The sequence below is a fragment of the Alosa sapidissima genome, chromosome 13 (assembly GCF_018492685.1).
Source record: "Alosa sapidissima isolate fAloSap1 chromosome 13, fAloSap1.pri, whole genome shotgun sequence".
Classification (NCBI taxonomy): domain Eukaryota; kingdom Metazoa; phylum Chordata; class Actinopteri; order Clupeiformes; family Clupeidae; genus Alosa; species Alosa sapidissima.
The window spans coordinates 32,516,230-32,638,125 of NC_055969.1; the positions used below are offsets into that span (position 1 = coordinate 32,516,230).

Consider the following 121,896-nt stretch of genomic DNA (forward strand, 5'->3'; position numbering starts at 1 on the left):
TGGAGGGAAAAAAAACTATTTTCTTCCACGCAGTAAGCAATTAGGCGAGTGGGCAGTGCATGTGTCTGTTTGAGAGGAACCAGACTTGTTTTTCCCCCACAATGAGCAGGTGATAAAAAGGAAATATCATGTCAAGGCCAGATGGCCACAATGGCGTTTGGTGATGACGCAATGTGGCCCTGAGGAGAAGAGAGCTCCCAGACCCCAGACTGAAAGAGCCCGTAAGCCAGCTCACACACATGCACACGCACACTAACACACACTCTGCATACATGTGCATGCAAACACGCGCAGATGCACCGGTGCCTAGACAGCATATGGCCACACACATGCACACACAGACACATGCACAAATACACAATACCCTGAAAGGAAGTGTTGGTAGACTCACCTAAAGGCATATTCATTCACAGGGACCTGTAAGCACACACTCATGCACACACAGATGGTCACGCACATACACTTAGGCACACACATGCAGATGATGAAACAAACAGCACACCCTCAGTTCAGATACATCCATCTGTACAAAAGAGCCTGGCAGTGTCCGGAATAAATACTAAAATTGTCTGCTGTGTTTAAAAGACTTTGATTAAAGAACACATTGCACAGGTGTAGTGTCATTTGAACCATATGTCACTGAATACGCAAATCTCTGATTACAATTTATAAAAAGAATATTTTTGCAATTGAAGGGCAATTTTAAACAAACTATGTAAACAACAGATTTCATAGTTTATTGAACAAAATTCGACTGAACGGAACTCTTACATCTTCCTGATGATGAATGGAGTAATGTTGTAATATGTGAATAGTCAGTCATAATGTCATTAACATGTGGCCAGAAAATTGCAATCGGTGCATCTCTAATAATATAGACTCAATAGAAGATGTTGAGGGAACCCAAAGAAATTTTATGAAGACAGTGAAATGTGATGCTCTAGTACTTCTGACTCCATTGTAGCATCCATTTGAGGAACAGAGAGGCGAAAGGGTCTGCTGTAGCTCTCTATTACTGGTCAATTAGGTACCATAATAAATATGTATTATTTTTGCTTTAAAGGAATTATCCGGAGTAAAATGCACTTTAGATCAATTTACGGATGATTGGGAGTATATACGTTGAGTTGACATCAAAATCATGTCATGTGTTTTGAGAAAGTTCGATTTTATCGTTTTTAGTCAAAACGTGTTAGCCTGGAAGTGACCCGGGCATGTCATTTCGCTGCTACAAAACGCTATTTTTATACCTCTTCTACAGTTCCAAACAACATTACACTTACGTGGTAGTGAGTAGAGGGTCCCTAAAGCCAAACCGAAGTATCCCGAGGTCTTTATGTGGTCGGATAGAGAGTCCAGAATGAATTTCATCAAGCCAGTACCTTTCCAGAAATGTTGCTGCTGCAGCTGGCGTCTTTAGGGGAAAGTCCGTAGGAGTCGATTGCCGAGTGTGGAGTAACACGCTCTGGAAATTCACAATTTCGTCGCCGTTTAAAAAAAAAAAAAAAAAACATAGTCCAGTCCATACAACTCTCGCGGTTGCATCCATTACAAACAAACATGCAATGTGAACGTCTGGGATTGAGGAGAGCCCTAAATGCTCTACTGAATAAGCACGAAGTCAAGCCTTTAAATGAAAAACACTCTTTAATAATCAAAAAAATAAACGCTAATGAAGTAAACGTGTGACCATCAAAAATCGTTTATCGCCTGTAACTCCGTGATAACAGGACGTAACAGGAAGGCATTTGGCTGAGCAACGGAGTATAATATGCTCTATATTTTGTCCAAATGATGTCTGTCTATCATCGTTGCACTCGGGAGAAAACCAGAATGTATAATTTGTCCTGCGTTTCTTCTACGGGATTCACTCGCAGTTAACCAAATATTTCTTTATTAGGGCAGGGCAGGCATATTTCTGGCTATTAAATTATTTCTAAACCAGTCTGCTAAAGTCTGTAGTGAAGTCTGTGTAGGGTTTTCCAGGCTCCATTTCTTTTTACGAGACACCCTGCTCACTCGAGACATCTGCCGGTTGTTTGGGTTGTTGCAGCGTCGTTGCAGCGTCACTGGAAAAATACAAATTAAAGTCGCGTGATAGCTGGCCCAGTCGAAGCACTGCCCACTGTAATAACAGCACTTGGCGTTTTATTAATAGTTCAATGCATGCTTTGTTCATGTTCAATAACACATGAACTAATGCTAGTTAAACCAAGCTTAATGCAAAGCATGAACATTACCAAGTGAGCCAAGACTAAACCCCTCAGTCTAGTTAGGTTGCACAATGCAGCTAATTAACTATTCAATACTGCTTGCTGATTGAATGAAGGCAATCAGCTATATGGCAGGCCCCATTGTAGATCATTAAGGCTGAGCTGTACGGAGTCCTCCATTTGTCTTTTGTCTTCATTTATAACAAAGCACTTAGATTAGTTTAGTACAGATTAGTTTTAGGCCCTTGCAGCCAATATGTCAGAAGCTGATGTATTTAATCGGACACATGTGGCATGACATCGCAGAGCTGTCCATGGTACTGAAATAGCCATTAATCATGGAGGGAAAATCAAGTTCACCTCAGGTTCAGAGGTCACCAGACAAAAATATGGAAACTCCTTCTCACTACTTTCCTGCTCAGGATACCTTCAGTTTCATCTCATGAATCACAGAAAACTAGCCGAGGACAAAATACTATTGTGTCCCTGTGATTGGTTCGCATTTTGTGATGCCATTCCTTTCAATTCCTGGCGGCAGTACACCTGTACATAAACATCCAACAGGTGATGAAATCCATAGCCGGAGTAGGTGTGTGACAATGACATGCAGACAGATGTAGGGACATAAGCGTCATCAATAAATAGTCCTTTAACGATCATCTGACTGCTCCATGGAAATACGTATTGTATGTTAATGTTGACATGTGGAGAACAGTAAGCAGTTAGCTTGACAACTTTTCTTTTGAAAGATCCAATAGGAATAAGTGGGGGACGTCTCCAATATCAGGCAGTCATGTGTGTTCTTTATATGAGCACAGTTACTGAGAACCCTCACTCACAAACCGTCAGTCTGAATCAGGCCCGGTAATGAAGAGTTAAAAATGTGTGTTGTTTTATTGGACCTGACTTGGACCTACATCAAGCCAGCAAATAATGATCATTCCTTGGGAGTAATTAAGGCAGGACTCAGAGCCAAGAGGAGTTGTCTGAGGTCCATTTGAATTGGAGTTTCTTTCTCTAATCAAACACATTCACCGGTTTTAAAACAGGATTATGGCTGCAATGCTATTAATGTGGTTTACTGACACAATAAACACCAAATTTATTGGGAGACAACGTTTGCCATGCTTCATCTGCCCTTGCGCTGCTTTTGCTTAAATGTGTGATATCAAGTATCTTTGTGTGCGTGTTCAAGGGGTGGACCACTGCTTGAACACGCGCACAAGAAGAACAAAGTGGTTGGTTCGCTCGAGAAGAACAAAGTGGAGAAGGGGCGTATGGCAGCATTTATCACATAAATTCTTCTTCAAGAGAGGCCTCTTAGATCATCTGAGTGCTTTATGAGTTTGAGGGATCTCTTCATTTGGATCATGTTTCCCCCACCCGGCTTCATGCTCGTGGAGCAATATCTTATAAACACTAGTGACACCAATAGATCAGTGCTGTGTGCCTTCGTGTTACTTTAAATAAACAATCCATTTCATAGGAAAAGATGAAACAGGTGTTTGCCAGAGATGAAACGCCCATTGCATCACTATGGTGAGGAATGAGCTGCATAGAAAAACCTTGGAGGGCACTAACATTCCAATATACTACCAGGTAGTGGAAGTAAGGATGTAAAAATTCAAGCCAAAATACTATACACACTGTCTCCAGATTCTTTACAGCTTATCTTAAATGCATGCGAGCATCGCAAAGCATTAAATTCTCTCTGTCCACACACTGAATCTGTTAAATATGCTGTTCTATTGTGTCATGTTTCTTGCTAAATATAGCAGAACAGCGGAAGCAACAGAAAGAAATTGGTGTCTGACAAAAGTTCTGCTTAAACCGTTGCACCGCATTGCGCTGCACAGCACTGCTTCGCTCACATCCAGTTTGACAAAAAAGTCATCAAACTGATTTTGTCACTTGTGTTGCATGCCGTAAGGACATGGTGTTGGGGTTAGAACACAAGACCTAACTTCAACCTCTGTCTCTAGAAAATGCATTTTCATGTTATGCAGGCCCAAATTAAATAATTTTCTTCTTCAGCTCAATTACATGTGATTTGCTTATGCATATTGCACGTAACAAGTGTCTACCAAAATCATACATGTACACAAAATGGTCAGACTTAGCCATCGAGTCGTGTTGTCGAGAAGTATTTCACGGATGGATGGTAAAGCACATTGCATTCAGATGAAAACTCAGTGAGAGTGTTTCCAGCCCTCCCTTCTCTTGGATGCTGGCAGCGTCTGGTGAGAGACTTGTTGGCAGGATCTTTTTTCTTTCTCCGTCTCTCCCTCTCTCTCTCTCTCTCTCTCTCTCTCTCTCCCTCCCTCTCTCTCTCTCTCTCTCTCTCTCTCTCTCTTTCTCTCTCCCTCCCTCCCTCCCTCCCTCTCTCTCTCTCTCTCTCTCTCTCTCTCTCTCTCTCTCTCTCCTCCCTCTCTCTCTCTCCCTCTCTCTCTCTCCTCTCTCTCTCTCTCTCTCTCCCTCTCTCTCTCTCTCTCTCTCTCTCTCTCTCTCTCCCTCCCTCTCTCTCTCTCCCTCCCTCTCTCTCTCTCTCTCTCTCTGTCTCTCTCTTTCTCACTCACTCTCTCAGTGAATTGATAAACACATGCCTCATCTTGGTCAAAGCCAAGGCAAATGTTTGACACACCTGCTGCGAAGAAACTGGAAACCTCTGGAGATCCTTGAGTTGATCCAAGACCTGTCTGGGTCAAACTGACTCAGTCCTTAATGCATGCAAGAACAAATCTGACTATATATAGCAATGATGCCTGAGTAATCAAAAAGCACCTTGTTTAAAAAAAAAAAAAGAAAACAAAGCTTTTGTTTTCTCATGCTACAGAATCGGACATATTGACTGCTGATGTTCAAAACACACCTCCTTTCTTGGAAGCCGGTGGGCGCCATCCCAACTTCTCCTTTTGCGTTTGACCTCCAGAAACAAACCAGGGTCACTGTCCTTGGTCCTCTGGGGCTGTTCAGACTTTTGCCAAGTCCTCACTCAGAAGCTTCCATGGCTGCAATGTGAAATCCTCCCAGCTGCCACTGCGGTTTGGTCAACAAAGCCACATATTCTAAAGGGCAAAGAGTTTTAGAAGCTGAGAAGGCCTTAATGTATGTTTCAGTTTACATGAACACATGGCCACATTAACACAACAGATATCCATGCTGGTATTTGAACAGCGCTCTGCATACAACCCCTGGTGTATAGTTTTTACTTGATGTTTATTGAGTGCATTACATTGCACATGGCTTATAAGAATATTACATGTAAGTGCTTCTACTATTAATGGTTTATTAATACATTAAAAAAGACTTGTTAACAACTTCTCTAATACTGCTTTCGACATAAGCCCTGAAAACCATTTTGTAAACATCTCAACATGTTGTGTTTTCCTGATTTTATTTGGCAATATGAGGCAAAATATCTTGTTTACATTTTAATTAATGCTGTATCAGTAAAGTTGCGAGTGAAGGTTGCAACGTCATAGCATGGAAAAAGCAGCTGTTGTATTGCAATCACAAAGGTTAGAGATCGCTGCTTACTTGGAAAAAGAACATTGTAGTGTCTTGAATCCATTTTAGAGTAATTGTACATGAAAGGTAGTTTATGGAACACTCACTAATGCAGATAAACAAAGCATAAATTCTCCCATCACTTGAAAGAGGAGGAAGTGTAGATTACTGTGATAAATCCAGACACAATGTAGTGGATTTTTTAATTCCATGGTAGATGACTGTCATATTTCTGAGCTTACACGCCTCTCTCTGTGGCCATGGACACAGACATTCACACATATGCACACAGGAAGACACATAGAGGCATACATGCGCACACACACACACACACACACACAGAGCTGAAAAACAAAGAGTGGCATTACATAGCATGTGGTCAGTGTTAGACAGTGATTGATCGGGTTGTGAAAGCAGCCCAGGGGTGGCTGCCCATGGCTGCCTCTACTCCCCTGTCTGATCCTGCCTTTAGTCCCCTCTCTGATCCATGTTGCTAATGGCTGGAACTGATCTGGGGAATCGAGAGCAAAAAAAAAACAGTAACCACATGACATCATACTTAATTAGAATCAGTCCATAAACAACATTCAGTATTTATGTTACAGCACATGTCCTTGCTTCATTACTGACACTTTACATGAGAGAAGAGAGGAGAAAAGGTGAGGGGGGGGGGGGAAGAGGGCGGGGTGGTGGAGGAGTATAGACCCTTTCAAGAGAGTTCCATTATCAGCATCATAGTTGGGCCCACAAGACTTCCTTTTTAACATTCCATATGTTATCTTGCAGAGGAAGTAGATTGGGAACCAAATAGAATGTTCAAGCATTGTTTTTGTTTTTATTGTTTTTTTTATTGTATTGGTCTACCCTTTCAACAATAAAAACAAAAACAATGCTTGAACGTTCTATTTGGGCCCCAATCTACTTCCTCTGCATTAAGATAACATATGGAATGTTAAAAAGGAAGTCTTGTGGGGCCAACTATATGATGCTGATAATGGAACTCTCTTGAAAGGGTCTATACCAAAGATTCTAGAACAGAGCTCTGTTCTAGAATCTTTGGTCTATACCATGTGTTCAAGCTGTGTTCTGCCATGTTAGGGAAAGGTGGGATTACTTAACCTCCCGGTGCAGAGTGTGTTTTCATGCTCATGTACCTTATAAAGATGTTTAGCTGTTAATAGCAGGGGTGTTCAAAGTAACCAGTGCAGGCCGTAACCTGTCTTGTGTCAGACCTGTTTTATCAATGTTTCCACCTAACCAATGCTCTGCGTGACTCTACCAGAAACAATGATCATGTAATTATAACATAGTTTTTATAAAACAAGTATTAAATCCCTAACCTTAAATGATGTGTCATACATAGGGATGTAACGGTATGAAAATTTAACCTCACGGTTATAGTGACCAAAATGATCACGGTTTTCGGTATTATCACGGTATTTCTAAAAGTGTGTTCAATATGTTCAGAAAACACTGATAGGCCTACACAAGCTGAAATAGTTTCAAAAAGTGTCCCGTTCACTTTTTTCTTCATGTTTAATTGGCTATGTGCTTATAGCTTAACTTACCCTAACAAGACTTGGACTTTGCTATTTCTGTTATTTGGATGCAATGAGTGAGACCAAAGTAAGCGTCAAAATAAAACTTTAGGCTACTGTATTCTCCTGATAACGTGAGTGGAATGGATTTAATGCGGACGCGAACATAAAAAGACGCAGAGTGGCTACATGATACAGTGCACATTTTGCGGTGAAAAAGTTCAGCCTTTTAAAATCAGGTGTAGCCTAATCCGAATCATAGTTAAAACCATCAATTAGACAGAATCAGAATCAGTAGGGTACCAGTTTTGTTCCATTGTACCAGGCCTACTGTATGTCAAAAGCAGGCTCGGATGAAGCTGGGAAGGATTAAACACGCGGTTTCCACACCGCGGTAATCAACAGTGATAATCATGATGTTTGAAATGAAAACGGTAATTATTATCGTCAACATTTTTATCGCGGTTTACCATTATACCGGTAATCGTTATATCCCTAGTCATACAAATATAACACATAGAAATCATACTTTACAAGCTCTGGGAAAAATTAAGAGACCACTGCAAATTTTTCTGATGTCATCCTATGGTTGCTGAGTGACATTCAAAGAGTTGACGGTCATATTCTCTTTTGCAGTGGTCTCTTAGTTTTGAATATGACCGTCAACTCATTTGAGTCACTCAGCAATCGTAGGAGGACATCAGATGTGCAGTGGTCTCTTAATGTTTTCCTGCATACTGCTCCCAAAATGAATAAATTAACCACCACATGTGACATTTTGGACCAAGCCCTTTCCTTTACGTATTAAGTACACAAGTATATAGTGCCTAAAATATGCCGAAATAAAATAGGGTTGTAGTAATTAAATTGCAATGTAATAGTCCTTGGTTTGAACTTTAAATTGAGGCTTGTACGTACTGCTCCCTTTGCATCCCTTTAGCTGGAGAGAGAATTGAGTTTGAATGCCATTGACAGTGGAAACGTTAACATTCAGCAGACCAACGAATGCTGATACTCCACTGGCATCCACAAGCTCTGGCTTAGATATTCTGCCATCGTCGCCCGCCTCCCCTTGCCGAGACAGCTGCCTGCACTCACATGTTTCCTTTCATTTCAAGCTGTCCTAGCTTTCGCCCTGCCTGCGCCGTCTGCCTGCCTGCTTAGCGCCTGGCTCCTGCAGTGAACCATCCCTGCATGTTTGTCTATCCTATTCATCCTCCAAACGGACTTGCCCCCGACCTAAGATGAATGAGTTCCCCTTGTCATCCAGTCCAGTCCGCCTTTTTGTTTCCAGGGTCATCCCTTGTCATCCGGGGAGTTGTTCGCGGCCACAGATGCCCCGGGCCTGTTCTTGGGTGCCTGAGCTGGGACCTCCACAGAGAAGCCTCATGACGGTGTCTGTCATGAAAGGCAGTACAGGATAACTTTAAAACAGATTTAGAATCGAAACTCAACTGAACTGTGTATTAATTTCTCGTACCCACCCACCCTGCACACACACACACACACGCCAAAATGCTATAGATGGTTCATATGAAACACACAATATATTTGAAGTGGCATTAGCATATTTTTTGCATTTCTTGTCGACATTTGCATATTTTGCAGTCTGTGAACTTTCCATGCACATGTGTTTTTAGTTGCTTAATTGTGTCGCTGTCTATATCCCTGTCATGGTGGGCATTTTACCATTCGCAGCCATTAAATGCTTGTGGTTGTAACTGTAGACGGCCTTGTCAAAAGTATTGTTGTGTTATTTGTACTCTTTGGTGGATTAGTGATCTTAACAGGCTTTTTGTAAGGTGCACTCAGGGTTCTGATTGCTTGCTGCTCAGTGTGTTCCACGATATTGAAACAACAATCAAGGACCACATTCAAAGTTTGTTTTTTTCCCCATGCACGTTTGTTCAATTTAGTCCTCTGTTCTTTAAAGGAAGTGGATTTCTAAATCTGTGTTGGACTACACCACATTTATCCAAATACAAACTTATTTGATTTATGTTTTGATAAAAGTCCATGATTTGTATAATCAGCTAAAATCATTTTTAATTCCTTCTTCCCTTTGCATGGTAATTTGTACTGGCTGCATTCTTTGATAGTCTGTACTGTTCATTATGGCCTTGCTGACTGGCTGTTGTGCCTGTTTATAGCATGTGTTTACATAGCTTCATTCAACATACATGTAAACTTTGGATCCTATCCCTACTCCTAGTCAACAACATTGAAGATGTCCAAACACAAAGAATGTGAAACAGGCAGGTGTGGTGTGTGTGTGTATATGTGTGCATGTGTGTGCCTACGTGCTTCAGAAAGACCATCAACTGTCAGCAACTGCATTTTAAATAGGTTTCTCACATATCAAATCCTCATTTTAAGAAAATACCGATACACTGACGCCAGGTATGTGGCAACAGAACCGTTTCTAGCCAACACGTCTGAATTTCATTCCCCATCCAATGTCAGATATCAAGAGCAACCCAGACTGCATGAAATCAAACCTTAACATGCCCCAATCCTGCCCATTTTACTCTGACGTGTGTTTAGAGAGTCAAGTCTGTGTCTCATACATAAAATTGTTTACTGACATTGGATTCCAGTTGAATGGCGGGTGAAACCTAGCACTATACTAACCCACGATGAGTGTTCTAGTACAAATCAAATAGCATGATATGAAGACCATAGGCAGTAGCTAACAGAGCACCTTTGGGATTCATCCCCATATGCTTTGTTAATGGCTAGCGTTCTCTGGGCAGGGCTTGCCTCAGCCAAGTGCAAACTGTGCTCCAGAAGAAAAATTATGCCACTAAAATATTTGCTTTTCGCCAAGGCGAGCCAAATGTTTTTGCAACTGTTCATGTGCCTGAGTTATGTGTACTGTAGCTTATGAAATGTAATCCAATTTACATATTACTGATTCCTCAGGGGCCAATAGGTGCTGTGTACAGTGGACGGCTTGCATGGAAATCCTCTTCCCCTCCGTAAATGAACTCTGCCACCACCTGCACCCTCTCGCTGGGCAGAGCGTCCACCCCTCCGTTAGAGCTGCTGTCCTGCGTCAAGTAGTTTTGTGTGTTCAGCTGAAGTCCACAAAAATATATTTCCTTCTGGTTATCCTTTCATGAAATGTATGAATCTCATTAGCATGTTATAATTGGTTCCCCTGGTGCTTGACTGGAAGGGTACTACACAACCAATGCCAAGGTCAGAGGTGCCACTGAGTGCAAACACTCATAATTATAAGTATATAGGCTATATAAGTATCTTAAATGTAGTTTAGACATACAATATGTGCTAAATACATTGGTGTGGAGAGTGGTTTCTTAAAAGTATTATTACTGTGGAGAACACTGACTGGGTAGACATTCTTGTAATTGTTAAATAATTTTAGCAGATGCTTTGGTCTGAAGTACCTTAAAAAACATGAATAATAACATAGATGTAATCCATGACTTCACAGTACTTGGCCGAACTTAAAGACAATGTAATGATCGAGCTAACAATGTCACCTCTTCTCCGGCAGCTGTAAGCCAGTGGCCTCAGAGCTTTGTCTTTGTCATATTGCTAGAGGGGTTACGCCTAACACTTCAAATCAGATGCCTCATCTAGCGTTGATAATGTTGATTCTATTTAAAATGGCAAAATATAACTTTGAATGCACTAAATCATCATTAATGAATCATAACTGAATCATACATGATCTCAATCAGCTCCTGAGTCGTGAAACATCCCAATATTTATTCATCCCAATATTCAGGCACTGTTTGAATGTGACTACTAAAAGTATCCCACATGAACTGGCTAACAAGATGGAGTGGCATCATAAGATGTGTGTTATTGATGTGTGCTAGCAAAAGATGTCAACATGCTCCAGTATAATCACAGCAGCCCTCTATAATGTGTCACTATTATGCCCGAGGACACAACCAAACAGAACAGTTATTAGTAAAATTATAAGGTTCAAATGCATCTTAGGGTAAGTCAAATCAAAGACACAAAACCAGACTTTGCTTAATAAAGAGAAATATATTTATTTACTTATTCATTTATTTTTAATATTTATGTTTAACCAACAGAGTAAAGGAGGAACATACCGTAAATGATAAAAAATGTCCATTTTATGTTTTTTGCCTTTGTATTTCTTTAAATATTACATAAAATAAATAATTTATTTTCTTAAAAGCAGTCAGGTAAAGAAGTTGAGATATTGTTTTCTTAATACAGTGGCTTTGCTTGTTATGATAAAGGTTGTTAGGGTTCTTGTTTATGCTATGGCGCTAGTTTTACTAACCCACCCCGCCCCCCGCCCCCCTGTGCTGAATTCAGGCCTCTGTCTTGTGTCTAAAGCAAGCGCTTCCAGTCAGTGTTTGTAGAACTAGCTGTCCACTGCATCACAGAGCTGTAGTGTCAGTTGGAAAGGCTTCGTATGAGTTAGTAGAATATAAATAGAAAGTATCTGCAGACCAAACACGCACAAATGCAGGCAGGTGATGCACTCTCTGTCCATGGTCTCCGACTTAATGAAAGCCATAAGACGCCAGAGTTTCCCGTCATGATGTTTCTTCTTTTTTTGAAAAAAAAACAAAACAGATTTTGCTTGTTCCTTGTCTTGGTCCAATAGTTTATCCGAACACGGCATTTGGCACAGAAAAAAAAAAATGTGTCGTCTGTGATTTTTTTTTTTTTCTCCTGTGCCAATAACTTAGTAACAACAAATATATGACATCAATCAAGACTCAACCTGTAAGAGTTCCTGCAGTCTCTTTCACATAGCTCCATCCATTTTTAAAATTTCCCACAAAACAACAACAAAAACTTTCAGAACAAGTCTGTCGATATCACTATAATTCTTATGACTGTTGGTGATTCGAAGTCTTTTGTCTCAGTGCAGTTGGCCGTTTTTTTTTTTTTTTTTTCATGTGGACAATGGGGGTCCGCCCTATGACTGGGCGTCCACAGGTATGGGGAGGAAGTGAGTGGCCGTGTTCTTCCTGCGGGTCTTCTTGCCCCGCATGGGCTTGCCGCTTACACTCAGGCCCACAAACATGAACTTCTTCTTGTTCTTGTGCTCAACAGACGCATACGTGTTGTACTTGTTCTCCTCGATCCGCTCTGTCCACATGCAATCCACACCAAACTCCTTCTGCAGAAAACAAATCAGAAAGAAGAGGGCAAATGTCAATGAACTAGCCAGTTAACTGCACTTTTTTCATTTGAGGTTTGGCCAGTGGCGTAAAACTGAGGCCAGATTCTAGAGATTTGGAAAACGTCTGTTGAATTCCCATGTAGTTTCAGATGAGAGTGTGCGATTACGAGGATAAATGCATGATTGGATGCAGCAAAATTCTTTCATGACCTAACAGTGTTTGACACACTCTGGATAATATTTTGATGTGGCTCACTCTGTCGAGCATCCGCACGGAGCGGAGTATGAGGTTGAGAGAAATGGAATTGGTTATCACCCTATCATAGTTTCAAACCCCGACAGAGAGAGCCCCAAGAGCACTCGTCACATGAACCATTTCGAAACATCATCTCCTCTGCCAGACTCAGACTTCCCATATATATTTTTGTCCCATTTCAGGTAACGTCTATAGGGGGGTGGGGGTTGAGAGTCAGGGTGAGAAGGCTGGGGGTTTTGGGGGGGGGGGGGGGGGTAGCAGCACTGGGAACAATGGTGGTGTGGATTGTATTGCCTGCCTTTGAATAGAAGGAAGGTCCATGCAAAAGAAGCATTTCGGGGGAGACTTCTGTATAAGTAAAAGGGTTGTCTCGGCTTACTTTTGAGAAGATGACAGGACTCTCTCTCTCTCACACACACTCAGTTTTTTTCTCTCTCTTTTTCTCTTTTTGGCTTTAACTGAGGCAAACTTCTGCTAGGGGCTTATTCAGTGGCAGTGAAGTGGAACTGTCCGCTGAAAAAAAAGCTGCAGGCATTTTCAAGGGGCTCGGTGACATGAGGAGCCCTGCAACTCTACGTCAACATCAAAGTCCCCGTGTGCAGCCAAGGAGCCCCTACCCCCCCGCGGTCATTTCTCATTGTTTTCACTAAAACTCTTAATCCTAAGAAAATACACATTATGAAATTGTTTCTTCAAATATGGAAATTAGTGTGTTTGTTTTTTAGTCCTTGCAGAATAATGGCCGTTAAAAAAGAAAGCGCAGTGTCAGGTTTGTCCTCTTTACGTTCAATTCTGCCTTAGGATCACATTCTTCATGAATACCATTACTGCTTTTACCACAGGCGTTCTACCACGCTGTTTATATTTAGGTACATTTTATCACTATTGACAGACTGAGATAGACAAGAGTTCCTCATTTTATCTCTCTAAGGGCATTTGGGACCTGAAACCAAATGTGAATTCTAAAGAAAAGTGCACTTACCGCGCCATACAGAGTGCCCTTCTTGGTGAGAGCCAGGTAGTTTGCGCTGTGGAGTCCTCGGATTGCCACAATACCAACCTCCACTGACTTGATTTCAAATATAGCTGTAAAGTAAAACACATAAGTTTAGAAAAGGAGAGGCACAAGGATTACATTTGCTGTGTTGTGATGGTTTCTGGTAGTGACCATAAATACACCCATCCTCATCAGCAGGATTCAAATTCATTGACAATTAATCCCATCACATTTAATCCCATCATCCAGTCATTAAAAAAACAAAGTAGGTGAAAAAGAAAAAAATGAATGAAGGAATGAGGAAAAGACAGAAAGACTTGATGGGCAATGACTACTGTACATGCCAAAACTGACAGTGGTAGAGCTCATCCACAGTATTTTCAACTTTCCATCATTATTGGATTATTTCCATCATTATCCTTGATTATTGGAATATTTTTTAAAAACATAAATATATATAATATTCCAGCACTAAATCTGTTCTTCCTCAGGGCTAGATCCAGTGGTTTGGTGACAGTGTTTGGAAGTCTGGTTAGTTTACACTGGTCACTGCCAGTTTTCTGCTTCCCCTGTGGTCGCAGAAGATGCTCCCAACTCACGGTGCTTTTGAAATCCCTCGGCAGAGCACTGTTTTTTCTTTACTCGTTGCAGTTGCGCCGTCCCAACATGATCCCTCCTCATGCAACCACAAAGCCCAGAGCGGCGCGGGCTCCCTGTTGCCTGGTTTGCGCTCGCACAGAACATGAACGAACGAACAAATGAACACACGCACACACACACACAACTGGTCCAGTTTATCACTGAACTGACACACATAAAGCCCTCTGTGCCACATTTTGGCTGAGTTCTGTGTAAACACATGGTTACATACCAAGATGCATGCGTACACATACATATGCACAGACATGAATATGAAAAACATATATTGTACGCACAAATAGAAAGAGATGTACACACACACACACACACACACTCTGTACATGCACACAATGATGTTCTATTTTGTTTTTATTCTGAAGCAAAATGGCAGCCTGAAGTGCCATATCAGCTTGCAGGCTGCAGTTCCGCTCAGCCATTATACCAGTAGTGATTTGGGTTGTGGTAACCATTATGGTTTTCCCCCTCATAAAGTGAAGTACATAAACCCATCAAGGTTATAGGGGGATAAGCCAAAAAGCCCAACTGTGAAAGGAGGCGGTTTTCATTGTGGGCAGGTGGGGTGATCAGGGAAGCTGCCTGTACCAGAGCCCGAGTTCAGAGGTCACCAGATGACCTTTGACAAATCCAGGCATTTATCACACAGTGCTGAGATGTAACTCAGTGGCGTAGTCTAGTTAGCTGTAGTGGATATACTGTGATGTAGTAGTTAACAGTACGGTGATCAACCCCAAATGTTAATACATATCCTTGACTACTGCGTAGTCCTGCGTAAGACATCATATCTTCATATGTTGTGGGGCGCCCGACGCAGTGACCTCTGTTGCTTTTCTAGGTGCTCTGGGTTCAGTGGCAGGGACAGGAGACAATGGTGAATACTGAATACACTGAGTAAGATAATAACTGACTGCACAGCAGCGTGTTCAGCAGGCCGAGACCAAAACTTCCTCTGGGATATTTGTACATTTTTCTGTTTCGACATCATTTGGCTATCCACTTTGCATATGATGTGAATACTGGGTGAATCCACAATGTTTTTTTATAATCATTCCCTATTTAATTTAGACTAATTTAATACTCATATGAAGGCCACTCTTTCTGAGCCTGTAACGGGAGCTCTCAGAATAAGCCACGCTGGACACTGATAAATGCTATTTACTCAACTCCCAGTGAGCCACATTATCAAACTGTGCTTGACATACTTAAAGCAACACCAAAGAACTTTCCCTCTGTCGCACGCACGCTATTTGTTTATCCAGCACCGGCTTTGCAAATAACAATGTCCACAGACATGGTAGAATATGTTGCATGATTTATGTAAGTACGATGTATTGCGACATCAAACGCAAGTCAAATTTGTAGTTTCTTATGTCTCATTCCATCGAACTACAGATCCGCTACCCGATCTGGCAAACTTACATAGTGCGGTTATAGCCGATAGAGGGCTGCGAAGCGAATGCAATAGTGCCGTTCACCCTGTTACAAGTTGATGAACCACTGAAACGATTTTGGAAACATTATTTTAAGGTACAAAAAACTCTTTGGTGTTGCTTTAAAGGTCAAAATAATTGAGATCTTTTCGCTTGATCTCTAATGGCATCAGTGCTCAGTCGGGTTAACCTGTAGGCTGCTGCTGTGTAATCTGCACCTGTGAAGCGGTGACACAGGCGCCGTAAATGCCGCACAACTGAGGGATTAGGCTAGATTTGGGAGCGCTCCCTCTACTCGGAATCAAGTTCCCGGCATTGAGCAGGAGGGTGTGTGTGTGTGTGTGTGTGTGTGTGTGTGGTGAGAGGGGTTAGAGTGGGGGGTGGAGGTCGTAAGGGAATCTGGTCTGTTCCCCTCTCCCCTCCCTCGCCTCAGGTTCACAGAGCACCGAGAAGGAGAGAGATGGAGGGATGGAGAGAGAAAGAGAGAGGAGGAATGAGTGAAAAGAGGGTGGGCGTGGAGGGGGGCAGAAACTGGATGACCAAATCAGTGGGATTAGAGGAGAATAATCCCTGATCAAAGAGCTGCAACCCCGGGCCCCAGCGCTGAACTGGCCAGATGATGAGAATGCATGTGGATGCTGACACACAAGAACAACAAGGCAGCAAACAGATGTACAGATGTTCATTCAGACAAGCGACACACGCATGGGAAAGCACACACATACGCTCTCACACACACACACATAAATGAACAGACACACACATGCACACGTTTGCATCTCCCTCCAAACAAAAATATTCACCTTCATGCTTATTGTACACAAATATACACACACCCGCAACCAACAAACACACCTGTTGAACGGGGCAACGAAACATTGACATCCACCTTCTAGCGGATGGCAGGCCTTTGAAGGCAACCATGTCAAAGCAGCTATGTACGCCCTCCTCTGTCAAAGCACCTGTTTTAGACGTTTGCCTTGGCCCGTTTGATGTGGTTCAGCTGAATCAAAACAGCAATTCTTTATGACCCCCTTGCCAGTCACCTGAACATCAACCCTGTCCGCAGCCGCCCGAGTTGAAAGGCAAGTTTTGCAACAAAAGGATAACATTGGGGAAGCAGAGAGGCAACACTGGGATCCTCTGTGGGATCCTGGCATGTTCAGACTGCAGTTGAAGAGCCTTGTACTACTTTTAGCTTATTTTTTTCTTCTCTTTGTCTGCCTTCTCTCTTTCCATCTGTGTGTGTGTGCGTGTGTGTCTGCTTGCCTTTGGCACAGAGCCAAACCCTTTACGTTTTGGTTATTTACTAAAAGCTGACTTTATAGAAATAGTTCAAATGTTTTATGACCTTATACCTTAAGTGCACAAACCACAGTTTTCTTTTTCACAAGAAATAAAAAAAACTGGGTGCTTGCATTTTGGAGTCAACATTTTTCAGACATTACCTCGAACACCTGTATGAGTAACAGGTTTACAGTTTTATGTGCCATATTTACAAAAGCGCACCATGTGGCCATTTAGCAGTCAGCCGCAAATGTAACAGACACCCTGGAGAAGCATTGCAATGATTGATATGACTATCCCTTTTTTTACCAGAAAGCTGATTAATTCAGAGGTGTATTCTTGGCAAAACAGGTGCATTGCAATGCTTACATGATGAATCATTCAATTCCAATGCCAAGTGCTTTCTATTCTTCTCCTTGCCACCCCCTCTAATCCAAGAATTTTATCGTGGCACATGACTGAAAGAATAAAAATGTGTACAAATTTGTTTTACGGTGCAGCACAATCCTAAAGCGTGTCCCTGTTTACTGTATGTCTTTCTTTCTTCTCTTCCATTCCATTCCTAGTGGCATCTCAGCTTACAGCTGCTAACAGTAAAGGAAGCCCAGTCCGTACATGTGTTCAACCTGCAGCTTTCTCCACTGCTACAGGCACCACATATGGTTTTTTCCTTGCCCCCCCCCCCCTTTGGGTTAGCATCCAGCAGACCTCATCCCCATGGTGGCTCGGTCTAGACCAGGTCCTTTGGTGGTCCACAGCGGACCGTCTGTGGTCTGGTATGTGAGCTCAAGCGCACCACTCTCTCTCTCTCTCTCTCTCTCTCTCTCTCTTTCTCTTTCTCTCTCTCTCTCTCCCCCTTTCTCTGCAGACCTGGCTTCTGCTCCAGGCTCTGTTGGTGGCCCCAGCTCTCTTGGCAGGGTGACAGGGCTCGCGTTATCGCATCTTGTGATAATTACGAAAACCCCGCAGCCTCGTAGCTGGAGCGCGGGGGCTTGCGCCTGCATGGTCTCCCTCCGCACACAGGCCTGAGATGCTTGAAGGTGGGCTGGGAGGGGTAGTAAGGAGACCCCTATAGGCCCCTCAGGTCCCACATGCGCTCATGTGTTTGGGGAAAGCTGAAACGATATCAGACGGGCGGGCACGCTTGGAGATCTGCTGTGCAGGCAAAGGCATTCATCTCATCTTTGGTGTGTTTGGGTGTGTGTATGAGGGAGGAGGGAGGGATGGAGGGAGAGAGAGAGAGAGAGAGAGAGAAAAAAAAGAAAAAAGAGAAAGAAGAAAACAACAGCATAGAACAGAAAACCAAAAGATACAACATATATCGAGAAAACGCAATGGAGTGAAAGAGGGATATAGACAAATAGGCCAAGAGACAGAACCAATGAGTAATATCAACCTAAACCCAGAAAAACGTTATTTACCGTTCACCTTTACGGCAACCCACCCCACCCTCTCTGTATGGCTAATAGTCCTGGGAACCCTGAGGTGTGTAGCCTGTGACAGACATGTCTTTTCAGTTAGCCCCCTACCACCCCCCCCCCCCCCCCCCCCTGCTCCCCACAGTTCCTGGGCCATAAAGGCAACACAGAGGCTCCATTAAAAGTCGTGATTACCAGTGACCCCGTGTTGCCTCCTGATGACAGTCACTTGCACCTTTGATCTGGCCTCAGCAGGCCCACGGCTCCTAGGGGCTCTGGGCCATCACTGGACGGCTCAACGTGGGCCAGGGGGACTAACCACACTCCCCCTCACACACACACACACACACACCTCCCCGCCTAAAGCTTTTCCTGCTTCAATGTGGTAAGGAGTGACTTTTTAGATGAATTTGAGTTCAGGGGGGGTTGAGGGTTGGGGATTGGTGGGGGGTGGGGGGGGGGTCTGTGAAAGTGTTTCCGCAGTTTATCTTTGAGTCTTTTGAAGATTTTTTTCACCTTTTTATGGCAATAGTTCGTTGTTCACTCTGGCAACGGTGTGTGAGAATGAAGCTGGGAGGGGGGCAAAAATGGCACAGGGTGGCTGTAAAATGCCTGTGTTGTTTCAGTAAAAAGAAAAATCTGCGGGCCACACATCATTTGACTTTGGACCTTAATGATGCATTTTTCGGGGAATGCTGTTCCCAATTGAGCTCTTGATATTTTCATATTGTCTGTGCTGATTCACTGCAAAACTAACAGAACCAGTCCACATTCCTTGTGATGTTTTGAAAAAAATTGATGTTTGCCACAACAATTAATTCCTTTCCCCTCTGGTAAAGACCTCTAGCTGCCCAAGTCTGACCAATGTGTGAACCCCTGTACAGTTTAAATATATACAGTACAAGTAGTAAAATTAGATATATAAACCACTTGTAGTTATAGCATTCACAATGGTACATGCACAGAGTGTGAAATCATTTGATCTGCACAGTGCAAAGCCTGTCAGCCCTGAAGATATTATCGTCAGTGTTTCATTATGTGATTCAAGAGAGAGAGAGAGCCAAGCCATTTAAGCAGGGTGAACTGTTTCTGTGCACAGCATCAGAAACACAAGTGTATATACATAGGGGAATTTTAAGGCGTGTTGGATCTATAAGTTAACCCTGAGGCAGGAAAAATGTCTTACTTAATGCAATTGTAGACTCACAGATCCAATTCCATTGAAGCGTTGTGAAACAACTGTGTACTACGGGATGTGCTTTATAAAAACATCTGTGAATGTAGCATGATGTGGTGTTGCATACTGCATACCATATGAGTATGGAGCAGCGATCCCCCTGCTTTGCATTGACACGTGCCAATTTGTTGAGGGAGAGGTGAGAGAGACTGCTCAAAGCATGCTGTTTCCATCAAAACTGAGCACATATATATCTATCTTTAGTGTCTGCACCTCTACTGTGTAATATGTTACCTTTTCTTAGATGGCCTGTTGGTGTCCATGACATCAGAAACATTACATCGGAACCATACTATGCGGCTGGATGTAATTTTGAATCTGGCCATAAAACACACACGTTCTCTTCAGCGGGAGAATAAAAAAAAAATGCTGCGTATTAAATTGGTTTTAAATGGCCAACCTTTTTTTCTTCCACAAGATAGCATTAAATTTCTTTTGGGCAGAATGTCAACATTTTCATGGTTGGGTATTAGCTTACCAGCTGAATCATTTTACCACTATTTGTTTTGTCATTGCAGCTTTGGCTCGCGCAATTCTCTGGCGGTTTGAAGAAGAGAGTATCGTTGAACTATAAAGAAAATAAAAATATCCCTTGTGACTAATTTTCAACATACTCCCCGTGCAGTGTTTAAGAAAGGATAACAGTAACAGTGATATTGCGGTTGCCTTAGATTTAAAACCTGTACTAAAATGTCAGAAAAGTGATGCTCCAAGAGGAAAATGGGGTCCTGGAGAAAATCCTTTATGACATGGTGTGTTAGCGGAATCTTAACAGTCCAAGAGCGAAAGCCACGATGACAAGCTAAACTCATAGCATCAGTAAGTAATCTCCTCATGTAAACAAACTTATACATTTCATCCCTATACCACTTGTGTCATATTGAGAAGATGCATCCCTTTCCACTCAGAAGTAGTTTCACCATAGCACAACAGCTTTGTTATGCTGTGCCTGCATATGACAAAGATTATGACCTCAAGTCAGCAAATCAGCCTGGTCTTGTGTAAAAATCCAAAACATACATGGGCGCACAAACACACACACTCTCACACTCACACACACACACACACACTCACACACACACACTGGCGCACAGACGCAGATACACAGCCATGGTCACACATACACACACTCACACACATACTCACGCAAATCCACAAACACATGCAATCACACAAACACACACACACACATTTGCATCTACACTCGCACATACATACACACTGTGTCGGTAAACAGACTCCAGCCTTCTCTTAAATGTCAGAGCAGGCACCCATCTGAATGGGCGCCGGAGCAAGCCAGTGTGGGAACGTGTTGCATTAGTGGCCTGTAAAGTTCTGGTGGAGGGGCGGGTGTAGGGGGGGGGCGGCAGGATCTGTGACGGATAAGATCCAGGGCTCCTGGTCCCGCCACCAATTGCCTTAGGACAAGCAAGCCCCCCCACCCTCTTTCTCCCCACGCACACACTCCCCCAGACTCCATGCCTCTTGCGCACGCAATGTATAATTAGCCAGCATTCCTGCCTACCTCTTTTAAAACAGGCCGACCAGATGCGTCCCTGGTCAGATCGCTGGTCTCACTTCGCTACCTTTGATGGTTCCATCTGACTAACCTCCTCCTCCCTTCTCCTTCCAAACCCACCCACCCACCCCCATCCCATTTCAGCCGCCTCCCCCTCCATCTCCCCTCACCAGTTACAGCTCCACTCCACTGGCTTGTACTGGCTCTGGAGGAAATGAGAGAGATACTTGCTGGAGGTAAAAACTCACCCCTTCTTCTTTTCCACTACAGCCTGCATTTACACCACGTCCCATTAAACAAGATGGATGTCCGGTGTGTGAGAGTGCGTGCGGCACACTTCGAGCAGACAGGCCCTCCTGCATGTTGGCCATGGGGAGTGTGGTGGTGGGAGTGTGATGGTGGGGCCTGTAATGAAGCGTGGGGTCACCGCGACCGGGGCTTGGGCCAAAGCTCAGGCTCACAGGATGCTGAAAGAGGGAATAGATGCTGGGGTGGTCCGTTTTACCCAATGGCCAAAGTGTTATGTGAAAATCTTATTGAGACCAAATGCTCATCCACCTTCCCATAATCAGTTCTGCAGTGCACTGTTGGCTAGTGGCCTGTCTCTGGCATGTGGACTACCAGTTTATTGCACATTCACCAATGCAGGGTAGAGACTACAGCCCTTTGTCTTTGATGCAAGGTAACTCGGACATTAGTCTTATATAACATAAACACACCATATATAAACATGGTGCTTCCAGGCTGTCTCGTGCATGTTCTTGGTATGCTTCTCAACACATGAAGCACCACTTGAGGGCTATTTAGCTGGTCCATGTGCTCTGAGTAGGATAAATCTCTCTCTCTCCCCCCCCCCTTGCTTTCTCTCCCCCTCTCTATTTCTCTCCCTCTCTCCTCTTTTATCACTGCATTTATATATCCCTGCAGTGTGTCTGGCAGGTGGCAGAGAGGCCTTAAAATGAAATATCCATGTTTGGATCCAAAAGGGAAACAGAGTTTGGATAGGTGGCTGGGATGGGCTCTTTCACGACTCTATGGACTCCTCCGAGGAGAGCTGATCTGTCTTGAGCCTCTCAACATCTTAAGATCAAGCATGTCTTCCAAACCTGACAGAACAACATGCATTATATTATGTGGTTTTGCCTAAATTGCATTCCCATACAATTAACAGATTCTGCACCATGACCTCACTAATAATAAAATGAATACACAAGAAGCTCAAATGGACTCAAATGGATTCTTGAACCTGGATTCTATACAGCAAGGACAGCAATGAGGAAACCCTGTGTAAACCCTGTCTGAGGTTGTTATCAAAACCCCACAGAGAAGATATTGTCACCAGCAATAGAAATGAATATGACCAACTAAGACATGAATATGTCTGGAATAATCAATCTGCATACATAAATAATCACAAACATGAATCCTTCCACTGAGACATAAACCTCAACCTACCTCTCACACATGGAGATTCATGCATAACATTCAGAGACACTCAGGCATGTGCGTGCATCCTCCCCTGCCCAAAGGCTTCACAGGGCCTCAGGCACTAAACCCTGAGAGTAGGAAATGTTCTCTGGATGTGTTCTCGGTGTTCTGGAGAGAACAAGACCCAGCGCTGGACAAAAAGAGTTCATTGACGACGACTATAGTTTACAGAGAGTTCAAAAGCCCGGCTGAGTGACAGATGAATGAGATGGCCACTCGGTTCAGCGGAGTTATGTCAATGTGGTCCGCTCGATAAATCTGTGTTTTATTCAACCCAACCCATCCAGACAATCCTGCGATTGTGTGATTGACGGATGGGCGACTGTGACGGGCGAAAATCAGAGCTGGGCAACAAGCCCTGGGCTTTCAGCGGCTCAAAGCGAGCCGAGATGCATGAGACAGGGGTTGGGGGGTGGGGTGGGTTAGGGAAGCGACTGTGACTCCGAGCGCGACGCCTCAACTTCCTGCGGCCCTCTTGAGTCTGGTCTAATAGAAACCGCATGGAAAAACACGTTCAACCTTCTTGCACTGCGTATTTGAATTTCTCAAACCGAAAAGCTATATCGGAACATAAGACCGCACAAAGCGAACCCAGTTTCCTATTGGGGTCTTGGAGTTATATAAATAAGAAGTTCAGGCGAGTTCAGTTTAGAGGAAATTCAAAGAGGATTCACCACCTCTTGCTCAAGACATGTCAAAGCTTATAAACCAAACAATAACGCCTTTGCCAATCAGGGGGCGGTGCACACACACACTCTTTTTCTGCCCCGTGTCTGTTAGCAATCATGGGAACCACGACGATAGTGGGGGGAGACAGTGGTGTTCCTTCCCAGTTCTCGCCATGGCAGAAATGGTCGTCACTGCTAAGTAATGAGGTCAGGGGTTACATATACATCTGGTCCTTCATACCTCTGAGGTGAACTCTTGGCCGGGTAGAAAGAAGGCATTAAGTCGATAAGAAGATGCTGAGTGTCACTGACCTAATTAGTATCCCCCATGATGAGAGTTTGTCTGTGCATGGGGGGAACTTCTGTTGTCCTCTGATTTGCTTTGGTCCTGCTTTTCCCTTGAAAGAAGGTACAGGACTGAGAGAGATTTTTTGGAGCACCTGGATTTAGAAGATAAACATGAACCTCATACACAGCAAATTCAATCAATCTCAGTCTTCTCTGATCTTCAAACTGCTCAGCCTCATCCACAGATCATTGAGATACTATATCTCAAATGGCATCAGATAGATTAAACCACAACATTGGAGAGAGAGACCCTGTGGCCAGGGATCACCATGAGATGCTCTCTCTTAGGGCTTTCAGATATAAGTATAACTTCCGGAGGATATGCGGAGGTTTGTCAAACGGAGGTCCTACCCTTCGGATGATTCAGACATGATGCTAACCTGCAGACCTTATACTGACCTTATACGGACCTATGTGTGAACGACATATACGCACATTACAGAATCTCTGTGTGGTTGTTGAGTGAGGGGTGGGGGTTTGTAGAGTTCACAAGAGGCGAGATATGACGCAGAATATATGCGGCCGCTGTCACAGCTGCTGTTTGTTTACAAAGTGTATGCATTATGTAGGCTAAAGAAGAAAAATCTATTGTGCGTAGGCTAATACTTGAAGTAGTCACGTGAAATTGAAATTGACCTACTGTACAGTATTTGTATGTGTGCTTCGAATAAACACATCTGTTTTCAAAGTTATGTAGCAGAATTACTTGGCTATGAAACCCCAAATCTTCGTTCGAGAGAGCATGCATGAACTTTATGGTACCAGCCAATTCAGTAAGCTAACTCAAGACTTCAAGGCCATCATATACAACGTTTTTAGCAACAAACAAAATACTAACATAACAGTGAAGTGGTTCGTTTTTTCATGGTTTATTTTTCCAAAAGCATCCTCTCCCCATGTGTCTATTGCATTTACGTAAGGAGCTTGGAACAAAGTTGGGTTTTCTTCGTTTTCATTTTCTCTAGGCATATTTATGCTCAACAAATATCAGCGAGCTCAGCAGTGAGGTCATGAGAAGGCTATCAATGAACAGAAAACCGACTGTGTTGGCTAACAATTGATTAAATACTCCTGTTATTGTCGTCAACAATGTCGCTGTAGGCTACTGCCTTTTCAGTGCCTTCTGCTTATGATAATTCGGTCTTTTGAATTCGTTTGGCCTTGCGATGCAGTTGTAGGCTACTTGCCGTTCCCTTCATGTGTTCTACCACAATGCTGTCTGCCCTCATGGACAATAGCATGATGTCTGCATCTTTCCAGGTCGGAGATTTTCTGGACAGCACTATGCCACTCCATCATAACACTGGCATTTAAGTCAGATTTAACCACATGGACGCATGAAAGAAACGTCACCGACACGCCCTCTCACTAGGTGTGAATTTTAACCGCATGTTCTACGCTTCGTTCAGACACAGCACATTCACATAATGTCTGGAGGAAATACTAGGGGGGGAGTAGTAGAACAACCGGCTAAATTCGGACTTCCATATGACCGGTTGTGATTCAGATATACGGCCCCACCGTTTAACATCCACAGAACCTCCGGTCTTACATGTATACATGTATGTCTGAAAGCGCTTTCTGACTTCTCGGCCACTGCGGCCTGGTTTTGATAACTTGAACTGCGAACAAACTGTTTTTTGTCCCTTTGAAGGGGTTGATTTAAAGATGGCCTGCTGGAACACTGTAAAACTTATTTTACTGGACATGATGTAACACAACAAGAGTTCTATGAAAGAATGGGGGACGAGGAAGACGCAAACACAATAGGACAGACAGAAACATTATGCAATGCTGTCTGCTTTGTGTTTGATATGTTGTCTGGAGGCATCTTTTCCCCCCTAAAGATCCAAACCAATGAGCTAATTCAGACCAAATGACTGCAGAACCACCTTGACCACCAGCAGCCAATGATATAAATTACGAGCTGTTAAAATGAATTGTTGAAATACCTGGAGTAAAACCACAGCAACGTCCTTCATATACCACCATCCTCACTGCACATCACTGAGGCTTCATAAAAAAATGTCCTGCATTTTGAAGATTCCTCTCACAGAAAATCTGTCAAGCTATTTATCAGAGTGAGAGAAAGTCTATGAAGATGCTGAGGTCAAATGGAATGAAAAGAAACATTGACACTAACCTTTTGTACATCAACCACTCCCCATAAGTCACTTTTATTGCTTGTGTGGTTGGGATTTCCCACGAGGGCCATAAATGGGCACTATAACCACTGAAAAAGGAAGAGAGAGAGAGAGAGAAGGATGGAGAGAGGGAGAGAGAAAAATAACAGGCACAAGAGAGTGCCATCCATGCAGCTGGGACGGGAGCCGTACTTATAAATTCACACGTTCGGAACACATGGCCTTTCCATGGCCAAAGTATGGTGTCAGTCATGCGCCGCTGATTATACACACTGTGGCTAGAAACTGCCTGAGCCGTCAGTTGTCAGAAGGCAGGAAATAAAGAAATGTTGTGGTGACAGAATACAAAAAAAAAAAACCTACAGAATTATTGTTTTTAATTTGCTCGCAATACATGATTTTAATTGCGTTTTGATATGTTGCACTGACGGGTAAAATAAACGGAGGGAACAGAGTTATTATGCCTCTGCAAATGTCATGAGTTGCAGTCCAAAGAGAAATTTACAGTGAAAAAACTTGGTTATTGCTCAAGGCAGGATCACAGCTTTGAACGGTGTTATTTTAGAATACTAGTGCGTCTACAAATCATAGACTTGCTTTTATAGAGGCAGACGATGGTCAAGTACGGTCTGTCGAGCATCAAACTAGACGACCGAGCCAAGATGTTAGCACTGATTTTCATCTTCTATGCTCTAATGTTTGCTTGCTGAATGGGGCTTGTTTAAATATGATGATTGATTCTCTCTTGAGGGTCTTCAGAACGTGTATGGTAGTTGATCCAGTGATTTCCACCACTGGTTTTCACATCTGCTCTGGTTGGCTCATTGCTTTACAGTGGTCTACATCTACCTCTCTAAATGGTGAACTGGATAATCAGTGTATTATGCTAGTGTTTCCTCTACAGAGACACTAATTTCCTCTACAAGACACTAATCTAATCTTATCTTACCATCTGACTTCAAGCATTTACATCTACTATTAGGAGTATCTCAGAAGTATCTCCTGTGGTGGTATTTATAATTATTTTCTTGTCCTCTCAGTAACACATTCCATGTATAAAGGACCAAAAGTGCTCTCCATAAAGTGCACCTATGCCCAAATTGCATTTCACTGCCTAATCATTATCGTACATCATACATTAGAGGAGGGATATGGCTGTATTGCTGCAGTGTCACAGCAACATTCCCCTCTACAAAGTGAACCGGATTTGGGCACACTAAGCAGTGAGTAATGGAGTGCTTCGGCCTCAGATGTATGATGCATGCAAATCTCCTGCCATTATTGAGCCCTCGCAGACTGCCCTCCACATCAGACTCACTCGCCTCTCCTGCAGCCTGACGGGAGCAATTGATTTTGGCTCTGAAACACCTAGCGCTAACAAGGATCATCTGTACCCGTGATTGACCAGCATTAGATTAGGGTGACCCCACAATGGGGCGGGATGGGGGAGAAATGGCTGTCGGCCTGATTCTCTCCGTTTGATGTGGGAGCCACAAAACGACAAAACTGATTGGGGAGAGGACCTGTGTGCTCCGGGCTTTTTTGTGATCCAACCGGGAGTTGAACCCTTGGCTGCAGTGCCCTCAATCAGAGCTGTCAAGCCGTTAATGATGCTCATTAGGCCCCTTCTCCTTCTGAGCAGCATTTAACTTTCATCTGCAGTTTTTAAAAAACTCTCACCATAATGATCAAACAGGTTTTGACTCATGTTTTCGATTTACCATTAAGTGCATGTTTTTTTTTTCCAACTTTTTTTTACACAAATGAATACAAACAATCCTGAGATACAGGATGGAGTAGACCATGTTCATTTCTTTTGTTTTTGTCTTTTTTAAGACTTTCTTTCTCTATCTTATATTCCTTTCTCTTCTTTTTCTTTTTGTGAAAGGCCATGCAGAACAGAGGTGCACACCACCACCGGTGCCATGCTCATTCAGAGATATCTTAGGGGAGACGAGCTTCCGAGAGAAAGAAAAAACAACAATGTGATACTGAGCAGATGGGTTCTGAAAGGGAATCGAACAATATGGGTAGGATTGGATTTCAAACAGCACATAGGTCTTTTGTGGAAAGAGGAGGAGAGAGGCAAAGGGAGAGAGAGAGGAAGAGTGGGGGGGGGGGGGGGGGCTAGGGTTGAAGTGAGCTTCGTCAGAATGTTTAAACAATACCTCTGATTCAGGAATTGCAACATCAAACCGCCAAGCCACCTTGTCATACCAAATCCATCAAATGCACACAAGTAGAGCACACATCTGCACACTTGAACATTGATTTTTCTTGATGTGACTGACCAGGGCGCTAACACTTAAAAGACCAGACACCACTAACACCCCCTTTCCCCCCTACCTCCACCCCCACCCGAATCTAAGCCATCCGGCTTTGAACAGATATCACAGACTCGTTAAAGACCAGACACAGGGTCTAAATTGTCCTTGCGGTTTTGTCCGCGTAGACATTACATGGCTCTTTTAATTAGCACACGCTCTCATCTTCCTCCTCAGACCCCCTGAATGCATAAACAGTGAGCCCCCGTACACACCGACATCAAAGTCCCAGTCGTCTGCGCGCTCAAACAGCCTGCAATTTGGAAGGCAGGCGCTCTCCAGCCAAGCTGTATGATCCACCCCCCATCCCCCCACCCCAAGCGTAATGACATGGTATTAGGACAGGAGCTGCTGTACAAATTGTAATCCATAAAATGGATGGAGGGCCCCAATAATATGTTAACATGGAACATTACACAGTATGAGACGGCCTCTAATTGTAAATCATTTTTGCATAGCCGGGACATGGGCTTATGACTGAATGACTTATGACTGAGGTGTTGCTCAGCCTCTGTGGGACACACTTCTGGGTGAAAGGCGACCCAGTGAGCAGTTCATGGCAGTTGAATGGACTGTTCTTAAGTTTTGCTGAAAAGACTAAAAGTTATGAAGTTGAAAAGCAGGCTGGAGAGGATATAATGGGAGACTGTGTGAGGCAGCAACCACCTACAGTCCTCTGCCATCTCGTCTGCATAGCTCATTAAGCTTTGGCATCATTCTCAGGACTCCATCATCCGCGTTTATGACTGGACAAATACACAGAAAACACCACAAACACACATACTGTACACACACACACACACTGATGACCTTGCAAAACGTACCGCACACACAGACACAGACATACGCACACACGCACACACACACACCTACAGTCATACAAACACTAACCACAAACGCAGACATGCTCATCCACCCATGCATGCACACAAACACACACACATATACACACTGACAGGACAGACACAACCAATGAATTACCAATTTAGTCTATACAGTCAAAACCTCTCACGTACTGTATATTTGACGATAAAAGCTCTTCAAAAATAATCTGATTATACCAACAGTATCTTACTCAGAGGTTTTCATACAGTTTATCTCCCACTGTGAGGGGGATTCACTAGGTGCAGATTGACATGCCAAGTTCTCTCCCTTCACTTAATTCCTCATTCCCTTATGGTTTACAGTGTTACTCTGCAAATATCGCTGTTCTGACAGACTCTGGTTCTGTGTGCGCGGCTAGATCGGCACGCATTCTTTTCACACGTTCCCTGTTTTGTTTTGGATGTTGGGGGCAGCAAAAAAGGCAGCTCTCTCAGGCGCCTGCGATCGGGGCGTCTGATTTCTCGGCAAATACACAGAGGACGGCTTATCGTATCACTGTTGCGCCAGGAAAATTCAGGCCCAATCTGTTTCACTCTTTCCTTTTTATTTCCCGCACCTCTTTTTCCTTTTCTTTCCATTCACCCAAAATATCTTGATGGAACCAAGTACACCGAGAACGCTGCTGCTACCTTGTGGGGGCGCGAGGTCCTTTCGCAATCGGACAAGCGAACCTGCCCCGACCCAGTACAAACGAGCGGGAAAGAACGACAGGGATCTAATGTGTTTTGGAGAGATTACTCATTCACCACCATAAGCAGCTCCTCTCTCTCTCTCACCCTCTTGCTCTCCCTTTCTCTTTACCCCCCCACAGACATTCCAAGGCCCTAGCCACACTTAAGATGTTTAAAGTGGATGCAGCCGGCATGTGCATTCCCCCTCTGATACTTGCGGTGCATCAGGCGGGAACATTATTGCCAGTACGGCCTGTGCCTTCAGGTCACTGTGGGAGCTAATGACAACCGCATTATATTCACATGTGGTAAGTCACTGGCAAGGACCCCAAACATGAGGGTGAGGGGGCGAAGGGGGCTGGTACAGGATGGGGGGTGGGGTGGTGGTGGTTAGGTTGGGGGTTGCTTTTCCACCTCTGAAGTTGAGTCATATTGCGCAGTACAGAAATAAAAAGTGAACTTACTTACACTTACACTGTAACACATTTGGGCACACAACATGCATCAACACACTAACATGGGAATTGTGGAGAGACGAGCTGTTTGAATGAAATCTCCTGTAATGCCTTGTTCATCTTCTGTTTCCACTCTGTGCTTCAGTGGTACTGTACAAATTTGTGATTAGCAAACTTCACTTTTTGCAACTTGCAAAATTTGCTGCAATTAATATACACTATGTTTAATTGCCAGATGCATGTATTGTGCATTCACAAGAGAGAGAGAGAGAGAGAGAGAAAGGAGGCTAATTGAAATACCTACAGCCATGTCGCACTTAAGCCCAATGTCTGAGTCTCTGCGTCTGAAATGCTGCCCCATGCACATGGGCCCCATATGTCAAAAGCCTTTTTTATTAGGGCAGTGTGCGCCCAACACACACTCATGGAAACGCACGTGGGGGGGGGGGGGGGTGTGGTAGCCAGGTGCTGTGCTGAGCAAGCGAGAAGGGGTGAGGTGGGATGAGATGGGGTTGTTAGTGGACAGTTACCAATAACAGAAAAAAAAGTGCACGGCACCCAGAGAAGTGTTGAGTTTACAATTAAATGACAGTGGAGGGAGAAGGGACATATTGTTTACATGTGGTGTAAGACTGAAGCAAGCAGGAACATGTGTGTGTGTGTCTCTCTGTGTTTGTGTGTGTGTGTGTGCGCGCGTGCTTGTGTGTGTGTGTGTGTGTGCGGATACGTGTTTCTGGCACAAGCCAAGAATTTGTTCACTGAAGTACTTCACATATCTGAAGGCTGAAGTGGTAATGGTATAAAGTAAGCATCACAACCCAGTGATAACAATAACCATGGCATTTTGTCTCATCCCTGAGAAACTCCTTTTTTGTTTGTTTGAGAGCAGAGGGCTCCTCTGGTAATATTTAATTGTTTCCAGCAGAATTGCTCCGAATGAGAACTTTGCTCTGAAACTTTAAGCACAAACATGCCGTGGTGCTTGGCTTTCCAAAGGCCCTGCACTGCACACGCAAAAGCAACTCCAAACAGTCCGCCTGGTGCCCACTGTAATACCAGGTAAGGTTCTTATTATCTGTGGATGTTTGGGAGTCAAAAGGGGGGAAAAAAGTAAAAGGAAGAAAAAAAATCAAAGGAAATGGGAGGGAAAGCAGTGCCCATTCTAGTGGAAAAAATACCCCCCCCCCCCTGCCTCTATAGAACCCACCTGTGGGTGAAAGTACACCACAATCAGTTACGATACATGCACATGAAAATTAGAAATGGGAGAGAGAGAGGATGAAAAAGAGAGAGTGAAGACAAAAAAAACGTTTACTCACTGAACGGGTCCTTGTCATTCTTGGTGCCATTGACCTTCCCGTTTTTATCAATCCTGAGAAAGAACTTCTGGTAGGAGAAGAGCTTTCTCTTGCGGACATCCCCCTGCAGATGGTCGTAGCTGCGCACGTGCCGGCCCACCACCGCCGTCGCAGAGGACGCGCCGCTGCTGCTGTGGTCGTCAGGGCTACGGGGCGAGCGCGTGGACCGGTGGCCATCGTGGCAGGAGGCGGCGGGCAGTGCGCTCAGGGCCAGGAAGAGCAGCAGCAGCAGCAGGACGCAGGAGGACGAGGAGGAGGATGGGGAGGATGAGGACGAGGACGAGGACGACGACGACGAAGGAGATGATGAAGATGAGAAGAGGCAGGACAGCGGACCAGAGCAGGCGACGGCACCTTTAGTCACTTTCCATCTGCACATTGTACTGGAGAATGGACGAGGACTGGGAAGAGCCTCACAGAAAGGACCATGCTGGAGAGCTGGATGGGAGAAAGGTGTAGGTGGTGGTGGCCGCAGCAGCGGCGGCGGAGAGCGGAGACTGCGGCCGGCGGAGGCTTCGCTCGGGACGGACGTTGCGGCGGATGAAACTGACCCGGTGGCGGCGGCTTGTTACGCTGGCTCTGAAGTTGAAGCGGGTTCCCCTCGTGTCCGAAAGGAATGTGTCAACATCCATAACGTGGGGGTGCCTCCGATGGTGAGGGGGGGGAGAGTACCGTCACCTCTCACCCTGCTTGCTTACTCCTGTCCCCCCTCCAAGGAGTTGTTCTTGCTCACTCGTCTCTCTTGTGTAAAATCCACACGGGAACTTTTTTGCACCTCTCTGATGATGAAGTGGTGGTAAATGAGGAATAGATGGAGAAATGGAACACAAGGTAAAAAATGTCCTAAAGCAAATATTTTCTGAAGAGACAACAAAAAGGAGAAAATCTATAAAAAAAAATAAAAAAAGATCAAATCTGTTCTAAATGAAAAACTTAAGACAATCCAGAGTTTGTGAACGAGGGAGAAGAGAAAAAGAAAGAAGGCTCCTTGCTCTGCTCTTGCTTTTCTTCAGCGGGCTCTCTCTGAAGTATCTGTAACTGAGCCACTGCGCCTCTCCGTGTGTCTCTGTCCGCTCTCCTTCTGTCCCACTGGGAGTGTACCTCTCTCTCTCTCACTCACTACCCTCCCTCTCTCTCTATCTCTGGCGGTGCGTCCCAGGCTGTGTGTGTGTGTGCGCGGCGCGCGTGTGTGTGTGTACAGCCGATCTCTCCCCGTCGGTCTGTAAACTGACTGAGCCGTGCCACTCTTCTCACCTTATGTATCCCGCGCTGGCCCCCAGATGTAATCTCCCTCTGCTAATAGGCAGTCTATGAAAACCAGTCAGTTGCCTTTGATGGTCTAACATGTGCGTGTGCGTGTCTCTCTCTCTCTCTCTCTCTCTCTCTCTCTCAGAGTGTGTGTGTTTTGTTTGCTTGTGTGTGTCAGAATGAAGGGGTGGGGGGATAGAGAGGGGCATTTCTCTCTCTCTCTACGTCTCTCTCACTCCCTTTCCCCTACCACCTCTCTCTCTCTCTCTCTCTCTCTCTCTCTCTCTTCCAGCCCCTCCTACCAGTGTAAGTTCCATTCAGGCTGTACGCCTGTAGAGCGCTTTCCTCCACAGAACAGGTCTCCTGTCCACCCCTCTCTCTTTCCTTTACTCTCCCTCCCTCCCTCCCTCTCTCTCTTTCTCTCTCTCTCTCTTTCTGTTCTTTCTGGCCTCCTCTAATGCCCTGCTCCCTCTTGGCATGTGAGTTCTTATCTAAGACACCTGGAGCTGATTGCTGTTTATTTCCTCATTTGCACTGAGTCTTCCCTTGTACTTTTATCTTTTTATTCTTGGTGCTTTTGAAGAAGTTGTTGTCTCTCTGGTGATCTTGTGTGTGTGTGTGTGTGTGTGTGTGTGTGTGTGTGTGTGTGTGGTTTTTCAAATCTGTTGTCTCTTAATTTTATGTACTTGAGGACATTTTCCATCAGAACAATAGCAGAAAACATGATAAACTGTATGTCAGAATATCCATTAGAGTATGAGAAAAGCACTCAAAAGTCATCCCCCCCTTTTAAAAAGAAACATAAATCTACTGCTTCACTAGAAAGACCAAGAAAGACAGAGAGAGAGAAGGGGGAGAGAAGGAGGAGAGCAGGCGTGTGTGAGGGGCTGAGAAAACGAGAGAAAGCTCCCTGTCGTCTCAGAGAAGCTCGTCCACCGGTGGAGTCTGGAGCATGGGTCTGCTGTGTTTGTTGTTTAATTTCCTTTTCACATTGTCAGACAAAACCATATCCCCGGTCTTCTCCATTCCCCTGCCTACCTATTGAGCAGCTCCTGTTTTCAGTGGTTTTAACATGACCAAGCTCTGCCACTTGCCAAGGAAATGTCATCCATATCATGCTCCGAGCGGTCTCCCATTTGCCGCTCTCTGTCTCAAAGGCTCAGGAACGTAAAGTATGGCATGAAAATTGTCATGGGATTGCCAAATGTATTTGTTTTCCTCATCTGACCACAGAATGCCCAAAAGCAGAGAGAAAGTGATGCTGACTAAACAAGCAAAACATTTGCCGATTGAATTACGACATCTTGCATAAGATTATTGAGTTCACTCAACTCATTGAGTGCTTTCAAATGTTTTCCTTTCTTTTTACTGTCTCCTGTTTACTAGTATCTCATTTATAACAAAGCAACAACCCACAGTTTCTTCTGATTCCATAACATTGTTACCTACACTACGCTGACTGGTCAGTTTTGTGCGTCACTGTGGTCCTCTGGAATCTTTATCATTCTGAGAAGGGAAGAGAACCTGAAAGAGCCAAAAGACACATGAACCCATGAAGAGTGGGGTGGGGTGTGTGTGTGTGTGTGTGTAGGGGGGGGGGGGGGGGGGGGTTGTGGTGCTGAGGGAGTGGAGAGAGGGAACATCTGTTACCTCCCCAAAACACTGCCCGTTTCACTGATATACAGGGACCATAACAAACACTTTATGGCCCTTGCGAGCAAATCACTTTGAAGGAGGAATGTGTAACTGTTTTTTTATATCCAGCTTATAGACGGCACGGGTATACTCACAGGGGCCATTTATGGCGAACTGCAAAAGAGATACAAAAACAAACACCGTGTCGCATCCAATTCTGTGTCTCCATTGTTTTAACTTCCTTCAACAGCTGCAGGGCTCACAACACAAAAGTAAATATAGACATAGACGCAGAGAGACAGCAAGAGATTTACACAGACTCAAACGTCTGAAGTAGACATGGAGAGAGGAGAGGGAAAAAAGGACAGGAACTTCACTGGGTCCCTCTAGTGAGGTAAATCCTAATGACAGCGTGGAGGAGGAGGAGAGGAGGCGTGTAACCCAAGCCTGACGGATGCCTTCAACAACTTATGCCTGAAAATGAATGGAGTTCCTCAGTCAGCAGGACTACTCTTCAGTCCCAACTCTGGGTGACCTGTTATCTCTTGCTAACCACCACTACCCTCAATACACACAAAACAACAACACACACACACACACACACACTGTGTGCTGTCTGTCGACTCTGCGAGTGGCTCTCAGAAGTGTGGGCTCGGCACTTAATCTTGTGTCCCTGTAAACACCTCAATCTTATCATGCACTTCCTCTGTGAGATGTTTCCTGCCAACACAGGGACCTGGGGGGCTACACACCAAAAAAGCCCTGCTTAGTTGGAGGGGCTGCACAATCCTGTAAATCTGCTGAGCTATCTGTTGCACACACACCACTTCACATTGGCCCAGACAGCCAAATGTGACTAGTCACTTTGGTGCATGGATAATGGAAATGTGTTAAGTAGATAAGTACATGTGCATCATTATCTCACATTTAGATTTGTCATTCAGTCTTTTGTGTAATTAGCTTTCTTTTAAACAAAGACTAAAACTAATTATCAAACATTTCTTCCTTTTTGCCTCAATATACAAATAACCCCATATCTAGCAAACAAAACATCTACAATATGTGTATTGATAAGTTACATCGGTAGAGCGAATTACATTTCGAAGTATGCAGACCGGGTATTCAGTTTGAGGGTATGACTCAGTGTCTACAAAGTGCTTTTCAGGCAGAAAGCATATCTGTGGTGGGATTTGAGAGAGAAAGGGGGCAACATGAGAAAGCCGGCGCATTTCTTCCCAGCCAGCCTCTGCCACTGAATGTCCTGCAGTGTTCCTCATTGTTCGCCCGCCGCATTGGAGATAGCCAAGAGAGCCTGAGAAAACCATAAACCAGCACTATTTAACGGAATTCAATCTGCCCCAATAGAGTTGAATCGCTAACTTACATGTCTGAATGTAGATTCTATCAGGCTAATGAGAGGCCTGAATCCCCCTCTGTTACTTCAAAGAGGGGAGGGGGGGAGGCTGAAACTCAACCTTCTCGTCGGTGAGGTCCTCCGCCTCGGCCTTTTATCAGGTGTTTCACTGTTCCCCCGGCTGAAAGAAAGTGTCTCAGGCAGTGAATCGCCAGAAAAAGCTGCTTACTTTTTTGCAGGGATCTCTGTCTGAGGCAATCGACAGACGTTTTTAGAAAGCCACATTCATGCATCTCTCATGCTGAGGTACAGCAGGAAACAAGAATATTTTTTTTTACTGCTGATTATCTAACATGATGTCAGAGACACTGATACATACAGTACAGTGGCTTGGTGTGCAATGTGTCAATCGAACCGTGACATGATCCTAAGGATGTGTTTTAGATTTAGAACAGAGATATGGTGTTAATTTATGGAGAAAAAACAATGAGGGGTAAAAAAAGACCCCAAAAAGTCCTTGAGCAATAATTATATAATTTTCTAGCTGTAGTGCAGTAATGGGGAAAGCGAGTGGTGAGCTGAAAGGCCATTGCGAGCCTCTCTTGTTAAGTATTTTTTTATGTACATGTTTAATTCTTGTGAGGTGACAGATTTGTGTCCCACAGCTGCCACTGTGGTTGAGTGTCCAGCTGTGTTTGGCCAAGGTGAATATGTATAGTCATATCTGGGAATGGAGTTGGCAGAGTTGCTTGGGGAGAGAAGATACATTCAGGAAATCTCCTTTTCATTGCACGTCAGCCATGCAGAACCGGTGAGGAGAATAAAGGCTCCTTTCTGTGGAATTCTGATTCCATAAGCTGAGCTGATTCAGTTCAATTCCAGTGAATTCAGACGATCCAGCTGATGAGAGAAAAGTAAGAAGAGAAGAAGAAATGTGCTCCTTTACTGTATAATGCATAGTAAAAAGGCTGTGGAACATGTATGATAATACAAGTACTGAGGACAACATGGACACCAGAAATATGAAACATGATCAAAACTGCCTGAATGCAACTTCAAAACTATGTTTGCTGTCAAATTGGAGAATGTAGCCTTACTAGGGATCACAAGGACTTGGATCACCTCTATTTAACTGGCACGGATGGAAGCAAAAGCTCCACTGATGTGGACCCCACCTGCCTACCCACAGTGAGCCCAGCCTAGGGCTATTAGTATCCACTAATTGGGTCCTCCCAGCCTTATGATTGAAATGACACTTCTTGGCTACCTCTTTGTTGCTTTTTCCCCCGTTGGGGCCCTATGAGGACTTCCTTCCTATGCCGTGGTAATCCTAAATCAGTGATGTTACACCAGAGCCTTTTTCCTCTGGTAATCCCTTTAGGGACTCCCAGTTTTTCGAGCCAGTGTACTCTGAGTGAGCCAACCACTTAGACCTGGACAGGATGGGAGTTCTGAGACATCAAATCACTCATTAGCCATGGCAAAGAGACGGGGCTATGGAGGTCACGCCGAGTGTTATGACTCAAAATGAAGTCATATAATGCTTCTAATTATACTTTTCAAGGAAAGTGTTACCGTATTTTCTCTTGACGCGAACACATCTGCGTAACAGATATGATCGGGAGACATCTGCAGTGCAGATACCCCTATCGCATAAAGTGTAGATACTGTAAATAATGCATACATATGCGACTAAAAATAAAAACAACCCAAGCAGGAAACCGGATGGTGCAATTCCGCTGTAAATAGGGCCCATCCATCATTTTTATTTTCATGACATGGTGACTGGAAGCCAGCTCACTGAAGTAAGTACTGACGCGTGTTTGTTTGTTTTACATCTGCCACTGGGAATAAACTGAACACGACGAACACGACGAAGACTGACAACACACTGTACTGATGTACACACGTGACCTGCATATGACTTACTGTTCAAAGCTGAGATGATTCATCACAATATGGACGTACAATGGCCACGGACAGATTAGCTTCACAAACAAATGTCAAGACATCCCTATACAATACAACGTACCACGATACCTTTAAGTCGTGCGGTATCTTTGTACCCCTGACCTTTTCACATTTGAACCTGTGCTCGACGGCCACTCCCGAGCCTGTTTAATAACACAAAGTGATCCAGACCTCCCTGACAAAACCTCTGCCAGCCTGAGCCCTGAAAAATTCATGGGGGCAAGTGTTCGCCGGCGGTGAATTATTCATCGTCCGGAACGCTTCTGGTTTCAGGGAAAGCACAAGCAGGGCAGATGAATAAATGAACTTGCATCCATCCATCCATCCAGGGCCTGTCACAGCGCCGTGGATGGGTGGCTTCAGGGTGTGAGGTGGACAAGGCTGAGGCACCGTAGCACATGGGACTGTGTCGAGCAGACAAATGCAAATGATGGGATGGCTGAGGATGGCGGAGACATTCTGTGAGGGTCATGGAAGGATAAGTGGAAGAATAACACTATAAAGGACATGCTACCTATAGTATACTGTATAAAAAAAACATTACAAAAATTATTTTACACACAAAATCTTTGATATTTTAGCACAGAAACTGTTTTTTTCAACCCTTTTACTGAAAAAGTACTGTGGTGGAATGCTTGAGCATTAATTAAAAAAAAAAAGTCCCAATCAAGACCCTTAAGTGTTTCCATACAATGGTGCTCTCATTAAAAGTTACTTATACACATAGAAGACTGAGTTGCTAAGTAATGCTATCAAAAATGTGAAAAGTCTGAATGACCGTAGAAAATCCCCTTGGCTGAAACCTAAAGCTTGTTTCGCTGTCTGACCGGTGGGGGGAATAATCACATTAAAAGGGTTATTTTCTCATCACCTAAATGTCATATGGCTTTAGTCAGGTGACATCTGTCCACTGGTCGTGTAAGTTACGGTCTCTCGCTAATGGAGAATCCCTCTCAAGCTCTCGCCCCGGGATTAATCTCTTTGTGTCAGCAGCAGCATCGCATGTGGACCTTCCCGCCCCACAGAGGCCTTTTATCAGGTGTGTGGCCTGCCAATGTGTGTGTGTGTGTGTGTGAGAGAGAGAGAGATATATGAGGTGCAGGAAGAGGAAGTGTGGAAATGAGAACCAGGTGGGCCCAAGAGGGAAGAGGCAATTGGGTTGAAAGACACCATGATCCTCGGCGTGAGGGAATGCCCTCAGAGTCACTTTCAATGGGGGTGATGTCAAAGAGGTTCATTGTGTGTGTATTGTGGTGTGGTTTTTGAGCATGGTCTCAACTATTTGGTAAATGCCACACATAATAATTCATACTCTTAGCATTAACACCATTTTTTAAATTGAAAGTCATTAAAGACTGGATCTCTAAACAAAGCTCCCTGGCATACATCATGGCTAAGCTCTGAAACCAGTTCTGTGGGCTAAATAAATGTTGACGATGACAGAGCCTTTCATTAAAGACAATTATCCTAGGACTGTTTACTGGCACTGTTTACTCACTGATTAATCATAACACATAATTTGTGTGTCTTCACTGTTGCACAGTGAACAAAGTGTGATGTTTGTGCAGTCAGGTGTAGTGTTCTGATAAATGTGTATATTTAGCATATGACATTACCTTAATGATGACCCTCACAATATGCAGTAGTCTTCCTGACATTCAAATCAGCCAATTAGTTCTGATGTGCTAAAGCTAGAGTGTTTTTTCATGCATAGCAGTTGAACAGTTGTAACCCTATGGTTGCCATTTCCAGACTACTACACTTCACTGCATGAGTTGGGTATGCATCTTATGTATATGTCAGGTTCATCAACAAGATCTGTGGAGAAGAAGTTGACAAGCAAGAATCATACACCATAGCATAAACAAGGCAGCTCTAGTTTATGACACAGTATATACTATAGATATAAAAAAATGCATATTAATTTATATACTGTGCAATTGCTACTGCATCTGTTCTTTGGATGTGAAAAGAGAGCTGCCTAAATGAAAAGTGTAATGGTGAGCTCAGGTGCCCAAAGGCATGATGGGTAGTGTCACCTCTCCGACTGTACCTTTGGCCTGGCCACATACCATCCAGGAGGACGGCAGGTGAGGTGTCCGGTTTCTATTCACTGACATCAAATACGCCACAAAAACTAGCAGCGAGTGTGGAAAAAAGCCTTTGTTATCAGGGCCCTCGGACTGTGATATTCAGTTTCAGATCTGTGCTCCTCTTAAACACGTCATTCACCACTATGAATTTTCCTTTTGATGCTGTCAGAAAAGCTGGAAACACACAGGTTCTTTTAAGGTAGGAGGAGTAGGGTTGTAGGAGAGGGAAAAATTGAAAAAAAAAAACCTTTGTAAAAACACTTCCAAAAGGTCTTTTCATCATGATCATGAACCTGCTTAAGCACACCTTCTTTTATGCAACCTGTCTTTAAACTCGGGGCTGGTGGATAGACAGGGATGCAAAGAGGTATGTCTGGAAATCAGAATCATGGTGAACAACAAAAGACACGCCTGCCTCTGATGTGGTCAGTCGCGTTTCAGTGCCAGACAATGAGCCGTAAACCAACAACAAGGAGTTTGTCTGTCCCAGCAAGTCCAAAGAGGACGGGAGCACGGAGAGCTGCACTGAAAAGGGCCTCTGGATTGCTTCAATGTTAAAACGACTTACTGGCCCAAATATCTTTTTAATTATTCCATGCCTTTTGAAATGTGTAATTTCCTCTCAAGTCCAAGTCTGTCCAAAATACACCATGCACATTTCAAAGTTTGTGTTTGTTTTGAAATATGATTGACTTTATAAAACATACTTTTCGCACGACGTGCGATGACGACCCAGTCATGGCAAAATCTGACACCACCATTGAACTTTTTAAAAATGCCATTGTGTGATTGAGCAGGAATTGTTTCCCCCATCAGCTGAATGGTGGGGTTTGCCGATGATGACACCGCCCGATACAGTTACATGCGGCAGCTGCACTGCCCCTGACACCGGAGCATCGCACCCTCTCTTGCCACCTCTCCTCGCCTCGGCCTGATCTACCCTCCTTCCCTTCCCTTTGTTTACTTTCCTCGTGTGATGTAACGCTCGTGGATACTACTCGCCGCCGGGAAGCATGGAGTGCTGTGGGCTTGGAGTCAGTGTTGGTGACTTGGTGTTGATGTCTCTGCCCCGCGCCAGCGAGCCCTCGCATGTTTCCTCGAACAAAACACGGACGACCTGATGCCACCCCCCTCCCCTTTACTGTCAATGTGAGCAGCAGCTTTTAAAATGAAGCCAGCAGGGAGAGAGGAAGACTTCACAAGTCCCTGACAAACTGCCACAAACACTGTCAGCCAAGTCCTCCTTTGGCTGCTAATGTCAGTTGCCTCTGAGGTGCAATGTCAGAAAGAACAACTTCTTGTCCGAATCCCAAATCCCCCACCCAGTCCCCAAGTGATATGAAAAGAGTTGAGACCAGAAAAAAATTGACAACCAGTTGAGAGCCCCCATTCCACCCATCCACCCATTTTGTCCCCAAAACGAGTAAACTACCTGCTCTTATACAATTTCATTCCCCGTTTCTTTAAAAAGCAGCAGGGGCCAGTTGGTTACAAGGCCATATACAGTCAGCTACTGGGCCAGTTCAGAGGTCAACAAGGACCCCCTACATGAATGGCAGAGCATATAGTGACATGGTGAAGAGTGTGGTTCTCTGTCTCATCTTAAACCCATGCTGTGTGTGGCGTTGAGGCACTTCTTCTCAACGAACAGTCATATAAAGTCCTTTTGGAGTGTGAGATGCATTTATTACATAGTCATTGGTGCAAGGGGGAACATAAGTCAGTCATTCGGCTGAGATGAAATGATTAATCTTATGGTGACCCCTCAACTCCTGGCAGGAGACTGTAATATACCGTAAATCTGTAATTAGTTTGAAATGAGGGGGCAAATTCTTCATATGGCCCCATACTGTCTTTGATGTTCATACGTGTGCCACATGTCATACTCTGGGGGTGCATACAAGCATTAGCAACCATGGCTGATTGGTGACGAGGAATGGAAAAACAAAGAGCATGAAGGCGTGAATGCTCCACACTAACATATGTTTCTCTCTCATTAGAGGGGGACAGGGCTTGTTTTATAGTCTTGGCCGTGTTCATCAGGCCACCAAAGGTGCAGTCTGTCGCTGAGGAGGAAAAGACAAGGCTCTATTATGTTCGGCAGAAATAATTATAAAAGGGTAAATATGTCTGAGGTCTGGAACTAATATAGTGTACGCTCATGATTAATCTCAACGTCTGTATCGGGCATAGCCACACTGTAGTACACAGATAAAATGACCCACACTCATGAATATAATAAGCCTGAGACATGTTTGCAGATGTTTACACAAATAAATACTCATCTATTTTATTCAAATGATTGCAAATAAGTTTCTGGTATGTGCAACAAAACAAAAGCTTAAAAGTTGGAAACATATGCAGACATCTTGTCCATTGTCTCATTGTTAACTATTAATAATGGCAATAGATTATCCAAGTAAGCATCCAGATATTACTTGTCAAGTTAATGATAAATTCTAAATGTTGACCCAAAGTAAGCACATCATAGGAGATACAAGACTGAGTCTACAACAAATATATACAAAACTTGCAGGGCAGAGCTACTGAAGTAACACAATATCTTACACAATAACCACACACAACACCAGCATCTTACACACTATTTACAAAATCATCAAAGCATCATTCAAACACATAGTTCCACGATTTACTTGCTTCTCTGAAAACGATATCCATAAATCATCTATTTTTTCCACCAAAGTATAGCATGTAACCTGTCACACATAACATACTTGAACCTGAACAGAGCCCACTATAAAAGTCGGATTCTGTCACTATTTATGAAATCGACAATGCATCATTGAAAGATGTAGTTTCACAACGATTCACTTGCTTCTCTGAAAAAGATCAATCGATCAACAGTTTATTTATTCCACCAAAGTATAGCATGTAAGTTGTAACCTATCACACATAACACACTTCAACCTGAACTACACAAACAGAGCCCACTATAAAGGTCAGATTCTGTCAAACAACTTGCCAACTTCCTGAAACTTATCCTGGCACCAGGGATTTCAGATGATGCAACCATCTGGCACAAAGTGAAAGATTACATGACCAACACATACAACACTCACACACACGCACACACACCGTGGGCAAGACAAACAAGAGCCTCCTCCTTGTAACCGGAGCCCCTGAAACAACTGAATGCCGACAGATTCATCAAGTATTGATGCTGGATGACGGGCAATGAGAAGTCAGGAAGGAAGGGTTGAGTCAGCAAGTGTTCTTTGGTGATAAGTCCTTAACCTCTCCCAATTAGCACATCTCCTCTGATCTTCTTCAACTATCTTGCCCTGAATCGCTCTCTGTACAGATGTTTGACTAATTAAAACAAGCACTCAGGCTTGTTTCAACAGCCGTGACTAAGCAGAGTTGTGTGTGCACCACGATGTAAGTAATCCAAGTAATGACACAAGGCTTAGTAATGGCTAACAATCTTGTAATTGTGCAACTGTGGCAATCACTAAGTTTTTTTTGTTTCCTCCATAGACGAAACATTGTGTGACTGAACATAAAAGCAGTAATTAATTTTTTATGACCCTTAGTCAGTGTGTGGTCACTTTCTGAGCCATGGACACTGGGAGGGCAGACTGACCTGTCCATTCTGGTGATTAATTGACATAGAGGGCCCATAAATGGAGATTTCGGATAGTTGGGCACTTTCAAGCGAGCTCTTGTCTCTTTGGGGGCATACATCTCTACTGTGTGAATTTGTGGCGCATACAGTAATATGTTCAAGTGACATCCGTTTCATATTATTACCAAACCAGACCATGTCAGGGCCTTTTAAGTTTTTCTCTTGTGACCTCTTTGTTTCCATTATGGCAGGCCAGTCTGAGATATATTTGACATATTAAACTAAGACCAGCCATGTTGCACTATTCAAAATCTGCCTGTTTCCATTATGTCCTGCCACAGTAGAAGATGTGGAAAGTCAAGAGGATGACACTGAGTGGGCGCAAGGGAAATAGAAGGAGAAGGGGGAAATACCCTTTTCGTGTGGAGAGTGGTGCCATAGATGAGACCCAGACCCAGCATGCTGTGGCACTAAATATTTCAGCAGCTAAAGAGAGATGGCATCTTTTCATGACAAATAAAATAGGATTCTAAATCGTATTTATATGGAAGTGGTGCCAATCAGCAACCTGGGGAGAAGGAATGCATAGGGGGAAGAAGAATGTAGGACAGTAGAGTTTCTGTCCTCGTCTGCTGTGGGGAATACATGTGTCCTCAACCAGATGACAGACCATATGAGGCCGAACCGCAATATCTGATCTGGTCCAAGTGCCAGGGCCGCTTGAAAGGCCTTGCTCTTGGTGAGGACAGCGCTCAGCAATAAATTCACTTTTAGCCATGCGCTAATCTCGGGAAAAGAGAAAAGCCCTTTTGTTGTGTGCCATGGCAGCTGCCATCAGATCCCGGTTCCTTTACTCTCTGTTGTTGCGGGGTGGTGGTGGTGGAGAAACAGACTGGTGAGGCTTAAGATAGGGGAGGCTGCTGGTTTGTCTCAGAGAGACAGGGCTGTTGCTCATTCTGACAGCTCCAGACCTCCTCGACCATAGAGCACATTTCTCCAGGGACCCTCCCTCAGACCCCTTGTCTCCCAGGTGCTGACACCCACTGCCAGGCACTGTCAGTGAGGCCTGCTGGATCCCCCACACCCCACCCCCCAACCACCCTTCACTTCCTAAAAAACAACTCCTCATCTCTATTCTCACTGCAGAGGTGGTGGGCCGCACACACACACATACAGCTGAGCATATGACTTATTCATGGGGGCATCGCCTGCTTGATGGACTGCAAACAGGGGGGAGAGGTAAGGAATCTTAGAACAGTGCCACCTTCGAGAGGTGGTAACCTGACAGGATCCTGCATGCTGCTCAGACCTCTCTTGGCACTTGTGTCCTGCCCTTTTAGAAATGCTCAGGAGTTTAGTTGTCCCCTGACCTGTATCTATCCCTTTTATAAATCATACATACACTCAGGGTGACCACAAAAGAGCACATAAATTGCACCACGGGCTTCAAGGTCTTTTCATTCTTTGCATCTGAGACCATGATGCTCCTGTATATTCTGTTGCAATTAGTGAAAGCAATGGTTTTCCCCTATGCTGTTCCTTTTTGTTATTGGAAAAAAACAATGTTGTAAAAGGCAGAGTATATTTTTAAACTCTGACATCTAGGGAAAAAATAGCCAAGAGAAAAAACATTCTGTGGGCATATCTTCGTTACATTTCAACAGTCTAGAGCCGATGAGCACAGACATGTTAGAATTTTAGACTGCCATGCCAGCAGCCTGAGCCTGCTGTGAGTAAAACAAACATGGACGCCAGCGACCTGGTGACCTCTGCAGAGCGAAGAAAAAAAAACAAGATTAGCATCCAGCCTCGGTAGGGCTTCACCAGACATCTGATTACCGTCTCTCTCATAGGAATTACAGCCCCCTTGGTAGACAACACAGAGTAATGTGATTAATATGACTTCCGATCCCCTGGACCGAGGTCCAGTTCAGAGAGGAAAAAAGAGCAAGCGCACCCACCAGGGAAGGATAAGATGACGGTTAAATTGTCTCATTATCTCTGAACACTGACAGGCTGCTAACCCAGGAAAAATAAAACAACACTAACTGGCCATGGCAAATTCGCCTTCTGGATGGACATCCAGTGTCAGCATGAATATTTCAGCGGCATGCACTTCAATTTCCTTGGTCAGGAGGCATAGTCAGTGAGCCTAAACAATGTTAACTCTGGAAGACAAATCAGTCAATTCAATTAGGGACTGCAAGTGAATTACTGAGATATTTCAAAAATAATGTGCTTTGATTTAATCGCCAACTTCTGGCTGTGCAATCCCCCCCCCACCCTAATTCTCTGTAATAGCGTTGAATGCTGGCAAAGCCTTTGAGAAAGTCAGGAAGTATAATGACATTAATTGGTTATGAGCTATGTAGCACAATGAGTTACACTGACTATTGCATGCAATGCTGCATAATCATATAAACCTGTGCAGTTCTTTGTTCTGCTGCTGGCTTATGTCATATCATAGGATACTCTACCTCTTTGCAAGGAATACAGTATGGATACTTGTCCATGGTGGTTCTGTCTCATTCTGTTATCCTATTGCACCTATAACATGTCCACAGCTGTTTTCAAAAACAACAGTTCCGTATGTAATGACTAAACAGCTCTCTGAGGAAAAGTAAGAGGAATCCAACGAAATAAAAGGAGTGATGAGCGATAAGGTCAGCTATTCTCAAGGGCATGACATGACAGACAGTCAGCACACGAACCATTGAGTCGAAAGAGTAAACGATCCCCAGTCAAACCCCTGCTGTGTGCCTGGTGTGCTGTGGCCAGGCTTTTGGCTTTTATGCACTTCAGTGGACACACTGGTGGGATTGCACTCCTATATCAGTGTTATTTATCTCCAGACATGATCTTTTTTCCCCTTAGTGGTCTAGCGGTGTAGCCACTGCCTCTGCTGGCCTTGCACGGCTGGGCTTTGAGGATTAGCCAGATTACTCCAGATACACGTGTCCTCCAGAGCCATGCTAATTGTGGGGTAGAGGAATTTTGATTATGGGTTAATTGCCCGGCAAGCATCTGATTCGGGTCGGGCTGGGTCAAAGTGTAGCATCCAATGGGGGTGTGTTGTCTGAAACATCTGATAATCACTACATTGCCACCACCATGAAATCCAGAGGAGTCTATTTCATGTCAAGCCGCGGGGAAAAAGGTGTGAAATATGCAGAGAGGGTTACCGGAGTCACACGTCTCAGTTTTCTCTTGAGCAGAAAAGGGGGTGCATCCTGTGCAGTTCTCCTGGGCCAAGGTTCTTCCGGGAGTTTTTCACTTGCCCAGTGTCTATTATAAATGGTTTTACCGTGCAAATCAGAAACATATTGGGAGATGTTTCAGTAACACTCTGTTACAAATGCAAAGATAATGTAGCCTACAGTATATAATGTATATTAAATCCTACCTGTCTGCTATCTAGTCGTCTAGTATAGACTGCAGTTGCAACAGTGCAGGGCAATTGTGCTTGCCACTACTTTATTCTAATTTGATGCCATCAAAAAACCTGTCAAACTGTCCTGCTTGAGCACATGAAAGAACATTAAACCAATGACATATAAAGACAAAACTAAAGAAAGAAACTAAAGTTTAGATTAGCACACTTTTCCAGCACTGTAACAGAAAAAGGACTACATGCATGTTTGCTGTTACTAGCTCAGTAGAACTTTGTAAAATTTTGTTGGAAACATTTCTTCCATAAGCTATGCTACAAGTTACTGTATAGCCTACAAGAACAACTATACAAGATAGTCATCAAATAATGGCACCTTAAAATGAGATAAATCTTTTATGTTGTTTATTTGTCAACCTCAGTTTGGCTCAGAAGGCTGGAAAAATGATTCCGATCAATTATGCACCCCTCATAGAAATAGAACACTGATTAGCTGATCACTAAGATGTGTCTGGCAATCAAAATCAGTTTTTCTATGCCACTGCAACAGATATGGTGAAGGCTCAGACTGAAGCTTCACCCAGACTGAAACATGATTGGATAAAATCAGTTTTCGCCCCACACTGTCTAAATGGGAGAAGGAAATTGTTGGATTTTGAGAAAGGTATTGTCACTCAAATAAGTTGATTTATTTGCCTTGGTTAAAACACAAACCTGTTTAAGGACATTGTGAACTCCCAAGTTTTTAATTCATCGTTTTTAAATAAAATTTCCTGGCAAAACACAGTAATTACCAGCTAGCGGAAATCCTTGTCTGGGCCACAACCACCAGACATTCACAAACACATGGGGAAGAACATTCTCAAACTAATCGAAGTCTATTCTCTTTCTTGCCATATGAGAATTTGGGCAAATCCCTTTGAATAAATAATACATTTGTCCTTTGTTTTTCAAATCCATCACTTTGAGAACAACCATTGCTGACGGAGCATTGATCTATTGAATTCTATATACTTGTGATGTTTTTCCTTAAAAATGTTTGTTTTGCATTACAAATAATATCACAGTGTAGTCATTTTCTTCATGCTTTTCTTGTTTGCATATTGCCGAAACAGCAGGCATCTATTTGACAGGATCTTTTTGGTCATAAACCACAAAACAGCATTTATTTCAGCATTTGAGAAATTGGTTGTTAGCAAATGGAACCCCCTGCTGTACTGGTTCTGCCCTGTGGGGTCCAGTTAGCTGCATGATGGATTCTGTGACAATTCCGATGGAATCTAGAATTTTCAGGAAATCACCACAGATGACATCAGCGGCATAGCTGGGCTGATTGATTATTCACTAACCAGGCCTGACTTGGCTTAATTCAATTTGTCCCAATATGAAAAACAGGACTTGCCCATTAATCATGGTCTTCCAGTTTCTCTTTCGCCTGATTTTAAAAGAGGCCCCAAGGAAAAATAAATATTAGTGGCTGTCTTTGACACTCATGTAACACATAAAAAAGTATTACAAGGGTTTCCAAAGCCCTATTGTCAGCGATAGAATAAGTCAATGGGAGTAAATGGCAAATAAAGATAAATCATATTTTGTTTCGATAACCAACAATTTATTGTAATACTTAGTTTAATACTATAAGTAATATAATGACTGAAACATAAATGTAAAGACAGAGGAAGTCGTGCTGACTGAAGGGTCAGGGACTGGAGTGCAACAAACTCCACCTCTGTGAGGTGAGCATCAGGGCTGAGGAAGTGATGTGTGGATGTGAGAGAAACAAGAAGTGCCTAGGACAGGCAGGATATCCATACAGTGCTCTTATGTGCCGAGGCCAACCATGGACATGGCAGCTTGTTGGGTCTGCTCCCAGTGTTTCAAGTGGAAGCAGGTTGGGGTGCATTTAATAAAAGCTGAACTCACAGTGCTGCCCTTTAATCTCTGTAAAAGGCATATACATATCTCCCCCACTTAGAAAAGGATCTGGATTGGTGTCAAGATGGTTACTGGTAGAGAGTGGTGTGTGTGTGTGTTGGGGGGGGGGTTGTGTTGTGATGGTGGTGTGTATATATGTATGCGTGCACCAGGGAGGAGGTGTGTGACACAGCATAGATCAGAGGCTTAGTATCAGAAAGCATGTGTTAGCCATTCTTGGCTGTGGCTCAGCTCAGCTCAACCTTTACCTTTGCCCCATGTGGATGCGGGATGTGGATTTGTTACAGGAGTCAACGGTCAGTCGTAAAAGACACCCGGCAGCATCTGTGGAGGAGAGCAGGGGAAGACACAGGGAGAGTTCAGTCCCCAGGATGCACACATCTAAGAGTGCAGCGTGTACTCAGGAACATGAGTGGACACAGGATACAGCAGCCTTTATAGCCATAAAACACACACACATACTCCATGTAGTAAGTCATATTTATACATACAGTTCAGTACACTGTGCATCTTAGTGTCCTGTGTGATCATATTTCACAATACTTACTCAAGAGGCTGCACTGTGGAACCACAGACACATGTAGTATAATACATAATAGGACATTATGAGTGGAAACATATTTGAGGGTACTTGGGCAGCATTGAAAGGAAACTTGATAATCTGTATTACTGAGTGATGGCAAACTTCATACAGTGCAAACAGAGATCACTGTGCAGCACCCTGCTATAAAGTGTATTGTATAATACACTTGTATTATGTAACACACAGTTAGGCTACCTGTTTACAGGGTTTGTTGTAAAACAAATATATAACAACATGTGCACAAAGCACTGCACATGACACTGAAGCAACTCAAAAGCAACACATGGTCAAGCATGTAGAGATTTCATTCTCTCTTATCACACTGGATCCCATATGTACACGGTAGAATGAATGAAGTCCATGACTACATGAAAGACAGTTGCACCATCAGATTATTTGGATATTAATGACTCATCTAAAGACTGCTCTGCTTATCTAATCGTCCTCCAGTGTCAGTTACTGCTTTCAATGCAGTGATGTATGTTTGGCCTGAGAATAGTAAATCATAGGTGAATGAGTGGAATCAATGTATCTCGGTTTTGAAGTCGCAAACATCTCTCAGTCTCCATCATCAGAAACACATGGCTTTAGGTGTGGATAACAAGATTAATCCTCACATTACAACAGTTGTTGCCTCTACAAGCATAGGTCAGCCCTCAAAAAACAAATAATCTTTGTAGGTTTAGCAGCTACAGTAAATCAAAGTAACGATTGAAACCTGAGATCTGTGACAAATTGATATTATCAGGGGCAGTTTATGTCACCACTGGTGAGCTTGCGCGTGGAGAACAATGATATTAGTGTCAGATGCAGCTTGAAGGTGTAGTCCTAATGATGACATAATATGCACAGCAGGAACAGTTGATGTCCCCCTTAGCTCCCAAATCATTACAGGAATTAGTTGTTTTAGTTTGCGATTAAGACACTTTTGAATTACAAAACAAAGCACACAAATGAGGATCAGGAAACCTCTGGGGTCACAGATGACTATTAATCTTCATTTAACTGTTTTCAGATTCCTGCTGAAATGTTCCTTCAAAGGACAGCATTAATAACGATAAAGAGAAAAGACAGTCGGCTGAGGAATTAGGATAATTCAAAAGTAAATAAAACAGTGTGTGGACTTTGCAGACAGAGCCAGGAGTAACATTAGACCTGATAATATGCTTCAGATGTGATGAAGTGATAATTGAACATTTGTATTGGAAAGGATCCCTGACTCTGAGGAGTTACCAGGCGTATAGAAAGTTCCAGAATGTTACATGAAAAGATATTTGAGATACACCAAATAAGACAAATAAGACAAATTAGCACATATAAGACAGCTGCACCCGTTAACTGGATTTGTGCAGTGGTGAATACTTTCGAGCAGTATGTCAGATATTGGTAGCATGACAAGTATATTTACAACATCATACTTTTTTAGTCTCCCGGTCTCTCCTTGCGTGCACAAAGGCTTAACTGTAGGCAACCTACTGTAAAAACAAATGCAATCACATCAAAGAATAAGTTCACTTGCACATTCACCATGATGATATTTTTGTGTTGTTTTTTTTTGTTGAAGAAAAGGTGCATTCCTTTAGCCTAGAAATCTAGACGCACCCTAGCGGCAGAAAATTAATTTGCTCAGCCTGTACATCTAGTACCAAACCATAGGGATTTCTATTGGCTGACGCCGTGGACGTCATCCAATCACAGCGCTCTATTTTGTTATAGAGTCTTAAGGCGGGCTTAACAGGATAACGACAGTCTTGCGACGGTGAACAACAAGGAAGGTGGCTATGGCGAACGAAGAGCGGTTGTTTGAATCGGCGTTGGCGTCAACTTTGGAGGAGTTGGACTTGTGCTTTTCTTTGAAAGTTGAGCAACACAATGCACTTAAGTCATTCCTTTCGAAGAAGGATGTATTTGCCGTTTTGCCGACCAGATACGGATATGGTCGTAGCGCTGGCCTATTGCATGCCTAGGCAGTTTGAAAGACAATTCTCTGCCCGCCCCTTGGATTAAGCAAGGTGAATGGTTCGATTCCAGACTCCAGAGATTTCAGAATTGAGTGCTGCAAAGTCAACTAGAAGAGATCCAAGCACCACAACATAATTCCTGAATTGAGACATCTAGGATGGTAAAAGAAGCCTAAATGCATGGTACACACAGACTAACACACTCAGACAAATTGTAATAATCTTAATGTATAGCACGGTGATGTGTGATATACGTTGACTTTATTCTTGCACCTTTGCACTGTTGGACTTACTAAGCGCTTTCAGACATACGTGTAAGACCGGAGGTTCTGCCGATGTTAAACGGTGGGGCCGTATATCTGAACGTCATAACCGGTCATATGGAAGTCCGAATTTAGCCGGTTGTTCTACTACTCTCCCCCTAGTATTTCCTCCGGACATTATGTAAATGTGCTGTGTCTGAACGAGGCGTAGAACATGCGGTTAAAATTCACACCTAGTGAGAGTGCGTGTTGGTGACGTTTCTTTCGTGCGTCCATGTGGTTAGATCTGACTTAAATGCCAGTGTTATGATGGAGTGGCGTCCAGAAAATCTCCGACATGGACAGATGCAGACATCACAGAGCTACTGTCCATGAGGGCATACAACATTTTGATAGAACACATGAAGGGAACGGCACGTTGTAGCCTACAACTGCATGGCAAGGCCAAACGAATTCAAAAGACTGTGCGAGATAAGCAGAAGGCGCTGAAAAGGCAGTAGCCTAAAGCGACGTCGTTGACGACAATAACAGGAGTATTTAATAAATTGTTAGCCAACACGGTTTTCTGTTCATTGATAGCCTTCTCATGATGGCCTTGAAGTCTTGAGTTAGCCTGCTGAATTGGCTGGTAGCCTACCATAAAGTTTGTGCATGCTCTCTCTCTCCAACGCAAACCAGATTTGGGGTTCTATAGCCAAGTAATTCTGGTACATAACGTTGAAAACAGATAAATGTGTTTATTCGAAGCACACATATAAATACTGTAGGTCAATTTCAAGTGCGCACTTACGTGACTAGCCTACTCCAAGTATTAGCCTACGCACAATAGATTTCTCTTCTTTAGCCTACATAATGCATAGGCTACAATTTGTAAACAAAAAGCAGCTGTGACAGGCAGCGGCCGCATATATTCTGCGTCATGTCTCGCATCTTGTGAACTCTACAAGCCCCCACCCCTCACTCGACAACCACACGGAGATTCTGTAATGTGCGTGTATGTTGTTCACACATACGTCCGTATAAGGTCAGTATATGGTCAGCAGGTTAGCATCATATCTGAATCATCCGAAGGGTAGGACCTCCGTTTGACAAACCTCCGCATATACTCCGGAGGTTATATCTGAAAGCGCTTTCTTATTTGCACCATCACCATGACACACACTCTCATAGAGCACCTTACCACGCATACAGAATCACAGGCTCAGTCCCTGCCCTGTCACTGCAAGCGCCTCATGCTTATTCATCCTTAAGCACACTATGTGGATATTTGATTTAGTATTTTTAGTATTTTTTATCTTCTACTGTCTTTACTGTACATTGTTCAGGTTTTTTTTATATATATTTATATACTTATATTACTTTTTCTGCTGTAAGTGCATGTTGTGTGTGATGTATGTATGCTACTGAGTCCTTGAATTTCCCCTTGGGGATCAATAGTAAAAGTATCTATCTATCTATGTATCTATGAGTGCCACATAGTGGCAGAATTTTGGATACAGACGAATATTTGCGAGTTGCCAAAATGTTTTGTTTGTTATACTTTGTTGCTGCAAACTCATCTATCTATAAAGCAAGAAGCATCTGTATGTCTGTGTGTCCAGATGTCTGTGGCACACATATCTCGCTGATCGTTTGTCAGACTGATTTCAAACTTGGCAGGTGTCTTGCTACAGGTATAAGTGCAGTGCCAAATTTGACGTTGTTTGAATGAGAAATGCAAAAGATATCGTTAAATACATGGATTTCTATGCAATGTCACGAAAACATGCGCGCGCAACCAAGAGGCAGAAAGCACCATAGAACAGCATAGAGCAATGCAAAAGAGCAAAAGAATAAAATGAGTTTTTGTGCTGAAAAATGCACCAATTCGAAATCAAGATGGTTAGAGAATGTTAAATATGTTCAATATCCCTAACGGAATGCATGTCTTCGCCAAAAATGACAAAATACGATGTTATATTAATAATGCAAATGAACGGCAAACTTTGAAATATAGTCTGAAATGAGATGTTATTATCATCGTATACAGGGGTATACAAAAAAAATCCGATTGTAGCTTACAGCAGCCGATTATTTAGGTTAAGTTTATAACGTTGTGGACGGCCACCAAGCGTCTTCTGCCCCAAGGCTGCGCGCGCATCTAGTTTTGTTGGTAAACGGGAAACCCGTGTATATATCGGTAAAAGAAGCACATTGGCTTTCACCGCTAGCCACTCCCCCTCCCACACAGCACTGTAAAGTAAGCTACCAGTGAGGATAGAAGCAGGGCTTTGGCAGAACTGGATCAGTGTAGGTTACACGGGTAAAAACTTAAGCGAGTGCAAGATGTGTTAACATGTCTGACCTCAACAATAAAGACCCCCTGTATGTAGTTTGCTTGCATAAAATGACTCCGCGGTGTGAAATAAACGGACACTTCGAATAGCCCAGGCTACTTTGGACTGTCTTTAGACTTTGAATAAGCAAACGACAATTCCAACTGCAAGGTCCTAAATTGAAACGAGCGATAATGGTCCCGAATTAAAGAACGTCTCAGAATGCCACACATGCAAAGCAAGATGCGAGACATGATGCAGAATATATGCGGCCGCTGCCTGTCACAGCTGCTTTTTGTTTACAAATTGTAGCCTATGCATTATGTAGGCTAAAGAAGAGAAATCTATTGTGCGTAGGCTAATACTTGGAGTAGGCTAGTCACGTAAGTGCGCACTTGAAATTGACCTACAGTATTTATATGTGTGCTTCGAATAAACACATTTATCTGTTTTCAACGTTATGTACCAGAATTACTTGGCTATAGAACCCCAAATCTGGTTTGCGTTGGAGAGAGAGAGCATGCACAAACTTTGCAGGGGACAAGCAACGAGTGGCAGACAGAGTGTGATGTCACTTATACTGTAGGCCACCAGAGACTGTTTTTGAGTCACACCAGTTGCAAATTCCATATGATGATGCATCATTCCACAAAATGGTTTGTTTTCTCTATCATCAAGTTATTCAATAGGCTAAGCATTATAGCCTTGACTCAAAACAGCTGTTAGGCTTATGTAATTTTGATTTGTAAAAAATGTCACATGCAGCCATGCTTAAATTCTGCTCACTTCACATTTATTATATTGTTATATTATCTGTATTAATTATTGAATGCTTACCTGGAATTATGTTTTTCCATATCATCCTACCTGCAGGCATGTAATTGGGCTACAGGAGCTAGCATGTTTGAACGGGCACTGCACTAGTCTTAATAAAGCACTGCACACTAGTCTATACACACACACACACACACAGACCATGCGGTGTATTATGTACAGCTATGCGGTACATTTAGTTTTTAATAGCCTACAGTTGTAGCCAAAAAGGATCAGAGTTTCTGGATTTGTGATGTAATTGTATATTAATCGGTGCTCTTCATTATTATTGACTCAGTTAGAAGCCCTGGGATGTGCAGAGTCATTAATCTGTTCCACAGCTGCATGCCTACAGTAATTGTGCCTCACGGAGCTAATGTCTGATCAGACATGCACCATTACAACCCATTACACAACTCCGTGAGTTCAGATCCTGTACCACAGGCCTACCGTGGCTTTGACTGGGTCCTGTTCTTTAACTACTGGATACACCAATAGATGTCCAATGCTGCATGATATTTAGTTGTCTGTCTCTGGCTTGTGCTGACTGTATGAATAAGTATAAGTAGAAGTATATATACTCTTTTGATCCCGTGAGGGAAATTTGGTCTCTGCATTTATCCCAATCCGTGAATTAGTGAAACACACTCAGCACACAGTGAACACACAGTGAGGTGAAGCACACACTAATCCCAGCGCAGTGAGCTGCCTGCAACAACAGCGGCGCTCGGGGAGCAGTGAGGGGTTAGGTGCCTTGCTCAAGGGCACTTCAGCCATGCCTACTGGTCGGGGTTCGAACCGGCAACCCTCCGGTTACAAGTCTGAAGTGCTAACCAGTAGGCCACGGCTGCCCCAATACTACATTAGGAAATACTGTAAGGGATATCCCACAGCATGTGACTGGGACGAGTGTTGAAATGGCAGTTAGTGTCTTTCAGCAGCAGTATGGAGGGAGCCATCGGGAGTGTTCATGCTTTAAATTGGAGGGAGTTTGCTGTCTACATCTCGGTGGTTTCTTCGCTAAAACGTAAGCATTGGTGTAGCCATTGTTATATCCTCTGCAGTGCAAGGGGGGGGGAAAGCCTCTGTGATTCAAAACTGGTCCTCTGACTAAACCCATGAATAAACTTTGCAGGGAACAAGTAATCCCCACTGAGCACAGTTTCAATACCACAAAAAGAAAAGACCTGGTTATGTGCTAGTCTCTATGGAGAGCAGACCCCATAGGCATTTCTGTCACAAAAAGGATGAAATGCTGCATCTTTTCTTCCTACTGCTGTCAGACTTAACAGCTCCTGCTGCTCCAAACAGACCAACACTGACAATTCACTTGAGCAAGATCACTGTACAATGTTTACCAGAGTGTGCACTGTTCAGGTCTCCATATTTATTCAGTTTCTTTCTTCCTTCTACTGTCAGGCTTTACACTGTACACAGCAAACCACATACACCGAAGACCAACAACTTCACTCATTTGCAATATTTATCATGTCCACTGACTGCTCTGTCTGTTTTTATGGATTGAATATTTATTATATCTAGTTGTGGATTTACTTAATTTGATTATTTTGTCTTTCTTTTACTGATACCTTCCTGCAATTGCACTATTTTCTCTGCTGCGGTAACATTGCAAGTTTCCCTGGTGTGGAGTTAACATCTGAATTATGATACACCAGAACAAATTAACCACTTGATATCAGTAAACAGCTGACAGGTTCAAGATAATACCAAACATCGCTGTGGTCTGTGGGTAAATAAGACAATAAATCCCATTTTATAGGTAGTCGAAATCCTGCACTGGAGAGGGAGGATTTAAAATGCTGCAACCTTTGGAGTTTCACTTATTGTGAAATAATCTAATGTCAATTCTTAGGGCATGTTGAAGATTTTCAATATTTCAAATGTATTGGCATATACTTTAGAGCAATAAAGGACACTTTGGCACTCTGCGTTTAACATTTCTTGTGTGCCAATGTGATGAAGTGTCTCAGGACCCATGGTTTCATTCCGTGCAGACAGTCTCTATCGGCCATGGGTCCCCTGCATTGTGCATACCGGTAGCACACACCACAGCGAGGGGGAGAATGATGTGAGGGGAGTAGATTGCGGTTTCAGATGCTCTCCATAAAGAGGCCAGCTCGGGGACATCTGGGCATATGGTGTCTGCATCGCCCCTTCACATTCAAGACGCAGTGATTTGATCCGCCACATGCACGAGAAAAAAAAAAAACAAGGGGTGGAGGCTAGCCCTGTAGCGAGGCCACTTCCTCGGCAAGCCTCATTCACGTGTCACTGATGGTTTTCCGTCGACACAAGTGGCCTTTTGAAGTCCCTTTTAAGAGCACAATTATCCGCCTACTCCAGACAGTATACTCACTTCTCACCTTTTTAATAAGCCACTCATAGACAAACGTGTTTGCCATGTTCTTTCTCTTTTTTTCTCCCTCTCTCTCCTTCTTTCTTACTTCCCCGTGAACACTAAGTGCACCCATAAATTCTCTGTCACTTAGCTGCAAGCAAGGCTACACCGACACCCCCACCTCTTTGACCCCCCTCCCACCTCTCCCAAGTTGCTGGTCTTTGCCTGTTTTTGAGTCACTGCGAATGTGGCTTCCGCCCCTTTGATTCCCAATGAATCAGGTGTGACTGAAGGTGAAAGAAACCATTAGCAAGATACGTACTAAATAGTTAAAACAACTACCACCCTGGGATCTTGAAAGGGCTTGTTTAGTATGGGGGTGGGGGTAGGTGTGTGTTGGAGTGATGGTGTGTGTGGGTGAGTGTGTGAAGGGGTTGAGTGGGACTTTTCCCTGGGAAACACATAGCCCAGCATGGTCCAAATGCTGCACTCCAAAGTAATTCCCCCAGTAACTCATCCAGCTGAGCTGTTTAAGCACCCCCCCCCCCTCTCCCCGATCCTTCTTTTCGAGTGTGGAGGAGTCCGAGATGAGGTGTGGGGGTGCTCCGGCCCCTAAAGTACTATGTCATGAATAATATGATCCCATCTGTTTTGAAATACGACGGTGGCATCTGGTTCGGTTTAGGCTCATAAAAACCTGATGTGGATGCTTCAATCGGGGGGAGAGGAGTGAGGGGATCTCGGAGGAGCGCACTGGTGGCGTGTCAGGCCCCAGGCGGCCTGCTGACACGACCTACGGAGCCGGCCGTCGACTCCGTGGCCCCGACCCAGTCTCCCCAGACGGACGGGACCTTGCAGGAGCAGCGCATGGTTATTCTCCTCAAGCTGCAATGTTTATCGTCGAGCCACAGACATATCTACTCTTGGACAACAGAACATGCAATGAGTTCCTTGAAATAAGCATTGTTCACCGTCACCTCTTAACCATACTCTATGTGCCCCCCCATTCCAATACCACCCCCACCCCCAGTGGCCTAGGTTCAGGGATCCCACAAGTTATGATTGCAAGCAAGTGCAACTTAATCCTGATGACCTCAACGACAGAGTAAATATTACCACCCTGCTTTCAGCATGGTTAGCCAGTAGTCTGTACATCTTGCAACAATTTTCTAGCATGCTCCTGGGACAGTGCATACATTAATCAGATATGGGTTTTGGTGCCTGACTCTTTCTGTGTCAGAGTTAAGACTCTTGTGGTCTGGTTAAAGACATGGTGAACAGGAGGTCTGACATGTTGCAGACATGTCGAGCTTCTCAACAATCAAATATAGCTGTATTTTCAATTCAATCCATATTTTCAACAATCACATGTGGCCAGATTTTCGATGGTCGATATATTAGGGACTGGCAAATAAATAGTGTCTGGCACACACTGATGCAATTATTGTTTTTTTCTGTCCCAAAGTTGGATTTATTACATAGTGAAACACATTCAAAAAATAAATAATAAATCTTCCATTATAGTTTCATTGAATTATCAATTGCACTAATTATTCAGATATTTTGCTAAATCCATGTAATTAACTAATTTAATTAAATTTTTGTTTACGTCTCTCCAAAATAGTAGAAAGAGAGAAAAATATCACATTTATACTGGAAACATGTTACTTTGAAGGATTGATCAACTAAAACTGGTCCACAGTGCCACCTACCTTTGGCTGTGGTAAATGTCTTCAATTTACTTGTGAGGAGTACTTACATCAGTGCATATGATGGTGACCAAACAGCTAACAGTATGCCAGTACTGTAAATGTATTCAGCTTGATGTGCTAGGAATGAAAAAGAAAGAAAGAAATGTGACTAATTTGTATGGTTCAATTTAAGGACATAGTTGTAGAGTACATTAAATCATGTTCCAGGCAAAAAGCTCAATTGAGAACTAAAGATGTGTAACAGATAGCCATGTGAAATGCAAAATAATTATACAGGGCTCCCTCTGTGAGAATCTGTTAATAGCCTGTTAAATGCAAAGTCTGCTTTTAAAAAAACAAAACAAAGCTACTAATTGAACCTACAAAAACATTGCCAGAGTAACTTTTATTGAGGTGCAGAGCAGTGCCCGCTGTGACCCTACCCTAGGGCACTGTGTTTGGCATGGGTGGCACGATTGTGTGGCAGCCAGCAGAGGGTATTTTATTTGATGCCCGCGAGGCCCTGCGACTGGCTAGGAGTAGGAAACTACAAAGGCCCGTGCCATCAGCGAGAGAAAAGAAAGAGCAATGACATTACCCATGATTCATCTGGCAGCACATCTAAGAGCAGAGTGAAACTAGTGCAATCTGTTGATGCACGGTCATGCGCATACCAAGAGCTCTGGGTCAGAACAGGCCAGCGGGTATGGCCAACAACCCAGTTTCTCAAACCAGGGGCACAGTGTAAAAAAGAACCATCATGTCAAATATAAGATGAGTGTGTTTGAAGAGGATCAATGTTCACTAGTATGGAGGAAAAAGATGAAATAGATTTTTCTGCCAGTTGATATTTCAGTGGAGGATGAAGCACAAGGCTACAGTACATGCACACTGGTAACTGGATTTAAAGAGGCTCACCACCCTGCTTTGGGGCCTAATGCTCTGAATACATTCATGAAGCGTATTCTTTTTGCTTAAAGCAAGGAATCTATGAAGCGGTCCTTCAAAACTTTCAATCGCACAGGGAAACAAAGCTGTGAGCTATTCACATGTTTTTAAACTTCAGAAAACTATTATTGATCGTATTAATAAATGTATCTATTTCAGTGTTCAAGTGTGGTCCGCAAGCTATCCCAAGTGGTCCGCGGGCAGACGTGGTAAAATATAATATAGATGAGTTGTTTGCAATATTGAACCAACTTCTATGTAAATCCAAACAGTTCTGCAACACTGTCTATGTAAGATATGCCAGTTTAAATCATACAGTATGAATCCTCTGACACAATAAGCAAAGTGCAAAGACAATAAGCAAGGGGGTTCAGTGGTTAGGCCTATTGTATAGAGTAGACTAATATACTGTTGAAGTAGGTCTAATCTTTTTTTTTTTTTTTTTTTAGCTAGGGTTAGTTAAGTGGTCCTTCGTCTGAAAAAGTTTGAGAAACACTGACCTATTTGGAACAACTGAAAAATGCAATGGCTATGAGCATATTACTTAACTGAATTGTTATAGCTGTGTGTATGTGTGTGCGATAGATAATGTGTGACATGTGTGATGACCTTTATGGGTAGGAGTTATCATCTGACTTTTGTGTTGGTCAAATCAATAGCTATTGACTGGTTATTTCACCCAGAGGCAAATTATGTAGCTCGCATGTAGGTCACTGCTTTTCCTGTACAGATTTGGAGATCTGGACAGAAGTACACATACAATTCAGTTTTACCCTTTAAAATAAAATATAAAATACCTTGACTAGTAAGAGCAAAAACACCAGGAGGCCAGGCAAAATAACAGTACAAAGCTTATCAAAAATTTAATGGGGGGGGGGGGCAAAAAGCACATCACAAACATATCAAACCCTTCCCTATGACAAACGATGAAACAACAATAGAAAAAACCCCACAAGCCCTTCTCAAGTACATTTTTTATACAACCCACCTAGTTTTATTCAGAACATGTGATGTGGTGTTGCAAGAGTGCCATCACAAACAAGAGACGGTTTAAATGAAACAAACACAGACAGGAGCATATGGGGAGGATCTGTCAGCTACCAGGCATGCTGACAGCACACAAATTACCCAGAAGTAATGAAGTAAACATAATTATGGAGCTGTGAAATGATTTTCAACTAACCGCAGATGCTAATAACAGGTACTCCTCTTGTCAAACAGAATGCTGATTGGTACATGCACCAAATGAACGAACATGTACAGTAAGGAACGTTAAGTGGATTTTGATTTTTTTTTTCAGCAAAGTGCATTTTTAAAGTGAACAAATTTTGAGAAACAGGATTTTTTTTGACACAGCATAAAACTATGGCCGTTAATGTAAAAAAAGTCTGTGTGAGCATTTCCTGTGTCTGTGTCATCGTCATGGATAAAACGGTGTGTTGAGCAAGTTATTGCTTTCAAAAGAGTCAAATAGGTAGTGCTGTAAAACACCTCCCCTTCTATATGTAGTGCATGACTTAGTGTTCTGAGGGAGAGTAACCCACTCATCGCCTCAGGTGTATGGCAAGGGGTGGATGGCACAACGCACTCACACCCACAGTATATATAAAAAGTATGGCACATGGTCACGTAGCTAACCACAGACAGACTTAGTCATAACAATGCTAAAGCTTGAAGTGCACACACAGTGCAGCTGTGGGATTTCTGTGATGATCAAAACCACACTGATGTGATTAAGGAGATGAGTTCATCTGTGACGTGTGATTTTGGTAAGCAAAATGTTTCAAACCCCCCCCCCCCCCCCCTCCCCCAGGGACAGTTAACACATTATAGGCTGGTGATCCTGTTCTCAGCAACAAAATCCTTCATTTTTCATTTCAATACATTTTCATCGGTATTACAAAAATGATATTCTTATCCCTGATTCTGGATTGGCTGAGGTGCTGAAGCCTCTTTGTTTGTACAGAGACTGATGGGGTCAGCCCTCTTGGGGGTTGTAATGTTTAACCATAACCATGCTATTGTCCCAACAACAACAACAACAACCCAACAACATCCGCTGGTTTGTGTAGAAATACAACTCAAGAGTAATCTATGTTACACCAAAACATGCACTACATAAACAAAAAAAAAACACTACCTAAAATTCAATAATGTATATCCTTCCAACAGGAACTATGTCTTACAGGCACATGGACACAAAGTGCCCTGGATCTGGCTGGCAGGCTGAGTCTCTCTAACAGTACTGGAAAAAGTCACTGAGGAGGGTGGGAAAGTGGGAAAGTGCATCTGTAACGTGGATGGGTGTTTGAGTCCATAACGGTCTCACAAAATACCTAGAAAAGTCTACAAAAATGGCACTGAGTGTGAGTAGGTGGGGGGGTGGGGGGGGGGGGGGGGCGATGAGTCCAAACACAACCACATCCATGGTCACAAGTGTTTCATATCAAGCAGATGAGAAAACAGAGCAAAATTCATCCACATATTCTTACAATTTTACGAAAATACAATAAGGTTGCTTCATCTCGATCAACTGCAGCAAGAAATTACCATTTTCTTTTTGAAGGTGCACATTCATTGGGAACAACATGTTTCATGTAAAGCATGCATTTTTGTTTTATGAGATCAAAAGAGAAGGACCATAACCAATTACCATTTGCATAGTAGTGGTTGCAAACATTCCATCTTCTATTTAACAAATAACACTGATAAACTCATTCCACTATCTGGTACATAGCCAGCACTGACCTTGTTTGATTGTCTTATATGCACTTGAAAGGTGACCTAACTTACAGTGAAACTGCGGATAGCATGCTGGATTGAACTATGATCTAATGTGAATAACGGTAAATGTGTCTTGTGAATGAATCTGTGATTTTGATGGACGGATGAACCACTTTTGAGAAAAGACGGACAGAGATGGCAAATTCTACTTGTGTCCTTTTATGCTTTTGGCAACAAATGGGTTGCGGTAAAAAAAACAATTCCCGAAACAACGGCATTGATATCTTGCATGGCAGGCGTCACTTGGCTTCGGTTGACATTTTGCACATCATGAGGATCTGCTTCAGGGCCTTCTGCACATCTTCATCCATTTGACCCTGCAAAGGACACAGGACTTGAGCGAAATGCTAGCAGCCACTCTCCAAAGCTAATCAGATGTGCCTGCAGCATTCCAGCCCATCTCTGATAACCTGTCTTATCTACTGCCACAGCACTGGGCTATGGTAATTAACAGGGTGACATTTATGGTGAATTTCATTCCACCGATATGATCACAGACCTGGACAGCATAGAGGAGATGCATCCTGTAGACGGACACAATCTCATGGTGTTGCTTCTTAGATTCCTATTGTGGGGTGGGGGTTGGGGGGGGGGATAAAGAGCGGCACAGGGAGAGATGAAAAAGAGCAGTTTTAGAGAGGCAGTGAGAAGAACAACTCTGAAACACTTGCTAGTTCTATTAAACCACACCCAAGTCCACAATCTTTAACAGAAATGTCATGGGTCACCTCTTCAGAATTCCAACTACTTCTCACACAGAGTTATAAACTGAAAAGCTGTAATAATACACAGGTCCTCTTGAATCTCAACAACACACACACACACACACACACACACACACAAACCCACACTCATTCAGCTGGTGGAGCCCACCCTTAGCCGTGTGAGGGACTCACCGTGAGCTGGTGCTGGAGCTGCTTGATCTGCTGCTGTAGGGCCTCCAGCTGCTGGCTTTGCTGCTGCCTCTTGGGGGCGCTGCTGCCACTGTAGGACAGCTGGGACAGGCTGTTCAGCGCCTCCTTCAGCTTCGCAACCTCTTTCGACAAATCGTCAATCTGGAGTAGAGGGTGAAGGGGGAAATAACAAAGGCGTGTGGGAATATATCTTTTAAGTTGGGTATAGTATTAGTAACTCAGGTAGGGAGACCTGGTGCTCCACCAATATTACTGTCAGGCGGGGATCACATTAGCCAGCGGCAGGTTTCCTATTGTTCTCTCTGGTTCGGCAGCGGAACGGTGGCAAGGCTGACGTAATGCTAGCGTTGAACAAGCTGAGCATTGCACTTGGTTCAACTTTCAAAGCGCAATGTGAGCTTATTCAATTGACAAATCGTTTCTGTTGCTTAGGAACGAGATAAAACTTATTATGGTGTGAGCGTTGCGTTACGTTTGCTGCTGCCGCTGGCTGATGTGATCCTCGCCTAAATCATTTTACTAAAAGATTAATAAAATAGACACCTTCAGCACATTCACTGAGGTCACTTTAGAAGAATAGAGGATAATAAAAACATGTATTTTGGTAGTATTTCTTCAGGAGTTAAAATTCAAATCTATTTCTGAAAGTTGATGTCATTATGGAAGTCTAGTATACTAATAGTCCAGTGGGCTTGACCTTAAGGAATGGGACAGATAGCAAACCTTCTTGTTCTTCTCCCTCTCCGACGCCACATGGTTCTCCACCTGCTTCTTCAGGTGTGCGATGAGATCCTGGGCCTCGCGGTGCTTGGCCCCCAGCGCGTTGTTCTCCTGCAGCCTGCCGGCGGCAGTCTCCTCCAGGGCCCGCTTCTCGGCATGGCCATCCCTGGCCTCCTGCCAGGCTGCGGCCACCTCCAGGGCCATCTCGTCCTGCTTACGCAGCGCATCCTGCAGCAGGCGGGTGACGCGCGCCGCCTCGGCCTCCAGGCGCTCGCGCAGGTGCTCGTGGTCAGCGCGGGGGACCGCGTCGTCGGGCGTGCGCTCCTGCTCCACCGCGAGCCGGTTCTGCAGCGCGTCCACCTGCAGGCTCTTCTGGCCGAGCTGCTGCTCGAGCGCCGCCGCCCGGGCCTCCAGGTCCTTGATGGCGCTGCCCAGGGAGGACACCACCTGCGTGTGGTCAGCCAGCGACACCGTGGCCTGGGCCTGGGCCTCCATCTCCTCTCTTAGCTGAGCGATCTCTTTGAGCGCCTTGGCGTGCTTCGCTTCGCTTTCCTCCACCTTACGGACGGCGGCTTGCAGCTCCTGCGTCTCCTTGACGGAGCCGGTCGGGGAGTCGCCCTTCCCCCCCGCCGGCTCGGGCGACTGGCTGGTCTTGAGCTGGCTGCGTGCGGCGCTCAGCTCGCTCTTGGTCTCGCTGTAGGACTTGGAAAGCTCGCGCAGGCGCCTCTGCAGCCCCTCGATCACCTCGCCCGTCTCCGCCTTCATGGCCTCGAAGTCCTTGGCGGCGGCCTCGACCGGCACCATGCCCTTGATCGCCACCTGCAGGATCCTCACCTCCTCCTGCGCCTGCTTGCACTTCTCGGCCAGCTGCGCCTTCTCCCGCTTGAGCGCCTCCTGCTGGACGGCGTGGCTCTCGCGCTCGTGCGCCTCCTGATTGGCGGCGATCTCCAGACGGCACTCCAGCTCTTGGATGCGGCCGGCGTCCCGCTCGCCTTGCTTCTCAGCGCCGGCCAGCTTGGCCCTCAGCTCCTGCACCTCCTGCTCTAGGCAGCCTTTCAGCTTCTGCACCTTCTGCATGACCGCGTCGTCCACCTCGGTCCCAGGTCGACCCGCACCTCCACCGCCACCACCCTGGAGCACCTCGGCCCGGAGCGTCTGCACCTCCTGGGTGGCCCGCAGGTACCTCTCCTGGGTGGCGGCCAGCTTGGCCTGAAGCTCCGCCACGCTCTCCAGCATGGCCATCTCGCCCAGCGGCACAGGGCTCAGGCGGGCCTGCAGCGAGCGGTTCTCCTGCTGGCTCTCCTGAAGTTTGGACTGGACGCTGTGCAGCGTCTCCCTGAGGAGCAGGATCTCATCCCCGCCACCGCCGCCACTCGGGTCCTCCTCGACGGCAGACGCGTCTTCGGCCTCCGAGAGCGACGGGTGCTCAAAGTCGGCCCGCGTGGAGTGGTAGGAGGCGTTGGAATCGATGCTGTTGGGCCGCGAGTCCTCGTCCTCTCCTTGTGGCGCTGGCCGTTTCTAGGAGACAAAGAGACGAAGCAAGAGAAAGAGCGAGAAAGAAGAATGAGAGCTGAGAACAGAACAATGTGAGAAGAGTGACCATTTTGTCAACTGTCTGAAAAAAAAAACTAAAATGCGACTTTAAACCAACTGCAAACTGAATAAATAATTCTTGTCAAAATTAACATTGTGAGAGAAAACAACAAACAAACTCACACACTAAAACACACATATTTTCCATAACTTTCAGGCTTTTGCTATTAATTCAACAGAAAGATAAACAGAAACACTGAGCTAAAGATATGTTTTTCCCAGACTCTAAGCCTTTTGAACTCGCTAGCAGAGAGAGCACTCTGCCATTAGTCCTGCAAACATGAAGGACCTCATTTACGGTTTCACTGTGAAAACAAACATAATCCTCATTACTTATTTAAATCCTTTTTGAATGTGGATGCAGACACTTGGGTGCATATACGAATGCTAATGAACAGACAGAACAAACAGATTCTTTCAGTCACACATATAATTTCCTGAAGTGCATCTCAGCTTTGGATCTGGCAGCTTATACAGTAGCAATGCCACCTTCATATCTAAAATTCTTAAGGATAAGCATATTTGGACCATTAGGATACTTCGACATGTGTTGTATCATTCTAATAATAGTTCCATAACTAGGTAGAGAAACTAGGCTACAGGATTTCCAAGTTGGCACAGTTGTTATGCATAAGTAATAACAAATAATAGTAATGAGAAGAGGAATTAAAATTTCCAGTGGGCCGCGGCTGAAGTGCCCTTGATCAAGGCACCTAACCCCTCACTGCTCCCCGAGCGCCGCCGTTGTAGCAGGCAGCTCACTGCGCCGGGATTAGTGTGTGCTTCACCTCACTGTGTGTACACTGTGTGCTGTTTGTGTTTCACTAATTCACCGATTGGGTTAAATGCAGAGACCAAATTTCCCTCACGGGATCAAAAAAGTATTTATACTTAGTAGGGCAATATATTTGTATACGTTGCATGTTTTCATCTTTTAACAACCATAGCATTGAGATAATCTTTGAAATACTTTGAACTATTAGGTGTGTGCTGTACATGTTTTCTGTAAAGATATGCTAAACACAAAGCTGTTCTTCATGCGTTAAATATCATCTATGGAAATTATTTATGGAAACGTGAGCCTTGCATTTTCTCCCTCATATTGGACTTAATACACTGTTTTTTATTCTGGAATGGCAAACAAAATTGGACTTGAATTGAAGGGCAAATCTTTTTGATGTTTGAGGGTCAGGAGATGACAACCCAGAGGAGATCGCTTTTTTTAAACACATCAATATGACCAAAGTTATGTCATTAAGAATTTATGATCAGAATTAATATATCACCAGTGAGAGAGATTCAGATCAGTGGACACTGGTGTCGCACCAGGACCAGGCGATCATCTCACAGTAGAGCCTTCCCTTGGGTTCTGACGTTCTGGAACTCACCTTGATGATCTGCGAGAGCTGCTGGTTCTCCAGCGAGAGCGCGGCCACCTTGGCCTGCAGCGTGGCGACCAGGGCCGCATCAGCATTCCCCCTGTGCTCTGCCTGCACAACAAAACCAACAGCCCAGCATGACCACCATGGCAGACGGCACATCCCTGGCCCTTTGTGCTGCCGCCCAAACAAGAGAAGACAAAAGCCCTCCGTTGCCGTCATGGCTCAGGAAGCCGCTGAGCCTGCGGTGTGTGTGCCGTTTGGTGTGTGTGTGTGTGCTGTGGTGGTGGTGCCGTTTTGTGTGTGTGTGCTCCTGCTCAAGTCTGAGCCAAATTGAGTGCCAGACTGCGGCAGTGGCATCACACACACACACACACGCACATACAGTACACACCGCGGTGAAAACTGCTTAAGCCAAGACAGATCCGCTACACTGCTTCTATGTCTGAAGGACTTGGAGAAAATCACCTGCCGTGACCTCAGACATTGTATTTAATCAAGCAAACAGGAAGTCTTTTTTCTGAGTTAGTAACTTGCATAAGACTTTCAGAAACACGTGCAAATGAATCATGCTGGAGTTCAGGGCTGTTCATTTAGTGCACTTTAATTGCCTGTCAGCTTTGAATTGGAGTGTGCCTTGTGGCAGTGGAGGTAGTGTGTGTGTGTGTGTGTGTGTGTGTGTGTGTGTGTTTGCATGTGTGACAGAGTTGGAGAGTTAAAGTATATTTGAGAGTGAGACAGAGAGAGAGAGAGAAAGAGAAAGAGAGATTGAGGTCTGCCTTTCCCTGAAGGCTAACCTTTACCTGAACAGGTCCAATAAAAAAAAAAAACTACAGCTGGTGAAATGGCTTCCAGAGAGTACAAGTGGTTGTGGATCAAAGTCTGGACCACATCAGAGAATATTAAAGGGACTGTAGTAAACACACACACACCACACTAGCCTTGGGCTCAGTCTGCTCCACAATCTGCTTCAGATCTTCAATGGTCTCCAGCAGCATGCTCTTCTCCTCCTGGAGTTTCTCAATCTCCTCTTTCAGCGCCATGCTACGGATCTCATCCTCCTGTACACACACCGCATGCAGACACACACAATTTATGCATGCTCACTCAAACATAACACACATACAGTATGCACACACACACACACGCATACACACAGCCATGTTGACATTTGCACACACCAGACCCAAGCTGTTATCTGTAATTGAGTCATTCCACATAATGTCAGACTGTTAGGCGTTAGGTTGTTGTTAACTCCACAAATGCGTGTTAGATGGACCCCAAACACAGGCCGGCACTGGACTGTCTCGGGGGCTGTTTCTGGTGCTCTGGTTCTCACCTTGTAATTAAACCTCTTCGGTGTGTCACTCTTGGCGGAGGACGGCGTTCCCGTCGGGGTCAGGTAGGGAGGGGAAACGATGCCTGCCAACTGAGAGCCGTAAAAGTTATTCAGCGCACGCGTGAGTCAGGGAGTGTTTACACTGCGGGCGCAGGAGAGGGGGAAATACCTGGGATGGCTTTAGATGATCACAAACACACAAACAAAGCCTAACGTGCCATGGGCCTTGACTGTAAAACCCCAAAAAAGACTGGCATTTTTCGGAAAGATCTGAGTCACAAAGAGAAACTCGACCAAAATGGTAGAGCTCATTGGCTCTTTCATAGATCCTCTGCCAAGAAGGCTATGGTTTAACCCATGACGCTTTGTTGCTTTGTTTGTCTGGTTATTTGACTGACACTCATGGGTGACAAGTTGGTTTTGAATTGTAACATGATGGTGGAGAAATTGTTAATTAGCTGATTCTGTATTACCAAAACTGGACTTTGTTCATCTTTGCAATAAAGGACGTATCCGCCAAGTTCATGACCAAGGACTTGCAGTTGGTCACTTTTTCGTAACCGATGTACTACGACAGTTTGTTGCTGTAAAGTGTTTAAATAAATCTCAAATTGCTTTTGTCATATATGTGTAGTTAACTACAAAAACAAATATACATTTTGGACAACAAAAGAAAAAGAGTAAATTGGTATTTTTATTTTACTATTGCTTCTGAGTCTGACCAACTGATCTCTAAAGAGCTCTAAAGAGGATATGTGCAGGCTACAGTCAATCGCACCCATCACACTTGGGAAAGAGAACAGTTCCGTAGCATATATAGGTCTAGAATATGCATAATAAACTATAGACTATACCTGAGATCACTTAAAAAGCCTCTTTGACTAAAAAGACTAGGGAAATGGCTAGGGAACACAACAAAGGCATCCAGCAGTTTAATGAGAACAAGTAGGTCAACACCTTACAGCATCCTATACTTGCTCAGATGTTCACCATCACTGGCAAAATAACAATGCATCGTAGGCTATGTTCAAAAGTAAGAGGCTTTGGATACATCTGGCCCTCAATAAAATCTTTCATAGAAAACATTGTTGAGAAAAGATTTTGATGATTTTTGCCATCTTTACACATCCTTGCCTGGATGAGTGAGCCTGACATAATCCATGCGCCAATATTTTCCAAGATTGTAGGCAAAGGGCAGTGTTTATAAAGAGCAACATTGAGCTAAACACAAACATAACCTGTTCAGAGCAGCTTTGAGACGCAGCATAAGTTATACCCTGTCACAAAGTTACTCCTGAAGTTACCTAGATAAGCTAGTAACCTCACTCACCAACCTCACAACCTTCAGGATTTCGCTAAACGTAGGCCTGAATTCAACTTGGCGGGAAACCTCATTGGGCATCTGCATGAATTTAGTTTCACTTTCCAAAGCAGAATGTGTTCTTCTTTGACCCATTACTACACCTTTCTGACACGTTTCATGAAAATCAGACCAGTGTTTTTTGAAATACTGCTAAAAAAAACAACCAACCAACAAACAGATATGGTTTAAAACACAACAGCAAAAAAGAAAACATACATATATTTCAATCTATTACATCATCTTAGCTCCAAAAGAGAGTTGATGAAAGAGGCTAAAGATGACACATCCAGCAGCCGAACCACACAGTCAACTGACAGACACACAGACATAAGGAAAGGGGCAGGCAGACAGGGGTGGGTTTTTACCTGTGTCGGACTAATAGGAGGTGGAGGCGCTTTTCGTTTTTTAGGGGTTGAGTTCCTGTCATCATTTACCCAAGCAGCCATATCATGCTGAAGGGGAGTGAGAGGTAGAGAGAGAGGGAGGGAGGGAGGTGGGGGAAAAAGACAGAAGGAGCAAAGGGATAGAGAAAGAGGGGAGAGAAAAGAGACAGAAGTGTGTTTTTTTAGTTGTGTTAGTAAAGAGAGGTGGGGTTTTGATCTACAGAGGATGCTGAAGTCAAATTAGGTCATCACATGCTCATCTACAGAGGATGCTGAAGTCAAATTAGGTCATCACATGCTCATCTACAGAGAATGCTGAAGTCAAATTAGGTCATCACATGCTCATCGTGCTTTCATTTGAAGTGTATCACATGAGTCTCGTTGAGAAGAAAAGGAGTTCACACAATTTGTTCAAATACCTCCAGTGCAACAAGAGGTTCAGGCACAAATAGAGATGGCAGCTACAGTATTGGCTGTAAATGCACACTTAAGCCTGCGCTCTGTGGCAATCTTTCTGAATTCTGAGCAGCAGAGTCTGGATAACCTGAGTGGCTATTTCAAAGTGGAAGGAGACAAATGCCTACCTGTGGAGTTTTTTGTGGAGTCTTATTATCTGCAAGGACAAAAGAGAATGTTGCTTCTCAATAACATGTATAACCATTTCCACAAAACAAAAGACTTTGATGTGAGACTTAATCACCAGAAGATGGCAATGTTTGCCTGGGGAGGAAGCAACAGGCTGCATTGGTGTCATATCATTTTTCACCACTAGGTGAAAAAGGGGAACATGTATTTATGAGATTGGGTAACAAACCCATTTCACAGTCTGAAGGAAAACCTACCTTTGGTGCAGACAATATTACATAAAATATAAACCAGTGTAATTCAGTCCAAAGTCCAACATTAATATTTACACTTTCTAAGGGCCGTGTTGAGAGGTACAAAACCTCATCATACCTGAGTCGGCTTGCTGTCTCTGGAGAACCGAGTTGAGAACATTCCGGACTTCGGCGCTGCCAGAGAGCTTGGCATAGTGCAGCACGTCGCAGCCCAGGGAGTCTGCGGCCCTGAGATCGGCTCCACACTGCACCAGGACCTGTACCGCTGCAACGCAGCGGCCCTCACAGGCCAGCATCACGGCCGTCCTGGGGGTGGGGGGGGTCAGGCACCAGTTAGACAGAGATGCAGTGCCAGTGACTATGGCTTGACCAGTCCAAGCAACATCAAAGTGCAAAGGCTCTGGGTATCAGGGGACGATGGCTAATGAAGCTCAAGGGATAACTAACATGTTGTCCTTTTGATGTGGTCTGGTGTTAGTCAGACCACAATTAGGGTTGAATATTTTGTGTGTTTAAATGTGGACACATGATGTGTACCTGCAGCACACTCAAAAATGCTAAAATAACAAAAATGTTCAACAAGAACAAAATATGTTAAAAAGTGTGGGCAAGCGTTTCAAACTTGCATTGGGGAGCTGAGAGCGTACCTGCCGTTCTTGTCACGAGCGTTGACATCGGCCCCCCACTTCAGCAGGGTGCTGCACACGTCAGCATGTGAATGCCTGGCTGACAACAGCAAGGGTGTGAAGCCCTCCTGGAAATATAGCACAACACCCACACACAAACAAACAAACACACAAACACACACACACACACACACACACACACAGTGTCATCATGACAAAACCAAAAGAAGTTTGTCCATTTCCTCTTTTTGTTCTGAGAAAGTCTTATCTCTATACTTTGCAAATCAGTGTTCAAACATAGCGTTTGCATCATTGTGCTGCTGGTTGTTGTGGGTATTCCCCGCTGTATTGCATCATTGATCCAAAGCTCTTTTACTTGTCAGACTATTTAACTTTCTATTGTGGAACAGCTGTATAATTACACAAGCCATACTCGGAGCGGTCAGACATAATTAGTAGATGCCTTTTCGTGTCAGACTCCATTTATGGGGAGAGGGAGCTTGTCAAAAGACAACATCACTAGGTCAGCGAAGGGATGCAACAATGCCTGCACTCTAATTAACGCTGGGAAAGGCCTGACACTGTGGTCTGCATTTCACAGACAGACACACAAAAGGGGGTTGCTTTAAAAAGCCTTTGGCTAGCGATCCCGTCTTTCCATGGTGCTCTGACAGAATTGGATCTCATCTCCTATCTGCTGTCCTACCCCTACACACCCACACACCCACACACACACAAAGGTCACTGGGTGCTAGCTAATTATCCAGGTCCAAGAAATTGACACAGCATCAAAATCAGATTTAAGAGCTTTGACACAACTCAAACCATAACCTGTGCACTCCTCTTCTCCCAACGCTGTAGCCTGGGCCATGACTCAAGGCAGCAATTAGGGGCTTTTTCACACCTCCTTCCTTCCTTCCTTTCTGTGTACGTCAATTATGCCTTAAAAAAAAGAGACCCCTGTCTAGGGGTCGATGTTCATATGCGTCACTGCTGAAGCCCGTCATCAAGACAGTCAAGTGCACAGACTTATACAACCACAAATTCCACTGACCACTTATAAACCGAGCACATACTGCATTCTACAGCTGGCCTTTTCTATGACACATTTTTAAATGCTGACCACCCCCACCGGCACCAGCACCTTTGACAACATGGTGCGGATTGTATCGGTGCACTGTGAGTAGAGCCAGCGCCGGCTGAGGCGGATTTATCTAGCCCACTTGGCGTCATAAGTGAGTTGTGTGACCTGTGCGCTTAAGTGCCTGCTAACGGTAGTATCAGTAATTTAGCGTGCGACCGGGAGAAAAAAAACCTCGGCGAGGTGACACATTCTTTGTGCGTCCACATGGTTTCACAACACGCTCTCAACACATACTGGCGGTGGTAAATAGGACGATAGGCATGCACCCAACGTCTTTTCCATCAAACTTTGCATACAAACAAAACAGGACGTGACTGGTCACTCTACACCAGCCTACCACCAAGAATTTTCCAATGTAATGGAATAAACAGACAAACCATAAACAAATGAATAAGAGAGCAGTGAAAAGAGAAAGAAGAGCACAGAGACTATATGGAGTAAAGGCCCATTCACACCAAGAACGATAACGATAACTATAAATAAATATCGTTCTCGTTAATATGAATGACAACGTTCACACATAAACTATAACGATAACGACATGAAGAACGATATCGTTGGGGATCACTTTCAGAGCGATTTTCAGAATGATAAAAAATTAATAGCCAATCAGAACCCATAGAATTTTAACCGTCACATTCATTAACACAAGGAGAGACTTTGTTTATCGTTGTTCAGTGTAAACGCTTTTATCGTTATGGTTATAGTTATCATTCTTGGTGTGAATAGGCCTTAACACCACACCTGCATGTGTGTGGCCTCATGTACAGAGGCCATGCAGGCGGAGAATCTAGGGCCAGGGTGACTAATTTAACAATCTTACTTTAGACATCTGGAACATTAGCAGTGGGTAGGAGGTGCCAGGGAATTTTATGGTTACTGTTTAAACCAACAGAGCGGGAGGGTGAGTGAGTGCTTGGACAAGTTATTTTCAGAGGCCTGGAACTGTGTGTGTGTGTGTGTGTGTGTGACACTGTAGGGCACGTTCTCAATTTTCAACCACTCCACTGACCTTGCTCAACTGTTTTTTTTTTTCATTTGCAGTGGACCATACTCTGTTTGACTAGTGAAATAAGAGGCCTCTAACTACATGGCCCTACAACAGAGGTTCTCCTTAAGCATGATCCAACAGTAATGTTTAAATATTCTATACATAACTTTGACCAGCACCATTCAGGTGCCTCAGTTCATTTTAAACTGGACAGCTTCCAAATAAAAGATCCAACCACAGAAATGAGTTTCTGAACTATACTGTACACAGTTTTGAAGACCACCGCTTTTTCAAAGAGACAGCTATAGCCAAGTCCATTGCAGGGCCAATCTCTTTTAGGTCAAGCCAAGAGATTGAAACTTGGAATAGACTGTGCTCCCTTGTTTGAAAGCTGGCTAACTTTGCTACACAAGTCATTTTGTTTGAGATCATGATTTATGAAAGCAATAAATTGAATGTTTTAGGTATTTGGTTTTATTATATGTCAAGATTAATTTGCAAGTAATGAATGTGAGATTGCAGAGTTGGATCAGAACGTTTGGAGCTTTGGAGCTAATACACGTTTACATTAGTATGCGAAGGAGAACACATGGCAACTGATAACTGTACTGTAAACATTCAGTTCACTGACCATGGGGATTTTATAACGAGCCAGTCTCTTCTAACATACATTTATTTCAAGATGCAGGCATATAGGCATATAACAAGTGGGCATACCAGACAACCCTTGAAGAATAAGTTCCAGATGCACTCTCACTCTCAGATCCTGGAGCAGCCCAGCGGCTTCAGAGCGAGGCTTTTTGGACTGTCCACTGCTCACCCCCTTAATATGGCCGCCAAGAACTTCCCACAATGAGATGCAGAGAACCGCGTCGGCCTGGCAGGGCAGCCGGCACTTATCAGTGCTAATGTCTGCTGCCAGTGCTGTTTGATCACCAGGTGCCTCCCCGCACACACAGAGCAAATGAAGATTAAGGGTCTCTTTTATCTTTTATCCGCAGAGAATCAAAGCGTCATTCTTCTTACGTCGCGTGTGCAGATCCCTGATGTCTGCTAGTAATGTGTGTGTGTGTGTGTGTGTGTGTGTATCTGTGTGTCTGTGTGTGTGTGTGTGTGTGTGTGTGTGTCTGGGGGACTATTAGGGACATCGAGAATAGTCCTAGGGGAGGGGAAAATGGGGCGTTTGTCCGGGAGCAGCTCCTCGATCAGATGGGTGATGAGGCGGGCTGAAGGAAAAGGCATGGTAGCCTTTACACAGGCCTCGAGAGGGCCAATTTATAGAGCAATGTTGCCCGATGCCTGTGATCCATGAACCATGCTTCTATCGCCATGGTGCCATAAGAGGCCTTCACATCCTTTACACATTGAACATCGTGAGTGTGCTGAAATGTTCCGATCTTTACTACTGATTGAACATCGTGAGTGTGCTGAAATGTTCCGATCTTTACTACTGTTTGAACTTGAAGCTCCTATTTACAGTGGTGGTTTTCTGCATGCACAGCCCTAGACTCATGGCACTAAGAAATGTCTATATGTCTGAAAGTTAATCCCCATCATCCTATGATTTCAATCTCTGTTCTATATTAAATATACAACCACACATTCATCATAAAAGATTTGTTGGAGAAAAAAAAAGTCATTGCATTAATTAAAGCACAAAGTATTGCCTCTTTGTATGAAATGTGTAATATAAATATTACATAAACTTGCCTTGCCTTTGTGAAATGTATGGCGGAAATACGCATTACAAGTGATACAACATCATACTTGACTAGAAAACCTTGTCAAAGTGAGACATATGGGTTGCTCCTGTGGGAAAGACTTCATGTCACTATGCTGTGCTGCTTAGCAGTGACAGTCAGCATCTGCTGAGCAAAGTCTCAGACCCCTGACTGACTGACTCAGAGCTCTCATTTTTCTCTCATGTCTTTCAATTCCGTTTCCCCAGCCCACATTCTCTCTCTCCCTTTCAATGTCGTCCCTGCTCTAAGCGAGCCCATCTGGGTATTATGTGGGTAGAGAAAGCCATTCTCCCTTCCTGCTCTCAGCCTCTCTCAGAGAAGAGCTCAGACGAGGGGAGCTAATTAGGAAGACCTCAAGCATACCAACGTTTCCACCAGACTTTGTTGGAGCTCACAAAAAGCCGACAACTGTGAATTCACTCCAAAATTACTCTCCTCCATAGAGATAAAAGATGAATCATATCAGAGTGGGGATGTAATATAATAGCAATGCAGCAGCCCAACAGATTCATCAACACAGCAGCACGAAAGATTCATCTTAACAAAGATAAAGAGAAAATTACCCCAAATGTAGAAGCTTCTACGTTACGAAAAAGAAAGAACAAGGAATTGGACGTGGTGAAATGGTGCAAGACACTGGTAGACAGAAGTATTTAAATATCAAAGGCCTATACAAATATGACAAAGTGCATATGCAATTAAAGTACAAAAACACTATGCAGAAAGGGGGTTATGTTTTGTCAAATTGCAGAGGGGAAGAAACTGTTTTTGAATTCCACCAGTCATTGCCTGATGCATAGACGGGGTTTGTGTATGCCCACTTGTGGCACTCAGAGAGTGAGGAGACGCTTAAAAGCCTCCGTACGGCCCCAAACAGCCGCAGGGCTGCCAAGGCTAATTGAAGTAAACAGGCGTGTTTCAACTGGGCGCGTTGTTGCCACCACCGAGGTCGCCTCTAGCAATCTTAACGAGAGCTTTAAAGCGCAAAGCCTCCAGGGAGACACAAAGAAAACATACACCATTAAAGCAGAGGGAGTGGAAATAAAGCAAAGCAAAGCAAAACAAAACAGAATAATGATTGGCCCTTCACAGAGACCTCAAGTCTACCTAAGTGACTTTAATCACTGCAACCTCAACATACAGCCCTAGTTGGATATGCTGGTAAGGTGTGATGTTTAATGCACGTCACCGTTGGATACCAGAGCAGTTGGGTACCAGAGCAGTTGGGTACCAGCTGTAGTGGACTTTTATGGCAACAGATAGAGACATCCGACTGAGAGAATTTTGTTATAAAAAATGAAGGCGCTAAAGGAGCTACCACAGCATGGAGCACTTACCGCATCCTTGAGGTTCACTAAACACTTGGTTTCACACAGGAGCTGAACCATCGCAACGGTTCCACACGCAGCTGGAGAAGGGAGACAAAGCAGAATAAAATAAAACAACCTAGAACCGAACAATACTCTAGTCTAGACCCGAGACCTAGAACCGAGACCTAGAACCGAACAATACTCTAGTCTAGACCTGAGACCTAGAACCGAACAATACTCTAGTCTAGACCCGAGACCTAGAACCGAGACCTAGAACCGAACAATACTCTAGTCTAGAACCGAGACCTAGAACCGAACAATACTCTAGTCCAGACCCGAGACCTAGAACCGAACAATACTCTAGTCCAGACCCGAGACCTAGAACCGAACAATATTCTAGTCCAGACCCGAGACCTAGAACAATCAGCCCAGAAAATGACTCTGCAGCATCACCCTCAAGTCCCAAAATACTACTCAACAGCATTCATTCTCAATCAGCACAGATGGGGGAAAGAGCATACTCCCTGTTAGAGAGACTCCACTTCTGCTGATAATGAGGCCATCATTATGTCATTATCGCAGCCTCCTTATGCCCTTTCATTCTAAACAGACCCTACTAGAATTGCTTTCAACTGACTAGAATCCTACCATCGCCTTCAAACTGAACTATTCTGATTGGGACCAGCGTGGTATTCTATAAGGTTAATCATAGTGGGAAGCCTATATGATTAGCTTTGACTGACCTTTGAATGTCACTGTATTCTCAAAAAAGAAGCCAAATGGGGAGGCGTTTTTTGCCTAATGACAACTTTTATGACTGGGGCAATTAAAACTATTAACTGTAGCTTAACTGGAAATAATTTGAAAAGTTGTTTGGGGACAAGGCTAACCTGAAATGAAGGTACATTCGATCACTTAACAACAAGGTACTGGTATACTGAATTCAGAACCTTCTAAAAAATAAACAGAGCAAACAAAAATATTGCATGATTTCATAAAAGATTTTGATTTCTACATAAAACTGACACAATGCAATAATGTAAACATGTAAAGCCATCACAGCAAAATAGCAAGAATCATCCATTTATATGCAGAAACAATATAGCCAGCTAGCTCAATCAAAAATGAAATAATAGCTAGAGTACTGAATAAATAAAATAATTGAATCATGAGACATATACGCAAACACATTAAGACTGAGCAAGCATAGCTTTTTTTCTACCTGCGTGATGCAGAGCGGTCTTCCCTGAGCCATCAAGAGAATCCACCACACTCTTATTCTGAAAAAGGAAAGGAGGTGACAGGACAGTTATGATGCAGTTGCATACAATCTTTACTGACTTTCCCTACCATTTTGGTTAGGTTAACTACATACAGCAGACCTATTCATTCCAATGTGACACCTATGTTTAGCATTAGCGATGGAACTTATTTAAGCAATATCACACGGGAGGGTGTGGGGTTGGTAAAAGGATATTGGGAAGGCCCATTTAAGTCAATGAAACTTCCTGCAGCATTCTGAAGAACCGTATGATAAAATAATATAACCCAATATAGGATAATAAAATAATCAAATAATACCTGTTAGATGTTAATGTCAAATCAATGCAAATAATTATGGGCATGTGTTCCATACATGGATAAAGCCAAGTCGTAGACAAAACCATAGTGAAAATGTCCACTAAAAGAGTTTCAGTGTATGGACAACCATCCCACAAGTTTAGCATTAACCTTCATTTAAAATGTCCAACACCTATCATACACCACCTCATTGTGTGGAGACATATACAATGAACATAGCACATCCTTTGTGTTCAAGCCTTTTGTTGGCACACAGCTAGTAGAAGTGATGTGTCCTAGCTTTTGAACAGCGTGTCAAACCAGTGTTCATGCGTGAATCGGCACAAGGCATTAATTTGAAGGCATGATCAGAGAGAATAGAAGGAGGATGTATTAAACCTGACAGCGAAGGCCAATGGAAATGATGGCCTATGAGCAAGTCATTGCAAAGGCGTCGCACTGGGTGTCATGGAAATGGACGTCTACACAAGAAAGTGGGCTTTGCCACACTGACTCTTCGCCTGAAAATGCACACACTCAAGTCAGGTCGTTTTAATCTGAAATCTGGGTCAACCCTGAAGTTTGGTTTTCGACTTTTGCAAACTTGGATAATTATCTGACCAGCTGAGACTGTAATTAGCTTATTATCAGATGTTTCTGTAGGCTGGTAAATACACCTCATAATTATAGCAAACAAGAAAAGTCCCCTCAATCACACGGAAGGGCCCTAAAGACAGCTCAGATGCTCAATATTATCTTACCCAACACAACCTTTAGTCCTTGCCAGTACTACTCATTACCACTACTGCAGAGACTCATCAGACTTTCTGCATTCTCTCTAAATGTACACTGCCAGGCCGAAACCAAGAAAATGTTGCATGTGGTAATTTTTCGTTGGACAACCTATAGCATTTGCTGTAGCATTGCATTTTAACCTATGCCTCTACACGTACACAGAGGGCATTTTAACCTATGCCTCTGGGTCGACTCTGCGCTGTAACTGTGGGCTCCGCTAACATGACCGCCCCAGAAATGTAACGTCAGGGGTTCGGGGAGTGGATGCTAACTATTTGGTCTTGGGTCACTTCTTTTGGGCTCCCCTCCCCTTACACCCCTCACCATTACAACAGATCAAGTGACAGTCCAACTCCTCTCCCCTCCCCTTACACCCCTTCCCATTACAACAGATCAAGTGACAGTCCAACTAAAGAAATTGCGCAGCAATAAAGCAGCGGGGCCTGACAGACTGTGTCCAAGGCTACTCAAGGCCTGTGCTGCTGAACTGGGGGAGCCACTGAAGCACATCTTCAATTTGAGCCTACGCCTTGGACAAGTTCCAACACTGTGGAAGACATCATGTCTTACCCCTGTCCCCAAGAAGCCACACCCTAGTGAGCTTAATGACTACAGACCTGTCGCTCTTACATCACATGTGATGAAGACAATGGAGCGATTGGTCTTAGGTATGCTCAGACCCCAGGTACGCCATGCACTAGACCCGTTACAGTTTGCATACCAGGAGAAAGTGGGCGTAGACGATGCCATCACTAATCTTCTACACAGGACACATTCCCACCTAGACAAGGGGGAAAGTGCTGTGAGAATCATGTTCTTTGATTTCTCAAGTGCTTTTAACACCATCCAGCCCCTCAGATTGGGAGACAAGCTCTTGCAGATGGGTGTGGACGCTCACCTGGTAACCTGGATTACAGATTACCTGACCGAGCGACCACAGTTCGTCAGACTGAAGAACTGTCTTTCTGACACTGTGATCTGCAGCACCGGAGCGCCACAGGGAACTGTGCTCTCTCCAGTCCTGTTCACCCTGTACACATCTGACTTCTGCTACAACACCGAGTCATGCCACATGCAGAAGTTTTCTGATGATACTGCAATTGTGGGGTGTATCAGGAACGGGCAGGAGGAGGAGTACAGGAGCCTGGTGGGGAACTTTGTGCAATGGTGCAAACTCAATCATCTTCAACTTAACACTTTAAAGACCAAGGAGATGGTGGTGGATTTCCGCAGGTCTAAGCCCACTCTGCTACCAGTCCACATTGATGGGGTCAATGTGGAGGTGGTTAGCACCTACAAGTATCTGGGTCTCCACCTGGACAATAAACTGGACTGGTCAGCCAACACTGATGCACTCTACAAGAAAGGGCAGAGCAGGCTGTACTTCCTGAGGAGGCTGTGGCCCTTCAATGTGTGCAGTAAGCTCCTCAGGATGTTCTACCAGTCTGTTGTTGCCAGCGTCCTCTTCTATGCAGTAGTATGTTGGGGAGGAAGCACAAGGAAGAGGGATGCGGGGCGAATTGACAGGCTGGTAAGGAAAGCTGGCTCTGTAGTGGGAGCTGAACTGGAGTGCATCACTTCACTATCGGACAAAAGGACCCTGAACAAACTGATCAACATCTTGGACAATGAGTGTCACCCACTCCACAGCACTATTGTTAAGCAGAAGAGCCTGATCAGCTGGAGACTTCGCTCACTGCCTTGCACAACTGACAGACTGAGAAAGTCATTTGTCCCCAGGGCCATTGAACTGTTCAATGCCTCACTTAAGGGAAGAGGAGAGATAGACTTCTCTGCATAGTCTGTCTGCCTCTTCACCCCCTCCATGTTTGGATACTGTCTGTCCACTAGCCACTTTTACCACTGTCTTTATGCCTCACTGTTTGCGTGCTATATTAGCACATTAGCACATATGCATAACCCCCCCTTCATGCCACAGCCGAACTGTGGCCACACTTATACATTTTCTTTAAATAGTTAAATATATAGATATATAGACTTTACTTTACTTTATTTCTGCATTGTTGCACTGTTGGACTTACTCATTTGCACTATCACCATGACCACTATCACCATTGCACTACCACCATGACACTCACTCATTCACACAGAGCACCTTAGAGCACCTTAGCATACCTTACTATGCACAGAGAATCACAGGCTCAGTCCTCAGTCATTGCAAGCGCCTCTGATTGATTAATCACCACTATGTGGATACTGTTTTTAGAATTTATTTAGAGTGTTAGTTAGTATAATTTGTATTTTAGTATACTTAGCATATTCTTTATCTTCTACTGTCCTTATTGCTTAGTTGTGTTTTTATATTATATACTTTAATTACTCTTTCTGCTGTTAAAGAATGTGTTTGTGTTCTCTGTATGCTGCTGAGACCTTGAATTTCCCCTGGGGATCAATAAAGTATCTATCTATCTATCTATCTATCTATCTACCTTATTTTTAGAGACCTGCTGCTTGGTTTTCCTCAAGTGATTGGGGAAGGGGTGGGGAAGAGCTTTAAAGATCCCAATGAGCACAGTGGCTTCCATCATCCGTAAATGGAAAAAGTTTGGAACCACCGGGACTCTTCCTAGAGCTAGCAGTCACTCTTAACTGAGTGATCAGGGAGAAGGGCTTTAGTTAGGGAGGTGACCAATAACCCGATGGTCACTCTGACAGAGCTCCAGGGTTCCTCTGTGGAGAGAGAAGAACCCTCGACCATCGCTGCAGCACTCCACCAAAGACCCTTAATATACATACTTAATATACATAATATACATAATATGCATAATATGCTTTATCAACCGTCTCTGACTCCACCAGTCAGGCCTGTATGGTAGAGTGGCCAGACAGAAGCCACTCCTTAGTAAAAGGCACATGGCAGCACGCCTGGAGTTTGCCAAAAAGGCACCTGAAAGATTCTGAGACAAAGATTGAACTCTTTGGCGTGAATGCCAATAATTATGTTTGGAGGACACCAGGCACCGCTCATCACCTGGCCAATACCATCCCTACAGTGAAGCATGTGGGAAGAAAACCTGCTCTAGAGCGCTCTTGACCTCAGACTAGGGCGACTGTTCATCTTTCAACAGGACATAAGCACACAGCCAAGATATCGAAGTAGTGGCTTCAGGACAACACTGAATGTCCTAGAGTGGCCCAGCCAGAGCCCAGACTTGAATCCCATTGAACATCTCTGGAGGGATCTGAAAATGGCTGTGCACCGACGCTCCTCATCCAACCTGATGGAGCTCGAGAGGTTCTGTAAAGAGGAATGGGTGAAACTGGCCAAAGATAAGTGTGCCAAGCTTGTGGCTTCATATTCCAAAAGACTTATGTACATATTATATTTTCGTTCTTTATTTCTTTAAAATACATTTGCAAACATTAAAAAAAAAAATCATGTTTTCATTATGGGGTCTTGTGTGTAGAATTGTGGAAAAAAATGAATTGAATTCATTTTAGAATAAGGCCGTAACATTAAAAATCTGATGGATGGTAGGTCAATATGGGACCACTGCTCTACATAGACCAGCCAATCGGAGCGGCCCCTCGCGTGTGCTCCATACTGTGAGAGGGGGAAGTATCAGTCATGTGCATAGCCTGCTGCTGCTGCTGCTGCTGCGCTGTGGTGAGGTCAGCAGATACAGAGGTGACAAAATGCTGTTCATCAACTCCGATCACAAGCACTGCCACAAGCACGAGGAAAGCAGCTGATGGACCAGTGGACACAGCAAAGACGATCCTCTCCTCACAACAGCACCAAGAGACTTTCACAGTTATTCAATTGAGTTTTAGTCATTTCATTGTGTTTTAAAAGGCATATTATGCAGATTTTAATTATATAAATTAAGAGAAACACTGTAGTTGTAAATAGTTCTCTACGATAATTGACCCTTTGACCATGATGTTCCTAAAGGCGTATGATACTCATGTGCTTACAGTTGATGCCTTCAGCCCAAGCACACTTCTGGGTTTAAAGGGTAACACAAACACACATTTTACATAGAAACATGACCCTGGGGTAACGTTAGCTTACTGTGCCCTGCAAAGACATTGTGCGTCTTCAAAAGAAAACCGCAGTGGCAAAAAATATATTACATTGGTACCGAAAGTTTGCACCTTTGCTCCAACTGATTTAATGTTAATTGGTATCCAGTAGTACCATTAAAGTAGGAACTTTGCTACCCAACTTTACATACAGCGGCAACACTGACATTTCTGTAAATAGGGGTAAGGCACCCCAGGAGCTGATGTAGTCAGATTAGCATAACCCTGCTGTGAGTGTGTTTACAGCTCGGGCATAGAATCTCTATTTTCAGTTTTCCTTTCATCTTTCTGGGAAATTCACAGGCAGCACATTAGAAGAGGACACTTTTGAAGGATTTCAAAACTCAACATGCATAATCACTGAAGTGAAAGCACACATTGTACATGGTAGCTAAGGCATATCAATCTTGAAATACCTGTATCAATTTTTTGGCACAGTCCTGGTGATTGTTTTTGGCAGCGAGGTGTAAAGCTGTAAAACCTGAAAGGTAGAAAAAAAGGGGGGGGGGGGGGGCAAAAGAAAGTCATGGGTAATTTCAAGTCATGAAGAGTTTCAATCTTATGTTCTATCGGGAGAAGCACTTCTGAAAATAACTTCATCGACAAGGAATTTGTTTTCCCTCCACAGACCCCAACAGAGAGGGGGATGAGTGAGAAAAAGCAGACTGAAACAGACCCACAGGGACAGCAGACAGACAGATAGACAGACAGAATGAGCAAGCGAGAGTGAGCAGAAAGAAAAAGAGGTAAAGAGATCGAGATTTCTGACTGACCTGAAGCATCAATTACTGAGACGTCTGCTCCGTGGGACAGAATCACAGCCAGACACTCCGCCTGGCCCTTCATGGCAGCCACATGCAAACTGAATGAGGGAAGAACAAGGGTCTCAGTGGGCACAAAAAACAGATCATCAAAGCACAAACCATCTGAATAACATTTAAAGCCTTAATGTATTCACTGTGGAATGTATATGGAGAGAGTACGAGAGAAACTACTGTGGACCTAAGCATCGATTCCTCAATGCATGTTTTGGCTGTGTCAATACAAGTGCAACCTCCTGGTCAGTTTTCCACCTTTGTGGTGTGGCTCTGATTCATGAATCCTGAATGGAATACACATACAATAACTACAATAACAACAACAACAACAACAACAACAACAACAACAACAACAACAAGACACATCACACAGCAATGGCCAAAACCTGCACGAGGCACATGAGCCATGGACCAGTGGTAATGCAACACTAAAGGACATCAAAGCTGATGAGCTGTCTGAGGGCTTCAGTATACACCTTATTATGGAACCTCTAAAAATAGCATATTATTATAATATAATATTATACTGAGATAATATATTAACCCATTCGCGCTGGATGCTGCATGACGCAACATTGAATCTCCCACTGGATGCTGCGTAGTGCAACTGGATGTTTCTAGGTGCTACAGAGGCTTAGATATTAAATTTTGGAGACGTTGACAATTTTTAGTATGTTTTCAGAAAACCCTCAGGAAATAAGGTTATTTAGTCTAGAATGCCATAGGATTCTATAGGCGTTTTTAGCAGGCATTTAGGAGTAAATGGGTTAATATAATTATAATATAATATTATACTGATAAGCTGCAATTAATGTGTAGAATAAACTGTGGGGATGGAATAAGCAGTCACCAGCTGAGCTGTCCATTATTCCATTAAAAGACCAGTCATCAATCTTCTGATTTTATCGCAATTGATCGTTACTGTTCAGCCAAATTATTAGCTTGAATAGGGCATGACCGATAGCATTGTTACAAATTCATGCCAATCTCTGACACCTTTCCATTCTTATTATCTCTCGTCTTCTCCCCAAACACTCAGGAGAACACGCGGCAGCGAGCAATAACAGCTGAGCTTTGGATGCCGTCTCGTTCTCCTCAGCCAAATCAATCTGAGGAACAAAGCCAACCCATCTCCACACTAGCCGTTCTGCTTCTGAGATGATAATCAACTCCCCGGTAGAGCAATCAATGGAGCACCGCATACCGATGCCAATCATTTTCACACCAAAAGCGAAAGAGGCGGCTCTGAGCTGTACTGACGTCAATATAAAATAATGACTTCAAAACAATCTATTATTTCACAAGGACACATTGATGTGAATAACAAATATTATGTATGCGTTGCTCTCAATGTCTCATCTTTGGGAAAGTGTCACTGGCGGACTGGGACCAAAAATCGGCCCTGGCATATTTGGCCCAAGCGGCCCTCAAATCGGTCGGGCACACCTAATTAAATACAAAATCTTTGCATTACCCTTAAATATGCATATTTTCAACTGTCATGGAGCACTGAAAGTGATCATTGGCTATCACTCTGACTGATCAGAGGTAGCCATGGAGCACATGCTCTCCATATTCAAGTAGCCTAGGCTATACAAGCAATTATTAAAGAGTTTCTGCTTGAATTCAAAGTATCATTTGAAATTATTCAATAGGCTACAGTTAAACTATAAAAGGCTCAACTGACTAAATTACCTAGATTGTCGTAGACATTAATCACTGTAGGACAACTGAAACAACACAAAACTAGATGTACCGCAGAGCGGTAAAAAAATATGACCGCCGCCCAGTCCAGCACATGTTTTCCACAAAAATAAGTCACGCTGAAAGGCATATATGATTCTAACTATCTCACTGAATTGCATTATGCACACTCAATTCTCACTGGTATCTGCTAGACAACAAGTACCAAAACATGATTAGTTCATAGATTTCACATGTAATATACATTTTATACAACCCCACCCCCATCTTGCCCGTCATGTACATGTTTATGTTTATGTGTGTGTGGGTGGGTGTGTGTGCGTGCATGTGCTTGTGTGTTTGCCTGTTTATGTGCCTGTGTGTGTGCATGTGCATGCATGCGTATATATGTCTACTGTGTGAGTATGTGTCATACGTAGGATTACTATGAATGTTTGTGTGTGCGTGTGTATCTGTTTATGCACATGTGTGCATATGGAATGGGTTTACATGACCCCTGGAGGCAAACATACGCAAAAAATTGGTCATCCTAGGCCCTACGGTTCTCAAGATATTCACAGAAAATTGTGTCTGCCCTACCCTCCTTTCGGGGGGTCCAGTCCAGCGGGGGGGCTACAGATCAAAACGAAAACAGGAGGTTCCATGCTATCCATGTGGGGTTACATGCCCACCAAGTTTCGTGTACCCCGGTCTTACAGTGTCCCGGGAATCCTTGACGGAAATTTGGACATGCGAAAAAAGAAAAAAAAAAAAAGAAAAAAAAAAAAATCTGACTAAACCTATATGACCGCCGCTTCGCTGCGCGGCGGTCATAATAAACAGGGCTGATGCTGGAAATATTTTATTCCTGTAGGCTATACTACCGTAAAGGCACACTATGCAGGTTTTTTAGCTTAATATGCAAGTTTTTTTGCTTAATTTACCTTCATTTAACAGCTTCAGAGTCATTGGAATGGTTATATGACTTTTTTTCGGGTTGAATGGTGGCCGTCTCGCTTCCCCCTAGCGCCTGTGAGCGGAAAAACCACCCTTGCGACTGTGGGCCGGCGGGCCGACGGCCTCAGTGTCAGGAAGTATAACAAGTGTAACAAATTGCTTTACTGCATTCAAATACACACACACGCCAGGCACCGGCTAGAAAAAGGTAGCGATGGAGTTTCTCAGACATTGGTCATGACAAAGCCAGCGAAAAAGAAGCAAAAACCGATAACAGTCAGGAAATTGCCAATACTGCATAGTTTACCTTTAACATGACTCTCGCCAGATAAATTTCGTCATCTGGCGAGAGTCAGGTTAATACTACCTACCTACATTGCTGGTAGCCTACATTTTGGAACAGTAAAGCTACATTAACTAATTATCTTTAATGTCTTCCAGTAGCATATCGTATAGGTTGTGTATATAGCTTAGTTGGCTTGTGCATGATGAATATGACTTGATGTTTTGTAGCCTACATTTCCATCAGTCTACAGTCTTTTAGCCCATCTTTACCATGATAACCCTTCCAAGATAGAACCTTTTCGACGCTCTACTTTGAGAGACCAACCACCACTCATGCCATCTATGTTGAATTTTGGGCGTCTGACGGAAACTGATCAATATCTGACCAAGAATTAACATCAATTTGACACTCTTTTGCTGTCCGGGTTTGCAAATCATTCATTTAGAACATTTAAGTTGCGCTATTTGTTATTATAATCACAGCATGGCCTTACTATGTTATCATTACCGTATCATTACAATATTGCAATTAATAAGTCATCATAATCATCATCGTCAGCATGGCAGGTCACACATAGCCTACCTGCTCCACCACTGAGTTCTTATCATGTAGCCTCAAATAGGCTCCACCACCTGCTCACTGTCCCTCTGCTCTATTGCTTACATCCTCGTTCAAACTCAACGAACTTCAACATGTTGCTGACATATGCTAGCCTACTTGTAATATTGTATTTTTGAAGCTTCTACATTGGTGTTACTTTTGCACTATTGTCACTACCGGCACCCGCCGAAATTTCGTGTAGGCAACTTCGATTAACTTTTGAAGCGCTCACAGAATCCTGGCTCTGCGCCAAAATGCGAGGGGTGCCTGACGTGAGCTGTTATTGGATCAGTCAAGTGTCAATATGGAAATGTAACCAATGGGCCACTGATTGCCCTTCCTTTGGGCCGATCGTTGGCCAAAATGGAAACATGATACCGAGTGTGAGGGATCAGATAAGGGATCAGATTCCAAAATATATATAGCCCATAGCCTATTCTATCGGCCCAAAAGGTGCGTCGGCCCACCGGGAAAATGCCCGGTATGCCAGATGGCCAGTCCGCCCATGGAAAGTGTGATATGGTTTTAATATTAGTCAAATGTCTAGACTGGCTGCTGCTTACACATGGCTATGTTTTCAGTGAGGACTATGGCAACGCATCACCACAAACGTCCTCCTCCAGTTTTACTTGGAAAGAGACATTTCTAATTCTTAAAAAGTCTTTAAACCAGCTCTCTGTGTACAGGGCTTTTAGGAAGGACTGAATCAATCAAGTCAGGCAGTCAATTTGTGCACCATGGATTTGACAGATTATCATGATTTAAAGGAGAATTCCGGTGTGATATTGACCTAAAGTGTATTGAAACATGATACCGAGTGTGAACGTATGTCTCATAGCCCATCTCGGCTTGTCCCCTGCACTCCAAAATCTGGCGCTAGTTAGCCGATGCTACCAACAGCTTTTTCAATAGTGGTGCTTCGGCATCGGGCTAGCCATGCAAATAAATCTCTGTTTTACACCCATTTACGAGGCTCAATGTATCTCCACACTTCATTGGTAGACTTCCGAGGGCCCTGACATTTAAAACGAGACATTGAGAACTTTGAAAAAGCATTGGTAGTTTACTTACAAGACGATTTATACAGACAGTATCTTCATGAAGTTTAGCGTTTGCAGCCATCTTGAATTTAGTCACGATAAGTCGAGCAACGAGTAAGAATGAACTGGTATGATAAGGGATCAGATTCCAAAAATAATTCAGTGGAAATGCATGGATTCCAGTTTCTTCCAGTAGCAGCAACTATTGAAAAAGCTGTTGGTAGCATCGGCTAACTAGCGCCAGATTTTGGAGTGCAGGGGACAAGCCGAGATGGGCTATGAGACATACGTTCACACTCGGTATCATGTTTCAATACACTTTAGGTCAATATCACACCGGAATTCTCCTTTAATCAGGTCTTTTTCTTTTTTTTTTCCCCCCCCTCACTGGTCCTGTCCATTTTGGGACAGAGATGTAAATAGATAAAATGCATGTTATTAGCTTCCATTTTTATCAGAATGATAGAGGTGTGTGTGTGTGTGTGTGTGTGTGTGTGATGACAGCCTGTTGTCACCAAGGACTTTGCAACTTTTCCAATGTCAAACTTCTGATATTAAATGCAAAGTGATGCTGATGAGACATCAACAGAGAGCATCAACTCCTGCCCAGGGACCACAGATGTAGATGAACCTCTATGCTATAAACTGGCTCAGTTATACACTGTGCACTGTCCCTGTTAAATAAATGCATACATAAAAATAAAGGAACAGGGTGATATGGAACACTGAGGTCACACATCTGTATGTAGATTATGTGGAAGACCGGCTGTGAGGTCCACCCCCTAAAGATCAGTAGGAGCAGACAGGGACATTACACTTGGACAGAGATGACTGTGTTTATCACCAGACCTCTGGCCTTTCAACACAGCTGGTGAGAAATTTTTTTTAGTTTCCGATGCAGATGCATCACTCTGGTACAACATGTATACTGACCTTGACTGGGTATTTCACCATCAATCTCTGACACATCAAAGATTTTACAGCAGAGATTGAACACTGTTTTATTTTTCTGTGTCACAGGCAAGTCTCTCTTTGTTCTGATTCTATTTGAAGGTGTTAAGATGAAGGGGCTTTAAAGTATAATAATTGATAAATTACAATTTGAGTAATATATTAACAGAATGCTCAAATACTTATGCTCATTTGCAAAGGGATGAGTGTGGGTAAGCTTCACTTCACACAAGAGTGCCTCGCTTGTCATCAACACTTATTTGTCATGTCATTTACACATATTGCGCAGATTGCTGCTTGTTTGGCAATTAATATGATTAAGAAAGTAATCAGAAACCTTTCCAAGGTAGAGGACACAGCCACTGGAGCATATGATTACCGTCATAACCGAAGGAGGTCTCATACTGTCATTCCTTGTAAGTTAGAGATCTCCATGGTGATGACTGCGATGAAAAAAAACTGCTCAGCAACGAGTGTACTGTATGTAGCAACACCGCAAGTTTTGAGCCCCTTTTGGGTCGATCTGAACAAACAATGGAACGTTTCTCTCTGGGAGAGATAAAGAGCGAATTGTGTGCCCGTGCGCGCGTCTCTCTCGGCTTGCTGCTCGGAGTCAATCTCACCGAGCGGCTCGCTGGCTTGGAACACATCGAGGTCAGTGGTGTTCTCTCTCATTGAGATCGTCTCTCCCACTTCATTTATGGGAGCAGGAGTATGAAGTATCCCCCTGTTCCAACCTCTCCCGCCTACATCCCAAAGTACAGAACACATTGATCATTCAGGTATATTATGCTCTTTGTGCACATCTGTGAGCATGACGTACACTGATCTATTATCGTTGGTTAAGCCTCATTTGGACTTTCTGAGATTTGATTTCAGTAGCCTATTTTGTTGAACTTAGAGTGTCTTTTCAGCAATTACCATTATGATCCCTGCTCTGCAAAAATTCTGCATGCCGTTTTAAACTTATAGACAGCGTTGATTCTGACATAAGCTGGTCAATTTATATGCTAGTTGTAAGAGTGGAGTGTACAAAAGGTAAGGCACTTCAGGTAAAATGCATAAAGAAGCAGACAATTTTGAGTTGAGTTTGAGTTGAACTGTGTTATACTGATTTGAGTCAGTAAAAGATTGTAATATTGCTGCATGCTCTGAGTTTACAATATAATGAGGTTGTAAAATTGCTGCCCACTCTGGAAGCAGTTATACAAAGGAACAAACTGTAGTAATTCTTTTGCCGATCAAAACAGTTACATTTATTTACATATACAGTAATTGTAGCTTGTCAGACATACTTTAAAATGTATGAAAAAAGTGTGATATCCAATGCAAAACCAAACATCAGGAGTAGAGTGATGTTTATGAGACATCAGATAGAAAGTTGTCTGAGAAGCAACAGGGTGATGTGGAACACTGAGGTCACACATCTGTATGCAGTTTATGTGGAAGACCGGCTGTGACGTCCACCCCAAATGTCAGTAGGAGCAGACAGGGGCATCACATTTGGACAGAGATGATAATGTTTATCACCAGACCTCTGGCACATTCAACACAGCTGGCGAGAACATTTTTCATTTTCCGATGCAGATGCATCACTCTAGGGCAGCATACTGACTTTGACTGGGTATTTCACCATCAATCTCTGAGACATCAAATAATTATGACAGAGAACAATCCGGAAAACTATTTCCTCCTCAGAAATGAAGAGGAATGACTGAAGAATTTATGATATTGCTTGGTAGGTTGACATGTTGCTGATAAATGGCCACAGCAACAAAGAGGAATGACTGAAGAATTTGTAGGTATTTGTTGATATTTATGGGTGCCCACATCAAGGGCTTATGGTTTGTCTGGTTATGCTGATCGGATCATAAATTACCACAGCAACAAAGAGGAACGACCAAAAAAATTGCTAATACTTGTTGGTGCCATCGTCAAAGGTTTTTTGGTATTTGTCGGTTTTCGGTATTTGAGAATTTCAGTATTTGTTGGCAGAGAACCCATCATGAATGTGCAGGCTTGGTTGTTGATTGGCCGCCGTGTGAAATCCTGTACGTAAAGCACTAAGAATTTAACATCTCTCCTGTGTATGTCTGAAATTGTTTTGTTGTGCCACAGAGCTTTCTTTATTCTGATTCTATTTGAAGGTCTAAAGTTGAAGGGTTTTTAAGTTTGATAAATCACAGTTCCGGTAATAAATGAATAGCAAGTTCAATTGAGGGTACGCTTCACTTCACATAAGACCTGTGTTTCACCTGTCATTTAAACTTTTCTTTTAACCATATTTCTAGCACGCCTTCTGCTTGTTTGGTAATTCATGTGATTAAGAGTAATCATACCCCTTTTCAAGGTAGATGACATGATCACTGGAGCATGTGATTAGGCTACTGTCATAACTGAGGGAGGTCTCATGTTTCAGCAGACAGTCACTTATTATGTTGCAACATGTGGGAGCAGGCGGTAAAGGTCTAAAATTAAAATAAAACATTTTCAAAAGGGACAGACACCTGTAGGCCATCTGGAAACCTGTCATTATCTTCAGCTTTTACACCATCATATTAGGGTTATCTCCGGTAACTATGGTAGTCATCATTAATCAGATCGATAATTCTTTAAATGGCTTATTCACATACAATTATTCTGGGAACAAACTGTACACTAGCTGGTGCCTATGATTTATCCAGAAACCAGCAGAACTGAACAGGCCAGTAAAAGTCTGTTTAGATGAGTACTGGATCAATGAGAGCAAGTGGATATATAAAAGTATCCATTTGTCAAACATGATGCTACTGATCACGGTTTGTGTAGATGTATTGATGATATGGGATTCCCAGAGACAGGGAAAGAACCTGATGCTTAAAACACAAACCCAGCAGTGATCAGTAGCCTACATGAATGGGAAAAGCTCAGGTTATGGGAGGTTGCAAGCTCCGTATGTTTATACAAATGATTTTGAACACCTGAATGCAACCTCTTTCTATAGCCAAGAAAAGTGATATTTTGTGGATAATGCACGAGTACAGCAGAGTATAGCTTTTTCTCATTTTCAGATTTGGGCAGCCCAGTGTGTGTTTGTGGTTGGCACTTGTGAATAATCTCTGTGGGGTAAAAAGGGCCGTTTTTGCCAGCCACTTTCATTGCCAAAGCAGGCCCCATGATGCTTCATTTCCAAACAACATTTCTTTAGTTGCTGTTTGATTATCTCTGAAAGAGAAAACAAATTCTACATGCAAATCAGTCTTCCCCATTGATGATACCCCTTCAGGTCCATGTCCCCTCCCACATTTTACACATGACATGACCATGCCTACTCACGCTGATTTGCCCTCAGCGTCCAGCTTAACGGCACTGGCCCCCTTCTTAGCCAGGAGCGACGTGACCTTGTCCACCTCCCCATGCTCCACCGCGGAGAGGAGACGCTCGTCATTCTTACTCCATTCATGGGCCTGCAGGAAGACGCACACACACACACACACACACACACACACAGACAGACAGACAGAGACACAGAGACACACACACAGACAGACAGACAGAGACACAGACAGACAGACAGAGACACAGAGACACACACACACACACACACACACAGTAAGCATAAATACAGCGAATTACATCTCCAGCAGACCAGTGGCTTTCCACATAAATGTAAACTGTACTATCTGATCCTTACTGTGAGAGAATAAAGGGAGCTGAGGCATGGGAGATGGGTGTGTTAGCACAGCGGCTAAAGCTCATGGGTCCATGTGGCAAATATGTTTAAAAAAAATGTTTAACTCTCACCCCCTAAATGTGTTAGGATATCAATAAAAACACACTGTGCAAATTTTTGAATTGTTCCTACAATATCTAGAGGTTGCTCAAGCCCTTTGAATATTTCCGGAATCGCTAATTTTTGCAGAAATTGTGCCATTTAAGAACACACAAAAAATAAAATGCAATATTATGTTTAATAACACAGGCACTGTGGTAAACAACATACAACATCAAAATCATAGAAAGAAAGAAACAAACAAACAAACAAACAAACAAACATCACTTGTCATGCTTGTATGACGTAATGACAGAATGTTGAACTCAGAACGATAGTATAGTATCATCATAATGTACAGTTGTACACCTGAGATGTCCATTTTCACTCTGGGCCAGAAGAAAGTCTCTATCTTGAATAGATTCTTGAGATGAACGAGTGCATCCTGAAATGCAATGAAAAGGTCTCCTAACTGGTCTATGAAGGCCTCTACATTGGACTGCTGAGTCTTGGAAGTTCTCTTGGCATTTTTATTGGCTTCTGCCATTTGTCCTGAAGTGTTTCCAGTTGTTTTATGGCATGATGTTGGGGACGAACAGGAATCCTAGCCTTGTCCTAGAATACCAAGACTTCTTTGATCACAGCTGTTGCACTTTCATGAATAGTTTTTTTTTCAGTGTTTTATGTGATACCCTTGGGTCTGGCCCTTGAGTTGTGGATCTGCTTGAGGTTTCTTCCTATATGTATCTCCAATTCAAAAATCGAAAACAGGTCGTGAGAATGGGCTCCATCACATCCTCCTCCTTGACCATCAGCACGGGAGCTCCGCAAGGTTGTGTTCTGAGCCCTCTCCTCTACTCCTTGTATACGCATGACTGTGTGGCTATACACAACACCATCACCATCATCAAGTTTGCAGATGACACCACTGTAATCGGTTTAATCACAAACAATGACGAAACAGCCTACAGAAACGAAATCAACAACCTTATGAATTGGTGTAAAGGAAACAACTTGTCTCTGAATGTGTCCAAGACGAAGGAATTGATAGTTAACTTCAGGCGGAAAGAACAACAGTTTGAAGCTATTAACATCAATGGTGAGACAGTGGAGAGGGTGAGAGACTTTAAGTTCCTGGGCGTTACCATCTCAAAAGACCTCACCTGGGACAGTCACACTCAGAACACTGTAAAAAAAGGCCAACAACGTCTGTACCACCTCAGATGATTGAGAAAGTTTGGTATGCGACCCAAGATCCTAAGGTCTTTTTACAGAGGCACCATTGAGAGCATCTTGACTGGGACCATAACTGCATGGTATGGGAACTGCTCTCAATACAATAGAAAAGCACTTCAGAGAGTTGTGCGTACAGCACAGACCATATGCAGCTGTGACCTACCCTCCATACTGGAGTTATTTGAGGGAAGATGCATTAGGAAGGCAAAAAAAATCTTGAATGATCCTAGTCATCCCAACCATGAACTATTTGAGCTATTACCATCTGGCAAACGATATAGAAGCTTGAAAGCTCGTACCACCAGACTCCAAAGTAGTTTCTTTTACCAAGCAATTAGATTGCTGAACTCATGCTGAAGACAACAAGGCACTTTTTTTTTTCTTTTTCTATACACACACACACACACCCTTTCATTTATTTATTTTTTGAGGAGAAAAAAAAAAACACAACGAATTTTACTCTATTATAAACCTATAATGAGATGAAATAAAAGAAATCTTGAATCTTGAATTCTAGGGAGTTTTTCCTCGCCCCTGTTACTCATGGGTTCTCTTTAAATGTTTAACACTCTGTAAAGCGTCATGACACATGAGTAATGTTTTGCCGCTCTATAAGTGAAATTAAATATCAATTGAAATTGATATTACAACACACATGAAACCGGTTTCTTGGAGGGTAACTTCCAGTTATTTCAGTCTCTTCTGATCCGAGTAACCATATAGCGGACTTGCTTCGTGTTGCTTCAGCCATCGTCTCAGTGTATATTGTCTACTGTGCTTCATTCACATTGAAGTGTTCTTGCTTTGAAAGACACATCACAACTAAAACAGGAGTTGCTATGAAAATTGCTCACAACAGCATATTATTGGGAAATACCGGAATCAGCAGATGAGATCAGCAAATCATCATTGTAAATTTGCATGGACAATATGGAATTGCCATTTTAAGATTCATTAGGTGATGTAGGTAAAACCACCACATGTGGTCACCAATAATCAATACACATCGTCATTGACTGCATTGTCAAATAAGTCCATTGCTGTCATAAGCATATATTATTAAACAAATATACATGCTAGCACAATGTATCACATAATACGCGAAAAATCCCAAAATATGCACATTGCACAGTATGTGTTAAACTTCAAAGGTCTTGAGCAACCTCTAAATATTGATTAATATTGATAAAATTTTGCCCAATTGTTTTTTTATTCAAACATATTTGTGGGGTGAGAGCATGAACTTTTAAAAGTTGAAAAATAAGGACCACCCTAATGTTTGTGTTTGGGATAAAGACAGACAATCTATTCGGTGTGGGAGGAGAATTCCAAATCATTGCTCATGCCAAGAAGCTATGTAGTGAGATAAATGTCAGCTGCCATGGAAGTAACAGGCCTATTAAAAAGGAGAGGTTGTCACTGCTACCCTTTCAGAACGAGCTGATGTTTTATTTCTGTAGGGCACCATGCTTCACGCTCTAAGAATGAACAAGATCAACAAACAGGCCGAAGTTGTTTTTCTACTCAACTGCGGATCATTTTCTCAAATAATAGCCACATTAATAACCCCTCACTGACTGCCAAAAGGCAAAAGGGTTTGACCTCAACTTTCCTGACATGAAGGTCAACCTCAATAGGTACCTCATGCATGCTCCTCTACCAGAAACACGCTGTCCACAGACATGTCATGAAATGACAAGATGAAGGAGTTTTCTTCATTTATTTCTTGCCATTCAGACACCCCACCCCTCTCTAATCTGTACACACCTTCAGTCATGGGTGAGAAGCTACAAGGTGATTATTGGATGTTGGGTAGGCGAGGGAGAACACCAGCAGAGACACAATTAATCTGCAGGGGAGCGAGTGGGTCTCTCAGTGGGGGAGGAACAGCACAGCACGACATGTCCCACTCCCACTCAGGGTTGATTTAGTGTAATTTCTTTGTCCCCCTCCCCAGAGCCACCAAACCAGGACAAATGATGCTTGTTTTTCTTTTTTCACGCTAGCAGCTACTAGCTTTGGGGTGTTGGCTGTATACTAGTTGAGCTTACTGATGTGTTGGGCGAGACCGAAGGCAAAGCAACTTCTTTGATTGCAACAACACAACGCAATGTGGCTACACATGTAGAGGTCGGTATACCACCTACAAACAATCTAGCTAGTACATACAGCAACACAAGCATACACGTACCAACACACCTATATATACAGAGGGGAAAATAAGTATTGAACACGTCAACATTTTTTTCAGTAAGTATACTTCCAGTGAGGCTATTCGCATGACATTTTCACCGGACATTAGTATTAACTTAGGTAATCCACACATATATAAAAATCCAAACTTTAATGTCTAAAAGTAGTGTTATGAGTAAAAAAGTGGAATGGCACAGGGAAAAAGTATTGAACACGCTAAGAAAAAGCAGTACACAAAGGCGAGGAATGACAAGGAACAAACTGGAATCTATAAGTAGTAGAGAAATTGTCCCCCCTGTCTGTGCAAATTGATATAAGATGGGCTAGTACATACTGTTTTTTTTATTACCAAGGTGTCACACAAGAAACATTTCATGATGGGTAAAGAGCTCTCCCAAGACCTTTGCAACCTTATTGTTGCAAAACATATCAATGGAACTGGTTACAGATGCACATCAAAACTTCAGAATCATCCAGCAAGCAGTATTGGAGCCATTATCTGCAAGTGGAAGAAACATCACTGCATCATCAACTGGCCATGCACAGGATCTCCTTGCAAGATTTCTGACCAGGAAGTCAGAAGGATAGTCAGAAGAGCCAAGGACCACTCTGAGAAAGCTCCAGAAAGATTTGGAGGCAGCAGGTACAATTGTTACAGAGAAAATCATAGGTAATGCACTCCACCGCCATGGCCTCTATGCAAGCTCATCCCGCATGACTCTATTGCTGAAGAAAAACATGTCAAAGCTTGTTGAAAGTTTGCTACACAACATTTGAACAATCCTATGAAATACTGAGAGAATGTATTCTGGTCAGGCAAGAGCAAAATGGAACTTTCCAGATGTCATACTACACACCATATTTGGAGGAGAAATGGCACTGTGCATCACCCTAAAAATACCATACCAACAGTGAGGTTTGGAGGTGGTGGCATCATGGTGTGGGCTGTTTTGCATCTCATGGCACTAGCAGACTTCATACAGTTGAAGGAATGATGAATGGAGTCATTTTGTTCTGGGAGAATCTTTACTTCCACCAGGATGATGAGGATGAGACATGGCTAGACCTTCCAGCAGGACAATGATCCAAACCATTCAGCAAAGGAAGCTCTCAATTGGTTTCAGAGAAAGGAAATCAAGGCCCTGACTTCAATTCAATTGAACAGTTTTAGAAGTTAACTAAAGATCAGGATTCACAAGAGGGACCCCTGAAATATTCAATATTAAAGGACTATCTGTTTCAAAGAATGGGCCAAACTCACACCAGAATACTGTGACTGATTAGTTTCGTCATACGGGAAATGCCTTAAAGCGGTCATTACGAATAAAGGCTTTTCCACAAAGTATTTAAGAAATTTCAGCAGGCGTGTTCAATAGTTCAAAAGTCATTCCACTTTATTACACATAACTCTACCTATGGACATTAATGTTTGGATTTTTTTATGAGTGGATTATCTGAGTTAATACTAATGTCTGGTGAAAATTTCATGCAAATAGCCTCATTGGAAAAAATTTTGACGTGTCCAATACTTATTTACCCCGCTGTATGTGTATGTATGTATATATATATATATATATATATATATATATATATATATATATATATAAAAAAACCTACTCACACAGCCAGTCGTGTTTAAGTGCAGAGTATTAGGGGGAGGAATCGAGCCTAATGGTTGAGTGCCTGGAGAGGAGAGCAGATTGTTTACCTCACACTGGCATGCACGAGGGTTGAGCCAAAAGCAGACCGCAGAGGTCAGCCGATGAAAGGGGTCACAGCTGAAGTCTGTCACCATTTTGGGAATGTACTGCAACTGGAGATGGCATCAGGGACCCACCTTGGAAAACCTAGTGCTATTTCTGTGTATCCTGGCCTACTATCCTTAAGAGCCGAACGCCAGGAAAACTCCAAAGCTACCGAGCACTAGGACTCAAGAGGGCTATTCCTTTTAGTGTCCCTGTGGAACTACAGACCCTGTATGCTTAAGGTATATCCCTATACTGATATAAAGCCTTCGTCATGCACAACCGAGTCGGTGAGCTAATCAAGAGCTTTACAATCGTCCAACAAGAGCAGGAGCTCAAACATACAGCTCAGTCACTATCCACAAGATACACTTGGGCTACAGAGAGCATCAGGCAATGACAACAAAGTTCAATCAGTGTAGAATTCATATCATAAAAAAGGGGGAGAAGATACTGTACACCGAAGGAGGCAAATAATGTACAAAGTGAAACTGAGGCCATCTGTGGGTGGGGAGTGGGAGTGGGAGGACGAAGAGAGAGACATCCGCAGTTAACAGGCTTACTCGAGTGGCCAACAATGACTCAATCAGCTTAAGAGGTGGGAGTAAATCACACATGTGCAAGATACAAGCAAGTCTTAAGTAATTCCCAAGTCACAGTGGTGAAAATCAAGCAAGTCAAGTCAAGTCCTTGAGATACGGTAAGTCAAGTTAGTCAAGTCATTGCTCAAGTCAAGCAAGCCACAAATCAAGTCATGCACTATATTAATTATCTACACAGTTTCTAAAACAGAACAGATTCACACGTCACCCACAGAACAGAGAAAACAGAATCACACTGTGTACACACAGTTTTCTTTTGTTTCTACTTCAGCACACACTATTAAGGTATGAGAGGTAGCAGGGTTAAATTATGAATGTAGATTGTCTTTGAACTAGTTCAGTGCATGCCATTCTTGTAGGAAATGGTATGCCTGCTTTAAAAATAGGATGATAGGTGGCCCACGCAACTGACTGGGGCACCTGCACCGTACGCTGGGCGACCCGGGTTCGATTCCCGCCCCGTGGTCCTTTCCGGATCCCACCCCGACTCTCTCCCACTCACTTCCAGTCATTCTCCACTGTCCTATCGAATTAAAGGCATAAAAAGCCCAAAAAAATATACTGAAAAAGAAAAATAGGATGATAGAGAAAAACATCATTCCAGCTAAGCATTCAATAATGAAAACTGAATATTATATTATAGCCTATAATTAATGTACAGTAAGCAGAATGTAGGCATGGCTGCATGTTTCTGCAGATCAAAATGACATAAGCCTAACAGCTGTTTTGAGTTAGGCTATATGTTTATTGTTAAGCTTATTAAATAACTTCCTGATAGAGAAGACAAACCATTTTGTGGAATGATTCATCTAGTCAGGTAGAACCCCAGGATAGGTGTGACATAAGGTACGAATGCAATTTTATTTTTGCATAAATTGATAGTTTAGGGGGTGTAGACTCAGAATCTGACGGTTGCCACTCTGGCACCCTTGAGCATTTTTTTAATGACATAATCTGCCATGCCCCCTTTTTTGACCATAAAACAATAGATGCACATTACTGTATAAACCCATCATGTATGGTGTCAAATGAAAGCTCTTCTCAAACAAATATCAACAATGTCAATATAAAATGCTAAAAATGATTTCAAGTCCCTCCAGAGAACATAATATCTGTAAAGTCCGGTAAGGTGAAATGGTAGGCTGAGCAACAAACTGTCTCAACCCTCAACAATTAAATGGACAGTTTACAAGGAACAAAGCAGTACTCTAATTCTAAAAGCAGCTATATACAGAACATGTTGCCAGGCTGGCCTTGTATACATCACAAACATCAAATGTCTCCAAACAATATTCATTCAATCAGACATTTCTCCCTTGCGGTCATCAGTATCCTCCACTGAAAGTGTAACCATCTTCAAATTTTTATTTGCACACTGTGCATCACCTTTGCAGTGGCAGTAGGTGGTGCATGGTAGTCCATCTGACTGACAGTTGCAAGAGACCCTGGAGCATGCTGGCACTGCTTTGCATCCTCAAGCAACAAGCTGTAGACCTGTTTTCAGGGGGCAATGTCAGTGTTGCCATGAACAGGCACAGGAATTCCATCCTCTATTTTCCAACCAAACAGGGATGGATCATCAGTACACACGGGAGGTGTTTTCTTTGTTAGCAGCTCTCCGCAGCAGGACGTGCAGCCGTGCACGCTTGATGTGTTCCGCTGCACATTCTCTTGTCTCTTTTTTTGGTGCATAGCATGTATCTCAAGTTACTGAGGCGTTCAACAGTCTTTCCCTAGTAGAGGCAAGAAAGGAAATCCATTCCTGCCTTGATGCTCATCAGCTTCTACATCTGTAAAATCCTTCAAATCAAGATTCCTCTTGAGCATCAAATTGATTGCTGAGGTTTTCCCTTTGCCATATGGACACATTGTCACAACCAGACAATGCACTGTGTGTGTGTGTGTGTGTGTGTGTGTGTGTGTGTGTGTGTGTGTGTGTGTGTGTGTCTGTGTCTGTGTGTGTGTGTGTGTGAGATACTACCCCCGGATGGGTAAAATGCAAAGCTTTCACAAATTCCTTGTATACAAGTATACTTGGCCAATAAACCTGATATGGCAGCCGTGGCCTACTGGCTTCGGGCTTGAAAACGAAGGGTTGCCGGTTCGATCTCCGACCAGTAGGAAAAATGTGGGTGGGGGAAGTGGTTGAGCACTGCTCTCCCATGCCCACATCCAAAGCTGAAGTGCCCTTGAGCAAGGCACCTCTCTTCTCATGAGGGTCAACATCCTAACTGACCTTGGTGACCAAGCAGTGTATCCCGAAGCAGTGTAGTGTGGAAAAAGTAACTTCACATTTGCACTGGGTGGCAAAGGTTAGCACCTTTTGCAGCATTGCAAAGTGCATTTCTCCAAACTTCTGGCTGGCTCATACATAATTCAGGCAACGTCTGAGAAACCAAAAAAAAAAGAGGGAATAAAATGAACCCAACCTCTTGGCCCTACACTCTCATTCACCAAGGTGGATCGCCTAGAAGGTTTCAAAGGAGAGAGAGCATGGTGGGAAACTTGCAAATTCAAATAAATGCAGATCCCTACTGTTTGTTTTGCTTAACCCCGTTTGGTCTGATTAGGCTTTGTTTGAAGAACGAGCTGGGATTTCTTTATAATAATAATAAATAATAAAGCTTTATTTGTATAGCACCTTTCATACACAGAATGCAGCTCAAAGTGCTTTACATTTGAAGCATGTAACACAATAGTAGTCAGTCAGTCATTATCAATCACTTTTCTTTGCTGTTTGTGATATGCTCAGCAACATATCAAAAATATAGAAAATGACGTCATAAGACTGGCAGCCTTAACCCTCTTACCCCCCACAAGCACGCCATATGGCAACTGTGGCAAGGAAAAACTCCCATATTCCAGGAAGAAACCTTGAGCAGAACCTGACTTAATAGGGGGAGCCCATCTGCTTCTGGCTGGCTGCGCCCTCCAATAGTAGCAGATGTAGAATAATCTGAAAATGTAGTCTACAGGATAAGATGAGTTAACTAAAAGCTTTCCTGTACAGGTATGTTTTCATATCTTTTTTAAAAATATTTACTGAACTCGCCTGCTTGATGTACAGAGGCAGGGTGTTCCATAGTTTGGGGGCATAATGGATAAACGCAGCTTCTCCACTTTGTTTGTGGAGCACTTTGGGTACGATTAAAAGATTAGAATTGGATGATCTAAGTTTCCTTTGTGGTTGATAAGATATTAAAAGCTCAGAGATATATGAAGGTGCTATGCCATTCAGAGCTTTGTAAGTAATTAACATAACCTTAAAATCAATTCTATAGGAAATAGGGAGCCAGTGCAGTTCAGCCAACACAGGGGTGATGTGTTCTCTCTTCTTAGTCTTAGTTAAAAGTCTAGCCGCAGAGTTCTGTATGAGTGCCAATTTCTTTAGATGTTTTTTGGGAAGACCAGTGAAAAGTGCATTGCAGTAGTCTAACCTGCTAGTGATAAAGGCGTGAATTAGTTTTTCTGCATCTTGTTGAGTTAAAAAGGGCCGCACTTTGGCAATGTTTCTCAAGTGGAAATAGGCTGTCTGAGTAACTTTACTGATATGGGGCTTAAAACTTAACTCTGCATCTAAGATGACACCGAGGCTTGTTACTTTTGGTTTGACCTGGTGTGCCAAGTTCCCCAGATTACTAAGAATAATATCTCGCTTTAGTTTTGGTCCAACCAGAAGTACCTCTGTTTTGTCATCATTTAGTTTCAAAAAGTTTTTGCTCATCCACTGATTAATGGAGGTTAGGCATGCAGTGAGGGAGCAAAGGCCATCTGGGTTAGTTGGCTCAACAGAAAGATACAATTGGGTATCATCTGCGTAGCTGTGGAAGTTTACATTATGTTGACTTATGACGTTTCCCAATGGAAGCATATATAGAGAAAATAGCAGGGGACCAAGGCAGCTCCCCTGGGCCACACCAAAAGGCAAGTCATGTTTTTCAGATACATGATCTCCTAGACTGATATAAAAATCTCTGCCAGTAATGTAGGTTTGAAACCAGTTTAGAGCATTATCAGAGAGACCCACCCACTTCGCACTTTATTAACCCTCTCTTGTACAGTTATTTTAATATTGCTCAAACCAAGCTCCCAGTTTCACAGCACATTTTCTGCTATTTACAAGCCTTCATTCAGCATTTATGTTGCGGCTCAGTGGTCCATGCCCCAGGTATGGAGGTCAGACGCTGCGTGTGTTCTTCTCTCTGGCTAGAGGGAACGATTGAGCACAACCACAGGGGCCCGAGAGTCTGACTGCATATAAATGACGCTCCAATTTTGCAGCTGCATGCGAGCAAGCAATTCATTGCGTTCACAAAATTAAGACATACAGAGCACATCGGGCATCCACTGAGTTGATTGCCTCTGGATAGTTCAATTATCCTCCCTTAAAGACAAAGAGCCTATAAAAGCAAAAAAAAAAAAAAACCGTCTACAAGCCTCCTGTGGATAAACATAGTCTGTAAAAAGTCCATAATTCTCTCAGTGTGATACATTAAGATTTTGATTTATGCATTGTGAGGAAAATCGTTGAAAACACGTTTGCTGTCTGGATCCTCATACAGAATAGTCACACTGAGAGCTGCAAATGTGAGATGGCCTGGGGCCCGCAGCCACCTTCCTGCTACAACACACTGATTGGCACTCAATAAAAATGTGGAGCAACAGCTAATCCTGTGCTTATGAGATGACCTCGTCAAATGCATCAGCATCATATGAATTGGATCAGAGAGGTCAATCCAAATCTGCGTAATGGCTGCACTTTCAACAGGACAGCTGTGGCAGATTGTGTGGCACAACATTGGATGAAGCAACTGTCAAATTCAGTTTAGGCTTTGTGGAGGATCAAGCGTGCAAAATTGCAAAATGCCACAAAGATAAGTGGAGGCGTAAAACAAATAAAGAGAAGTGGAGGCGTAAACAAATAAATGCCTGACAGAACAAGCACCAATGTCTCCTTGTCGAAGCGTGTTCAGCAACAAAAAAACGTTGCTGTTCAGCGTATATACGGTGCAATCCATTTCCTTCTGCTGGTGAGGGTTTCAGTAGTAAGCAGATCAGGTTCGTAGGCACCCCGCAGCACGAGCAGGGGAGAACAGCTAGACTTTCCAGTTTCATTTCTTCTGTTGGAAAGAAATGTATTAATCATTGCCAGTGTGCATACATCAGCCACTGGTGCAAATGAAACCCACACAGATTGAAGACAAGAGATCTCTGTTGTTTCACATCTAGCACCCCCCTCCCCTACCCCTGGAAAAACAGGAAACACTTAACATTATCTGGGGGGCTCTGTGTGTGACTGAGTAAATGTTTCTGGCGGTTGCGGTGGTGGTGGTGGTGGTGGCGGTAGAGGGAGGGTACATAGGGAGACGCACACCAAACACAACCAACACCCACTCTTCAGCGTAAACACCTCACTCTTATCAGATCCAGGTCTTCCTCAACATGGCAGTAATGGAGTGGATGGGAGCAGGGAGGGGGAGAGAGGGACAGCAGAGATGGAAATACTTTGAGCAGACCATTAAACGGGTCCTTTTCCATAAACCCCTTTTATGCTTCATGGGAATTTGAGGGTGGGGGTGGGGGTGGGGAGGGGGCAGCAAGTCTCTGCTCTGTGCATGCACTATGGGAAGAGAGTGATTTCACTTGAGGCCAAACCGCAGTACATTACGCTTTCCAGAGCAAAGGGACAACGTCCAATATAAATTATCTTTGTGCACAGGCTCTTTACTAGCATACCAAAAACAGCAATTCGTGTACACTTTCGGAGGCACATCTTGGAAATAATCAGCAACTACACTGACCACGGTCTGCCCCCTTCAAGCTTCTCTGGATATCATGTTCAGTTAGGCGCTCAGCCAATAGGCCAGCTGATAGGCTGCCTAAGCCTGGTGCTAACAGCATCTCACTTTGAGCAGCTCAAGCTGGGAAAGTTGGGCGAGGGATGTATGTGCTTTGACCTGCCAACCCAGAAGAGTCAGGTTAAGATGCTGGGACACCCATGACACGGAGCAATGAATCAGAGTTTCCAAAAAGGTGGTGTCCATGATCACAGGGTGGAGGGTGTGAGTATTTCCTTTTAAAATCGCCTGCAGAAGAGTGTGTTAGTCTGCAAGACCCCCAACAGAGCTCCCCTATCCCCAGGGCGAAAGTACACCAAAGCCATAAGCTCCTCTAATCTTATTAAGACTTGAAAACCGCACAGCATAATGATAAAACATAACCCATGATGAGAAATACAGAAATAAAGCATCTTCAAAAGTACTTGGCTTTAACTGAAGGGAACTCTGCACAATCGTTCAAACCCATGGGCCGTTGCAAAATACCTCACTCTGTAGTCAAGGAGCAAAAAAAAAAAAATCTTAAAGACCTGGCAAAAAACCTTTAGTCTGGATTTATAGTCCATCCAGACGAACAGCAGCTGCTAAAGCCACTTCTGCCTGCATCTCCAAGCCTTAGCTCTTGTGTCTGGGGTTCACCCACACCCACATCCCTTGGCTGATCTTATAAATCTGATTCTCCACCCTCCCCACTGCCACTGCCCCTCCCCCTCTCTCTCCAGTCCTCCTCCATGCCCTACCCTCAACCCTCAGCCCTCAGCCCCCCTCAATCAGCAGCAGCCCTATGATTATGCTGGGTAAGCACTGTGTGGAGACACATCCTAAGCAAGCTGGAGAGCTCATCTCGATGCGTTGAGCAAACCTGCAAGCCATAGTCAAGACGTTTCAGACAGCGTTTCCGATGAATGGGACCAGCTGTCTGAAAAGGTGCCATGTCTTGTCTGGCCAGGAAGACAGAGTTGTGTGTGGCGCTGAGGCTCTGTGCCCCCCCCCCCCAAAAAAAAACAGATGCATGTTGGGAGTTGCGAGGGTGGCAGGGACTCGAGAACCCTGGTCCATTCCGGAACAGAGCATATTTCATTCCCAGGGTTTATAATGCAGAACATCTGAATAGGGTTCCGAAATAAACACAATGCTCCTTTTCTGCTGTGTAACAGCTGAAACCGCTTAAACTGTTCAAAATGGCTTCTGCAAGTTTACATTACTCCGAAGCTCAAACCAAACTATAAGATACTTCAGTCCTCGGAAGAAAGAAGGGTCAACAAACAAACGCTACATGTTTGCTCTTGGACAGCCATCTACATCCACTTGAGAAAAGCTGCCCCGTCACCAAATCTTCTTGCTTTACGGGATATGATCTTTTATGCATTGCCAAAACAATCTCTCTCCACATTCACAAAAGCTGAATGTTTCCCTAACAGAAATCACAAACCAGCCATGCCAAACCAGACTGTTTGAAATAAGTTAATGTCATGTTAAGTTCCTTAAGGCGATGCCTGAAGCTTGAGCCTTCTGTAGGTTTCTTTCAAACTCACATTAGTTCACGTACGGGCAGGGGAAAAAAAACACAGAGACCCATTGCTGGGAATCGTTGTAAATCACAGCAGTTAAGAGGAAAGGATTGGTGCTGGCGTTCCTTGTATAGCCTCTCAGATGAGGTCAGAGTCTGGGAAGACATTTATCAAGCCTGTGCTGAGGTACGGTTAGTGAAAGGACAACACAAGCAGCGCCATCATTTCTTTTTGTCACTCACTCTGTCTTTCTTTTTTTGTTGCTGCTTACAAGGAATGTTGAGTACTTCGTCATATTTCATTCTGCTCTGAGGCCAGCAAAGACTTAACCCTTCAGCACTGTAAAAATAGCATTTGCGCTATACTTCCTGAAGCACAAATAGCCTTTCCTGTTCTATTAATACATGATTGAACTTGGAATGCTTAAGCTTACACTTTCCAGACTGTTTCACTTTGGTCTGGGGGCTACAATTACTGCAGTGCATTTAAATGAATAATGTAACAATAACCCAAGATATCATTCCAAGAGATCATAAATAAATAATTTAACATAAATGGACATTGTTTAATGAGCAATAAAACCAGTCTGAAGTGATGGAAAGAAATATCAGACAAAAACTTTACAAAAAAAAATCTAAAACCCGCCACAGAGACTACTTCTGTAATGAACAATAAGTAAAAACAAGAAGCCCCAAAAGTTCTAAATTTAAAGTTAATGCGGATTTTGAGAAATGTATCTGTTGTTTGCCATCTCTACCTTGACTCAAGGCCTCTGTATTCCCCATCTTATCTTCCATCTGCCGACTGCATCATTACTTACTATGCTGGGAGGAAAGCATGTGTACGTTATCGGGAGCTTCACCCTTTTGAACCTTCTGACAATAGTAACTAAATTCCAGACAGGCCTTACAACTAGATGTACCGCAGAGCGGTACAGAATATGACCGCCGCCCAATCCAGCACATTTTTTCCCACAAAAATAAATCACGCTGAAAGGCCTATATGATTCTAACTGTCTCACTAAATTGCATTATCCACACTCAATTCTCACTGGTATCTGCTAGACAACAAGTACCAAAACATGATTAGTTCATAGATTTCACATGTAAAATTCATTTTATACAACCCCACCCTCATCTTGCCTGTTCATAATTCTGAGAAATTCTTGAATTGTGTGCATGTGTGCATGTACATGTACATGTTTATGTTATGTGTGAGTGTGTGTGTGTGCATGCTTGTGTGTGTGCCTGCGTATGTGCCTGTGCATGCATGCGTACATATGTCTACTGTGTGAGTATGTGTCATACGTATGATTACTGTGAATGTATGTGTGTGCGTGTGTATCTGTTTGTGCACGTGTGCACATGAAATGGGTTAACATGGCCCCTTGAGATCAACATACGGAAAAAAATGGTCATCCTAGGCCCTACAGTTCTCAAGATATTCACAGAAAACTGTGTCTGCCCTACCCTCCTTTCGGGGGGTCCAGTCCAGTGGGGGGGCTACAGATCAAAACAAAAAACGATGGTTCCATACTATCCATGTGGGGTTACATGCCCACCAAGTTTCGTGTACCCCGGTCTTTCAGTGTCCCGGGAACCCTTGACGGAAATTTGGGCATGCGAAAAAGAAAAAAAAGAAAGAAAAAAAATCTGACTAAACCTATATGACCACCGCTTCGCTGCGCGGCGGTCATAATTAGACATACAGTAAGCAAAAATCCATCTAAAAAGATGGTTAAAGACTCCAAAAAAGAGTGTTGTCTAGACAACACAACACAGAATATGTAACAAATAAGCATTTCAGACAGCTGTGTTGACAGAGTTGATGCACAGTACTGCATAATCCAAGGCAGACACATGAATTAGGCCTCGAGACTGAGACATAAAGGGGGTTTGCCATGCTGAGACTAGCCTCTGTTAATCCCTCAGGGTGAGACAGCTGGGAGCAGGCTAATAGAGGATAATGCTCAAGGCAAGCGCCTGTTGTTCCCATTCTCTTTTGCTTTCTTGCATCGCTGCCAGACCTACTGCTATTAGTCACCTGAAACGTTTCTTTTTTGTCAACAAATACTACCAGTCTCAAAACTGGTCTAAATTGGGAGAGCTGATTGTTCAATGGATGAGAAAGAAAATAGACTCAGAGCATGCAAAAGAGCCATCAATCCTTTCTGACCTTATCCCAACCAGTTTTCAAAGAATGGAGCAGACTGGGGTCTCCTTTAATACTGTATGATTTCACTACTCAATACTCTAATGGCAATGTTTGGAAATGTAATGGCGATGTTGAGTCTTACACAGTCAAATAAAAGTAAATTTATTTACAGCTGTCCCTGTCAATGCAGCCAGCTATTTCTGACCGTGCCCCGGCTGTCCCCATGTAGAGTGCACTAACAAGTATATAAATGGTCCCAGCATGCGCAAGGACAGTTCCCTTTCAGGCATGGCACTGTGGAAGAGCTGGGTTCTGCTCAAGTGTCAATCACGGATAGGGGGATAGAGAGAGAATTAAATACAGTATAGTCTGTCTGCTGTGCAGCCAGATGAACTTAGTTAGAAGGCTGCCATGGGAATGAGTCAGAGAGCTGTGAAGGAAACCAAGAGAGAGTGCATGCTAGAACAGAGCGGAGGCTCGCGGTTTTTGCTAGGAGGCTGAGAAGTGGAGCGTTTTCCCCTTTTCCCTCTTGCTGGTGGAGAGACTATCTATCTACTCGCATCACCCTTCACCCATGTCTGACTGATGAGGTAACTGTGCCAAGCCTTCAAAGCGCACGCTACATTCACAATTACTTATCGCCCTCGAGACAACACTGCCGCCTTCCTCACTCCCAGGCTGGCCTCCCATGCTACCCTAAAAGGTCTACGATGACCTCATCCTCTTTATTTGGCCAGCTATTGCCTGAGTTGAGTTAAAGGGCAATTCCTCCCATACCGACAGTGTGAAGTTTATCAAAAAACATAGACATTACTGCAAGTATGTGTCCCTTTTGTAAAGAACAATAGGGAGTGAGCCCAACTGTCACCGCATAAAAGTATTCTCTGGACGTAACAGATGTCAGTGGCTCCACACAGCTCTTAAGCCCTGTTCAAAATCCTTCAAAAGTGATGATGGAATTTGACACAGAAAAGGCCAAAGTAGATGAAAAAAAGGCTGGCATGTGGTTGGCATGGTCACCACGGCTGGGTTTAGGAGATTCCTGGTGGTGCCGCATTACTTTCTTACCAACACATTGCCCGTGGTTCACACTGTCAAAACATTACAAGGTCTGAGAGACTGCTCTCTGAAAACTTTAAGTAAGCTTCAAACTTCAAGAACTTTCACCAAAACCCCTCTTTGTCTTGAAATATTCAAAAACCATTCCACTGTACAAGACATCCTCATGTCAAATCTAAAGCAAATATATCTGCTTAAAATGCATGCTTAAAATGAATGTTTGCCTGTGATAATGAAAAGAATTAGAATCAGCGTTAAGAAATTAGAAAAAGACAAAGGCAAGGACAAAGATATGGAAGGGAGAGAACGTCCTGCATTGTAAACTGGCTGCTGAAATGTCTCTGCTGTCTCTGTGAACTGGCTGCTGAAATGTCGGTGCTCCAAACCAAATGCTGTCATGCTAATAAACAGCGTAATTACATCATACTGAATAAGATGTTTTGTGTGGGATGTAGGTGTGTGTGTGCCTGTGTGTTTGTGTGTCTCAGTGCTTTCACAAATAATGAATCACAGATGAAAGAGAGAACAAAAACAGATAGAGAGAGAGAGAAAGAGGAGGAAAACAACTTCAAAACAATTCACAGAGGAAACTTGGACCAAAGGAGAGAGAGGGACAAGGACCTATAAATATTTAATATATGTGTAGCACGGTTTAATGGGGCACTGCTTCATCACACAGAAGGTTCCCCAGTCTAAACAGGGTGCAGACCAGGGGGTCCTGGACTGATAACGCTGGCCACATTACAAGCATTCTGTGGGGAACACACACACACAGCTCCAAATTGTTCCTGCAATCTCCTACTTTATATGCATAATTTTTTTTCCTTTCAATCTAGGCCAGTATCTACTGGCTGGCAAGGCCTGTGGAATTGTACGTGAGACTGAACAAAGGTCTGCTTAAATATTTTCAAGGGAGGGGATGAACTGGTGTGACTACACAATGAGAAACAGAAAAAGGTCTCGTAACAAAAACGTTTTTGACAATCTACAAGACCCCTGAGCTAGTGGTATGCACATATTATACTCATGCTTCTCCGATACATTTCATCTGGGAATTGTTTGGCCATTAGACTACTTCTCCTCTAAAAAGTGAAATTTTTTGCCATTCCAGAACCCATGTTTCACTGAAGAGTGAAACGCTGACCCTTAACCCTTAGAACCATAAGCTGTTTTTAGGGCATTTTCACTACCTTTATTCATAAGGATTATTTTTATCTATTCTGGTCAAGTGCCACACAGACATATTATGTATTGTTTTTTTCAGCAGAGTCTAGGCATTTCATGTATTAGTAATCATTTCATGTATTAGTACTAGCATTGATTTTATTTAGATTTTTAAAGAATTAAAATATAAAAAGTGTATTATAAAAAATCTTATATTTCGACATGTATCTCACCACAGCAAGTTCATAGCTCTACATGCATTTCATGTGTGTGTAGGGCAGACTGTCCTGAATCGGGGCAATACAATTGCCATGTTGGAGGGATACTCTGGGGCTGAGCAATTAACAGAAATATATGGTGTGTGATTTACGGAAATAAATGCCATTTTTTATTTAGTGATGAAAAATGACCTTTCTGCGCTCCATATCTGTGACAAGAACTGATCTGACCTGACTTGACCCGAGGTTGCGTGTTAGCCTGCGTGCCTATGGTGTATGCACTCATAATGATTCTCAACTTTTTACTGCATTGCCATGAACAAAGTAAAGGCAAAAAAGGTGTTTCTTTGTTGAACAAATTGGGATGCTATGTGAGCCTTGAATTGGATGCCATGCAGGAATTTGCTAGGATCTCAAAACCGGATTATGAACATGCTTTGCCATAGAGAAACACACGATAGCGTTGGATTATAAACATGCTTTGCCACAAAAACAGAAAAAACGTGGGGTAAGTCCAGCTATATGAAGTTATTATTTTGCTGTAACTTCGTCTGTTTTATAACCCATGATGTACTTGGTATCAAATGATAGCTCTGAGTCTCTGGGTCTCCTCTTTCATCTGACATGCGTGGCATATCTATCAGATCACGGGTCCTCAAGTAATTCAAACCAGAGTAATGGGTGTGCAGCGTTGGTTTGTGTACATAACGTTATTATTTTGCAGTCACTTCGTCTGTTTTTATAAGCCAGGAGGATCGATATACATGGTATCAATGGATAGCCCTGTGTCTCCTCTTTCATCTGATATGCTTGCCATGCGATCACGGGTTTGCGAGTAATTCAAACGAGAGTGGGTGCACAGGTGAACGCAGAGAAGTATAGACTGTAAATATGATGCAATTTGATTTAATTTCATGATTTCTTTTAATTTTCATACTTGATCGTACAGACAAGTGTGTAGTCTCGTTGGAAAGCCCCACTTCTGCTCTGTCACGCAATAAAGGTTTCATCTCGTTGCGATGAACAGTTCCGGAGCAATGTAACAGAGAAGAAAGGGTGTGTTTTTTGACGCACTTTGCGTCAATCGGGTTCTAAGGGTTAAAGAGATTCCAGTGCAATTAGGGCCAGGGATAAAAAAAAAAGTGATGGGCCTGCGAGATGCAGTATTCTCATCATCAACACTAGAAGCGGTTGTATAGCTCCAGTACGTGACTGAACATGAGCATGCAAGGCCAGCTTTATTCACAACCCTGGGTCTGAATTCTGTGGTCTGCACTCCAGTAACACCACAGAATTCAGAATAGTGCCCGCATAGTATTTGGGTAAGGTTTCGTTCAGAACGCAATCTTTTGTGTACGCAAACTTTTGGTCAAAAAGCACCCGAGGCCTAAGGCTGACACACAGAGCCTTAAATAGTAAGGATACCTTTTTCTCCCCCCTCTCTGATGGTGCTGTTAAAACGCAGCTGGCAACACACAGTATACTTGGCCCATGTCTTTGGCCTTACTGGCAAGCACTTTAGCCAAACCGAATGCATGACATTTATTGGCGAAAAACTGAACTATCAGACCAGAGGCATGGAATTCACTAAACCAACACAGTTGTTGTACAGTTAACACAAGAGGGTGTTAAGCATCTACAAGGTCCTTAGACATCTGATATTTACAGTATATCTAACGGAGTTATAACAATTTCAATGCTCTGTTAGTTATTCTGTAATCAGCCCAATGTATTATCCTTCTGTAACTATTCACGGCAAAAGCCAGAGACCAGACTCAGAGCTACGTGGGTGGAAGTACTTTGAATCTACTGTACTGACTAAAATGGTTTCCAAGCAACCGTTACTCTGAAATAAGCCCACTATTACATTATGGCCGAAAAACAGCAAACGGACTATACTGCCTAAAAAAACACTGATTACCATTTTCTGTTACAATTTTCAGTGATAATAATGCCCCGACCACCATCTTTCAGATGGAAAAAGAATTATTGGCAACAACAGTGGTGGCGTATTAGTTTGGGGAACACTTCAAACCATGTACGTAGAACATTCATATCTATGCTTGAAACATTCAGCAACTTCAAGAGCAACACACTCCCTAACATTTACCAATTGAAAATCAAGGGATGACAGTAAGTGGATGACAGGAAGTGCTTTCATATTTTGTACACTGGTCACTCGAATTAAGGTTTGAGTAGGATGTCTATAGGCTATAACAGATCATTACCTTTTAAGAACATCCCATACACACAATTAAGATTTTTAGTGTCTTATCATATAAAAACCACATTCTCCTCCTCAAGATTGCTGGTGTTCCATTATGGTCATAGTCTGATGAGTCAAACTCCAAGGAATCCAGCCACTAGCCCTGGAATTTTCTTGCTGGTGACAGCTAGTAAGAACAAATGGGAAGACACTCCGTCTCACAGGAAACCAACAGCAGGGTTTCCCGTTCACTTTCATCTTGAATACAAGGACAGGGAGGTTTTTTTGTTTTGTTTAAATGACTTGCTACCAGAGCAATACTTTGCTCTATCCATTTGAAGATCAGGTTCACTGGATGTACAGCAGAAATGACTCACAGGATGTAGTCCATGAGCTGGGTGGAGGATTTTTCCTGACTTATGAATCACACTGAATCATGGCAAATTTAAATTCACTGTGACTCCTTGCTGAACACTGTGTGTCTCTGTGAGGTGACTGCCACTGAGACTTAAAGCAAGGGTCAGATCATAAACTCATAAACTATATAGGAAAGAGAACAGTTACTCACATCAGTTTTCCTGAACTTTGCTTTCAGGCTCTTCATGTTAGTCCATTCAGTTTGAGGCAGTCCAGACGGTCTATGGCAAAAAATATCATATAATCAACATTGTGTCCCTTGGGAAATCTCTACACCATTCACTGTCTTGTTACAAGTGAAGATTGTTCACCCCCAGATATAGTTACTGAATACAGAACTAGAAGAAGGCACTGCAACTTTACCGGGGCGGTTTAGAACCGGCATAAGCAGCATTGTATTTAAACAGGCACCCTGGGACTATTCGTCATTTGTGGCAAGCGAGCCTGGGGCCAAGTAGCCAGTTTACAAACTCATTTAATATTCTTGGTCTCAGTGTGAAAGCGCTGCAGAGAGTTCTTTAAAAAGTGGTGGGAAGTAATATGGTCGCCGGCGGTGCACATATCATTTCTTGAATCTAATAAAGCATGAGAAACATATTCAAAAGGGGCACAGTCCACTGTGAATAAATGCAATGGGAGCCCCCAAAGTTTTTAAATGAATTAACGTTAGAGAGTGATGCAGTGATGCGAGCGAATAACTGTATATAATCTATAGCCTACTCATAGTTCGGGTCAGGACCAGCGATTCAGTAACCAAGTAGCATACAAAGCATCTATAATAACACAAGAGAACTACTGAAGGAACAAATGTAACAGGCTCACATTCCTTCACGTATCCTGAGCACAATGAACTGAACTTTGTTACAGCTACCGGAAGCTTTCCCACTAGTCATACAAAAGTGGTAGCCTAACAATCATGCTGGGAAAAGTGTTTTCCAGATTCTGTACACTTACCCACTTAACAAAAGTTCAGCGACAAAGAGTTGTGCGATTTGGTGCAGATGATAGTTTTCAGCCCTTGCTGACTAGTCTACGCGACATTTAATTCAGCTCAAATGTTTACATGCATAGGGAAACGGTAAATTATGAACAGCGCTGGACGAAACAGGCAGGTCCGTGAGGCTGGACTATGCTAGCTAAACGCATTAGCCATCAGTGAGTCCATTGAGATGGCCTGCCTGCAGCCTGCTCAGTGGCGCTCTCTCCCTCCGATTGTTCCCTGGTAAGTCATGACGTCATCTCCCCTGTGTCCTCGTGACTGGATGAAATGTTACACCGTTCCCGGACGGTGTACAGTAGCTTGTACGGATTCGGACCATCGTGATTTTATCCTTTCCCCTACTGATATAATGTTTTGTTCATCAAGTCCGGTGGACTAGACGCTATTATGCGAGCATACAAGGGCTGTGCAGTGAAGTAGGATAGACAACCGAAAACACATGATCATTCAGGTTTAATAGGTTTCTTCCTCACCAGTAGCCTACGCAGCTTGGGAAATCCAATGGACCCAAGATGGTTGCGCGGCCGAGGAGGTGAACTACATAGAATATTGACACATTTGGTAGCCTACGGGAAACAATTTGGTGCATGCCCATAACAAGAGCCCTGGTAGCCTACTGATGTAATAGAATGAAATTGTATTTTTCTGGTCTGTAGGCCCAGTGCCAAGAGAGACACAGGGTATCGTTAATAATTATGAATAATTATGCAGTGTCAATATCCAATGCCCCCAACCTATTTTTTTCACGCATTTGTCCAACTAAAATGTTGCCTATGTGAATGTGGTGAGGAATATAATGTGTTTGCAAATTCTTGAATTTCCCCTGGGGATCAATAAAGTATCTATCTATCTAAATTCAAGATCCAGTTATCCTCAATACTGTAGGCCTACCCCTTTGACCTGTAGAAGAGTAGTGCAGACAGGCTAAACCATAGGCTACTGTACATAGCATGCCATAGCATTTTTTAATGAAGTATACTAATTGGAACTTGTTCTAACTGAATCCAAATGAACTGTGTGTACGGTCTGCCCAGTAGATGGTAGTACTGCTCTATTGATTTGACACAGATCACTTTAGATACATACAGCGCTTTCCAAAGTAAAGCGCACCATGGGCACTAAGAAGATAGCTGTCTCACCTGGCGGATAAAGCAGATGGTCCGGAAAATACTGTCTGTGAAGAGGCTGTAGTCTATTTCCTGAGAGATCTGGAAATGTAATCAAATTGATAACAAACATTTCTACTTCAAAGAGCAATTTTGTGCAATTTTGAGAGACATTGCTTTCATGAAAGAATCTGCTTTTTTCCCCAATTGCAGCAATTACAGCCCTGCCTATTTTTGACATTTCATTTGTCAGATGGCATCAAGCTTTCCCCCACCATCTTTTCATTTTGGGATCAAAACAGGAACACCAGGACTGGAACACCTGTAGTCCTGAGTTGTCTCTGCACGATTGAACATGACACTGGTGTTTTTGAAGGTCTATTTTGTGGAGCTGCCAGCTGAGAACCTTTAAGACAGTTCTTTCAGAGAGTAAATGGCCTTCCACTCCTCATAGCCTTAAATTGCACACCCAGTTTGCACTATGAACACCATTGTAGCGTCTTCTTCATGGAATTGTTTTGTGAAATAGCCTTGATGTCTCAGTCTGGACAACAGCAGACCAGTGTGTTTCATGAAAAAGTTATTTCTTTCTGGCTGCTTACACCCTGCAAACTCACAAATCCAAATGCTTCAGACACTGAAGTAGCCCAAACAGCATAGGGCAACAGTTTTCAGCTGAGCAACTACAAACAGAATTGCAAATTGGTGATAAACAAACCGTTTATCTTGATAATGTAGAACTGGCTAAAACTGGAATTGGGGAAATTATTTTTTGTTGCAGGTATAGGTTCTATATTATACAATATATAGGCCTCTTTTCTGAAAATGTTTCTGTTATTTTAATCCTAAACTAGATTAACCGCATAATGCTATATGGTACGCATGGTGTTGTGAACTCTTTGTAAATTCTTTGTAAACATTAAGTCTTACAACTTGTGTGTGTGTGTGTGTGTGTGTGTGCGCATGAAGGTGAATGCACACCTAGCAACTTCAAAGCACACGCTTCGATGCGGACTTCTTTGAGTCATGTTGTGTAGCTTTGTGTTGCCCACTTTCCACTCTGTAACATAACACTATATGGTGTACATTAACAATGTTTACTAGTGTGCGAATGTGTATATAGTAAAAATAAAACAGAAAGTCCTCACACCGGAGTTTAATTTAAAGAAAAGCAACGTTTAAACCCAGCAGGGTCTTCTTAAGGCAATAAAGCATGCATATGTTTCTGTGTATATGTGTGTATGTCTGCATATTAACCTGTGTGCATGTAGCATGTGTGCATATGTGTAAATGTGTATGTGTCTGTACAAGTTGTATGCACGGCCAAAGTGTGTGTGTGTGTGTGTGCCTGTACAAAACGATAAGCTGTGCACTGCCAGTTGTATGTTTGGGTGCATATGTGTGTGTATGTTTGTACAGTATGTACATATGTGCCTGTGAGTATTTATATGTGTGTCTGCACAAACTTGTCTGTTCGTCTGTCCAAAAAATTGCCTGTGTGCGTGTGTGTATGCGTGCGTGCGTGCATGCGTGCGCAGTGGTGTAGTCTACGTAGAATGCAGGTATACGCCGTATACCCACCTCAAAATTTTGGTTATTTCAGTATACCCACCTAAAATATTCAGTATACCCACTTAAAATAAATGTTTCAATATTTAGAATAGCACAGCCACGTTTCATCAACGGCCACTTCTCATGGAAGCCTTGTAATTTAACAACACAACGATATTACACTTTACAATATTCATTCGGATAATTGCGGCAGTCAATCTCCCATGGATTCTCCGTCAGTTGTTTCCAGATATGAAACCATGCAGCGTTGACCACTGGCACTGCTTTCTATGGGGACAAATCGGACGAATGGCTGAATGTCAGATCACCGCCATGTTTAACCGATATCACATATAGAGAGCCGAAGTCACGCCCTTCTACTTCCGGTCCATGGGACCTATCTTTCAAAAAAATATGAACAGGAGTTAATGGAGATAACAATTCTTTTTTGGTCCAGTTTGAATTGTGCAACGAATTTCACATATGATGTGTGTGAATTTAAAAGATAATTTTTCACGTCAAGAAAGTACTGTTTTTCGATAGACTTCAAAAGTTATGTTGGTTTTGTGCGAATCCGCTCAGTGGACTACATCTCTCGTCTCGAGCGATGTACGTCACCAACGTAATGAAACGTAAGTTACGCATGTAACTATGGATCTGTGAGACCGAGGGATGACCATCACTACGGTCTAAAAAAGGAATGATCACCTTCGTTCTGCCTATCACTGAGACCATATGTCAACAAAGTCATGCCCATGACCTCCGGAAGCAGAACGACTCGAGCTTGTAAATAGCGGAGATTGCTCCCGGTTCAGTCTCCTACCTTGAGCGCCTCAGGATGGTCCGAGCGACAAGGATAGTGACGGTCATCCCTCAGTCTCACAGATCCATAGTTACATGCGTAACTTACGATCTGTTTCGACCTCACTCTGACCATCACTACGGTCTAAAAAAGGGATGACACATACCAAAAAAGTCGCGAGGAGCTCTAAGCTAACCATTAAAACCTCGCTCGGCCACGGACATGAGGGCAGCGTCGCCAACCGGAGCTGGGCGAGTGACGTCCACCCTATAAAACCTGGTAAAAGTGCAAGGCGTCGCCCATGAAGCCGCTGCACAGATATCGCTTGCTGGTACCCCCTGGCAGCCCAAGACGTAGCCATACTCCTGGTGGAGTGAGCCCTTGTACCCGAAGGGACTGGCATTCCCCGAGCCCGGTAGGCATGGGAAATAACCTCAACCAGCCAATGTGACAGCCGCTGTTTGGAAAGCGGTAGCCCCTGCTTCGCCGCTCCATAACAGACAAAAAGTTGAGTGTGTTCCCTCCTCAACGACTGCGTACGGGCCAGATCTCTCAAAGCCCTGACTGGGCACAGAGTGAGCAACTTGTTGCGCTCTGCCTGTGAGGCAGCAGACGGCTGGAATTGGGTCAGCTCCAGAACCTGGTTGATAGACTGCTGACTTAGAACCTTAGGCAGGAAGGCTGGATTAGGCCAAAGTCACACGCCAGTGGCCCATGCCTGCCACCTCAGGCAGTCTTCGCTGACGGAGAGGGCGCACAGCTCCCCGACCCGCTTGGCCGAACAAAGAGCCAGGAGAAAGCAAGTTTTAAGAGACAAAGATCGCAGATCTGCATCTAAAATGGGCTCATACGGGCCTTCAGTAAGTGACATCAAAACAGTGTGCAAATCCCAGTTTGGTGCCCGCAAAGTGCGAACTAGACACAACCGGCGGGCCCCTTTTAAAAACTGACCAATCAGTGGATGCCTACCCAAGGGTCTGTTATCCGCACCCTGGTGAAAGGCTGAAATGGCCGAGGCATAAACCTTCACAGTACTGACCGCCTTGCCTTGATCCAAATAGGACTTCAAGAAGCGCAAAACTTGTGGCACAGGGCAAACTGCTGGCTCAAGACCCAAGCTGGCACACCAATCCGAAAAGATCCTCCACCTGAGTGCATAGCAAGCTCTAGTAGAAGGAGCCCTGGCATTGTTCAGAGTCTCCTGCACAGACTAGCTAGCTGTTCAATGACGGACTCTGCAGGGGCCAAACCCACAGGCGCAGGGCACCTGGGTTCGGATGCCAGATCTGCCCGTCTGCTTGGGACAGAAGATCCGCCCGGCAGGGTAACTGCCATGGCTGACCCTGCAGGAGCCGGAGAAGGTCGCGGAACCAAGGCCTCGCCGGCCACCGTGGAGCAACCAGCAGAACTGTGTGTCGGCCCTCCCTGATCCTCCGCAGGACCTGAGCCAGATGTGGCCATGCCCATGACAGCAACTCCTCCGCCACCTGGAGGCACCGCCGGGACCTCGTGCCGCCTTGGTGATTGACATGATACACCGCCGAGGTGCTGTCTGACCTCACCAGAACATGTTGGCTTTGCAACCCTGGCAGGAACCTCCGCAGGGCGAGATGGATGGCCTTCAGCTCGAGAACGTTGATGTGCTCTGACGTCCAGGAGGGAGGCCACACACCCCTCGCTGACAGCCCTTCCCAGACAGCTCCCCAGCCTGTCAGAGAAGCATCTGTCGAGATGACTTGCCTCTTGTGAGGAAGGCCCCCCAGTGGAACCCCTTGGAGTAAGAACCTCCTGTCCCTCCAAGGACGCAGGGCTCGGATGCAAGCAGGAGACACCCGCAACTTCACATGCCTGTCGTTTCTCGGGTGGAGCTGAAAGGCAATGAACCAACACTGCAGGGGGCGTGCCTTCAGCAGGCCCAATGGCAGTACCGCAGCTGCCGCGGCCATTAAGCCCAACAGCCTCTAGACTTTGTGGGCAGTGACCAGTCTGCCCAGCCGAAAGCCTGTCAGAGCCTCGGTCAAGCTGTCTGCCCTCCGTGGAGTGAGAGACGCCGTCATGCTGACCGAGTCGAGGAGGACACCAAGGAAATCCGCCTGCTGGCGGGGCTGCAAATTGCTTTTTTTCCAGTTGACTGTAAAAACCCAGGGCTTGGATATGGGTCAGAACTGCTTCGGTGTCGTGCACCACCTGCACCTGAAATGGGGCACAAATTAGACAGTCGTCTAGGTACGGTAGGATCTTTAGGCCCCGGGCCTGAAGGGGGGCTAGCGCGGCTGCCACCACGCAAGTAAAAATTCTGGGGGCCAGTGAAAGGCCAAATGGGAGGACCTGAAACTGGAACACCCTGCCTTGGAAGGCGAAGCGGAGGAAGGACCTGTGTGCTGGGCAGATAGGGACGTGGAAGTACGCGTCTTTTAGATCCAGATACGTAAACCACTCCCCTTCCTGGATGGACCGAATCACTATTCCAGTGTGGACCATTCTGAATGACAGCACCTTGAGGTATTGGTTCAAGGGCCTAAGGTCGAGGACCGGCCGGTAACCTCCGTCTTTTTTGGGAACAATAAAATATTTGGAATAAAACCCAGTGTGCTGTGCGTGCGGCGGTACTTCTGAGATGGCCCCTTTCAGAAGCAACTCCTGGACCTCCTTGAAAATTTAAAAGGGGGTCTTTCACAGATGTCATCTTGACCCCTGAAAACGTAGGGGGCCGCCGTCGAAACTGTAGGCGGTAACCGTGAGTCACCGTCGCCACAACCCAAGAGTCTGGCACAATCCCTTCCCAGGAGGTCCTGGACAGCTGGGAAGGGCAATCGACGGGCAGCCCCGGATCCCTAGGCAGGACCGCCACCTGCGCCCCGTCGAGGTCTTCGCTGTCCTCTGGGCCAGGGAGTTGGGGCTGAGCTCTGGTCTGGTGCACGCAAGCGCCGGTCCCGCGGGGCAGCATAGTTGATACTCACCTGTGGTGTTCGGGCGGGCTGCCACCGCCCATACTTACCTGATGCTGCCCTGTGGGGAACCGGAGCCCGCCTGTGGCACACACGCTGACCAGTTTCTCTAGAAGCGCCAGCCTGTTCCACTCTGTCCAGCACCCCCTGGGAGTCTGGATGGAACACATGCCCAGGCACCACGGGGAGACCTAACAGGTCTGTCCTGATGGCATCAGGGAGAGAGGTTTGGGCAAGCCACACCTGTCTACGGCACAGCACCGCAGAGGCCATAGCACTCCCCACATCACGCGTCAGCTGGGAGTGGGCTGACAGTGCGGCATCCACCAGGGCCCTTACATCATGGTCCTCCGGGCTCATCGTTTTTCGCAGAGCCGCCAGAGTGATAGCTAGGGCGTTGCCCATACGGGCTGCCCGTGCTGATGCGTCAAAGCAGTGAGTGATGAGACGGTCCGTCTTGGCACACTCCTTACGCGGGCAGCGTGGATTGGGAGATGCATTGGCAGGCCCCAGGGAAGTCCAGGCGGCAGCCCTGAGTCGGCCGGATAGGCAGCCTTTGCCAGCTGACGGCAACCTGGATTGAATTAGGGGCGCTGTAGCGACTTACCCCATGCTGTCCGCAGCACCTTCGTGTAATCCTCTGCCACGGGTATACAGGGTGGTGGGCTATTGTGCGAGACGCCTTCTCAGACGCCCCCAAGGGAAGCCATGTCTGGCATAGGGGCCTGAAGACCCAGGATCTTGGAGGCACTCAACACCCATGACATCAAGGAGCCGACAGGGACCTCCCCCGGCACCGTGGATTCATCCGTTGGCTCCACCATGTCTGAATGTAGCTCCTCCAGG

The 121,896-nt window shown here is 43.8% G+C and overlaps 2 protein-coding genes and 1 long non-coding RNA gene across 7 annotated transcripts in view; 1 reads left to right on the forward strand and 2 right to left on the reverse strand.

The window, feature by feature from the left end:
* The window catches only part of LOC121680784, an 18,031-nt gene extending 12,543 nt beyond the window's left edge, over window positions 1–5,488 (forward strand). Inside the window, exon 3 of the long non-coding RNA XR_006021818.1 lies at window positions 5,047–5,488. This is a non-coding gene — a long non-coding RNA (uncharacterized LOC121680784). The remainder of the gene's footprint in view (window positions 1–5,046) is intronic.
* Window positions 5,489–11,261: 5,773 nt separating this feature from the next.
* On the reverse strand, window positions 11,262–32,944 carry fgf10a (fibroblast growth factor 10a). The gene is made up of 3 exons (XM_042060322.1): window positions 31,505–32,944; window positions 13,640–13,743; window positions 11,262–12,398 (listed from the first exon to the last, which is right to left on the reverse strand). Exons 1-3 carry the CDS (start codon window positions 31,920–31,922, stop codon window positions 12,195–12,197), a joined length of 726 nt encoding a protein of 241 aa, XP_041916256.1. The 5' UTR covers window positions 31,923–32,944; the 3' UTR covers window positions 11,262–12,194.
* Window positions 32,945–60,524: 27,580 nt separating this feature from the next.
* Window positions 60,525–114,928, reverse strand: rai14 (retinoic acid induced 14). Of its 5 annotated transcripts, none has more exons than XM_042059355.1 (18): window positions 114,598–114,928; window positions 113,795–113,864; window positions 92,866–92,996; window positions 83,989–84,077; window positions 83,632–83,696; window positions 78,036–78,093; window positions 76,841–76,911; window positions 71,648–71,754; window positions 71,119–71,306; window positions 70,746–70,774; window positions 70,144–70,230; window positions 68,416–68,505; window positions 68,018–68,137; window positions 67,086–67,187; window positions 64,108–65,622; window positions 63,367–63,525; window positions 62,970–63,035; window positions 60,525–62,787 (listed from the first exon to the last, which is right to left on the reverse strand). In XM_042059355.1, the coding sequence occupies exons 2-18, from the start codon at window positions 113,828–113,830 to the stop codon at window positions 62,710–62,712; spliced, it is 2,991 nt and encodes a 996-aa protein (XP_041915289.1). In that variant the 5' UTR covers window positions 113,831–113,864; window positions 114,598–114,928; the 3' UTR covers window positions 60,525–62,709. The 5 variants fall into 5 exon arrangements, with proteins under 5 accessions (XP_041915289.1, XP_041915288.1, XP_041915287.1 ...); XM_042059354.1 differs by having other exon boundaries at window positions 67,086–67,176; window positions 68,001–68,137; XM_042059353.1 differs by having other exon boundaries at window positions 68,009–68,137; window positions 114,598–114,927.
* Window positions 114,929–121,896: the final 6,968 nt, after the last annotated feature.

Coding starts and splice junctions, on each gene's coding strand:
- rai14 (XM_042059353.1), bottom strand. CDS start 113,830: ATGAAGAGCCTGAAAGCAAAGTTCAGGAAAACTGAT. Junction 92,997..113,794: donor CAAAGTTCAGGAAAACTGAT/GTGAGTAACTGT, acceptor GTCTTCCTGCAG/GCCCATGAATGGAGTAAGAA. Junction 71,755..76,840: donor TAGTGAACCTCAAGGATGCG/GTAAGTGCTCCA, acceptor CTATATTTCCAG/GAGGGCTTCACACCCTTGCT.
- fgf10a (XM_042060322.1), bottom strand. CDS start 31,922: ATGTGCAGATGGAAAGTGACTAAAGGTGCCGTCGCCTGCTCTGGTCCG. Junction 13,744..31,504: donor GAATGACAAGGACCCGTTCA/GTGAGTAAACGT, acceptor TTTACTTTACAG/CTATATTTGAAATCAAGTCA. Junction 12,399..13,639: donor AGGGCACTCTGTATGGCGCG/GTAAGTGCACTT, acceptor TGTTTTCTGCAG/AAGGAGTTTGGTGTGGATTG.